Consider the following 141,968-nt stretch of genomic DNA (forward strand, 5'->3'; position numbering starts at 1 on the left):
TGTAGGAGCTCCAAAGTGCAATCAGTGTCTTTGCTGTAAATCAGAAACACTCCTGGTCCTCGTCTGATTGGATCCCAATCATCTTGAAGCACAAACGAAAGAGAATAAACACATTTTATGAATAAAAATGTTCAGAGCCACGATATGTGGAAGAGAACAGGATGGCTTTTATGTGGATGTTTTCTGATCTTACTGACTAATGCACATGTTTCACCAGCACTGCAACATGTGGAGGTAACGCTGGGGATATTTTGGTAAAACCACCCAAAATCGTACCCCTAATGACATCATGATTTCTCTAAATTGCTGCAAGACGTTTTCCTGACTTTCTTTGGAGAAGTATTTTATGTTGGAGCAGCTCTGAGAACTGAGTGCATAAAATATAAGATTTCTTTATGCCTCGGGATAATTTGAGCACTTGTTATCGGCTGCTGTAGTTCGCTGAGGTGAAGCTAATCGATACAGCCGGAGTTCACAACTACAGGCATCTCATTGTGGTTTCTAAGGAAAGGTAAAGGTAAAAAAAACTCAAGAAGAATGGAGAGAAAACCCTGATTAACAGACAGTCTGTGGAAACTGGGAACTATGAGGATGTGGACACATTTCAACAGAAGCAAAACAGTAAAAAAAAATCTGGACATATGTGAAATGTTAGTTTGTGCTATCGAGTAGAAAAAATGCAAAAAGGAAAATTTTCTGTTAAAAAAAACCTCTGTGATAAATTACTGACAGACAGTCTGATTACAGCTAACACAACATAGAGTACAAAATCAGTTTCTTAGCAGCAGGTTAGAGCTGAGCATAAAAAAACATGTTAATTTCACTGAATTTAGCTTTATGGCTGCTGCCATGTTATCAGTGTTGTTTTTGGTCAATAATAATTATCTGTTTATTAATTATCTGTATTTAGCAATCAATAGCAACAAAATGCTACCATTGAGGCTTCTGAATGTGGAGTCCAGAAACCCGTGCATGACATCACAGCTGCTGTGGCTGCTGACGTTTTGGGTGATTGAGGATTCGAGCTGCTGGGCCCACTGAGTCATTTTATGAAGCTTCAAAATGTTTTCAGACTCTTATTGTGAAGCCATGCTGCTGGAATAGATGCAGTATGTGGTTTAGCACTGTCTTGCTGAAATATGCCATACCTTCCCTGAAAATATGTCTTCTCAATGGGACGTGTCTTTCAGCACTGATGGTCTTTTTCCAGATGTGCAACCTACCAACTCCACAGGCACTGATGCAACCCATTACTATCAGAGAGGCAGGGTCCAGAGGACGTGTTGTCCACGTTCAGAGCATTTCAGACTTTGTAGACACAGTTTTCTTTTTGTAGCTTGATGAACCTCTTCCCATTTAAGCCCACACCGAGTAGCAGACCTTCAGACTGGTCTCCTCAGCACCGTGACAGATAAAAACTATCAAAGACTCTTCTCTCTGATTTAAACTCATCATCAGTGTCCTGGTCGCTGTGCAAAGCTTCTTCTACTGTGTTTCCTGCTGCTAAATCTGTTCAGGGTGATGTTCGTCCTGAGTTTGTCCAACACCTCCATCCCTCAGTGTCTGTCACAGAGGATCCCTGTTGGGTCGTTTAGCCCTCTTGTATCTTTGGCGTTCCCGGCTCCGTTTGTGGACCGACGGGAACAGCTGCTGCTGGCTCTGATCAAAGCAGACTGGGGCCTGAGCACCGTCAGTCCCTGTGTTCAGCAGGGCCATTCTGTTTGGGATTATCACACCTGTGGTTCAGGGATTAATCCCAGCAGAGACATGGGAACCAGGAACAAGAGGCTCCCGAGAATGGCTGCACTACCTGAGTGCATGCTGGGAGTTTGGCCCCATAAATTGACTTTTTCATTTAATGATCAGTTGATTGTTCTAAATTAGTTTGGATCTAACTGATAAAGAACATTTTCAGGGAAACTGCAGAAACATGCAAGTCTGAAACTGAATAAAGTGTTTGTCATAGCCTGTATTTAAAAGATGTAACCTGTGTGACATCACCGAATGGTTTGTGAGGTTGTGCGTTTGAAGGCTGAGCGTTTTGGCTCTCAGCTTTTTGAAACCAGAGGTCTGCAGCGTCTTTGGGTCTGAAAAGTGAAACCAATGCTTTAGACTTGCAGTGTTTCCAATGACCAGCAGGGGGCGTTTCTGTCTGATTCTATGGGAGTCTGAAAAAAATGTACCTCCTTCTCACCCAGCTTATAACCTCAGTTATTTCCTGCTCAGTCATTAATTTTAAGTCTTAATGAATGCCATACAATTTTTATTTTATAAATTCTGATCATATTAGAGGGGAAAGGAGGAGAAACCAGAGCAAACTAGTGCATGCTAGTTGGCTAACAGCAACTGAAGTTTCAAAATAAATGCCAGGGGATTGTTTGCTACTGAAGTATTCATGTTGTTGTTCCAGACAGATGAAAAAAACTAAATAAAACTGAAAGAATGCCAAAGAAACTCTACATATATGTAACAAATGTCCATAAAAAGTAAACACAAGCCAGCTTGAATTAATTCAGTGATGCACGGATGCGTTTCAATTTTAAAGAATGACACAGAAAACACTCAGACCTACTTTGAAACAATCATTCGTGTCTAAAAGGAACTGCATTGAACATATTTCAGGTCTTTCGGTGTCGTGATTCTTCAGCATGTCGCCCTCCACTCACTGTGGAGACGAAATAATGATCTAAATGAATGGAAATGTCATTGACTGAACACATGAGGTCTTTACTAGTTTGGTATTTGCTAAAGTCTGACCTCCGACCTTTGAGCGTGATTCCAGCGGCGTCATGTGTCCACACACGATCAGGCCGAGCGGAAAATCCTCTCCTTGTTTGCTTAGCTTGTTCGACTGTTTCCCGCTCTGTTCCCTGTGAGCCCGTCTGTCCAACAGCTTTAAGTCCTGGTTGGCTTCACCCTCCACCCCCCACCCAGAAGGTCAGGCGTCTGAACCCATCACACACACACACACGTATGTAAAAACACACCAAATACCACTAATGCCACTTGTGCAGCAGCACCTTTTCTCTCACATTGTTTGACAAACATGGGCTTAACCCTGTAGGACCCTTAGAGACACACACTTCATTAAAGCAGCCACAAAGGCGGCATCTTAAAAACACTCTTCATTTTTCCCAATTTACCTCGCAGCTGCAGACGAGGGACAAATTAAAGGAAAAACTTGAACTTTTAACCCTACAGTGAGGAGATTCGGTGTCTCTTGCAGGGTTTGGGTCCCACATTTGTGTCCTAAGTGGTGTCATCTTCAGTAGATCAACCAAAATGAGCTGAAAATATAATTGATTAATTTGATTTTCCTGTCGTGTCATGACTAAATCAGTACGCCCAGCTCAAACAGGCTCATAAATACCAATAAAAAAAAAGTTGATCCGAGGAGAACTATAACCTACAATTACTGAAGAAATAATCCAATAAACCAGTTTTTTTAACTCACAAGTGACCGAGCTACTTTATTTTAATGGCTGTTTGGGTTTCTCACACCTGTACCTTGTCCTTTATTTGTGATGGTTACTCTAAAATATTCTAATGCAAAATTAATCACAGTTTTCAATCATGTAAAATAAGCTAAGACCCCCACAAATTGTGCTTTCTGTAATCCAGTACGCTTGTATTATTTTAACATCAAAACACTGATGAACCAGTAACTCCATAATACTTTGATCAACAACAAATTACTTCCATGCTTCAGTTTCAAGCTAAATGTGAACAAACATCTGGTTTACAGATGTGGAAGTCTTCAAGATTTTTGTGCAAAAAGATGAAAAAAATATTTAGATTCATGAAATATCTGAAAATTGTGCTAAAAGAGACGTTTATTTATGTAATAATAACTACAGAGAAATTACAATAAGATCAGAAGACTGCAATATTAAAGAGAGAGAGACGCATATTTCACACAGCTCTGCATTATCCGCACCATTAGCCTCAATCAGTTTAATCAGGTCCTGTAAAATCTATGAAAAGATGCAGAAGGTTGGTTGATAAATTCATGGTGGGTTATTAATCATGTTCATGAATAATAACATCCACAAACAGCAAAAAACATGGACATATCTTCAAGATCAGTAAACTGAAGCCAGTGTGGACGTGACTTAAATCTGCTTTCTCTCCACCAGATGGCGATAAGCTTTGGTCATCTTGACCTCTGTAATCTCTTTCCTTCTGATTTCATGGACTCAGTCGCTTATTTTGGTTCACACTGAAAAAAAAAATAGAGTGTTTTGTATTTTGGTCACACAACTGATGACTGAGGGCTGCTTTCTGTACAGCCTGCAGGGTGGAGTCAAAAGGGGGGGGGGGGGGGGGGTCCTTCACCATATTTCTCTTGAAGTCTGAATAAAACATTTTTCAGCTTATAATATAAAACATAAATATACTAAAAAACATGTATTATTGTAAATGAAGCCACCCAGCAGCATAAAAAGTAAGGTTGTAAAGGTGCTTTGTTGTTTGCAGTCCAGCGCGCTCCTCTGCCATTATTATGGGTTGCAGGGGGAGACCATTATGTTTACATCTTGCCACAAAGTTATGAGCCAATCACAATAAGGCTGGTGAGTGTAGTTCACTATGCCATCAGCATAATCTGAATGGATTTCCAAAACTTTACAGGAACCACCAGGAAATATCAGGAAGAACTAAAAAACCTTTAAACTTTAATGGCAAAACTGTAAAATAAGAAACAGAAGCATAAGTAAAATAACATTTTATTCATATAGATAAATATAACAAAGTGCTTCACAATCATAGTGCTAAAAAAACCAAACAAGTTTAAAAGGAGATTTCTGCTGCTTTTCAAAACAGATCACTCCCAGCACCCTCCCCAATCACCAGTCCTTCACTACATCCATGAATCTCCGAGGTCTTCCTCTGTTTCTTTTCTTCACGTCTCGTCTGCTCTGTCTATTTGGAAGGTCGAGCCCAAACATTTAAACTCATCCACCTTCACAATCTCTACTCCTTTCATCTTCTGCCCGCACTCCCTTCACTGAACACAAAACTAGCAGGACTATTATTATCCACCTCGAGGTTTTTGACCCACATGTGTGCGCAATTGTTCCTTTTATGAAATCCTGAAGTAACTACTGACACGAAATGGATGAAACCACACAGGGAACCTGATCCTAGGTGTGATCTTTTGGTTTCATTTTTCTGATTCATGAAACTCAGTCTGTGTTTTCCCATCCAGGCCAGACTGAAACTGGATAAGCAGCATTTTCAAAAGTCTCTGATTTGGGCTTGCAATAAGACTGGAGTAGTGTGGCATAAATACACTTATAAATACATCAAAAGTCACACAAACTTTGGTGTACTTTGAATATCCTAGACCAGCTGAAGTCGTCCACCACCAAAACCAGGCCCTGAGAAAGGAACAGAAAATAAATTAACAGATTTTTCTATCTTCAGGTGGACAAAATACACAGATTAATCTATTTCTAATACCTGTATTCAAAATGTAAAGGCACTAAGATGTTGCTGTGTCACATACACAAGAGACAGAAACACATACACGTCCTTTAAACATATATAAACCTGAAAAAAGCTTCTTCTGTCGATCAACTCACATCATGTGTGAACTACAGCTGCTGCAGAGCTGTTAGAAGAACTGCAGCAGCCACTATGAGACCTGCAGTCCGGCCAGGTAAACTCCACACTGCTGCACCTGGAGAAGCAGAAAGACACAGTCTGTATCCACAAATCTCTTCCTGTTTCCTGTTTTCTGACTCAACATGTTGAAAACAGGGCATTATGAACTTTTAACCTACCTTTGCTTAAAGTATAAGTGGCGTTCAGAGTCGTATTTGAAGTGGGGTTGTGGCACAGACAGGTAATGGCTCGGTAATGATCTGCAGGGATGTGGAGAGTGCTGCTAGAGGTGTACAAATAGTTTTCAGGATCCTGCTCTGTCTTAGTGTGGACATGCTTCGACTCAACCAAGGATTCAGAGTGGTTGTAGTGGATGGTCCAGCGTATCTCAGGAGCTGGAAATACACCATGCAGCGTGCACACTGAAGTCATTGTTTTAGTGTTTACAGCCAGCTTGAGGTGCTTGTAAGGCACTGAGGAGAGAGGGGAAGAATGTTAAAGTCAATTTTAAAAAAAGTCCCTTTCATCTTTAAGAATGCTTGTTCGGTTTCGAGTGAGAGTTAGATTAATCAAACTGATACCATCATTCTACCTACTGAGGTTTTGCAGACACGTGATGACATTAACTTGTCTGACATCGAGACTGGTCATGAGGGGAAATGAATAATTCCTGACTGGTTGGTGGTAGTTGCTGGGAAAATGACTGCTAAAGTCACACAGGCCTACCGACCAATCAGTGACCTGAATCTTTCCCTAGCAACCGATCTGTTGCTAGAGAAAAGCGTTTATTCCCCAACCGGCTCCCAAAACCCTCTGTGATCAACTATAGTTTGCATGGTCATGGCTAATAATATCCATCCACTAATACCTTTAAATCAGTAGAAGTAATTTCTTCTGATCGTTAAAGCTAACCATAAACCCAGTTTTATCCAAAGCTAACAGCTAGCCTGTTGTATTCCACAGCTAATAACATATTTCAAAATCAGCTAAATCTCTCATTTTTTTCTCTCTTACTCTTACATGTAGTGAGTTAAAAATAAATTACATGGGAAGTTGCGTCTTTAGTTATGCAATCCATTATGATTTAAAATCATGTGCTCTAACTAAAGTGAAATTCACAAAAAGAAAAGAGTTCACATATCTTCTCTTTAATCCCAAACAACTTATGCATATTTAGTGTGAACTTTGAGTGTTAACTCAAAAAAGCCTTTTTCAGAAATTTCGCTGGTATACTCACTTCTTCATAAAACATAAACATCAGCAAAGCCAACTTCCTCTCTTACCTGTTACATACAAATTTGCATGGCAAACTTTTGAGGTCTGCATCACTGTCTCCGAACCATTAAAAACTGCAGCGTAAGCTTCAAATATCCTCCCATTATCTCCAAGAGTCAAATTCTTGACTAGGACTGAAATATTTCCTTTCGTCATTTCCTGGGTGAAGGCCGCGGTCCTGTTCAGATAAGGGTCTTTTACATGCGTGAACATTGTCTTTCCTTTATTGAAAGAGTACAAAACAGCCTTCCTTTCATCCTGCCAGTAAAAGCGAAGATTTTTCAAGTCTGTTTTAACTGGCACGCTACATCCCAGGAGTGCTGAGTCCATGATGGTTGAGTTGACATTGTACACAAATATGGCTTCAGACACTAAAATGTAAAAAAAAAAAAAAGGAAAGCAGTTAATGAGTCTCAAACACCGGTATTGGACTTTTCGATGATGCAACAAACAGCCATGTTTAATATGAGTTTCAAACCCAATCCCACAGAAACCAGCTGACTTTGTTTCTTTAATGTAAACACACAGGCTTTGAATAAAAATATATAAAGCTTACCAAACAGGAGAGCAGAAAAAAGTCCAAGCAGAATAGCCATTTTTGTGAGGATGTTTCCTATAAATCGAGATGACAAAACTGATTTTAGACGCATGGTGCCCAGGCATGGTGCATCTTCCGCTTCCTCTTATGAGATGCGGTAGACGTCATCGGGACTTCCCCTAAATTCGCTTTGATGACCATTTTAAAGTAATGACGCATGTCTCTAACAGTTCTTTGCTATTTCTGATTCACAAGAATATGGCTGACTTGTTAATAGTTATGCAGGTTTTGCAATGCGTATTATGTGTAATGGAGTATGTGACATTTGTAGGGTCAAAGGTCAAATGGTCACAAAGACAATTAAACGGAGGTGTGAGGTTAGACAAAAACGTTTGGCACGTCTTCATAAACTGCACAACTTTGCACGGTTTCCCGTCATTTTTTTCATCCTTTGCACATTTTCGAATTATCGAATTTCCCAGAGGAACCCACCCGAGGGATTAATAAAGTTCTATCTTATCTTATTTTGGTGTTATCACGAGGTGCTTCATCGCGTCTTCCACCCACCCTGTGATCACTGATCTTCGTTCTGTATAGTTTTTGTTGGGATAGATGACTGACAAGCAGTTTCGTGGCCAGACGAAGCCTATTACCTTATTACCTCAGCCCAGGCATAACAGCATCATTTCATAAATATTTCCAATACAAACAAAGGCAGTAGAATTGTAAAAGACATAATTTTAAAGATAATAGACATTTTATGAAAGTTTGACCCTGGTTGACCTCCAGAGGAAGATACTTAGAATCCCCGTATGTCATCCCCTACGTGCCTATATGTTGTTAATACAGACAAAGTGTCAATGGAAAATTGTATTTAGTAGTCAGTATAATCTTTTAGTGATATAAGTTTGCATATGGTAGAATACTGCATGTAGTTATTTGTATTAGGAAATATTCAACCATGTATACTTAGAGGCATATAATTAATTGTGTGTGATCTCTAGCAGGCTGCAGGCTTGGCGTGCACCCCAGGAATGCACCCCCACGTCCTGGGAGAACGAGAGAGCTTGTACCTGGTTTTATTGTTTTATGGCAGGATTAACGTAGTTACGTTTGTTTTAGTCTAAGTGCTTTAACTGCTGGACTTCCTCACCCTTCTCCTGACCAAGGATGTACCTTTTATGACCCTTTGATCAGCAGGACACACACACACACACACACACACACGTACACACGTTCAATGGAGTATAAAATAAAGACCAGGGGCAGTGCTCAGCGCGAGTCTCAGTCTGGAGGCTGCCCTTGCTAGCAAGAAGTTCTGTGTGTTTCTCTGAGTCTTTACTGAAGAAGTGTTTTAGAATATTTTCCCTAACACAAAGGCAGGAAGAATCATAGGTTTAAGTCTACAGAGCACTTTGACATTAAGATCAATCTGCTGACCTTCAAGACCTCAGTAGATGTAGGCCAAATTTTATTAGACTGTTAACATCACTGCACTCTACCCCAGCGGTCCCCAACCCCCGGGTCACGAACTGGTACCGGGCCACGAGAGTTGAGGCTCAGGTGTGAAATTCATGGTTTTCAGGGTTTTTATCGTTAACTCAGTTTCCCTGGATCTTTTCCCATGTTGTAGTTGTGCGTCTTATTTTGAAAGAAATATTTACGCATTACCATAGTGACCAGAGGGCATTAAGGGGCAGAGCGGAGGATGTTGCTCTTAATGTTGTTGCAGCATTTTCGGAGGACTCTGCTAATAAAGTTACACAATTACACAGTGAATTCACGTTTATTATTGTATTTACAAAACACCACAGTTTTTGTCTTGATCGTATCATTTTATTTTGTTGTTTATCCGTGACAGCTTAAAGGCCGGTCTGTGAAAATATTGTCTGACATTAAACCGATCTGGTTGGGGACCGCTGGTCTACACCCCTGCAAAGTTTTGTTGGAATTGATTCAAAACTTTTTGAGCTATTGTGTTTACAGGCAGGATAACCTCTATACAAGACCTTCTTCTAAACTCTTCGGAAAGAGGAATGTTTTAATAGTCTACATTCCCCGTCTGAAAGGTCAAAAACACCCGGTAAATACAGGGGAGGTATTGCTGATATCAATACCGATACTGATACTTTTAACCTATAAAGGCAGCTTATGTAAGGGAGAGCAGTGTTTCATAGCTTAAGAGATCAATCTCAGTTCACCAAATTCTGAACACATTTCAATTACCACCAAATCACTTTCATTTTCCACAATAATAAGTTAACACACCTTTCGGTTTTGTTTTGAGAAGAGGAAGGTATACGTGCCTGTCTTTGGGTCAACTTCTGTTGTTTAAATGTGTTGTAGGCTATTATTAAAAGATGTGACTTTCAACGCAAAAAGATTCAGAGATTTTTTTATTGTGCATGTTTGAAGTACAGTTTTTAATTTGTAAAAAAAACAAACAATTCAGTGGGCTACATGCTGAACTTGGAGGATAGAGCCAGATTATCGATCTGATACCAATCCCAGCATTGGTATGGATCGTCTCTACGGGTGAGCATCAGTATCAAGTAGCGTCGTTTAGTTTTACCCAACAGGACTTAACGATTGCTGCAATTTTTTTCAGGAACCAAATCATACTTACAACTGTGTAACAGCTGTTACTCATAGAAAGTTTAGAGAAATGTTTTACAGAAAAAACAAAGACTGAGTCAGTTGCATTTCTCAGATTTCCTGTAAATTAATAGTAAACAGAGGCCAGTTCAGGAGCGTCACATTACTTATGCTGAAGTACGGAATTTTTTTTTCAGCCCTTTTACTGGTAATAAAACGAATTGTGTGGAGTTTCTGATCTCTCCTGCAAGGATTTTCCCCGCTCGCCAGCTTTTTCTCGCTGTAAAAACTAACCACACACTCAAAACTTTCATATTGTTACGGAGAAGTGCTCCACACCGAAGGTCCAATCTGTCAAACAGGAAGTGGGAAGTTCTATTTATAATGCGGGGGTTTTGCAGGGTTTTATCGGGACACCCTTTTTTCAGTTTAAAAATAAAAAAAGAAAGCAAATTTTCGACTTAAAGTTTAAATTGAAAGACTAAACACATTTAACACCTTTAAAAAAACAAATCAGTTCAACAGCTTCATTTCAAAAAGAGACATATGCATTATTAAGTCACACTTTATTAAGCTGAATTAAATAAAGTTCAAAGATAAACACACGTATGCTTGTCATTAGTTGTTAGTCAACGAGGGAGCAGTCACATCGTCCCCTCGATTCAGAGAAAAACTTTCAGCTTTCAGTCTTCAAAACTTCACCAGCTCAGCACTCCTGTTTCCCCTGCTGAGGTTCTCTGCACTGCCTCCAGCTTTGGTTTCTCCCGGGAAACTACCGCAAAGTGTGCGAGCTTCAGATTTTACTCAACATAGAAATTAGTTTTTTGTGTGTTTTTCCAAAGCTCTTTTAAAAGTTCACTACAGTACAGCTTATTCTCTGCCCCCTCTGTTTATTCAGACGCTTACATCATTCATTTTTAAAAGCAGAAATCTGTCAATGCTGAAGCACTCTGCACACTAACAAGCATGCTCTTCCTCATTAGTCGACTTAGTTTTTAAATAATCTGATGATTCTGCTGCATCAGATGCTTGCTCAATTCCTAAAGAGCCAGACTATCAGTCAGAAGTTTGAATTTTAAACGGACTAAAATGAGATGAGGCTACACAGGAGGGACTGCAGATTCACCCCGATTCTCCATTTTTATGTTTCTACACTGGCCTGTACATGTTGTCACATCTTTTTGTCCATAAAACAGTCCACACACAAGTTGACCCCACGTGCGTTGACTTCAGGAAACACAGACGCACCTTTTTCCAACAACTTTCACTCAAAAAGTGTTCATCAGAGACCTGATTTAGACTTCTGCAATGAGTCTTTGCAGAGTCAATAATGTAGCCTATGTTAGCAGCGGCATTTATGGTGAGATTATGCCCCCGTTTTATTTGACAGCTGATACAATCAAAAAGCCAGGTATTTTTTTCCCTCTAGGTTCTCACTCTTAAATTTGTCCCTCTAGTTTTTTCACTTCTTTGCTCATTCTGAAGGACTCAGCCATCTCCCACCATGAATTTGCAGACATTTGGGTCCTTATATTGACCGTATGATTATTTTTCCTTATACTGACACAATAATTTTATTCTGACGGCTAAATTCAAGAACTGCCCCAAAAACATAACTGGAAACAGGAGAGGTGATGGTACTCAACAGGCCAATCACAAGAGGCGTGAGCTTTGTCGACATGCCATTTAGTCAGGGTCGGGTTTCAGAGGCGTTCGTGGTTATGATGTAGAATTCCACCGAGTCAAATCTCCAGTAAGGGTGAACGGGCGTTTAGACGACGTCTAAAAGTGCAACACTGGAAAATCTGAGGCTATAAAACAAATCGGAAATCTCTGGTTGGTTTTAATATAAACTTTTAATTTTATTTGGGAAAATATTTAATAAATTCACAGATGCGCTGCGATCAAAATTACCTCAGTTATCAGAGGTCTGATGAATACACGGCAGTTAAAGTGTATTCCACACACACACACACACACACACACACACACACACACACACACACACACACTTCAGAATTTGAAAAGTAAATGGTGGCAGGTATCCTCAACAAAGGTGACGCCCCTTTGGTTGCGACCATCTTTTAAATACAGTCTGTGGCTGAAATGTGAAGCGATCTACCTTCCCGCCTGCTTTCCTTCCATATTTACATTTATTGTTGAAGAATTATAGTTTACACATTTTTAGACGAAGCAAAAAAATCTAAACGCAGCCTCGTGTGTCGTACACGCGCGGCCGCAGCTCGCCTTCAGCGGTGTCCGTCACACAAACATGTCCCATCGATTTCTGAACACAGAACGATTCAGTTCAGGATCCTGACGTTCGTTTCTCTGCTCTCAGAGTCCACAACAAAACTCAGGACTTTCACTCTGCTTCCTCCTCAGAGTCCTCCTCGCTTCCCTCTTCCTCCTCATCGTCACTCCCTTCTTCCTCTTCCTCCTCAGAGTCTTCCTCCTCAGAGTCTTCCTCTTTGTCTACAGCTGGCATCTTGATGATGATCTCATCATCAGCATCATTTTCCGCCGCCGTGGACTTCCTTCTCTCGAGGAAAGAGGGTGTGCAGACAGGTGTGCTGTCCTAAAGAAGAGCAAAGATTACACTGACTCACTGCTCCACCTTGTGGTAAAAACCAGTACTGCATGGAAGTACAGCATGAAGCTCAGGCATCAAATTCAACACCTTTCTTCTGTCTCTCTGGATGATATCAATCCTTTCTTTGCAGATTTTGTTGTTAAATGCATCTATTTTAAGTAAGAGGCTTAAATGTTGGTACATGGGTTTTATCACGCTGGCACTATCAGACACGCGCGATAAGCTTAACGCACCGCAGTTCTTTAGGCGCAGTTATCTGACCCCAGACCACTGAGAGACCCGGGGCCATTTTCACTCTGCGCCCGACATAAAACCAAACATGACAACAAGACTTACGTCAGTGCACGAAGATACGTTCCCGGCATCGGAGGATGACTTCTTCTTAGGAACCTGAGCCGCCTGGAAGAGCACAGAGAGCAGTGAAGGTGAAGTTTATAAGACCTCGGAAAGAACAATCTCAAAAAAAAAAAAAAAAAAAAAATTTCACTTTTTTTTGACCAAGCCGAACTGACAGTGTAACAGTCCTGACTGCACACAGTAACTAATGCCTGACGTTAAAGACAATCTGCTTTGACTTTCTGGACTGTTGCTCAGACAGAATAAAGAGTATGAAGACACTGATTGTAGTTTTCACTGTTTACTGTGCAGGGAGTCTACTGCAAGTCCCAGCAGCCCGCAGGCTTAAATCGCAGCACATCACAGGATTTCATACTTTGAAAACCTTTTTATTAAGCTACAAACAGCCCTGAGTTTAGTTTGTGGAATTTGCATTTGAAGTGGGGAGATTCCTGCAGGGAATGACTGGAAAGAAAGCATGAGGGTAAAAGTGTGCATGGCTTCATTAAATAATCTAAAGTTTCTGTAAATAACCAGATGATTCTGAGGGGGACAGGTGGGAAAGTCTTTCCAGATTCAGTTGAATTTATATGGAATCAGCAGTATTCCAAATCGCTGTAATTCTCTGAAGATCCTTTTTCTTTTTTGTAAAAACTGAAGCTTCTGAACAGATCACAGCTGCACGCTGTTTGGAATTTAGTTGGAAGAAATCCATTACTTGAATCAGACGCCTTTAAATATGCCGCCATGTCACGGCACATTTCCAGTTTTTAAAACCTAAATCCGTTTAATGTTTCCGCTCCAGCGTGTAAACACTTACGAATCCGGGGAATTCGTACTCGATGCCGTATGCTGCAATCCTCTTTCGGAGCCTCGACTCTTTGCGCAGCAGCTTGCCGGTCATTTTTGCAATTTCCTCCTCTGTGTGCTTCTTGTTGTAACGCGTTACCGCGGGATACGTCGGCTTTTTGAACCCTCGCTCCGAGCCGACAAACAGCTTCTCGTGCACCTTCTCGGGAGGAAACACCTGACCTGGGAGGAAAAAAAAAGTATACATTTATATAAACATCAGGTAGGAAATAAGACCCTTAGAGGAAAACTTCCTGTGAATCAGGATCTAAAAGATGAGGTTTGACTCACATTTGATGAGTCTCTCTCCCATCAGGTAATTATTCATCGTCTCTGCAACGATCTTCGCCACTTCATCGCAGTCAAACTCGATGAAAGCGTAACCTTTGCTGTTACCAGTCTGCAAACAAACAGAGAGAGGAATAAAGTGACAGTCACAGACACTCAGATGTTTTCATTCCCTCCAGATGTTTGTTGGCACATGGGTTTTATCACTCTGATAACAGGCAGAGCAGGTGATAAGCTTAATGTACCAGAGTACTCTAGGCTCAGTTATCTGACCTCAGACCACTTTTACATCTGAGATCATTTTCAGTCTCAGCCAAAACTCCAGATTTTAAGAAGTGGAGCTTCAAACAGGCTCCTGCCTGGACTACTTAAACCAAAATAAAGAAATCGGAATGTTTGCAGAGCGTGCTGGATTCAAGAATAGCAATCAAGAAGTTCCTCGACTGCTCCTGCTAAACACGGAGGTGTTGGGAGTCAGTTTTATTACTTTGTTACTGGAGACAAATCCCTGCAACTTTTTACCAAGTTATAGTTCAAAGGTCATTTTTTGCTTAGATGCAACATGTGGGCTCCTTTTCTGGTGAGTTATACCTGAGATTTTTTATCTGGAAGTTTCTGTTCTGGCTATGAGGCCTCAAACCACACAATCTATAATCAGCCTCACAGTGACCATTTCCCTCTAAAGTTTTATCAAAAATAAAAATAAAAAGACTCCAAGTGAAGTTTTTAAGGAAGTGATACATCGCTGCAATAGCTGTGAAAGTTTTAGAGATGCAGTTGAAGATTCTGATCGCCCCTCACACATTCACACGTCTGTTTCCACATGTTCAGGGTTACCTTCTTACTGCGGGACAGCCGCAGCCGCAGGATCTTCCCAAACTGACCGAAGTAAGATTTGAGCTGAGGCTCCACCAGGTTTCGGGGCAGGTGGCTGACGTAAATCACTCCTGGGGTCAGACGGTTTGCCTGTGATGGGGGAAAGACAGATCACCACATTACACAGAGAGCTGGGCCTTCACCTGTGATTTATAATACAATATAATGCACAGACTAAATTATGAGAAAAAACAACTTTAAAGATTTATTTTTCCCAGGCCGGCTTTTAAAACGTCTACAAAATAAAAGTACAAAATAAATACACTTTATATATATTAAACATACAGATGTTCGCCTCATTTACAGATTTTCTTGTTTAAATCAGTTTACATTCAGTTTGGTTACGTTTCTTTGGGGCCAGTTCTCTTTATTTCTTTACTGTAATAACATTAATCTTCTTCTCAGTCCGTAAACTTAATAACTTGAGACAGGATGTCATTTCTTCTTCTTTTTTTTAAATGGGCCTGCCTTACATCTGTAAACCTGAGTAAATACGCTGCACGTGGGCCGACTGACAGAGTAAAGACCACGAGCCTATAAAGATGTCACGGCACCTGAACCAGAGTTAAACACAGACTACAGAGAGAGACATAGGCAGTCTTAGAGTAAACTAAGCGACAGTAAACAAAAGAAAAATAACTGCAGACTATCGGGTCTCCTTCAAGGCCACATGTCTCACCCACCTTGCCTGATTTCTTCTTCTTCACCTCCTGAACCTTCTTTCTGAAGTCGGACTCCTGTGCAGGATTCAGCGCCAGCAGCTCTTTGGCCGCAGCAGGAGCCGCTTCGGCGCCACTTTCACTCATTTTTCGCTGTTGGAAGCTACAAACGCCACATAAACTGAGACAAACACTCACTTAGCCGTCCATAAACCACGATGCTGCTGCTGATAATGACCCACATCCGGCTGCACATGCGCTGAACACCAACGAGTGCCGGAGAATCGCGTCACGTCTGCAGCTCCGCGCTCTGTGCAGCGACACCTACAGGTGCGGAGGTATGTTTGTTAGTACGCTCAAAAAAGAAAGAAAATAAAACCTCAGTAAAAAAAATTAAACAATGTTTTAATTAAAGGAAAGTGAAAGTAAAACAAAACAAAGGTACTTATTAAAATTATTCCTCTTTAAGAATGTTTTAGAAAATGTTCCTGGTACATTTAATTTGAACATATTCCTTTAAATTTAACATTTTATATCGTGTTTATTTAACAAAAAATGGAAAATTAAAAAAAAAAGTAATTGAATTGAAATTAAATTAAGTTAAAGTCAGAATCTTGGGCTAAATCTTGTTTTTAGTTAATTCTTCTTCTTCTTTTTTATTATTGTTGTTGTTGTTATTATTATTATTATTATTATTATTATTATTATCATTATTATTATTATTATCATTAGTAGTAGTAGTAGAAGCTATATTTAGGGGAAATCAACATCTCATTTTCTTATGTGATTATCACTTCTTATGTCTCACCTGGCTGTGCGCATCTTTACTTAAGTTTGAGAACCTCTACATTTCTATTCATAAGAAACATCTCATAACATTTTAATTATGATAAAAAATTCCTGCTCCAATCACCAATCCTAAGAATTGAAATATAAAAATGTGTAAAACTGAAAAAAGTCATTGTGCAGGCATCATATTTTATTTTATAAGATTTCATACATTTTGGTACAAAGTCTTAAAGTTTAAATTACAAAAAAGATAAATATTTCAAGGAAAGAAAAACACATTTGTGCAAAAACTGGAAAGAAAATTGAATAAATTTGAAAACAAATGCAATAAATAAATACATAAAAATGAAATATATCAAAATTAAAATGAAAGAAAACTTAAAACTGTGGAGAATAAAAGCAAAAATACAAAAATATGAACTAAAAATATATAAAAGTCAAATTTTAAACAACAAACAAAAAAAGCACATATAAAAGTTTTCACATTTAGAAAAAAAATGGCCATATTAGGATTAAAGTTGAAATTTCGACATTAAATTTAATTAGTATTTTGAGAATAAAAGTCTAAATGGGGAGATTGTGGTTGTTGTTTCAACCAAACAACTGCAATGGCTCCTGTACCTTCTATAAAATTCTTAACATGGTCCTAATACTCTTTCATAGCAATGTGCCTATGAACACAGCATCACAGCATAGGGGCACAACGTGCACTAAACAGCAGGTTCGCTACAGCACTTAAAAATCAGCCAAAAACACTCTGATTGGTTATCTCATTCTCAGTTTGACTCTATAAAGACCATTCTCTCTTTCTTGTAGAACTGTAATTATATTTGTATTAAAAATCAACACCATGTTCACCTCTGTGCCCTTAATTTGTCACCCGCAATTTGAGAACCACTACTGTAATCATTTTTTGAAAAAAAAAAAAAAAAACCTCATAACCTTTGTAATTGTCATAAAAATCTAAATTTCGGGTGAAGACAGTTGGCTATTGCTCTGAGAAATGTTGGAGTCCAAAGGCAGGGGAGGAGGAGGAGCTTAGGAGGAGGTGGAGAGGGGGTGGAGTGTTTATCATTAAGATAATAAGAGGAGATAGACATCAGAGCCAGATCAGCAGTGCGCACAGCAGCGTCAGTGGGTTTAGATTCATGACATGGAAACAAAAGTAATCTACTTCACGGTGAACGGGAGACCGGAGCAGGCGGAGTTCCCGGTTGATTGTCCGGCTCAGGACGTCAAAGGTAGGAGCCGAAGCTGAAGTTTATGTTTCATATGATCAAATGCATTCTAACGTGTTGTTTTGGACAAATGAATTAAAGTGGAATATTCTTATGCTTAGAGTTCAGGAAATACTCTTTTGTGACTAAAATCAATAAAGCAAATTTGATAAATGGATCAACATAAGACAAAGCAGTCTTTGCTGCAAATACAGCTGCCACTGACAGCTCCTCACCTCTCACAGCAGCTTCAGCCTTTGGCATCATGGTCTCCACGCACATTACATACTGCAGATTTTACTCATTAGAACAGGGCTGTAACTGCAAGCAGTGTTCTTACTTAATTTAGATGACTGCATTTAACTTCTACTGTACTAGTTTTTGAAGTTTACTTTCCTGTATTGAATTATCTGAACATTGTACCTGCATAGTTGTATACACTCGTTCCACTTAATTTGTGCTAGATTTTTCTAAACAGTTCTGCAGTGGGAAGCTCAGAATCGAGTCACTGTCAAAAATGTTTACCTTTACATCTTTTTTTGGTTAATATTTCAGTGCAGTCATTTATAGAAAACTTTACATGTGTGATGCGTGTTTTTCAGCGTTTGTGACTGATAATTATAATAGAGACTCCTGCAGTGCCTAATGCCTCCCAATCATGTTCGGGGCTGCTCGTGTTTCTGAGACACTACGGTGTATGGGGCACATTAAGGCAAAACCCCCCTCAGCCCTCTAAGTACTGTAATTCTCTGAGAACTGGGTATATTAAAACATTTATAAACTAATATTAGATGAAGTGCTATGAATATAAATAATAGAGCTCTTTTAGTTTAATATACATTGTATGATTATGGAAGTTCATATTGAATACCCAAGTATGAGTATAGCACAACCACACTAACCAAATTTGTGTAAATCACCCCTCTTAAGTAGATTTTACTTTTTTCTGATAAACTGTTTGTTGATGTTGGTTTTTGTTATAGTTGGTTGTTGTTGCTGATTGTTGTTATTGGTGGTTGTTGGTTGTGGTTGTTGCTGATTGTTGCTGATTGTTGCTGGTTGTGGATTGTTGTTGGTGACTGTTGGTGTTGCTGGTTGTTACAGTTGTTTGACGATAATGGGTTGTTTAGATACTGAGCACTTTACAAATATTATATAAGTGTTAGCACAAAAATTATACCAATAACCTAAAGAAAACAAAATGCAAGAAAACTTTCAAAATAGCTCAGAACAGACAAAAAATCTAAGTCTAAATGAAATGATTCATATCAAAGTTGGTTAGTAATTTGGACGTGGTTATATATATCTGTTCATTTGAATAACAGTTCCTGGATTTCCTCAAGTGATTCTATAAAATAAACCTCAAGCTGGTCTTTCTAGATCTGTTCCGCTCTGCCGCCGAGGCCGGACCCCATGACATCCTGAAACTGTACAACCCTAAAGGCAACATCATCAACATTTCTCCGAGCCTTGAACCCAACAGCCCCAACCTGTGCTACAAGCTGGAGGTGGTGGCTGCCGACTGTAACAGTGAGCTGTTAGGTATCTTTAATTAGGCATCGTGGGAATGGCAGTGATCTAGTTCACATGGAAACTGTTGACAGTCTCCATCTTTTTATGTCATTTCAGGTGCCGAGCTTGCTGGTGCACTAGGATTTGACCTGTCATCCATGGAAAAAAGGTAGGTGGGGCAGGCTGGGTATTAAAGGAGAGAACATGCGTAAAGATCTCTTAGGTATGCTACCATCAGTGTGCTTTTTAAAGTCTCATATCAGGCATTAAAGACCAGAATCTGAGCCATGACACGTACAGCTGAAAAGTTCATGAATGGTTGCTTCACTGATCCCAGACTGCAGGGCCTGGAGAAGAAAATCCTCATCGAGGCTGGCGAGACGCCTGCAGTTGTGTATGAGATGAAGAAGCAGGTGGATTCATTCAGAGAGAAACTGGAGGTATCCCAGCAAAGTTTCCCACATCCAGTGTTGTGTTGTTTAAGCTTGTTCCGCCTCAAATAACTGAACAAAAATACCAGAAGTTTTTTTAAATTCAAAACTTAGAGACAAACATGGGGATAAAGTGGGTTTGGCAGGTGGGGGAACCCTATGATTAGATGTCACAGTGCAGCAGGGCTGGGGAAATAATCACTTAGGAAGAAGTCAGTAATAATTTGTAGTGTGAGCTCCAGTAGGTTTGTGTTCAGTGCTCATTTGTCTTCAGAGTGTGGAGCATCTAAGCTGGCTGGGGCTGTTCAAAGATCTCTCGGAGGGAACCCACAAGCCCTCACCGTTCTACCACAAAAGGACGCTGCGTAAAACCAGGGAAGAGTGTGAACATGTGCGGGAAAAGTTCCTGCAAATGAGGTTTGTAAAAATTCACATTAAAATGTTTGGAATAATTTGCTATTCTTACTCCTCATGCCACAATCTTTGCAGCACTTTGGAGGTATCTGAGGAAGTGAGGCAGTACCTGAAGACGCCAACCTTTGATAACTGGTAAGTTTTGCTTTAAAATGCATGAATCCAATTGCTTTTAATGTCACCTGCTGAATCTGTGTTCATCACCCTGATGCGTCTTTGTGATCCTAAATAAACGAGCGCACCTGTTTCCTCCGTGGACAGTGAGGCAGGCGGTCAGCCAATGACAGTCGTGCCCAACAAACACATCTGATGTGTTTCTGAAGAGGATGGAAGCCCTCAGCCTTTTCTTCTGATCCGCACACTCATCTCAATATGAATAGGCCTGGATGAGGACTCGCTAATTAAAAGAAGGTCTTTATAAAAGCCTTAATATGCACACCGCGTTTGAAGTGAGCGCCATGCATTCACTAAGGTTCGGTTATCTTTTCATTTGTCCAAAAGCTTTTAAAGCAAACCTGCAGCAATAGAGGAGCATCGATGAGGTTAAGTTCAACCTACACACCTAAAGCTTGGAGCTAAATTACAGGATTCCTCTAAAGACCTGATAAAATGTGCTTTTTGCAAGTTGGCCAGTGCAGTATTATCAGGAATAATTCTGACGTGATCCTGCACTCTTGCTGCTGTAAACAAATTTACTGAAAAGACTAAAACCCTCAGTGTGTTCGTATGTTTCTCAACACAGGAGTGCAACCACTCCTCGTGAGCACAGTCCAACATGTGTTTGAAAAGAAAAAAACACATGAGTTTTAAGCAAAAATGCAAAAGTAGATGTTCAGTAGATAGATAAACAAATGTGGGAACAGGGTCCCAGCAAACAGAAAGGTGATAACGCTATACCTGCACTAAATTTTGGAGAAATATAGTGAAAACTGATGTTTTTATGAATATTTTAGTGCTGTCAGCATTAATCGCGGCAAATCTCTGTTAGCGAGTTATCGCAGATCACCCTGATGCGTGTGGCTGGACGGCGCTAACGCGTTAACGAGCATTAATGAGGTGTGCAGCCACAGGCACTGGGCGAACTCGCTAACAGAGATCTGACGCGTTAATGTGGTTATGGCGTTAATTTCGTTTTAGCGAGATTAACGCAGACAGCACTAGAATATTTTTTTGTTTGTGTCAGTCAAAATAACATTTTTTGTTCTTTCTGGATTTGCAAGACTTTCACCTTTTTTTTTTAAAAGAAAAGAATTTCATGACAGATGGTTATGGTCCTCACTATTCCAACTTTGGCATCAGAGGGTTGAATATGTCTAAATGGTTCAATAATTGTCCTCTTTCCTTCCTCAACACTTCAGCTGACTCCACAGCTTCTGCATTTCTGTGTTGAATAATTATCGTCTGCTTGTCTTTCCTCAAAATCTTGTCTTGAAAGATGTGCTGAAAGATCCATTCTTGGACTTTGTAGCAATGGGAAATTTATGTCTTTTACATTATCTGTGTGTCCATTAGAAAACATTTCACCATTCAAGGTTTTTTTGTTAAGCTGAAAATTGGCAGGTCACATTTAGCCTGGAAATCCGAGTGGAAGGACAAATGTTGACTGGTTGGCTATTGATTTTTTTTTCTGGTGATGTGCAGGCAGTGGGAGGATGCAGAGATTATGGTGCTCCTGCAAGTCATGTACACAGATTTAGACTTTATACCAACCTTCAACATCGAGCCCGAAGTCTTGCAGCAGTTTCTGTTCGAAATCTATCGCAGATACAACAACATCCCTTTCCACAACTTTAAACACTGCTTCTGTGTGACCCAGATGGTGAGTATGTTTAACGCCTGCAACTAAGGGCGTAATTCCCAATTACGCTGTGGTTAAATTTACCTACAAATACTTAAAGGCAGTTACACTAGAATAAGAGGGTAAAAAGTTAGTTAGGAAACAAAGAAAGTAATTTTAAGTACTGTGTAGTTTCATGGTAATAATGGTACACAGCACTTTTCAGGTTGTGAGGCATATTTTGGCTCCATCACTAAAAGCTCACACAGGTCTACAAATTATTAAATATAGCACAAACCCCGAAAAGTACAGCATATTTACGCATATGTAAGAAATATTGTGTTTTTCTGCAAAATCCATCCATCCATCCATCTTCTTCCACTTATCCACGGCGGCCAGGTTGCAGGGCAGCAGCCTAAGCAGAGAAGCCCAGACCTCCCTCTCCCCAGCCACCTCCTCCAGCTTATCTGGGAGAACACCAATGCGTTCATAGGCCAGCCGAGAGATATAATCTCTCCAGTGTGTCCCGGTGGGACATGCCTGGAACACCTCACCAAGGAGGCACCCAGGAGGCATCCTTATCAGATGCCCGAACCACCTCAACTGGCTCGTTTCAATGTGGAGGAGCAGCGGCTCTACTCTGAGCCCCTCCCGGATGGCTGAACTTCCCACCCTATCTCTAAGGGAGAGGCCAGCGAACCTTCGGAGGAAATCCATTTCCAACACTTGTATCTGCTATCTCAATCTGTCAGTCACTACGGACAGCTTGGGACCATAGATGAGGATAGGGACTTAGATTGACCGATAAATCAAGAGCTTCGCTTTTACACTCAGCTCTCTCTTTACCACAACGGACCGGTACAGCGTCCGCATCACTTCAGCTGTAGCACCAATCCGAAAGTCGATCTCCCGCTACCTTCTGCCATCACTCGTGAACAAGACCCTGAGATACTTAAACTCCTCCACTTGGGGAAGGAACTCGGAGTTGGCACTCCACTATTTTCCAGGTGAGATTTGGAGGTGCTGATTCTCATTCCCCCTGCTTCACACTCAGCTGTGAATTTTTCCAGTGCGAACCATCACCCGTTGAAGCCAACAGAACCACATCATCCGCGAAAAGCAGAGATGGGATTCTGAGACCACCCAAGTGAAAGACTTCCGCCACTTGGCTACACCTAGAAATTCTGTCCATAAAAATTATGAACAGAATCGGTGACAAAGGGCAGCTGTGCTGGAGTCCATCACCCACTGGGAATGAGTCCGACTTATTGCCAGCTATGTGGACCAAGCTCTTGCAATGGTTGTATAAGGATCGAATGGCCCGAAGCAATACGCCAGACACCCCATGCTCACAAAGCACCTCCTACAGGACACATGTAGACTGGTTGGGCAAACTCCCATGCACCCTCAAGTATCTTTGAGAGAATAAAGAGCTGGTCCAGTCTTCCACGACCAGGACGAAAATCACATTGTTCCTCCTTTCTCTGAAGTTGGACTAACGGATGAACTCTCCTATCTAGCACCCTGGCATTTCTGCAAAATTATCATGAAATTACACAGTTTTCAAATTTACTTACGGTATAATTGTTTGCTTGTTTCCTCTAAGAACGGGACTTGTTCCCCCTTATTCTAGTGTGCCCATCTTTAAGTATTTGTAGGTAAATATAATTAGATTTTAATTTGAAATAAAAATTGGACATTATAAAGTGATACCAATAAATGCAGGTAAATCCTTCTTCTTCATTCTCTCCATTTGTGTTGTTGCCTTTGTTTGTCTTCCCTCTGAGCAGATGTATGGTTTGATCTGGCTGACTGACCTGAGGAGTAAGATGGACAGCATTGACCTGCTGATTATGCTGACCTCTGCAGTCTGCCACGACCTCGACCACACGGGATACAACAATGCCTATCAGGTACACAAAGCACACTTTTTAGGCTTCCCTAGTACTGAAACTCAGACCTGCATTGTGGTTTGTTGTACCAGTTGGAGTTAGAGCACTCCCGGCCTACATATCAGAATATGAGAACAGAATTTTGATTCAACCTGAAAATTTGGCTCGGTGCGATTTTTGTACACATTTTCTCACTAGATGATGTAAAACTGTGATATGGCAACAATTTTCTGCATGTAATGGATGGCACTTACTGCTTTCATATAATAATGAAACTCCTTTAAGATTAGGGAAAAGTCTCTTTGAGACTCTTTGAGAACCAGTCCATGTAATTCTGTGTAGTTTCATCGCTTAAAATCTTTTATACCAGTTATTTCGAAACTACCACCTTTTGCACTGTAGAAGAACAGCCAACACAGGTTTTGCTGGGACTTCAGTGCAGATGATGTTACAACACTCTGTGATGTTTTATTCATCTGAATTTTCCAGTTTTCCAAAATAAGGTTGAGGCTTGAACTTTGGTAAGAATCTCATGTCTGACTGTCCTTCAGATAAACGCTCAGACTGAACTCGCTCTGCGCTACAATGACATCTCTCCTCTGGAGAACCACCACTGTGCTGTAGCTTTCGAGATACTGGAGAGGGTAAGAATGAAAACCCTCCATTAACCTGCGTACATGCATGGATGACTCCACAGTGACCCGAGAGTCTTTGTTTCATAGACAGAGAGCAACATCTTCAGGAATCTGTCCACGGATCAGTACAAACGGATACGAGAGGGGATCATCAAGTGAGATCATCTTCCAATAGTCATGTTTTTAATTTTTCTCCCCCCAAAAGGAGGGAATATGTCTGCCTGTCTGTCTGTTTGTTAGCAGTCTAGCATCCACAATTTTCAAGATATCATGTTCAAATTCTGTGTGCCGGTAAACCAAGCTAAAGGTGATTTAATTTTGTGTAAAAATGCTAGACCTTGAGGGACATGTGTACCTAGTTTGGCTAAGCATTTAACCTTAACCTTCATTGTTACGTCCAAGGTCAAAGTTGACCTTGAAAAAACTTTGTAGAAACCATATTGAGTAATATATCATAAGAAAGGGCACGCAGAGAGCAGTGCAAAACACTTTTTATTTTGTCAATACAACACCCTACAGTGTCACAATGATGTCATAAGATGACATCAGTATTTTATAATAAAAACACAAAAAAAAACCATCAATGTGTTAGTGTAGTCTTTGCCTTCTGTGGGGAAGTTGTGATCTCTGAGTGCTCTTGTTCATCATGATATCTTAGCACAGAATTTATAATGAGCACTGATTGTTTCAGATGCATTCTGGCCACCGACATGTCGAGGCACAATGAGGTTCTTAACAAGTTCAAGTCCATCCTTCCAGTGTTTGACTTCACCAACAAGGACCACAGAGACGTGGTAAGACTACAGAGCACCGTTAAAATTTGGAAGCATGTATACATCTATTTACTGTTGTTGTTTGTGCAGCTAATGACGATCCTGATCAAAGTGAGCGACATATCCAACGAGGCCCGGCCCATGGAGGTGGCTGAGCCCTGGCTGGATTGTCTTTTACAGGAATTCTTCAACCAGGTACCGACTCCTGCTGAACTTTGTCAAGACATTTCAAAGTGACAATATGATATGATGCTGTTTTTGATGAGATATCTGTAACTTAAAGAGGGATGTTTTGGAGCACAGTGACCTGAACTCTAAATGTTTTGGCTCTACCATGAGATTCAGGGACGGTCCAGCTGATTTTTGAAGGGCAGAGACAAACTGTGAGGTTCTTTATAGACACAGTCTGTTATCAAGTTGTGTGAGAATTTATTTTTCAGATGATCTGACCTTGTTGGTGCAGTTCATTATAACAAATGCAGAGTAACTTCACTTTTTAAAGCTACAGAAACTAAAATATATTACCTTTTAAATTCAAATGTTAAATCCACCGTGGCCTTACAGTAATGAGGGTGTGCCACACAGCTGAACACCCCTTATAAAGCAATAGAAGTAAACTAAGTTAAGTGGGTCAAATCTGTCTCCTGTCGTTCTGTCAGAGTGATGTGGAGAAGTTGGAGGGCCTTCCCGTTACCCCCTTTATGGACCGGGACAAAGTTACCAAACCTTCATCTCAAACAGGCTTCATCAGATTTGTTCTTCTGCCTCTCTTCATCGAGCTGGCCAACCTCTTCCCCTGCCTGGAGGTATTAAAATCAAAAGTATGGAGAAAATGTACTGTATGTACTTCTTTGAAAGCATCTTTGCAAAATTTAATGAAGACTTTCACAGGAAGGTGTCCAAAACATCTTAAATAAGTGGCTCAGATGAAAAGAAAAGACTAAAATAAACAAAAAAAAAACCCTAATTGGTGTGAAAGGCAGCACAGGTAAACAGTGAATGGTGAACAGTGTAAACAGGGTAAGATTTACAAAATAAAACAGGAAATCACTTTACAGAAACCCGTCCTCAGCAAGTGTTAAAGTACAGCCGGCCTTTTTCTACAGTAAGGAACTCATAAATGGTTAAATTCAACCCATGTTTTTTGGTAAATTGTAATCAGTTTAAACTTTTTTTGCAATAATTCTGCAGCAACACATTATTGATCCCGTCCGGAAAGCTCTCGACTACTACACAGAGATGGAGAAAGCTCTGGAGACGGAGCAGCAGAACCGGGCTCAGAGCGAGAACGCAGCCAAGAGCAAGGAGGCAGCGGGAGGCCGACAAGACAGCCAGACGGACGCCGGGCCAGACACCTCGGAACCAGAGTCACAGTTAACATGAATGATTTCATATCAGTTCACTGTCATATTGATTATTGGGTGGACTAAACGTCCTGTGATGTAGTTTCTCTGCATGCAGCGTTGATGTAACTAGAATAGAATAACATCACATTCAACAGAAGTCTATTTTAAAATAAATCTGTTTCTCACAGAATGTATTTTATGAAAGAAACATTATTTGTAAAGGATCATAACACTGCGTTGTTACTCTGGTGCTGAAGTACCCATGAAAACACTATGTTGTAATGACTGCCGCTGTTGTTTGTTTGTGTGTGTGTGTGTGTGTAGGTGTGTGTGCTCTGAGTTGTTCTTGGTCTAGTTTGCAGTTAATAAAACACACACAGGGAGTTTGCTGTACTGTGTATTGTTGTCATTGTTCTATCTGTAAAAAAAATGGGTTAAAAAGTGCTAAAGACTTGAAAACTGAAAGACGATAATTTAATGCCAAACCAACCAATCAAGCAAGTGACATGACCCTAACCACAAAACTGTGTTAGCCAATCAGAAATGTTAATATCCAGGTTAGCTAAACATTTGACCTTGACCATCATTGCTAGCGCTCAAGATCAAAGTTGACCTTGAAAAAAAAAAAGTCAACAAATGATCCAACCATACATTATCTTATCTGCTTATCCTTATCAGGAACACTGATGGGCTGGTAAAGAAACCATATCAAATAATATTTCGAGTCGTAGGTGGTTGCAATGTTACTATAACAGGCTGATGTCATCATGTTGGAATAAGAACACCATAAAACATCAAAGTTTTAGTTTGGTTCTCTTGTTTTGCTGTTGTTTAACAGAGACTTTGAATGAAACAAATGCCTGATTATCAGCAGGTGCAGGATGCATTACTGGACACTAGGTGGCACCATACTGCAGAGCTCAGAAAGATCAGCTGGGACCAGAAGTTCAGTCAGAGGGAATCACAGCTTTGTCTCCAACAGGAAGTTCAACTCTTAGCCACCGGTATCTTTGTTAGAGGCTTCCTTCTCATCTGCTTTTAATGTATATTCAGTTTGGTGCACTTTCAGAATGAATTACCCAGCAGTGTGATATATTTTTACCTTTACACAATAAACCTTCTCTAAAATGTTGATTGTTTACTTGTTTTAGAGGTATTGACATCACTTTAAGACTGTTCTTTCCCCCTCGGGAAGACAAAAGACGCCGTGGTGTGTGGGGCCTCTGGCTTCTCTCGCCTGAATGAACGCTGGTATGTGCTCTGTACTTGCAGGGGGTCACCATTCATTCTTCTAACGCCAGCAAGCAATGTGACCCGGAGCAAGTTTGGCAGCGGGGAAGAAGTCCCAGAATAGTGTTCCTCTTTATCGTTTTTTCAATGACAGAATCAGCTATTAAAGTTTGCTGGTAGCAATCCCATCACAGCTCAGAGCCAAATACAGATCTGTTCTTTTTATAGGCTTCTCATAATCAGAGGAAAACTCTGAGTGAAAGAAGAGAAGGGCAGGCAAACGTCGTCACCCAGAGCTGCTGCAACAGCTGCTGACAGCGAAGGACTCAGATTGAGAGATGATCCATTTACAAAACCCCCTTGAATAAGATTAAAACTCCTAAGAACCCTAAAAAATCAAATATTTAGTATTTAGAGGACTTGTATTTGTGCACACAAATAAAATCCGGAAAGATTAATGCTTTAAAAACTTGGAATCAGCTTTGAATCTTTGATCTGCATAAAGATTCAAAGCATGGCTGTGGAGCTACTTCAGACAGTTATCCAGTGACTTCTAAACGTCTGAGAATTAGCGCTTGTGTGTGCACTTCAGTCCACACTGTCTGGTTTAAAATCCACTGTGGGGTTGTACAGAGGTAGTGGGCCCCACAGTGGCAAATACACATGACCCTGACTGCATGATTGTAAAGTTCATGAAACCCAATCTCAGAATGAATGAGCAATAAATGCTAATCAGAAATATAAAGACAGTTATCCGTTGACTCTATGGACTTCCCCGTATAATCTCGGGTCATCCAGTTCCATGTTTTTGGTGTTTCAAACTGCAGCTGCTCGACTTCCAAGTGATCTGTCGGAAGGACAACAAGTGTTCCAGCCCAGCTGCATGAGCTGAGGTCATTTTTACACAGTCTTTGAAGGTCTCTGTGAATATGCTCCACAGCAGATTACACATCAAATCAAACCCCATCCTCTGCCTCCAGGTGATCCCCTAAAAACTAAAGGTGACCAGGCTCTGGAAAAGTGTGATGGCCCACATGAAGGTTCAAGGTTCAAGGTTCTTTACTTGTCACATGCATAGTTATACAAGTATAACACACAGTGAAATGTAGCCTGACACGCTCCTCGACATGTGCAAAAAAATTGGGGGGGGCGGGGGTGTAGAGGAAAAACATTATATATATATATATATATATATATATATATATATATATATATATATATATATATATATATATACACATATAGTATATACATTGGGTGAATGTGCAGTAGTAGCAGCAAGCAGGTGAATTCTGTACATTAATATGAATAGACATCTGACTATTTTACAGGATAGACAATATAAACATATTTAAAATTAAAGGAATTGAAATGTACATTGTGCCTTGGTTTAGAGTGTCTGGAAGAGTCCTGTCTCAGTCAGTTATAGATGATGTGAGAGGGCGGGTGTGAGTGTTTAGGGCACGGATGGCTTGGGGATAGAAGCTCCTCTTGAGTCTCTCTGTCCTTGCCCAGAAGATGCGGAACCTTCTACCAGATTGCAGAAGTTGGAACAGTTTGTTGCCAGGATGGGACGGGTCCTTCAGTATCTGCGCTGCTCTAGTCCGGCATCTCCTGGTGTAGGTGTCCTGAAGCGGGGGGAGAGCAATCCTGCAGCAGCGTTCTGCTGTACGGATCACTCTCTGGAGAGCTTTTTGGTCCTTCACACAGCTGTTCCCAAACCACGATGTCATGTTCTGTATGAGGATGCTCTCCACAGCGCCTATACAGACATGAAGGCCATGTCTGAGGGTTCAACTGTGAAGGTTATCTGCCCCAAATTTATTATTTTTTAAATATTTACTTTATTGTTTTTATTATTATTATTTGGAGATGTTTAAAGATGTTTCTGTTATGTAGAACTTTTTTTTAATGATATTTGATATTAATTTTTTGTTTTTTAATGTGGTTTTTTTTTTGCATTTTTGAATAAGATCCAGATGTTTTAAAATTCCGTTATCTATTATTTTTAGTTACTTTTTTTATGTGTCTTCGTTTTTTTTTTGTTTTTTGTTTTTGTTGTTGTTTGTTTTGGGTGAACTTGACCCTCACAGCTGATTGGTCGGAGTGTGACCAACGCCTTCTGAGCGAGCAGCCAATCGGAGACTGCGCTCGCTGCGGGCCGGTTCCGGTGATCGCGTAGGAGGAGGTCTGTGTCAGTGTGCACAGCTGTCCTTCTCCACCTCACCGAGGAGTCGTGTTAGATTAAAGCAGAGATTCACCGGCTGTGTTTAACACTCGTTTTAAAGAAGAAGAGAATAAAAATGGACCCGCTGGTTGCTGCTATTGATCAGGGCACGAGCTCCACGAGGTTTCTGGTGAGTTTTAGTGAAGTTTCGCTGTTTTCATGTTGTGTTCAGGGCCCGGGAGCAGCTGGGACAGCAGACTACGGAGACTCTGTCCTGTGCTCAGAGGCTTTGGCCAAACAGCTGTAATCGTGGATGAAGTGCAAATCACCACGTGACTTATGTTTGTGTTGTGCTCGGCTCAGAAACGAGCTTGAACATCACGATGATTCTATTTAAACAGAGATTTAAATAGAAAAAGCAACCAGTGGACTGGAGCAGCACACTGACCTGTAGCTTCCACCTGCTTTGGATGGGGTTCAGGTGCATCTACAAAGAGCTAAAATCAGTCCAGCTGAATGATCACTTTGAACAAATTTGGACTTCCTCAACCAGGTCAGCTGGAAAATCGAGCTTTGGCACAGAGCATGAGCAGTGAGGGGCTCAGAGGAGGTAAAAGTGCTGTTGGAGTGCACAGAGAGAAATTCAGATTTGTGGGTTTTTCTGACACGTAAGAGCTTCTACTCATAAATGAATCATAAATGAATTTCTTTTTGGTGCTTGAGATTTAAACGTCCACAGGTGCTGAACTCTCTGAAAATAAAGGCCTTTCCTGTGTCATCATCAGCTGACATAACGGTCGTTCTGAGCAGCAGTAAAACTTTAACCTAACGCCTGATTTTGACTCTTGATCATTTGGCTGCGGATCGACTGCAAAATTGTCACAGAGCCTTCGTTTGTGTATACATGTGTAATGATCTCATAAAAACAAACTTTACTGCGTCTTTACGGTGTTGCATTTGCTACTTTGTGGTCCTCCGTCATGGTGTTACTCCAGAACATAGATTCATAACATCCTAGAGGGTCTCAGTTGGATTCAGGTCTGGAGAATGTGAGACAAAGGCATCAGCGCCTCCATCATCCAGGAACTGCCTGCACACTCCGGGTACATGAAGCCAGGGATTGCCCTGCACAAACAGGAGGTCTGAGAACCTGGCATGTAACAGAAGTCAGGGTGCTGTTGGCTAGCACGTGGAGGCCTGCGTGACCCTCCAAGGATACGCCTCCCCAGACCATCACTGACTCACTGCCAGGCTGGTCATGCTGGATGATGTTACAGGCAGCATAACGCTCGCCACGGTGTCTCCAGACTCTGTGAACCTGCTCTCGTCTGTGAAGAGAAGAGAGCATCAGTGGTGGACCTGCCAGTTCTGGTGTTCTCTGGAAAATGCCAGCCAGGCTGTGAGCACAAGTCCCACTAAAATGCCCTCATGTGACCCTCACAGAGTATCTGATATCTCAATCAGAGACATGCCTCTGACTCTGGCAGTACTCCTCCTGATCCGCCTCGCATTAATAAGCAGATACCATCCCTGCTGCTGGGTCTACTCCACGCTCCTGACACTGTGCCTGGAGACACGGCAAACAATCGGCTTCCCAACTGGACGCGAGTTTAGAAATGAGTACATGAGATGGAGCGCTCAGGGTGAGCAGTTTGGAGGCAAAATTAGAGAGGGAAGGCTGAGATGTTTGGATGTGTGCGGAAGAGGGAAAGGAGGAAGAGGAGGTTCACAGATGCTGAGGGTTGGGTGAGGGATGGGGTGAGATGGAGGGAGGTTATCTGCTTTGGCGACCCCAGAGGAGCGCAGCCAAAAAGAGAAGAAGAAGACCTGGAGACTTTGATATCCCTGACGTTTACCTGACTTTTAGTTATGCTCTGATGATCCAGCGTTCCCTTCCTTTTTTTGAGGTGTCATTAACAGTCAGAAGGGCAGAATACATGTCTAAGCTGTGGGTGGATGATTGAGAATCAGCCCTAGAGTCAGCAGCTGACAGTGGAGTTGAAATCAAGATGAGGAACTCAGAAGAGAAGCAGCTTTATTGTTTTATTTGTGTATTTGTCACAGATTGGGTCTGTGGGTGCAGAGGATGTTGTTTTATATGCTTATTAGTTTTTGAATCAGTGAGCGTGGCCCCGTCCTCTGTGGGACCGCAGCACTGATTGAAATTTGCAACGATCAGTATTTGTGAGGTCACATTTTTTTTTGGGAGCAGGTAAAAAAAAACAAGTTCAGACTGAGTTCAGTTCTCATCAGTTTTCAGTAAGCGTGATGATTCAGACTTTTAACACTGATGGTGCAACTGAACTAAGATGACATCAGACATCCTCCTTGCATCAATGCTCTCTCTTTTTACAGGCTTAGTTTGTTCCTGTTAGATTTCCAGTGTAAAGTAAGTCAGGAAGTCTAAAGTTTAGACTTTAGGGTTGAAACTACTCTTGGATCACATGTCCTAAAAGCGTAACAAGGATTTCCTGTAGCTGAGTGAACGCATGGTGAGAGGAGGGTGGTGCTGCACGGAGCTTTATCCTATTACTTAATCAGAAGAAACGCTGACTTCTGTCTGACTGCAGGTGACAGGGAAAGTCCTGCCTCGTGTTAATTCCCTTCTTCTCTACAATACTCTGGCAGCACCCAGAGGCGATCGAGCCAGTGATCAATATCGTCTTTCCACTCCTCAGTGGGTGGAAGGAAAAACATAACTGGAAAAATTAAACTGTGGCAGCTTTAATTTGCTCCCTAATTAAATGAAGCTTTTAATATTTCTGTTCCTGCTTCTAATGAGCTGTGTTTCTCTGCAGGTGTTCAACGCAAAAACAGCTGAACTGATCAGTCACCACCAAGTAGAGATCAACCAGAGTTTCCCCAAAGAGGGGTGAGTGACTCGAACTTCAAATTATCACAATTAGACACTGTGTGTATCCACCATATTGTCCTGGTGCAACAGATTGCACACCTATGTGCAGTATTTATTATCTCTGCACACCCAGCCTGAGATCCGTGTTGCTTGAATAGTTGGTGGAATAACAGGATGCTTTGCACTTCAAGTCTTTGTGCACTCACAGGAGTCCAGTTTTCAGGTGACGGCTCAGTTGTCTACTGAGGCCGAAGCTGGTAAAACAAAAAAAACAATGCCATCAGGAAGCTGATGATAAAAACGCTGTCCTTTGATCAAATGTTACTCATTCAGCTGTGAAGCAGAGAGCAGAGGAGAGAAACTAATCACAGAGATTCATCACACTGGGCCTTCAATCAAATATGTGCACACGCTGAAGATAAAGAGCAGAAATACAGGAGTTTAGTTTTTATGTTTCATTTTTTTAAATGTTGGTTTCTTTGGGGATGTGCAGTTTGAATGTTCTTGAGAAAGCTGCAAGCCGTTGTTGAAAGGCACCGTGGCACAAAGTAAACACACTTCCATTCATTTTTGGCAACGCTGCGGTCAGGGGACTGCGAGGGCCACTGTAAAAGCTTCAGCTTGTCTTTCTCTGGGAGTAGTTCACAGATTATCCTTTGAGCTGTTGTCCATTTTATTTCACCTGCATGTCTGATAGCAGGGCATGTTTGTTAACAGCAGATATTTCCACCTGCATGCCTAACAGTTGAAAAATAAAAAAGTCTGTCCACATCACTTCCTGCCCACTTCTCTGAAACACCTCTGTCTCATCCACATACTGGTTTTCAGTAATGCACTGGCTGACTTTTTTGATGTGATAGCAGTTAAGTTTACCTGCTCATCCATATAGAGGCTAAAGCTTCTTCCTGCAGTCACATTGAGTTTCCTTTGTAGTCAGCAGACCGGCAGGTTTCTTATCCTTCAAAATCTCATTCGGACCGCCACCGTTTATCACTTTGATTCACATATTTTCACTTACCAATATAATATAACCCAATGAAAATAGCTCAAACCTGTTAATATTCTTTCTTCTGAATTTTAACTCTTGCTTTATATAGGAGTCTTTCGCAGTTGCACAGATATGTGTTGATAGAACTGTAAAGCTTGTAACAGCAGCACCTCCCCCCTCCTGTGGTGTCTTTTTAACAGGCTACTAAGTTACAGTTTAACCACCTTTTAATCACATAACTTTATTTGATATGTAACAAACTGAGTCTAAGGTCCAGGTTTTATTTCATTTTTGTTCCTAACAAGCTGGCATGTGTGACCCGGTACAAGAGACAGACTGACCGGCTGTACTGCAGATCCAGAACACCCAGACAGAAATTACAGCAGGCTGTAAACTTAAGGTGTTTTCTTCCTGAATGCAAATCTCACAAAGCTGCAGGTGATCATTCGGGCCGTGGAACCATGGAAACATCTACAAGCGAGACTTTTTCTCTGTTAATGAAGTCGGCTTTTTACAACCTTAAAATGTAGAAAAAATTAAGGATTTCTGTCAGAAGAAGTTCTAACATGCACGTCTACAGGTTAGACAGTTATAACAATGTCTTTACAGGTCTGAGTAAAAAATCAGAAAACTACAACTCATCCAGAGTGAAGTGGATAACTCCCTTTGTTAAACCACTGCATTGGCTTGGGTCTGGCTGGTGTGCCAGATCATAGTTTTTAAAATGCTTCTATTGGTCTATAAAAGCAGTAAGGCTTCCCAGATTTTAATTTGATCTTGATTATCATGTTTTTCATAAAAATTTGAAGCACTCTGGATTTTCACATCCTGAAAAGTCTCAAAACTTCATCTGTCGCAGATTTCAAACGGGTTTTAAACATGCACGCGTGTGTTTTCTGTGTGTTTGCGTGTTGGCCAGATGGGTGGAGGAGGACCCGCGGGAGATCATGCAGTCTGTTCACGAGTGCATTGAGAGGACCTGTGAGAAGCTCTGCAAGCTCAACATCGACGTCTCCAACATCAAAGGTAGGACGCTGACGGTGGAAGACGGGGTAGAAAATGAGGGCATCGGGGCAAATTCATTGAAATTTATCCTTTTTTTTGTTTTCAGCGGTGGGAGTGACCAATCAGAGAGAGACGACCCTGGTTTGGGACAAAGACACCGGCGAGCCGCTCTACAACGCCATCGGTGAGAGCGTCAGCATCAGTATTTTTGGATTTCTACATCGGTGTCAGACTCACCGAGCTGTAAAAAAGTGGATTGTGTAATGTGGGAAACGACTCGGGGCATGACTTGATTACATCAGGTTGAAGCATCCTGTGTCGTGTCTGTTCCTGCCCCGCCAAAAACCATCAGAGCTGTGATCCAGCAGCAGCCACTCCCACTCACACAGGCTTTCAGTTTAAAAAGCCAGTTTATCAGCGAGCTCTTCAGTCCCCTGATTCGACTGGGGGGTGTTGTGTCAGCTGTTCACTGATCAGAGCACTGCTTGAGCTATGAACAGCCAACAAAAGCTAGCAAAGTTTTTTTTTTTTTAACAAAATGTTAGTGCTTAACTTCTCACAGCAGGAGAAAAGGCACCGCAAAGCAATTTTCTTCAAAAGGTGTGTCACCTTCATATTATTTAATCAGGTTTTGGGCCAAAAAGTGAACGCAGATGTTTTTATGTGGCTTTTTTATGTCTAATATCCCCGTTCATGCTGGAAAATAACCTGCAGTTAACAGGATTTACAATGGAGTCATATATAAAATAAATTCAGTTCACTTTTCTTCATATAACACCAAATCACCACAGCAGTTGCCTCAATCTCTCTATATTGTGAGGTAAAGACCTCACAGAGAAACCCCCTACAATCATACCACCCGCTGTGAGCACGCACATGGTAACAGTGGGGAGGGAAAACTCCCTTTTAACAGGAACAAATCGCTTCAATCTAAATACCAGCAATCACTTTTTGCCATGACAACAATGACAATGTGTAGAATGGTAGTAAAAATAAGTCCAAATTCATTGTGTCAGTTTGTCGCTGTGACCAGAAGCTGACAGACAGATGTTGTTAAATCCAGTTTTCCTGGTTTTTGGTGTTATTAGTGGGTCTGATGATATAACCTGATTTCAAACTGTTTTTAGCAGCTATCTTATTGATATGCTCTGTTTGGGATAATTTACTATCTATTTGCAGTTTGCAATAATTTGAAGTTTAAGTCGGGCTCTCAGATTAATGTTAGCCATTTTCAAAAAATGCACCACAGCATCATCAGACAGAGGTGCAGAACTCCCATATCCAAGTTAGGTTGAAAATTAAACAGAAGTTAACGTGCTGGTTTGCTCATACAAAGTCCACACGGTCTCCTGTTTTGCCTCCTGCGGGATTCACTCTAGCAAAAGTTGTATTTTCAAAGCGGCATTTTACTTTCCTGCTGTGCTTTGTGTGATGAAGCTCAACTGGGGAAAATCCCGACCTGGTTCCACAGCGTGCTCCAGAGTTCATGTGTGAAAACGACCACACAGCTGCACCAGCAGCCTGGCTAGTAGAAGTATATATAATAAAATATCACACATTCAGACACATATCAGACAGGAAGGACTCAAGTTTAGCTGGTTAATAGTGACCAATCTTTCAAAATAAAAGCAAGGACATTGTTCACTAATACATTGTGGATGGCCTTGTTCTTCCAGAAAGATGAAAAATAAAGAAGGTAAAATTAGAGTTGGGATTATGCCCATGCCCATTCAAACAAACCCTGGGAACGCTGAGCTGTGAGTCTCATTTCTCATCCATCCTGAAAAAGACCTGGAGCTCTGTTGCCTTGGATCCTCTTTGAGGTTTAACCACAGAATTTAAATGAAGATCAGGTCAGAGGGCTGTAAGGAGCGTGATTAGTTAAACAAAGTTCTTGTGTTGTCTCAAACTTCAGCTGGTCCTCGTCATTCCTGCCATTTCTTTAGAAACTGAGGAAAATGTTTCCTGATTACTCAGTTTTTATTCATTACGCTGAGACCGCCTGGCCTCTGATTAAAGAGTTAGTCTTTATGAAGCTTAGATCTACAACTACATATTGAGGTTGCTGTTTTCTCACAAAACTAATGCCAATGTTTTGGGTTCCCATGTTTGAATCTTTCTCCTCTCCTGCTTTGTGTTTAGTTTGGCTGGACCTTCGTACTCAGTCGACGGTAGAGAGGCTCATTAACAAAGCTCCGGGAAGAAACAAGAACCACCTCAGGGTGAGAGATGATTGATAAGAAATTGGTAACAACTTAATCAGGGCAAGTTGTGTGGGTCAGAGGAACACTTGGGGGTGTAGTAGTGACTTTGTTATCTACTTTGAATCAGAAATCTGAAAGAAGGCAGGACTCTTGCTTTCTTTGTTGAAATATCTTTCTGATCTCTGTTTCTATTGTCTTAATCTCCACAGCATAAAACAGGCCTTCCCATCAGCACTTACTTCAGTGCAGTGAAGCTGCGATGGCTGCTGGACAACGTGGACGAGGTGCATGAGGCTTTCCTGAGCCAGCGTGCCATGTTTGGCACGGTGGACTCCTGGATCATCTGGGTAAGACCTGAACCTGTACCTCTACTTCTGTCATGAGTGTGTGATTTGTTCTTTTAACACCCCCACCCCTCCACCCCCCAGTGTCTAACAGGGGGAAAGAACGGCGGGGTCCACTGTACAGACGTTTCAAACGCCAGTCGCACCATGCTCTTCAACATTCACACCATGGACTGGGATCCTGAACTCTGCAGGTGATTCACACTATACCCTGTACACTATAGACTGTATATAAAGGATGGGTGCCACAGCCTATCCAAATGTTTTGGCCACTGCCATGTTGGATTGTGGAGCCAGAGTGACCATATTTGCACGAAGGGCCTGAAAAGCTGTGTTATTGGCTAATGCTAGCTAGCTAGGTTAGCAAACAAACTATATAAGAGCATCAGAGAGCCAACCAATTAGTGTTAATAACATTAAATAACAACTGAATTCATCTGAATTAAATATTAGGTAATAAAAGGCTCCAACAGCACAAACACAGAACAGAGGTCTAGTTCAGGCCGGGTGAAGCCTAGCAAAGAGCTAGCAGCTACAGCTACCTGTGTCGCCATAAATCTGTCAGTCAGAGACGCCACACCCCTAATAATGCAAACTTTATTGCAACTTAAACAGATGAGTGATGCATATGTTATGTCTTTATTTCTGCTGTAAAATTGGATGTTTTGGGGATGAACTACGTTTTTAATGCAGTCTCAAGTGGCGGCTAAAGGAACTGCAGTTTTTGGTTTCATGTTTTAGCCATGGAGGTTGCTGCTTAATTGTCACACACAGAATAAAGCATTTAAGGTTATCGTCTGCGTATCTGTTTGCACACTCCAGTAAAAGCTCATTCACTTCCCATTCAGGGAGTTAATGAGCCATCTTTTGTTTTATGCAGTTGGCTGAGCTTTGAAGCAGTGGAAAAAATGCTGCACCAATACATTTTATTTCTTTTGAGTCATAAAAGCACAGAAAGAATGGACTGGTCTTCACCTGATTATTCAGAGTCAGCTCCCCAGCTTTAGTGAGAGAGAAACAAACACTCTGTTTTAGCTCCGTTTTGTCGAACTCCTCCAGATTTAATTTCAGTCATGATTCTTCTTCTTCTTCATCTTGCTGCTCTGCTTAGAGGTTGCTAAAGTGGCTCACGTGCCTTCATGCAGACTTAACCATCCCAGTATCGAAATAATCGGAGTCATATATTCGATTGTAAAAGATTTTACACCGGACATCCTTCCTGTACTGGTGAGGAGCTCTCATGTAGTTTGCTTTTGATTGCTTGTGGTTTGCCCAGGCCAATCCTCGTTGCCCCCTACATTGAGGCTGCAGGTTGCCCTTGGAGACGGGCTGGACGGGCTTAACTTGGCATCCGATCAATGTCTGCCTTGTTTTTAATTGATTTGATTTATATTTAAAGTTTAAAGAAACCTCGTGTGAAAAGCTACATTTTTAAAGTCACATTGTTGCCACTTTCTCCTTTGTTGTCTGTTCTTCCTCATCTGCAGCAATCTGGGGATTAAAACACAGAACAACAGGACAGAAAATAGAACAAAGACCTCATCAAAAAAAAAGAAAAACTATAAGTGCCTTTGTGTTTGTTTTTATTATGAACCTACAACCTCATGACAGACTCCTGCTATGCTCCTTTCAGGTACTTTGACATCCCGATGGAAATCCTGCCCAGCGTCAGAAGCTCGTCTGAGATATACGGCTGGATGGTGAGCTCAGATACGCCTCACAGCACGCTGTGTGTTTGTTTCTGTGACACCATTTGTGTTTTGAGGTCACAAACCTGAAACAACCTTTTTTTTCCCTCTACAACTCAAAGAAGAGATATGTGAAATCTGTGCAACCTGATACCGACACGAACCATAAATATTTCTGGTGAATGGTCTCGTTAAATGTTGTTATTACTGTAATGGCTATAAAACTTGATAAGAAGCATCAGGAGAGGTGATAATGTACAGACAGTGTAGATAGTGAAGGTCTGCTGAAGATTTCCAGCTGAACGTTTATTATTCTGATGGATTTATGCTGCACAGTTTTTTCCATACATCCAGATGCATGCATGACTTCATCCAATCCTACATTTTTTAAATTAATTACATTTAAATTAATTCAGTAGATATTTTTCCTACATAAATCATATTAATTAGTGTTTTTAACCTCTTTCCATATAAAGGATAAATGTCACCATGCTGGACTTCTGAAGGTGCATTCCTACATTTCCAACTAAACCTATATGGCTTGGTTAGCAACCTACAGCCACAAACTGTGTGGGTACAGTGTATGCCTAGAATTTCACCAAAACTGGAGCTTAACCTCCTTGGACAGTCTGGAAGTACAAATCAATGCACTGCAGTCGTATTATTGTTGTTCAGATAATTGTATTTAAAATACTCCAAAAAAGAGGGAATTAATGAAGTATTTGTAAGTTTCTATTCCAATCTGTACACTTCAAGCTCTCCCCCTCTATCAGAAGAAACTCTCCAAAATATACATTTTCCAAGAATAGATAGTGATCTGACGAAGGGATTAGGGGGACCTATTACTGTAGTAGAGGTACAAGAAGCCATTAAATCCTTAAACACAGGTAAATCGCCGGGCCCTGACGGTTACTCTGCAGAATACTATAAAGCCAATTCTGATCTTATGGCACCGTTGTTGAAAGATATGTATAATGAAGCCTTTTCAAAATGTCAATTACCCAAGACTTTGTCCGAAGCTACTATTTGTTTAATCTTGAAAAAGGACAAGGATCCTCTGTTGTGCAGCAGTTACAGACCAATTTCTCTTTTAAATATTGATTTTAAAATACTATCTAAAATCCTCGCACTTAGGCTACAACGTGTTCTGCCACAAATTATCGCCTCTGACCAGACGGGATTTATGGCCGGCAGGCACTCATATGACAATTCAAGACGCCTCTTGAATATTATCCATACATCGTGCAACTCAATTCCAGAGGTTGTGGTATCTCTTGACGCGGAGAAAGCTTTCGACCGCGTTGAGTGGAGCTTCCTCTATGAGGTGATGGATAGGTTTGGCTTAGGGGCTGACTTTATTCTCTGGGTTAAGCTACTATATTCCTCGCCATCCACCTGTATTCGTACTAACAACAACTTGTCTTTGCCTTTTCCACTTGAGAGGGGCACTAGGCAAGGGTGCCCTCTCTCACCCCTCCTATTCGCCATTGCTATCGAGCCTCTTGCAATATGGCTGCGTTCAGAGGATAGATTTAAAGGCATTACAAGGTTCGGTGTTACCCACAATCTCTCCCTTTATGCAGATGATTTGCTCCTGTACATTTCTGACCCTCTAAACTCATTCCCGGTACTTTTTGACATACTGGACCAATATGGTACACTGTCAGGATATAAGCTCAATTATCAAAAAAGCGAGTTGCAACCCCTCAATTCCCTGGCCAGAGCTCTTCCCCACTCAATAGTGCCTTTTAAGTGGACAGAAACCGGATTTAGATATTTGGGGTTTTTTATTTCCTCTTCTATATGTAAAATGATGAGGGAGAATTTTCTATCCCTACTAGAAAATGTTGGGAAAGATTGTGACTGTTGGACTTCTCTACCATTGTCAGTGGCAGGGAGAGTTAACCTGATAAAGATGAGTGTCCTCCCAAAATTCTTGTATCTTTTTCAACATGTCCCGATTCTTCTTACCAAGGCATTTTTTGACAAGTTAGAAAAGATTCTGTCACATTTCATATGGGGAGGGAAACAAGCTAGAATTCGCAAGTCTATTCTTCAGTCCTCTAAAACTGACGGCGGTCTTGGTCTGCCCAATTTTAGACACTACTATTGGGCAGCTAACATACAAAAACTTTTACATTGGGTTCATAACGACCCCCCTGCACCAGCCTGGGTACAAATGGAAACTGCATCTAGCTGTTACTCATTATCATCAATACTCAGCTCACCACTCCCTTTTTCTCCAACCCTTGTTGGGGATAATCCAATAGCTAAGGAAACGGTAACTATTTGGCGACAGTTCAGAAAATACTTCGGGCTACTTGGACCGTCTTTGCTAACACCTTTATCAAAAAATTGTAATTTTGCACCTTCAAACACTGATGCGGCCTTTAGGAGTTGGAAAGATAACGGACTTAGGACTGTTAAGGACTTGTACAGTCAGGACACCTTTCTATCTTTTGCTGACCTATCGTCTAAATACAACCTGCCTAATTCCAACTTTTTTCGTTATCTTCAGGCTAGAAATTTTGTAAAAACGCAGTTCCCTCACTTTCCCAATCGGCCTCCAGAAACAAATCTGGATATCATCCTGCAGACGAACCCTCATCAAAACAGACTGATATCAGCCTTGTATAAAATACTAGATGCTTTGGTCCCCAAATCCATTTCTCATATTAAGCTGAGATAGGAGGAAAAGCTACAGACAACCCTGCCAGAACAGCAGTGGGATTCTGCTTTGAAATTGATTCACTCGTCCTCAATTTGTGCTTGTCATGCTTTGATTCAGTGCAAGGTGGTCTATAAAGTACACTATACAAACGCAGAATTATCTAAAATCTATCCAACCATTAGTGATGCCTGTAGCAGATGCGGACTATCGCCTGCCAACCATGTCCACATGTTTTGGTCTTGTTCGAAACTGAGTGCATTTTGGAGGAATATATTCGACACACACTTAGCCAAGCATATGGCCAGACTGTCCCTCCTAACCCACTCTCCGCAATTTTTGGCATTCCTCCCGACTTGAACTTATCTGGTCCCCTCAAACAGGCCCTAGCCTTTACCGCTTTACTGGCTCGGAGGCTTATTCTGTTGAAGTGGAAGCTTCCCCACCCCCCAACTCATGATCATTGGGTGAGAGATGTACTCTTTAACTTAAAGCTGGAAAAACTTAGATTCTCTCTAAAAGGTTCTATTAGGGAATTTAACAAAATCTGGAAATCATTTCTCTTGCTGGTGGACACCATTACTTTACTTCCTGAGTCTGAAGTGAACTGAGCGAAGCTACATTATAATGTGTTTTTTTTTTTATTTTTATCTTATTTATACCTTATCTATTTGTTTTTCCTTTTGTTTGGTCCTTTCTCTGCTTTTGTTTTCTCTGTTTTTGCTTTGTTTGTTTTTGTTTGTTTGTTTGGTTGCGGGGCGGGGGGGTTGTGGTTGTTGTTGTTTTTTGGGGGTTATGCGTGTTATGTGTATGGGTCCTGAGATGTTGTTGTTTTGGTTTTTTTGTTGTTTTTTTTGTGTGTGTGGGCAGAGACTGGTTCTCTGCGGTGTCTTGTCTAGTGTGGACCTGGTAGGGGGAGAATTCGGGTTGGGGGGTTGGAGGGTATAATGGACATACCACTGTTCTGAAATCAAGATTGACTTTGCTGTTGCTAACTTTGTATGTCATTGCTGAAATCAATAAAACAAAGTTGGAATAAAATACTCCAAAAAGCTCCCAGAGCACAAACTGTTTAGATAAGGTAACGCAGTATTTCTTCTATATATTTGGACCGCTTGTGTAATTACACACTTGCAGAGGTCCATTTTAAACCCTGTCCATGGCCCTTCAGGGGTGCAGGCACCTCGTCCATGGCCCATGGACTCCTCATCAGTAATAGTTTTTTTTTCTGTGCAAATGCACGTGTTACATGTGTGTTGTGAATCACAACACAGAAATATTTTCTGCATGTGTGTGTGTATATAGTATATTTGTGGAGTGTAGGTAGGAGTTCATTGAGTTGTTTAAAATCCCATTCTGTGGCCTCTCCCTGATAAACATCCTGATAAGAAGCCGTGCGGCTCTTATCTCATCTCCCGACAACATCATTGACTTTAATGTCGAAGCTTTTTTATGCAACGTGCTCTATGGACTGAGGTCCAGAGATCAGCTGAAGCAGCTGTTTGTTTCTCTCTCTCTGCCTCATTGATCGGATCATTTTTCTTTTTCTTTTTTTGCCTCTACATGTATCTTTCCATGCAGGACCGACCTCTTTAATGACTGGAATTAATGAATAAATAATCAGTTCTGATAAAACTAGAAAGGGTTCAGTTAGGTTAAAATAATAAAAGTATCCTATGCTCACTTTGACGCTTGTGGAGCTTTTATTAAACTGTAATTACCACTGATAACTCAGTGTGATGCATACTTGGCTACAGGGCCACGAGTCTGATTCCCTGCACAGCAAACGGCCTCCTGCTTCATCCTAAAGGTTTTCATATCATTCTTTGTGTCGCACTGAGCTCAGCGGTCATTTATCCAGAATCTAAACATGTCCACATTTCTGTCTCCTAACCAGAAATCCGGCTCACTTGCAGGAGTTCCAATTTCAGGGGTAAGAGCTTTTCCCTCTTATGCAACTTTGTTTAATGAGTCACATCTGTCTGTGTTCCGCTGCGAGGCTGTCGCTGTGCTGGAGCAACGCATGGCTCCCTCCCACTTTTTTTTTTTCTGAGTAGAGACCATTTCGCTCGACCAATGAAAAATCTGCCCTGTGACACCTCAGAATCAGCTGATTTGTTTTGTATGTAATGAAGCCAAGCAAAAGCGGTATCTTCACACTCTCTTTCACAGTTCAGGCCCGCCAAGTACACGTGGGCGGGTCTGAACTAGCTGCATAAGTACAGGAGACGTCAGCAAGACCAGTTCAGGGCTGCAAAACACATTTAAGCTGCAACCAAATCAATTTAAAAGGAAAATAACCGTCTCTGAGCATCAGCATCATCTGAGGTCTGTCGTAGTTTGAATGAGCTGCAGCAGTTTCATCTCTGTAGAGTAGAGGAACAGAAACAAGCATTGGTATCCTGGTTGTTTGATCTGTTTTCTCATAATTCCCTTGAAACTTAAAAAGTGCATCCTGGGTACATTTTAATGGTCATATCACTATGTAGTTTAGTGGGGTAGATCAGAAACACACTGTAGCATATGGAAGGTCCCCTTTTCAAAAGGTCATTTTCTGGCTGTGGGTTTAAAATTATGTTAACTGCTGGGTTGGAGCTTCCAGGGTGAAGCAGATATGTTTGCGGTTGTATCCACTCATCTATGACTGTTTACACGTCCTACTTGATCTGTCAGTGTCTCGGTGACCAGTCGGCTGCTCTGGTTGGTCAGATGTGCTTCAACGAAGGCCAGGCCAAAAACACGTAAGCACTCTGCTCCCTTCTTTATCACGGTGACGTCAATTCATTGTTTTTCTATGTTCAATACAGAGATTGTGTTTTTTCAACTTGACAAAATACATTACATGACATTTGAGGCTGTTAATAAATATCATCATAGGGATATGTGGACTGGGTTAAATTGCACTACACTGATACGATTGAGTTCTCTTCAAATGTGTCTCTACTGTGTTTCAGTAAATTGTAAAGTCGCTATTTTCACTCTAAAGAAAGGTAGTACTTAGTAAACTGTAGCAGTTAACATACAAATCTATCAGTTTATAACAAAACGCTAAGTCAGTGGATTTAATCATCGCTCAGTGCCTGCTCAATCAACTGAGTAATCTCCCCACCTCCTGATTCACCAACTCTGTGAGATAGAAGTCACAGTAACTAACCCAAGAAAGGTGCTTGATTGGAGTCAGAAAGAGTACTCATTTCTTTATTTTTGTCCCCCGATTTCTGTTCCTGTTGCTAAGGTGTGTTTTAACCCAAACCACCTGCTTTCTCTAAATCTAACCAGCGAGTGGAAGTGGACATGAAACGTAAAACAAATATACCCAGGTTGGCTGTAAACCTGCTAAAATGTGACACTACAGGCTCTCTGTCCTCCTCATGAGGACTATGCAAATCTGTTAAGTGTGGCGAATATCAAAAATCAAAACACCAGCGCACCCACACTGTAGATGAGTTAACGTCACCAATAAACCAATCGCGTGTCTAACGCTTCTGTTTTATTCTCATGTAAAGGTATGGGACTGGCTGCTTCCTGCTCAGAAACACAGGCACCAAGGTAAGATGTTGTTTTTAAAATATATACAGTGGGGCAAAAAAGTATTTAGTCAGCCACCGATTGTGCAAGTTCCCCCAATTAAAATGATGACAGAGGTCAGTAATTTGCACCAGAGGTACACTTCAACTGTGAGAGACAGAATGTGAAAAAAAAATCCATGAATTCACATGGTAGGATTTGTAAAGAATTTATTCGTAAATCAGGGTGGAAAATAAGTATTTGGTCACCTCAAACAAGGAAAACCTCTGGCTCTCACAGACCTGTAACATCTTCTGTAAGAAGCTTTTCTGTCCCCCACTCGTTACCTGTATGAATGGCACCTGTTTGAACTCATCATCTGTATAAAAGACACCTGTCCACAGCCGCAAACAGTCAGACTCCAAACTCCGCCATGGCCAAGACCAAAGAGCTTTCGAAGGACACCAGGAAAAGTATTGTAGACCTGCACCAGACTGGGAAGAGTGAATCTACAATAGGCAAGCAGCTTGGTGTGAAAAAACCAACTGTGGGAGCAATCATCAGAAAATGGAAGACATACAAGACCGCTGATAATCTCCCTCGATCTGGGGCTCCACGCAAGATCTCATCCCGTGGGGTCAAAATGATCATGAGAACGGTGAGCAAAGATCCCAGAACCACACGGGGGGACCTGGTGAATGACCTGCAGAGAGCTGGGACCAAAGTAACAAAGGTCACCATCAGTAACACACTACAACGGCAGGGAATCAAATCCCGCAGTGCCAGACGTGTTCCGCTGCTGAAGCCAGTGCATGTCCAGGCCCGTCTGAAGTTTGCCAGAGAGCACATGGATGATACAGCAGAGGATTGGGAGAATGTCATGTGGTCAGATGAAACCAAAGTAGAACTTTTTGGTATAAACTCAACTCGTCGTGTTTGGAGGAAGAAGAATACTGAGTTGCATCCCAAGAACACCATACCTACTGTGAAGCATGGGGGTGGAAACATCATGCTATGGGGCTGTTTTTCTGCCAAGGGGACAGGACGACTGATCCGTGTTAAGGACAGAATGAATGGGGCCATGTATCATGAGATTTTGAGCCAAAACCTCCTTCCATCAGTGAGAACTTTGAAGATGAAACGAGGCTGGGTCTTCCAACATGACAATGATCCAAAACACACCGCCCGGGCAACAAAGGAGTGGCTCCGTAAGAAGCATTTGAAAGTCCTGGAGTGGCCTAGCCAGTCTCCAGACCTCAACCCCATAGAAAATCTGTGGCGGGAGTTGAAAGTCCGTGTTGCTCGGCGACAGCCCCAAAACATCACTGCTCTCGAGAAGATCTGCATGGAGGAATGGGCCAAAATACCAGCTACTGTGTGTGCAAACCTGGTAAAGACCTATAGTAAACGTTTGACCTCTGTTATTGCCAACAAAGGTTATGTTACAAAGTATTGAGTTGTATTTATGTTATTGACCAAATACTTATTTTCCACCCTGATTTACGAATAAATTCTTTATAAATCCTACCATGTGGATTCATGGATTTTTTTTCACATTCTGTCTCTCACAGTTGAAGTGTACCTCTGGTGCAAATTACTGACCTCTGTCATCATTTTAGGTGGGGGAACTTGCACAATCGGTGGCTGATTAAATACTTTTTTGCCCCACTGTAGTTATTGCTATAACAATTTTAGTGAGAAATATTTCACCCTCTCAGTAATAATTTTCATGTGATCTGTCAGCCTGTGATCTCAGACCACGGCCTGCTCACCACAGTTGCCTACAAACTGGGAAAAGACGAGCCGGCCTGCTATGCCCTCGAGGTGTGTGGTGGCCTCTATTAAATAACTATGATCGGTGACGGCTGTCTGTGCTCTGGTCTGATTTTTGGGATCTGCTTATTTTTTTCTTGTTTCCTGCAGGGGTCGGTGGCCATAGCAGGAGCAGTGGTACGGTGGTTGAAGGACAACATGGGGATGGTGCAGTCGTCCTCAGAGATCGGTACGTGCACTTCACCATTGATTACATTCAGGACTCGGCGCTGGGGTTTGTGCTTGAATATCACGTCTGCTTCCGTCTCCTGTTGTCCTCTCTTTCAGAGAAACTGGCAGCGGCAGTAGGAACGTCGTACGGCTGTTACTTCGTGCCAGCTTTTTCGGGGCTCTACGCCCCCTACTGGGAGCCCAGCGCAAGAGGGTGAGCGAGTCGGCCCAGGCTCATTCTAAACTGAGGAAATCCTTTATGCTTGAACGCTTGTTGAAATGGCTATATTTCTATGTATAACAGTGCATGTGTTAAAAGATCAGCTATGAGCCTGGTGCTGAGCCCTGAGGAACCCCAAAGCTAATGTAGGAAAATCCAAACCCACATTTTGTGCACTCAGCATTAATAATAAACAGGATGGAAGCTGATTATAAACTCTGAGATGACACCCTCACTGGTAATCGAACAGGTGGGCTTTTTTGTCAGGATCTGTTAAGTGACTTATGGAGATGAGCTTCTACAAAACATCTCAGCTGCTCGATATTTAAAGACATTTAGTATATTCACATTCAATTTCAGTTCCTCAAAAGACACATTAACAGAGTTTGGAGGATGCACATTTGGACTCTTTTTAAAACCTTAAATGAAGCTTTTGCTCCTTCTGATGTAAATCCGGTGTTTAGCAATCAGATTAGCAGTCTGCTTCTTACTTTTTTAAAATCTGTGTCAAAGTATGAACATGTGGGGAGAGGTTGTTTTAAGATCATGTGATTCTATATCTATTCAATGACAAAAAAACACAAAACACAAGGCCACAAAAACATGACAGAGCTCTGCTGTGCTGCCCAATAACACAGTAGTAAATGTGGAACAGTTTAATGTTTGGTCTCTGTATTAAAGTATTAAAGTTTTGCTTTCTCTGTTTTGCAGCATCATCTGTGGGCTCACACAGTTCACCAACAGGAACCACTTGGCATTCGCTGCTCTGGAGGCCGTCTGCTTCCAGACCAGAGAGGTGAGCCTCCTCTTCTCATCTCTAGAACGAGAAGATACACAAGAGTGTAACCGGGCTATCACTAAGCATTGATCACATAGGTGTAACGTGAGTTTATGATACATACAGGTTTGCTTACTGAACACTATATCAGAGCATGGTAGTATTTCAGCTAGGCTGAATTTCAGATGCAACAAGAGTTAATAAAGAGGGGTTAGAGACGGGTTTCATCGTAGTTGAATTGAAGTGTGTGTGCGTGTGTGTGTGTGTTAGATTCTTGATGCAATGAATCAGGACAGCGGGGTCCCTCTGACGCAGCTTAAGGTGGACGGAGGGATGACGTCAAACAGATTACTGATGCAGCTGCAGGCCGACATCCTCTGCATCCCTGTAGGTACGACTACTAAACGCACACACACTCAGAGTAACTCTGTGTTTTAAAATCGAGGAACTGGTGACACGAGGCTGAACCTTAACCTTAAACTGTCCATTCTGATATTTGACCCATTTAAAACAAACACTTTGATATACAGGTCGAAGGTAAAGGCAGAAATGTACCTGTGCTAACCAGTTAAACATGAATTGACTTTACACGCACATATCTTCCTGTTCATTAGAATACTTTGCCAGCATTGTGTAAGTGGATGATTTTATCACCTGTAAGATGTTTCCCATCAAAGCTGAACAGCTGCTCCTTTTGATTGTTAGAGACTTTACTAGAGACTCTAATGACCGTTTGGTTCACTGTGACAAGTTTAGTCACATGTAGAAATGACAAAATGTCCTCACTGTCTGATGGTAAAGATTATTCTTTACTCACAGTCTGCACTTTTGAAAAAACAATCAGGCACTATCTGGATGATAGATCTGACTAGTAACACACAAAAAAACAAAAACACCAGCACTACTCCCCTGAGTAGTTTGGACATTTTACAAAACCACAACATGACCTCATGAACTGAAGATATATTAAAAACCAGTGTAGCACTAAAGGTTTTTTGGTTTTGTTTGAACATTTGCCTATGTTCTGCTTTAATTTCTGTAACTTAGGTGTCAAAGTACCTAGTTAATTTCCAATAGCTGACTAGAAGATTTTATTTTAAAGAAAATGACTCTTTAAAAAGTCTGGCTGAAGTCCTCAAACTACATGGAAGCTTTTATTTTGAAAATACAACATGGCTGATGTCAACCTGATGACTTCCTGCAACTAACTTTTAAAGAAATTTAAAAAACAAATCACTGACTTGAAGATTTCACCAAAAATATTATGAAAATGAAGAATTTTTGCATTTAAATAGCAACCAGAATACAGGAAGTGATGAGCCTGATCGCTCTCAGGGGGAACATGTCTCTCTGTCACTCTCTAACCGTCCGTCTTACGTTGCTCCAGTTCGACCCACCATGTCCGAGACCACAGCTCTGGGTGTAGCCATGGCGGCGGGGGCAGCAGAGGGCGTAGGCGTATGGAGCCTGAGTCCCGGTCAGCTCCCACATGTCACATCTGAGAGATACGAGCCTCAGATAAACCCTGAGGGTAAGACTGTGAGAGTGAAAAGCTTGCAATGGGATCATATGACATACATGACACAGGACATACAGCAGATAATAGAACACAGAGCAGGATGGCCTCGAGTTTTGGTTAATGTTATGCAGCACTATGTAATTTAGAATTTACAGTGTCAGCCGTTGTTTCTGTTTGTCCAGATGCTGTTAAACATTTACAGTGAAATAAAACACTGTGTAAAACATTAATTTCCCATTTAATAGATTAAAGTGAACTTAAAGTTGTTTTTTATCCTGTGACAGCAACATGCTGCAAGAGTCAACATAACTGATGGTTGATTGGCTGGCTCCTCCCCCCTTCAGGCGCATGATGGTGTTTTTCTTTGTGCAGAGAAAATGTTCCTTATTTTACCATCAGCTTTAAAATTAGCAGATATATTCAGATGTGTTTATTTTTCAAGTAATGTAAATGTTCTTTTGTTATTTGCTGGGCAGTAAAATTCAAAACAGTGTCTCTGTGCTGTTTTGTGGTCTTTGCTTTGCAATGGCATCAAATGTGAATATCTTAGAAATATTTGTGTAGCTTATTATTTTTACACAGCTTCAGCTTTAAATCAGTTTTGACTGAATCTGTAATCTCAGTGTTTTCCACTCAGTGACTTTTAGGTGTAATTTGCTGCATTTGGTGGATGTTACTATGACGACATGACTTACACTTGTTTCCTCGTCACAAACAGAGAGCGAGTACCGCTTCGCTCGCTGGAAGAAGGCCGTCCAGAAAGCCATGAACTGGGAGACCACAGAGCCCTGCTACAACTGCAGCGGTAAGCCACTGCATGCAGGAAGTGACTTCAGCTGTTAACTGTTTCATTGTTGGAGAATTTCCCCCTCACTCACTCACAATCTCCTCACTTACTGACAACAGGTTTAGGAAAGAATATGAACGGCGCACCCTGGGGGGTCCATCCCAGCCCTCCCCCCAGCAGAGTGGACCACTAAGGTCCGACATTTGCCGCTGAATGCCGTGTGTGACACTTGAGTTTCGACTTGGGGCATGTTTACATATTAAAGGCTTTACTAACACGGTGTGTTCACGGCTTTAACCGACGCAGATGTCCTCACTCGTTAGAAACTAATTTAAGGCGGAACTGTTCTGTTCATATTTATTCTGCTAGAGCAGCTTTGCATGATTCTTGGTTCAAAGTAATCCTTCTCTAGCTCATGCTTGGACAACAAGCTGTTTTAGCCCCTCCCCCTTTAAGCCAACTGCCTTCCTACTGGCTGTCCTTATAAGCAGAATGGTTGAACAACAAGTGAGCAGAGCTTCTGATTTTCCATCTCTCTGACATCATAGAGATCAAAGAATAGAAAAAACTGTGTGACACTGACTGTTTAAAACAGCCTGCATAACATGAAATAAGTTGAAGCAAAATAGGTCAAATTAATGATACTTTTAATCCTTCCTAAAGTTGTAAACAGAATGTGAGGAAACAACGCTACAACTGAATTTCCATAAATCTTTTTCTGTCATGTTAACAGGAATTACGTGCTACACTGGCTCACTGCACCACCCTGTGGTTCTTAGTGGTATTACATGACAGTACATTTCAATTTCACCTGATATTCTTGCAATACAACACCACAGTCGTCTCGTACGTAATGTCTTAGCGGTTAATTCTTCACATTCTGTTGTTTTTTTTTTATTTGTGTTAGAAGGTTTTAGAGTCTTTGACAAAGTTGGGTTTTTTTTTTGCAAAACCTACATTTCAGATAAATTAAATCTGAGTCAGACCAGCCTGGTTGTGTGTGGGCATGCGACTGTAGTTATTCTTGTATGCCTCTACCAAGGAAGTCTTTTAGGATTCTTTTCTAAAACAAGATAGGTCAAAGTTAAAACGCTGGCTTCATTTGTTTACAGATAGATCTACATATACTTTCAGGTGGTATTCAGGAACTCACTTCCTGTCCCAGCTTTAGCCTTGATGGAGGTATACATTCTCACAATGCTCTGTTTTTCCTGCTGGTAAACCGCAATTGTTTCTATGACTTTTTAAAACGTGTGGAAATCAGGAGATTGCAGATCGCTAAGAGGTTTGTGCTTTAACTTCTAAATCTGCAGCTAAGATGCTAAGTGTCCCACAGAGCTCCTTTGAGTCCACGTTTAGTTTTAATCCTTTTCTTTAAACTAACTGCTTTGCTTCCAGAAAACAAAAGTCTGTCAGTGTTTGTTTGCTCTCTTAGACTCGTTTCTGTTCGCCTCACAGGTCACTCGCAGTAACTTTAAACTGTGTGGAGCCACATTTTGGGGGGAACATGATTGTGGAGTACGGTGAAGACGGGACTGGCGACTGCTCGATCCAGCCTGCGGTCATCTTCAGTGACGTGCAGCCTCTCAAATGCTCTGAACATCCAGCGAGCTTTTCACGAAGAACGACACCACATGCAGCCAGGAACAGTTTCTACACCGTCCAGTTAAAACAAACATGCCTTCAACACAGAGACTGCTGTAACTCCTCACTGCACCCAAAGGGAACACTGGACTTTATTTTGAATGTGTTCTGTACATGATGTTGATGTTTAACCCCCAAACACGGAACAGAAGTCACTCATGGAGGGGACGAGTACTTTTAAGTCAGAAAACCGTCCTTTTAAAAAAGAAAATTCATTGTAATTTACTGCACTTCATTAACTACAATCTGAAAGCCAGCCAATCCTTAACAGCACTTTATAATTTATCCTGTTTGTGGAAAACATTTTTTTTAATCATTTGATGTTTTGAAGAAACAGGACTTTGACTCCTTTATAATTAATTATAACACTTGATGACCTTTGAAGATCTGAGCTGTGGCACGAGCCATAAATACCTGGAGGATCATTTTCCATGAGACTTAAGCTTGTCTGTGAAAGGGGGAAAACGTGGCGACTGTTAAATCCTGCTGATTTATTACTGCTGTTTGAACCCTTCATATTACCAGGATGCCTCAAAAAGTTGTCCAAGTCAGAATAAACACAAAATGTACTTTTCATGTCTTTTCTGAACACACAGCAGGAAGAACTCTTAAAGACTAAACTCTTGTAGATCTTTAGGAACAGCAGGAGTGACAGGTTTTTATCCTGCAGAAATTTCAGTTCATCTGTCTTTCTGGGACGTTTGGGTTGATCAACCTGCAGCCGGGTGCTTTTTTGCACTAACAAAAAGAATGATATGAGCAAAACACACTAATCTGTTAGAGGTTTAATTTGCTGCAAATACAAGAAAGAAAGGACAATTGATAGCCGATACAGGGATTAAATGTGAACATTTACAAAAATATCTTTAAACAATGTTTCAGCATGAAAACTGATAAAAGACGTCTGAGGGAGAAGGGTTAGTCCGACTGCTCTGAAGCAGGAAGTTCATGGGATTAAAGTAGGAGGGGGAGGATCCAAGGCTCAGCGGGAGAACTGCCTTCGGTCGCTCTTTCCTTTGTTCACGTGTTTGAAAATTTTCGATTTCTGCACGTTTTTGGACTTCTGGTATCCAAAACCACCGCCGCCACCTCGCTTCTGCAGCTTGGCTCCTTTACTGCTGTGCACGTCTGAAGAGAAACATTTAATTAAGGAGAACATCTTTCTTTTTAAAAATGATCCTCTCTATTGGAGAGCTACAACCTTTTACATGAACGTGCAATTCTGTAACATTCAGATGTTTTCAAGCATAATGAATAAAAACAAGCAGCAAAGGATACTGAGATCAACATATGGAGGAACTTTGAATCCAAATGAGAGCGCCACCATGGGGAGGTTCAGGGTGTTGATGTTGTAGATCTGTTTGAGCGAGTGGGAATCATAAGCCCTCACGTAGGACTTGTAGGCCTCCTGGGCAGACTTGTGGAGGTAGTAGTTCTTTTCGATAAGTTTCTCCAGCTGAGGGAGGACAGAGTTCAAGTCACAAAACTGCCTTTGCTATCTGAGGCATTGCTGAGTGTAAACCGCACGTTAATTCTCACCTGAGACTGGATGTCGGAGATTTTACTCCAGGAAAATTCAAACTCACTCAGTGGGACCTAGATGAGATAAAGCAGATAATGCAGACTTTAAAGAAAACTAATCAACACAAAAAAGGGACAATCAGTGTCTATGAATATCTTTTCATTGGCATGTCCTATTTTTTCCATTAAAAACATTAAAACAGGAGGTCCCCAAATCAGAGCCCTGTGGGACACCACAGCACAGTGGGAGGACTTAGATACAAAACCTTCAACAGTGACTATAAAACTATATGTGATGTAAAATTTAAAGGCAAATCCTGCTTAAAAGTCTGTATGTGTTCGTACAACTGAAATGACCAGGCAGGTGGTCAGCTCACCTTGGCCTGTTTGAGGAACCGCAGGAAGCCGAGTTCTTCTGGCCGCAGGATGAGGAGGGCGTGGCCTCGACCATCGATGCCTCTGGCAGTCCGACCCACCCTGTGGATGTACTCCTGTGGGAGAAAAATCAACCTTAAGATTAGTCCTGTTCTGGGAATTTTTGATCAAACTCAATAATTTAACATGACAAACTAATGCTGCATATGCAATAAAAAAAACCCCAAAAACTTATTGACCTTGGGGTCATCTGGAGGGTCGTACTGCACGATCCAGTCCACCTCGGGGATGTCCAGCCCTCGAGCTGCCACGTCTGTGCACAGCAGGATGCCGGAGTCAGCGTTGCAGAACTGGAAGAAGGTGGTGGTACGTTTGGTCTGCTTTTGTTTGCCCTGCGAAATGATACAAAGCAAAGGAACGCTCAGAACAGCTGCAGCTGCAGGTCAACATCTGCTCACCGTCACCCTTCAAATATCAAAGGATAAAATAAAACAAAAGAAAAACCATTTGCTTCTAACATCAGCCAACTTATTTTTCACAGGTACAACCAAAGAACTTTAACTTTTAGAGGCTCAGTTTTTTTGACCACTTGTATATTTAGATAAGATTCATGTAAGCTGCGTCTGGAGAACTTACGTGGATGGCCATGACGGGCAGGTCGATGTAGTTGAGCAGTTCATAGTGGAATTTCACAGACATGCAGGAAGAGAAGAAGACCATCAGCTTCTTCTTGCGGTTCTTCTTCAGGAAGGTGAAAAGCAGCAGGAAGCGCTTCTCTGATGGACACACCACATAGCCCTGAAACAGGAGAGAGAGAGATCACTGCATCAGCAACGAGAAAGAAGACAGAGTTCTAGCCGTTTCTGTGATTTCAGACCATCTAGTAAAACTGATGTGATTTCATGAAATACTGAAAGGATTTCAGTAAAAAGGATGAAAGGGAAACTGGCTTCTTTGGATTTGGCCTGTATGCAACAGTTTATGACTGAGTACCTGCTCGAGGCCGTCAACTGTGGCCTTGTCTTTGTTGTCGTCCACCCCGACATACAAGGGCTCCTTTTTCAGGGAGATGCGAGCCAAGTCCTCCACCTTCCTTGTCTGAGTGGCTGAAAACAGCATCGTCTGCCTCCGCTCTGAGAAACATCAAAGAGAGAAAGTAAACAGAACAGGTGAGAGGGTTTAACAACACCTGGAGTTTTAAGGACTCTCTCAGGATATTTTACACTCAGGGTTAGGATTTGATCCAAGATCAGCTAATCCTGGTAACACTGGTCAGGTTTTTTCAGCTCTTCAAAGCCAATGACAGATGTTTGAGGGTTGTGACGATGTTCGGAATTTTTTTGCTGAATTAAAAATGAATTAAACTAAAAGCACGCGCTTAGGGCAGTGGAGAGCTCATTTACTGTTTCAGAGAAAGCCAAGGCACATCAAAGAAATGAGAATAAAACATTTACAATACAAGTCTTTATAAAACAGGAAGCTGCTTCATGTCACAGGTTAGTGGTCAGTTTTTTAAATACAAAAACAGGAAACCCCACATTTCTCTTTATTTACATGTGATTCACTTCCTCTTTTAGAGTCAGAGTAAAAAGAAGCAGCACCTCTCTCTCAAAACTACGATTGGTGTTACGCCAAAAGGTCACGATGACACATTATTGGCTCTACCTGAAACATTTTTTTTTAACTGGACTGATTCCACAGTGTTTGATGTCACTAAGGTCCATGATTTAAATACGTTTAGACTGAACAAAAATGCTCATGAGTTGGTTTTACTTTGCTGCTTTGGAAATCAAAATGCTTCTTCAAAGAACTAAAAGTTTTTTGTGCCAAATCATCAACTAAATCAATGTTCATAAATTTCTCACTATTGGGTTTATTGATACTTTCACTGATACATACTCGGCAGCAGTTTGATGATCTGCTTTAGCTCCTCCTCGAAGCCCACCTCCAGGATCCGGTCGGCCTCGTCGATAATCAGACACTGCAGGTTCTTGTACATGAAGCCGGACGTGTTCTGTAGATGTGGAACAAGCCACTCAGACGGTGTTCTTCTTAAAGTATTAAAAATGAGAATGAAGAACAGAGAACTTTGTTTCTGCTCACCTGCAGGTGGTCCAGCAGGCGTCCGGGTGTGGCTACCACGATGTTGACACCGTTGGCGAGCTTCTGGGCCTCAGCTGAGCGGTTGCTCCCTCCCATGATCAGACCGTAAGTGTGCACGTGGTGCGTCATCAGCTCCTTCAGCACGCCGTAGGTCTGCATGGCCAGCTCGCGTGTAGGAGACAGGATGATGACGCCGGTGCCTGAGATGAAAGAGAGCAGTTACAGAGTTAGCGAGTGAGAAAGAGGAGGATGAAGCTAAGCAGGAGACGAGGAGACTCAGACGGCAGCTCACCATTCCTGGGCATGAACTTGAGTTTGTAGATGAGCTCGATGCACGGAATGAGGAAGGCCAGAGTTTTACCGCTGCCTGTCTTTGCCGCAGCCAGGACATCCCTGCAGAGTGGAGCAAACGATTTCATGTTATTCCGCCGCCTCGGCTGAGCAGCTCAGAGTCTAAGTGGACAACCAACCCACCTTCCCTCCAGCAGAGGGCGGATGCTTTTGTGCTGGATCTCGGTCATGTGCTCGAAGCCCATGCCCTTCACTCCCTTCAGCGTGTTCTCGCTAACTATACTGGCGAGAGAGGCAAAGGATGTGTCCTCGAACGCCCCTGAAACAGACGGAGAATTGTGGATTTTTCATATTACATCATGGTTTGATTATGCACAGGTTTATAGTGCTTCTGCCATGAATGTATTTAGTACAATACTTGAATGTCATCATAAAAAGACATAAGATAAAAGCAGTTGTGAGGTTTTGCTGACTGACCAGACTAGAAACAGTCTCAAAGATCAACTTCTTCCAGTGATCCAGGAGCAATTTGGTGACATTCTGTGCAATTTCCAGCATTACGGTGCCCCATGTCACAAGGCAAAGTGACTCAGAGGTCATTAGATTAACATAGTCTGATCCAGAATCTACGCTCAGTCCTTAAAAAACAGATTGACATGCAGAACAAGGCAGGAGTGGATCTCCACCAGGAGCTGATCTGTTTATTTACAAATACACAATGTTTGCCGCCTAATGATTTAAATTGTTTCCCAACAAGTTAAAGCTGTTTTACCCTGTACGAATGAAAGACCTTGCAGATTTTTTTTTTTATTATCATTTAATAATTAATATCTCTATTATTATCCTTGGGCAAGATACTAACCCCATGTTTGCCTACTGGTGGTGGTCAGAGGGCCCGGTGGCGCCAGTGTCCGGCAGCCTCGCCTCTGTCAGTGCGCCCCAGGGCAGCTGTGGCTACAATGTAGCTTGCCATTGCCAGTGTGTGAATGGGTGAATGACTGAATGTAGTGTAAAGCGCTTTGGGGTCCTTAGGGACTGAGTAAAGCGCTATACAAATGCAGGCCATTTACTATTCACTTGAAACTGACCAAAGAAAAAATTATTTTCTCTTCTGTTTGTGTTCTTCTATAAATCTTGAAGCTTTTGACTGGTCAGAATTAAGATTTTAGTTTCTTATAAATACTGTTTATTTTATTTGAAAACACATTTACAGTACATTTATCATTTTCCAGTAGAAAATAAATAATATTCAAGTCAAGAGTAACCTCAACTTCACTTGGGAGCAAAAAGGAATCTTTAAGCTTGACAGTTGTTTTAGTGATTTGAATTATTATATTATTATATTATAATATTGTGATATAGTTATTGACTAAGATGTAAAAATTGTGATACAATTTTTCTTCCATATCAGCAAGCCCAAGCTGAACAGGTGTAAGGAAGTGTCCAGTGTGTATTATAAACAGAGCAGAGATACGGTTTGATTCAGCGTGTCCTTACAGTCGTTCCTGTCAGAGGCGTCACTAAAGACGCCGCCCACAAAGACCACCGTAAGAGTTTCTGTATGCCTCAGCTGACACCCGGCTCATGATGGAAGCAGCGACCGGGCAACACATGAAGGCAGCACGGCAGAGCCGGCCTCTCCTGTTAACCGCCTCATATGCAATTAACCTGATTCACTCAGTACCTGTGAGTCCACACGGCAGCTCAGGCTCATCTTCCTCCTCTTCTTGTGGTTTGTCAGCAGCTGCATCTCCATTGTCATCTGCTACTTCTTCCTCCTCCGTGTCCTCCTCCCCATTTTCTTCTTCTTTTGCAGTTTTGCTCTTTTTCACGGCTTCAATCAGAACACGGACATTAACCGAAGCACCAACAAAGTAAACTTGAGTGTGTTACCCGTATAAAGGGCTCTGTTTTTACCTGGAGGTTCAGCACCCTCAGCCAGCTGCTTCCTTTTCGCTTTCTTCTTCATCTGAGTTTCCTCTGTGCTGGTCCCTTCCACTGGTCCCTCTTCCTCCTCCTGATTCTTCTTCTTCTTCTGTTTCTTCTTTAGCTCTCTGGGTACCTCCTCCTGGAGGCCGTTTGAGCTCACCGTCAGACTCACTGGAAGTATGATCAAAGTTTGTTGCTAATAAACCCCAAAGGAAAACTCTGGAAGCCTGGTTAGCACTAAATTGTTTTGTATACTAATCTTTTGAGCTAGTATGCGGCGAAATGCGCATGCAGTTGTGTAGCAGAGAAAATATACCTGCATGCGCAGCTACAGTGAACCCAAACTCAGATTTAAACCTTAGAAGAGTAAAAAAAGTTAGAAACGGACCAGGGAAGAGCGCTACCTGTTAGCTTAGCCTGCGACATCAGCGTTTTCCTAGCCATCAAACACTCACCATCTTCTCCTTCTTCTCCATCTTCTCCTGTTACTTCGTCTTCCCGCTTCTTCTTCTGCAATTTGCGCTCTCTGTCCTTCTCGTTTCGCTTCTGGATCTTCTTTCGGAGAAGCTTCATCTGGAGGTCCGCCATGGTTACCGAGAACACGGCGCACACGTGTGTATGTGAATGACGCTCAGGACCCCTCAGTGGAACAGAGACAGATAGCGGCCCGCAGCGCCTGACTGAAAATCAAAAAGGACCCCGCGTGCTGTGAAAACAACCGAGATAATGCCTAAAAGAAAAGACACCTGAACACGGGAAAAATAATGAAATAAAGATAATCAACACTGAAGTGTGGAGTAATAATCATTAAATAATATGAAACATTTAAGGCACTACAGTTAGGGTACTAAAACACATTATCAGCAAGCTTTACTTATAAATCACCAAAAACTTTTTTCCCCGTTTTCTCATTTTTTTTTTTGTTTTTACAATTTTTAATTGATTTTATTATTTATTTTTAAATAAACAAATAAGATATATTCTTTTGTGGTAGGAAGTTTGCATACATTGATGGAAATGAATGTATGCACAAATGACTGAAGACGCTATTAAGAAAAAATAAATAAATACATTTTAAAAATTAAATTTCTTTAATGTTAATTTTGCAGGGTGGAAATGCTGGAATAATAAATTAGTCTTGAAATACTGTTTTAGGATTAAGGTAGAAATTTGCCTTTTTAAAAAGTATAAGCATAAATTTGGGGTTTAATTTGCAGTCCTGTTAGTTCAGGAGGAGCTGTGACTTACAGATCCTTTCCAAATAATTAGGATATCATGGAAGAGTTTGGTTATTTCCATAATTCTATTCAAAACAATAAACTTTCATAGATTATAGATTCAGGGCCCACAACTTAAACGATTTCAAGTGCTTATTTGTACATAATTTGGGCTTCCAGCTCATAAAACCCACAAAAACAGGATTTCAAAAAATTAGAATACTGTGAAGACATCAGCCCAAATTTTACAGGGCATGAATGTTTTAAACGGAGTTTCACACATAACTCATCTACTAACCTGAAAGCACCTGCACAGGTTTCCCCAGGTGTCATTAAATCGCTTCACTCAGTCACTTTTTTTTTTCCTGCAAAAAATGAGACGTTAATGGTGAGGTCTTCACAGCATTCAAATTTTTTGAAATCCTGTTTTCGTGGGTTTTATGAGCTGGAAGCCCAAATTATGTACAAATAAACACTACTTGAAGTACTTGAAATCATTTAAGTTGTGGGCTCTGAATCTATAATCTATGAAAGTTTAATGTTTTGAATAGAATTATGGAAATAAACTTTTCCATGATATTTGAATTTTTGGGAAAGGGTCTGTGGTGGGTTTCCATGCTTCCATCTGCAGGACAGGGGGGGAAACTGCAAATATTTCCTCATAAATCCATCACAGCTGTGTTTAGAGCTGGACAGGTTACTAATCCATAAAGAAAAGGGCCAACAAGGCTGAAAACAAGAGATTCTTTATTCACAACAGAAAATCCAAACAAGATTCAGACAAGTTTTTTTTTCTTCTTTTAGCTGGGTAACAAAGAGAGCTGCCTTGTGTTTAAAGCTAATTTCCTCATCTTATTCAGTTTTCTGAATGAAGACCATCCAAAAGTTCAACTACAGGCTTATAAACATTTACTTTGCAAAGGCAGAGATGTGTCTTTAGTTTAAATTCTAGCTATGGTGGCCCTGAGGTGAAAGATCCAAAAATAAAAGAAAAACTAGAAAAAAAATGACAGCCTTCTCTTCCATCCCTCCAAACCCTGCTCATCTTGCCCCGACAGACTCTCAAGTCAGTCCATGGCTAAAGGCTCATCTTCAATCTTTACTAAATCTGGCTCCCCATCTTTTTTAATCTCAAACACCTGAAGAATAACCTGAGGCCCGTTTGCGCTCAACCCCTCTGCTGACTGCCCTGGATCGACAGGTGGTGCTAACTGACTCCTGGACACCCTCCTATTCTCCTCCCGCCTCTGCGACCTGCTTCCAGTCCTATGCCCTTTGTTCCTCCTCTTCCTCAGAAGCCTCTGGCTCCAGGAGATGTTTGAATACAGCTGCAGAGGATTGCAGCAGCTTTGCGTGCCATTCCCAGTCACTGAGGATGGCGCTTGAACACACCGCCTCCGCATGTCCTCCTCCACCGCTTTGAACACCAGGTCAGTGATGTCTCTGCGGAGCCTCATAAGCAGCACAGGGTCTTCAACCTGCCGCATGTCAGCCAGCATGACCTCAGCAAACTGGTTGAGGACGTCGTGTTTGGGTGCCGTTTTAACAGGTTGATTGTCTTCATCGCGATGATGCGGACAACTCAGAGACACGACCTCTGTGACCCGAGGCTGTGGACACTGAAGTGGGGCGAAGCTCGGGGCAGAGTCCATAGACTGGGGCTCATCCAAGTCTTGGCCACCTCCATCTGCATCCAGCTGGCTGCTTACTGAGCTGCCCATCTCCTGATCAATGTTCCCCTCAGTCTTCAACTCCTCTTCATCCTTCTCATTATGATCCACAAAGTTGTCCGCCTGCAAACAAAACAAACAAACAAAAAAAAACATGCAGTTTAGAGGATTTATAGATATATAGATAAAGCTACCCTGTGATGATGACAGCGTCAGTCGCTATGGAGCAGGCTATCAGTCCGAGCTGTCCAGCTGTATCCTCCTTTTATGCTGTTCAATAGGCTACTGAAGTTTAAACTTTTTAAAATTATGCAAAATTGCAAAACTCTTAGCTATGTCTCTAATAAAACCTCTGTAACTTTGCTCTGTTTCACTTCAGCAGCATCAGGCAATGTTCATATGTTGATTAATGGTTTTCTTTCGTTTTTGATCTACTGCACACAGAATATTTTTATAAAATCCCAGGCCAGGAAAGTCGCCTTCACGTTTTTCTGTGTTTTATCCTCAGTTACTTTGACACAAAGGCATCTTCTATGATGCTTACACCTTTGATAAAGTCTCGCAAGTGTCATCTTTCTTTTTACAGAAATAAAAATATGGAAATGTACAGATGCATGATCTGAATTGTAATATTTCTGACTGGGGCAAATTTTCCCCCGATTCCTCGATTCGAGACCTTGTGAATCGGATTGATTCTAGAAATCAGTGACGATACCCAGCACCATTGATTACCTCTAACTGAGACTTGTGTGAAAACCTCTGCACAAAGTTTCATGATTCAAAGCCGTGTAGACTTGCTAGCATCTGCCTACTGGGAACGAACCCTCCTGGGTAGCGTTCTTCTGCCAGATTTGTTGAAAAGAATTTCCTCTTCCTACCTGCAAGCAGCCTTTCAGAAAATGAGTCGTTTGAGAGAAGAAGAACAAGCTGCAAAATTGTTTTTATATCTGACCCTGAAAAACTAGTTCAATTATTTAATTCTTACAGGCATTACTATTTTGACTCATTATTATCAGGATGTCCTCAAAACTCCTTGAATTTAAACATTAATTATTATTAATATCTGGCACTCTTTCACAGTGCGTCTTTTGTCCTGTCTCCTTCTCCTCAGCCAGCTCCCTCTCCCCTCCCTTAGCCTAGTTCTTCCAGTTAAAAAGGACAATTTCCTCCCCACTGTCACCAAGTGCTTGCTCATAGAGGGTAGTCTGAATCTTGTTGTTTCTTTCTAATATTAAAAGAAATAAAATGGCTTTGCAAACACATCAGACCCAGAACAACTTAAGTACTTATTTTGAATTGAATATTTGCGCTCCACCATCTGAGAAACTATCCGGTTTCGATGTTCATTTGCTGTTCAATGCAGCGGGAGGTCGTCTGCTGCATTTATCAGTTTTGCTGTTGACTATGTTTCAGTTAAAGTCCTTAAAACTATATTAAAACATTTAAAGGCAAAAATGTAAAATGCTAAAAAAATGCTTGATCATTCTCATGAAGTCTTCCAAAAATTTCACATTAGACACAGCCCTCTGAGTTATTCTAAATATAAAGGACTTGCTGCTGCAACTTTAACGTCTCCCCCCCCAATTTTCTCACCGATTGATGTTGTTATTTCTTTAAACTGTGATAAGGACCTTCTTTAATATTTAGGAAATGTATTTTTCTCTTTGCAGACTTACCAGAGATGAATATCCTTTCCTGCGAACTATGTAAGGCCTCAAGAAACAGAGTTTCTCCCTCAGCTTCTCCTGCTGTCCAGCGCACAGCTTCTCCTGCTCTCCAGCGCACAGCTTCTCCTGCTCTCCAGCGCACAGCTTCTCCTGCTCTCCAGCGCACAGCTTCTCCTGCTCTCCAGCGCTCAGCTTCTCCTGCTCTCCAGCGCTCAGCTTCTCCTGCTCTCCAGCGCTCAGCTTCTCCTGCTCTCCAGCGCTCAGCTTCTCCGGGTGATACAGCACCCTCCCGTACTGTGTCCGCAGAGACCTGGTCCTCCTCTCCACATCAGACACTGGAGAAAACACGAGACACATGCAGTCGTGAGAGTGCCTAACGGTGCATACTTGTTATGGTAAATAAGAATAACTTTATTTATCCCGAGGGAAATTCTTTTGTCATGTACATGCTCAAAGTAGCAGGAGAGCCAGAGGAACAGATAAATAAGATATACACAATAAGAATAGTAGTGCAAATGCGATAAATGCGATTCTTCTTACTGAATCGAGTTTGAATGAGTCACTCACCAAGATGAATCGGATTTTTTGAGTCAGTTGCCTAGAGAGTGCAAAAGTTTTTACATTTTCACTCAAACTTAATTTGTTTCTCTTTTCATATATATCCATAAGCAACTATTTTTATAAAGCATTAAAAAAAATTAAGATTTCTAAAGGGAACATGTATTTTTATATTATTAGTATTTTCCTCAGATGTGTCAAATATATATTTTCTCATCTAAATGTCCACAGAGCTGTGAGCCAGGGGGCGGTAATGCGCCTTAACATTGGTGGCCAACCAAGAAGAAGAAGCTGTGAGCCACAAGGGAGAGGGTGAGTGAATGGCTGTGTCCCAATTAAGGGACCGCACGCTTGAAGTACGCATTTTGAGTGCGATTATGTCACCGCCACGCGACGACGGCTGTCCCAATTTGAAGTGTACTTCAAATGCATACTCCAAATGCACCATCGATTTCCCCAAATATCAAGCGTGGTCCGGTGCACGCTTCGTGGTCCCATATATCCCACAATTCATAGCACGGCGGTGGGTGTGGATAATTTTGCCGCAAAATACGGCAGAAGGGAGCGGCCGAAGAGTGAACTGTCAAAAGTAAGTACAGAATATCATGTCACTTATATATGTGCAAATGTTTAATAATGAAGAACATTAAAACATTACTGTTGGCCACAGGTCGGCAAAGTTATGTGACATTAGTGATGTTTGTACTTTCAGCGTTTACTTGGTTTTAAAGCCTCTACACACACACACATACATACACACATACAGTTGACCTTAATCTTACAGAGAATGTGATGATTTTATGGATAATTAAAGTCAGTCATGTATCCACAAACACAACAAGCTGAAAGTCCGTGATGCTGCTCGGTTTGCAGTCCTGAATATCACAGCACAAGCAGGATTCACCGCACTGTTAATGTTAGCTATGTTATATTGCTGCCTCTGTTCGGTGGTGTCGAGCCAAACGGACTTTAACGTGTGTTTGAACGAGCTGACGGTTTACTCGTTAAGCACATCATCTGTGAGGCTTTGCACCCCTGATGATCCACCAGGATAAACTCAGCAGTGTGTGAGGAAGAGGAGGAGGAAGAGCCAGCAGCAGCTGACAGACGGAGAGAATAGACCGACTGAAACAAGTTTAATATTCAGAAACCTAAAGTATGTATCAGCAGCAGAATGGACCTAAAAATAAATGTTTGTTTCAGTTCTATGAAGCTTTGAGTATTTTGGATTAGTAGCACTGCTGTGTTTGTTGCATCATATTGTTGTAATTGTTTATATGCTTTATATATTCTGAGGTAAGTTGATCTATAGTGTTACATCATATTCTATATGGATGTTATGTGTTTGTATACTTTCTGCCCAGTTTGACCCATTTAGCAGAAGTCAGCCTGTTTAAGGCTCTGATATCTATTCTGTATGACTTAAGCAGTTATGACGAGGTGTGATTTTCTCACCCAATAAAGGAATATTTAATATATCAGTCTACTCTTCATTCTATCAGAAACAGTTTTCACAGCTTGTACATTTTCCTTTTTACACATATATGTGAGCATTGAGCCAAATGTAATAATGCCAACATATTAAATGAACAATATTTGTCTCTTATGTATAACACATCTATATATACACTGTCAAAGATACTTGTCTTTGAGTGAAGATTTAAGGTGATAGGAAATATAAATAACTGCAACTTGAATCTTTGACCCAGAGTTCAAGCTCACTGCTGTAATATATCCTGTATATTTTATTTTTACATTACCACAGTGAGATGACTTTAGTCTCATGACCAACATTAGCTAATTGTTATTTACTAACTAATCTTGAAATGACTGTTCAGTACAGAAATGAAACCCAACTATCATGTTTTACAGTCCTGTGGTCTTAGCCTCAGATATTCAACTAATCAAAGTGATGTCATGACAAAAATGAATGACCAACAAAACATTTTTTCTCCTTCATTTAGGACACACAATGCTGTATGTAACGTTTCTCGCAGTTAGTATCATGGTTGCTAGGCAACCTGAGCAGCGCAAAGAGGGCTAGACCGGCCCATTTCACAGGCCTCTCACTTCCGCACTTCTCCTACTTATAGTGTGCATGCTTCAAGCATGCAGACCCTGAATTGGGACACAGCCATCGATTTGTTCATGCTAAGATTCAGCACAGGAAAGGGGGGGGGGGGGGGGCCTGAGTGACTCAAATGTTCTGTTAGCATGTTAGCAGAGCGATGCTTCTACTCAGAGTTTGTTCTTACAATTCAGAGCAGAAATGTTTTTGTTAAGAAACTGGCAGTTGTTTCCCCCCCGCAATTTTTATTATAAGCTAGATATATTTGTACTAATGAAATTAGTTTGCTAACAGCAGCAGGGATGAGTCAGTGAATGAGTCAGTTGGGTTTGTGAATCATGATTCACGAGTCAGTAAAGTGCTTCTCGAGTATTGAACGATTCGTTCATGATTCGCACATCACTAGAGCACACACACCGAACGCGACAGAAGCATCAGAATCAGAATACTTTATTGATCCCTGGGGGAAATTATTTATATATACCTATATGAGAACATGCATAAATTAACTGCCTACATTAATTCATTGTAAACATACCTTCTGACTGGGACTTCGCTGCTGCCTCTTCGGGCTGTCTCTGGTCCTCGGGAAGGATGTTCTCCAGGGTCCGCACCATATTGCAGCTAGTCTCCCGCGGGGTGAGGAAGGGGTCCAGAAACCCCATGACCGTGTAGAACCTCCATTTCCTCCCCTTTACTGCTGCAGACCCACTACTCTTCTCCTTAACTACCCTCTTCTCCTTGGAGTATGTGTCCCTGAGGCTCTTCCACTTTCTCCTGCAGATGTCCTCTGAATAAACACATTCTCTTGTTAGCGGAAAGGTATTTGTACATCAGTGGGAAATAGTGGGACAGTAGGCGGGCTTGCTAGCTTTGACGCGGCTTCCCCGGGTCAGTGAAAAAATTTAAAAAGAGAAATTAATGAACTTACCAGGTTGCCCTATATCTTTACATATCTTTCTCCAAGCTAGGTCCTTTTTATTCCTGTCTCGGTAGAAAGCACAGTTGATGTCATACAGCTCTGGGTGGCTGGCTACTGCCTTGATGAGCCTTTCCCACATATTGAATGAAGAACAAATGACTTTGGCTGGACCTGCCCCTTTGAACTAGGCCAGAGCGTCGCGTCACCAGGTTCCTGATTGGTTGTCGTGGCGCGACTTGAAGCTGGGGTCCGGTTTTTTCCAACTTGAGCGGCAGATGCGATAAGCACGAATGCATAAAATGCAGCGTGTATTTTATTTTGCGTCAGTCGCGATACTTGGTCGCGCGAATCAGGCAGAAAGCGATTTCGCAATGCAAATCTACTTGTGAAGTTTAGCGGGACCCCCAGTCGCGCTCCTCGCGCTCCTCCAGTTACTTCTTCTTTTTCTGTATAGGGTTTATTGGCGGTTGGCAAACAGCAAAACGGTGCATTACCACCACCAACTGGTGTGGAGTGTCCTCAGTTGACTTTACATGTAAACCAGAAGCTCTTCTTCTTCTTCTTGACGGAGGCTCGCGAGATGGCGGACTGAGCAGTGGCATCTGTCTGAACCAGTGAGTGTTTTCTACAGTCAATGGTAGAAACCCAGGTACGGGCTGACATCTGACTAAAAAAGGAATACACAGTGGAACATTTCGGATGATGGGACTTTTACCTCAAGACTTTCCTACTCCACCTCCTAAACCTGTTCTTTAAAGCTGTTCATGTGTTCCGTGTTCCAATTGAAAACTAACATTTCTTTTTTTCCCTTTAACACAAGGGAACTTAAAGACTCAATTAAGCATAAAGCTGTTTTCTGTTCTGCAAGGGGCGACAGGCAAATTGTTTTTTTTTCCTCCAGGAAACTCATTCTGAGGAATCTGATGTGAAGTTTTGGTCACAACAGATAAAAAAATTTTTTAATCATGGTACAAACAGGTCTGCTGGGGTTGTTTCAACAGATGTCCTGGTAGGTTTTTGTGCAATATGGCAGACAAAGATGGACATTGGGTTGCCTGTGTGTTAAATACTGATAATACTCTGATTATTTTGATCAATGTTTATGGATTCAACAATGATCAAGAGAATAAGAACCTTTTGTATCAAATTTCTACAGTTATAAAGGAACTTAATACCAAATTCCCCACTGATTATATTGTAGTTGGAGGTGATTTCAATGTGACTCCCGAATGAATGGTTGGATAGATGGCCTTCAAAATTTTCAAGAGAACATAAAAACCCAATATTTGAAATTTTCGCTAATGATACTAAATTAATAGATGTATGGAGATACTTAAACAAAGATGTCAAACAATTCACCTGGCACAAACCTAATGGTCAAAGCAGGTCACGTATTGATTATTGGTTGGTATCCAACTCAATTTTACAATAGGTTAAGGAAACAGTTATCTCTAATGGCCCCATAAGTGACCATTGCACCATTATGCTAAGATTATAAAGCAAAGACCAAAACAACACATTTAAGGATTATTGGAAATTTAAGTCTCAGATGCTGAGAAATGAGGAGTATTGTAATTCTATTAAAAAATAATAATTTTAGATATCCAGAATGACGAAGCCATCAATACACCGATACTCAAATGGGAATATCTTAAATTTAGAATCAGAAAAACCTCAGTCACATTCGGTAAAAAGTTAAACAGACAAAGGAAAGAAGGGGAATCAAACGTAGTAAAAGAACTTATGAATCTTTATGGCAAATTGAACTGGACTGAGGAAAAAAAAGGAAAAATTAACAACTTACAATCTAAATTGGACAAAATATACCTTCATAGAGCCAACGGCACTTATTTGCGATCCAAAGCCAAGTGGATAGAAGAGGGTGAAAAGAACACTGCCTATTTTTGCAATCTAGAAAAACGTAAACAAGAATATAATTCAGTATGTAACCTAATAATCAACGGAGAGGAATGTACAGACCCTAAAAGCATTTCAAATGAAGTATTTACTTTTTACAGTAACCTTTATAAGTCTTCATACTCAGAACAAATTATCACCTCCTTCTTTGACAAAATCAGTATTTGGATTTCAGTAATTGATGATAATTTTAGAGAAATTTGTGATGAAGACCTAACTATAGAAGAATTTGATTTTGCTATCAAGAGCTTGGCATCTGATCGCTCACTGGGACCAGATGGAATAACAACTAATTTCTATAAGCACTTTTGGGAAGATTTAAAATTACTATTATTCAGTGTGTATTAATCAAAAGGAGCTTATGACAACAATGAAAGAAGGAGTTATAAAATTAATTCCAAAACCAGGAAAAGATAAGAAAAAACTAAGTAATCTAAGACCTATAACACTCTTAAATAGGGACTACAAAAGTTTTAGCAACCAGACTAAAAACGGGTATTTCTGAAATAATTAGCCCAACACAATCAGGATTTCTCAAAGGACAGTTGATCCAAAATAATATCCGCTTGGTTTCGGACCTTATCGATTACAATTACCTAATTGAGGATGATGATTTTATGTTGTTCTTGGACTTCCATAAAGCATTTGATTCTATCGAACACACTTTTATTATTAAGACATTTAACCATTTTGGGTTTGGAGATGCATTTCTGCATATGATCACTATGTTATACACTGATATTAATAGTTGTGTTTCTCTTCCAGAAGGCACATGTTCCAGGTTCAGGGTGGAGAGAAGTATCAGGCAGGGCTGCAGCATCTCACCTCTTTTATTCATTGTAGCCACTGAACTACTTGCTATTACTGTCATAAACTCAAACATCAAAGGATTAGACATAAATAACCACAAATTAATAATAAGTCAGCTTTCAGATGATACAACAATATTTCTAAAAAATAAAGAACAAATTCCATTGGCCTTAGCTACAATAAAGATCTTTTCTGATGCTTCTGGACTACGCCTGAACCTGGACAAATGTGAACTCATGAGTATCCACAATTGTTCTCACTCTTCTTTGTACGATATACCTGTCAAAAATGAAATCAAATATCTTGGAATTTGGTTAACTAAATGCATGGCTGATAGTGAAGAAAAGAATATTCAGAATACAATTGGCAAATGCAAAATAAACTCTAAACCATTGGCTACAGAGAGATTTAACGTTGTTCGGCAGGATAATGTTAACCAAGGTTGAATCTTTGTCCAGATTAATCTATCCAGCTTAATTCCCTAGCCATCCCACCAAGGATTATAAAAGACATCAATAAGGTGAATTTTAATTTCATATAGAAAAATAAACATCACTATATAAGTAACAGGGACTTGATAAAAGACTATGAAGAGGGGGGTTTAAGAGCAATAGATTTTGAAATAATGAATGGCATGTTAAAGATTTATTGGCTTGATCTTTCTTAAAAAATGATAATGAGATCTGGTTCTTGATACCATCTCTTATTTTCAACAGAGTTGGGGGGATCCAATTCCTATTAGTATGCGATTTTGAAATTTCTAAACTGCCCATAAAACTCTCCAAATTTCATCACAAAGTTTTGTTAAATTGGAAATTAATGTTTAAACATAACTTTAGTCTGTCTGTGAAGGTTCTCAGTCATCCAGGTCATCGTAGTCAAAGGAGCTTGCAAAGAAAAGCGTCTGGACTTCTTTAAGTTGCTTGAAGACGTTTCACCTCTCATCCGAGAAGCTTCTTCAGTTCTAAGGTCAAATGGTGGAGAGTCCCAGATATAAACCTAGTGGGAGTAACCCCCCACAGAGGGACAAAAGGACCCCCTGATGATCCTCTAATCGCCTGAGCCAAGGTGGGAAACTGGGCGTGGGTCCCAATCAGCCAGAGTTTCGGGTGTGTTCATTGTGAAACCTGGCCCCACCTTATCATGCGAATTCCTGAGGTCAGATGGCCCTGGATGTGAGTGGGCGTTAAGGCGTCTGGGAAGGGATCTCAATAACTTTAGTCCCCACAACGGTCCATTGTGGAATAATAGGGTGATATTGAATCGGGGGAAATCTACGTTTGTGGAAGAATGGATGACAAAACAAATTTGGTCTGTGACACATATAATGGATGAAAATGGAGATATACTTGAATTAAACAGGTTTAATGAGAAATGTGACAGGAGTTGCTCGTTCGAGCTCTATAAAAAGGTTTCACAGAATATCCCAACAGACCTTGTCAATACGATAAAGAACAATTTTTCAAATACACCGACTCCAAATTTACATACAATTAAACTAGATGGTCTTGACTTGGTTAATGAAAAATGCAATAATCACTTTTTGAGGAGGTATTTGGTTAACACTTTATATCAAAGTAGGTCAAAACACTCACTCATCTTTAAAGATTATAACAAATCTGAGATCTCGTTGATGATATTAATATTTGAAATTTCCAATCCCCCCCAAACTTAAAGAAGTCAATTTTAAAAATACAAAAAATATTTACCCCTCCAATGAATTTATGAGAGAAAGATTTAAATTTGTGTCAGACAACTGTTATATTTGTAAAACAACTTTGGAAACAACAGAGCACATGTTTTATGGGTGTGTGACAGTCCAGAATTTATGGAAATCCCTCCATGTCCTAATATTGTCCCAGTATGGAAATAATGATTTTTGGTCTTTTCAAATAGTGATGTGTCGGTTGCGAACGAAACGGCTCTTAGAGCCGACTCTTTGAAGTGAACGACACCCTCTCTCTCGCACTTTTCCGCTTCACTCTGCACGCGAGGGAAGGGGGGGAGGGGCGGTAGTTACACTCGCAGTAGCACAGGAACACAGCCGGAGGGAGAGACAGAGAAAGAGAGCCAGGGACAACAACGTCACATTAGAAAGGTATAGTAATCATCCACAACTATTTTCAGTTGCAGATGATAAAGGATTCAGAAAGTTTATTCATGCAGGTCCATATGACAGAGAATATGCATGTTCTTTTTGTTTTCATATTTTAATTTATATTTCATTGTGTTGTGGTTTGCAGTGTTTTGTGTTGTTTCCCTTTACATTTGTTTAAAAAAAAAAGTTGAAAATTTAATTAGTTAAAAGTTGAAATGTAAATAGTTGGTTTTTGTATTATATTATTTATTTATTACATTTTATGTGGAGTGAATAAATAAAAGTATATTTACGGTGACTCCTAGAGACAAAACACCTACAAACTCCAAAACACGTACAAAACACAACGGAAGTACTCCAGGATGCTAGGCGCAGTGTTGAGCTTTGTACATGATTTGTCTCTAGGGGCTAGGGCTGGGCTTTTCCTAATCAATGAATCTAGCGATTAACTCATTCACTGCCAGCCATTTTCAAATCAGGTAACTCCCCACTGCCAGGGTTTTTGAGCATTTTTACTCATTTTTGAAGAGCCACAGAAAACTGTGTGTTATGATCATATAAACGCTGAACCTACCAAAATGAAGAACAGACTCTCTTCTTTCATCCAAAAAAAAAAGCTTGTTTCTACCATTTTCCATTCGTTAGTAATCAGCTGTAGAAGAGAGGTGGGTTCCACCAAAAATGCCTGTTTTGACCAAAAAAAGGGAGAAAACGAGCTTTTTGTGAAAAATACATTTCAAGCAGAAAAGTGCCTTTGACACTAATATTTCTTGCTTTGTGACACCTCTAACATATAAAATAGTTTTTCACTTCTATAAAACAGAAATAACACTGAGAAAGGTTATGTTTTATCAAAACAATTTATTTACAAATATATGAAAAAATAAAATTCACTGACAAGCTGCCTGAGGTTGTATTCTAGCCCCTCCCATTGAAAAACGAAATTGACGTCTATAGACGTCAATGGCAGTCAATGTAAGTTTTTCAATTGACGTCTATAGACGTCAATGGCAGTGAATGAGTTAATTTTTCAATCTGATTCTATTTTGATTTGATTCGATTAATTCCCCATTATTTGACTTGTATAGCAATTTCACATTTACTAATTTATATATCTCAATGAAAAGCACAGATTTCTTCATTTGAACACCTTTTAATAAAAAAATTGCAAAATAAAGTTGTAGTAGTAGTACAATCTTATATTACAGATAGCATTTAACAAGAAATGAAATGTGCAAACATATATACAATTAAGGAAAAGTTAACAAAACATTTAAAAGATTTAATCCTTTGCAGAAGCTGCTCCTGGATGCCGTTGTTTGAGGTGCTGGTGCATAGCCGTCGTGCTTTTATGATAGGCCATTTCCACCTTACAAAGCCGGCAAACGACTGAATCACTTCCTTTTCTGTTAAAATATCCCCATAATGTAGAACTGTGTGTTCGGGTGGAGTGATTTAAGTCAACTGTGGCTGCCTCACTCATTTTGCCGCTACTCACTGCCGCCATGTCTGTTTTGAAAGTGATGACGCATCGACGCACATTTTTTTTTACGAGGGGCCACCGTATATATTTATATGTAAACATAGATAAATAAAACCACGATGTTTTTTACATTAGTAATTCCTTTTGTGCATAATTTCATATTTTTATTGATAATAAATTAATTAAAGCAACAAAACAACCTGAAGAGCCGGTTAGGAGCCGAAAGATCCGGCTCTTTTTAGTGAGCCGAGCCAAAAGAGCCGGTTCTCTAAAAAGAGCCGGAAGCCGGAAGAGCCGAGAGAAACAAGCCAATTTATGCCATTTTATTTGCTTTATTACATTTGAAATAGAAATTGAAAGAGTTCAGTAACAGAACGTGTGTAACAACCACGCTTTTTTCAAGTACGCTCACTGGTTTTACTTAAACAATAACATCTAAGTATTTGGTGGAATTTAAAGATAACAAAAAAAGAGTCAGGCTGGAGTAGATCTGCTGCACTATGTCAGACACAGGAAACCTTCAGCTGGACGACCTGAATGAGCTGCAGGTATCCAGGTTACCTGTCGTCACTTTGAGTTGCACCAAAGGAGCTGGAATGGACTCAAAGTGTTTCCTGCTGATTATGCAAACAGTCATGACTTTGATTATACCGACTGTGCCTGAATGTATAACTTTAAACAGCTTCTTGGGCATCTGTTCATTGGTTTCCTTCATTTTTCTTGTTTTTATAAGTGAAAAAGGAACAGAGAAGCCCACCTGACACCACGGCTCGCTGACGTAGTGTCCGTAAGCCTCCCGGCCATCCTTGTCCTCGGAGTGATGGAGGGAGCGGGTGGTTAGTGGATATCCTGGAGGAAGATTCTCGAGCAACACTTTAAACTTCTCGTCAGTCAGAGCCTGACTCGGTGTGAGAGAGAGGTTGGGAGGAACTTGTCACGGCCGAATCAGGAAAACGGATGCAAATGCAGACGGAGACACTTATGAATGTGATAACAACACTTTATTTATAAGCTGTGGAGCAACACTTAAAGGCAATCATGTACTGTGAACTGAGTCCCATAGACAACAATGATGCTAAGTTTAGCTAGTAAAACAGTTTGCTAGTGTAGCTGCTGACACTAGTCTCATTTCAGTTTGATGGTACAAACGTAACAGGAGTGACATTATTGATATTTTACTATATACACACTATTTTGGAAAAAAGAAAGCTCAGTGGTGGAATCAAATATGACATTTCAGTCCAAGGTATTTATTTCTATTTCATATCATTTATGACTCCTGTGTGAAAGCTTTAGTTATATTTAAGGACAATATCCCCAAAATAAAGTCAGAGATTTGATCCTTGTGTGTTTCAGATAAAATGAAGACAAACTGATGCAGTAAATATTCTTTTATTGATGAGAAATTTTTTTTTTTTGTTTTCTCTTTTAATTTTGAACTTTTTATAGCTTTTTTGCAACTTTAATTTCAGTTTTTTTTTCAAACCTGGCTATATATATTTATATGTATAAAACCTTAAAATAAGTTAACTTTACCTTTTTTAACTAAGTAAATTTTAGGTTCATAGAAATATTAGTTTTCATTTGTTACTCGCAATTTTATTTTTAAAATTCCCTTAAACATAATTCATTCATTTTATTTTATTTTATTTTTTGATTGATTGCTGATTGATTTTGGCACTTTTGGTCCGCCACACTGTGGCCCCGCCCTATCTCGGTGATTGACAGCTCCGCGTCCCTGCCTGCGTCGCTCTGCCCGGCCTCCGCCATCTTGCCTCTCCCTGCCTGCCAGAAGCCGAGTGCGGAAGTGGAAAACGGCAGTGTGCGGGGCTTAGGGTTCCGCCTGTGGACGGCCAGCCAGATCCTCCAGCCGACACAGCCAGCTTTCCATCATATCTTAACGGTTTCGTAGCGCGCCAGAGACCCGGGGGGCAGAGATGGCTGGACGGTTACCGGCGTGTGTTGTCGACTGCGGCACAGGGTAAGCTGTTTAGTTCGGACCGCCGTGCAGGCAGACGGGCAGCCCGGGGGCTGAGGGGGCTGTCAGTGTCAGCAGGGGCAGCAGCCATGGGTGTGTGTCTGTGTACACTCACAGCTGGGCAGCGAGCGAACATGCTAACAGCGACTTATTACTGCTTATTATCGGGAGCTTCAGGGTTAGTTTAAACGCCTTCCTGTTCTGGTTCTCCTTCCTGCCGCTCAGGTGGTGTTTTCTGGTGCAGACCTGAGGCAGGAAGGGTTCCCCTCATTCATCTGGAGCTGGAAAATCTGCACCTCCGCTCTCATGATAATATCTGATGCTAATAAGATAAAATTTTCTTTGCTTGTGTTTGCTCCCACTTTAAAAAAAAAAAAAGATTGTAAAAACGAGTGTAATTCATAAATCTCTTTGCTCACTAATTTGGGATTGAGCATGCGCGGTACTACTTCCTACACAGCCTACACTTCCTCATTCACGTTTTTTAGTCCATATATGGTCGTCTCTCGGCATCCGAGCGTGGTTTTTTTTTTTATTAACTTCTCTAATTTCGCCTCTTTTACCGGTCCGACGATTCTTCTCATAACGACTTGATCTCGCAGATAAAAACATCTAAAACTTTGGCATCGGATGTTGTGTTAGAGGACAGAGGGGAAAAAAACAGAGAAAGACAATCTGAGCTCCTCCTGCAGCTCCTTGCATTGATCAGAGTACTGCTGTGCAATGCTCTTGGAATTTTGGTATCAATCCCATAAAGTAAATACAGGGCTAGCTTTGCAAATATTAATGCCGATACTTTTAACTTATAAAGCCAGGTTATGTAGAGGAGAGCAGTCTGTCATCCATTATGAGATGAATCATTAATTTGCAAATTCTGAACGTATTTTAATCACCACCAAATCACTGTCATTTTTACTTTACACAATAACTAGCTACAACAGAACAAAACACACCTTTCTCCCCTATCCTGCAATCGCTCTCTGATTTATTTATTTATTTTTTAATTTGGTTGAAGCTAACAGATTTTTCTCACATGCTATCTAAGTATTACAGCCATGTCTATAAATATTTGGACAGCGACACAGTTTTTTTTGTGAATTTGTAGCTCAACGCTGCCATGATGGAAATGATTTTGTATGCGTGGTTTTAATGGAAATGCTGTGTTAGGTGTCAACAGCCTAATTTTGGGTGCAGACTTTCTGTTAGATGATGCATTAAACCATGCATGACATTTGAAAAATGCTGTTTCCTTTTCTATGAAGGAGGAAGGAAAGAGTTAGAGTCAGTATTGAAACATGGTCAAATTTATTTTAGTCTTGTGGGATATGAGAATGTTTTGTCATTTTCCAGGCTCATAGGTAATTGGAAATAAAATAAAATGTTAACAATTAGCTGAAGTTTTGGAAAGGGATGATTCTGAAAGATATTGTTCAGCTGTACTGTTCCCTTTTGGGGACTTTGGGGGGGAAATGAGGTCAGTCCATAAGTATTTGGACAGTAAAACAACTTCAGGGTTTTTTCCTGCTTTAAAAAATGTTGACATCCACCAAATAAATGCTGGCTCTTCACAGAAGGAAAATCACCAAGACTGTGAGAAAAGTGTAGCCTTTTTACTCAAGCTGAAGTCATACTCATGTGCATGGCCACCCTGAAAGAACACTTTGGAGAAAGTTTTTATTAAAAACGTTGTTACTGTTGCCACTCCAGTTCATGTGAAATGAAGCAGTCAGGATGTGCTGAAAGTTCTACAAATCTGAAGAAATTATTGCATTAACTCCCTTGGAACTGCTGCCCCTTTCACACGCTGCAAAAACTATAAATGAAAGGATTGTTTTTAATGATTGAACCACGCGATGAGTTGTAAAGATGAGCAGGACTGTTTTCTTTTTTATGAATGAGGAAGGAAGGCGTTAAAAAGTCTTTCTGTGAATTATATTTTTAAACCTTTGCTTTTTTTGTGCCCTAAAAACATGTTTACAACATTACAGCTGACATCATTTCCATAATGCTGCTTCATAAATGCTGCATGATGCATTTAAGGGCAGATGTTCTTTAATATTCCTGTTTAGGACATGCTGCAGGTTTACAGTTAAAGGTGATAGAAAAAATACACAAAAGTGTTTAGGGGGGAAAATAAAAAAAGAAATTAGGATGGTTTTCTGAGGTGAAGGTTTTGGTTGTTGGAAGCATCTTGTGTGTGTGATTATACACAGAAGAACAGTTGATCTAATGTTTCTGGTCATTTGATGAACAAAATGAATCTAAATGTGAAAAGAAAATGATTACAAACTGGTGAAAGGTTAAAAGATCTTTGGTGGGCACCACAGTGCATTCAAAATGCACCAACTGAGTCGTGATAGGAGTGCAGCTTTATGTAATGGCTTGTTTGAAATATTAAAATTGACTGTGCAGCCATTTTCAGAGGCTCAAACGCTGCAAGAACGTGAACAGTAACAAACAGAGGGAGGTGTTTTTTTTATCCTAACTACCTGCAGCCCTGGCTAAAAGGTGGTGCCGGTGTGATAGGTGTGCTTGCTCTGTTAATCTGGGCTAAACGTGCCATGCATTGCTTGCATGTGGAGGCTTGAACTCGTCACAGTGTATACAGCTCGTATCAGCAGCCTGCCTATCCCCTCAGGTTGTTAACCAATCTACTGCAGCGAAATCTGTGAGCTAATTTCTCCTCAGCGAGCAGACTGCTTCATAATAACCCTCACGTTCCACTTTTATACCCATGCAAACCTCTGACCAGAAGAAAGAAGAGTTTTCTATTTTTCCAAGTAGAAACTTTGCGGCGGAGGCACACAGTGCCAGCTGTGGGCAGATGTTTTACAGCTCTGATGGGGCTCAGCAGCTGCCTCTGACTAATACAGTGACCGCTTCACATCCTTTTACACATCATCAGGCCTCTGAGTGGCCAAGATGATATTATCAGATTAGACTGAAAGAAGCTCAGTCACAGTCATACTTGTTTTTTGGTTTTTTTGGACACCAAAGCTTCCTTAAAAAAAACAATCGCAGGTGTTGCAGCTGAAGTTTGGGTGGAGTCTTCTGTCTGAAGCAACCTGTGGGGGTCTCCTGACATGAGTTCAGCGGTGTCATAAATAAAGCTCATGCTGGACTTAAAAACTGTGTTTTCCAATAAAAATAAAGGATAATTTAGCTAAAGGCAGCATAAAACCTGCAGCTCGTGTTGTCCTGTGCAACGATGTGTCCGCTGTCGTGCTGGGTGACGTGCTTTTTTCTTTCTTTTTTTTTTTAAATTTAAAAGCGTGTCCGGGCAGGTCAAAGTAGGCAAGCTAGGACGGCTCTGTGGAATGAAGGTTTTCAGAGGACTGTTGTTGTTACACATGTGATACAGCTGTTTGTTTTTACGATTGCCAGCACAGGGTTTTTCATTTTTAGCTGTGTCCAAGGCAATAAAACCCTGAATCGTGGTCATTTTTGTGATGAAATTTTGAAAGTTTATTTTCTTTAAATAAATGGGAAGTTGAGGTTTAGGAGGTGGATCAGGTTAGTGGTTTTATTGGTTCTCATTTTTCTCAGAAGTTTAGTTTTCTAGTGTTTATTCACACACTTATAGTTTTAAACAGCTCTTTGTGTCGCAGAATAATGTTTGTGTGAGTGTTACTCGTATCATAAAGTGCTTTGAGTGCTTGAAAAACTAGAGAAATGCAGTATTAACAGAGTCTGTTTACCATTCAAAGTTTGAAGCCATCACTTGTAACATGTGTCAGATCATCATCATTAATAACTCTGTAGCTGTGACTTTAACAACATGAATGTGACTAATTACGCACTGATGAAGGAAATTAAGTTGCACAACATTTTTTATGGCAACTTTTGTCAGCTCACTCTTTTCCTTAATCAAGCAGCATAAATCTTTAAGGTTTCCTCAGAGACAAACAGCTCCAGTGCTTTCCAAATGGCGACCCTTGGGATTTTGTGTCAGTTAAATATTATCACTGTAAGCACACAAAAAGTAATGAATGATATTCAAATTTACTGCATTGCTGAAGACCGTTTGCCTTCTCCTCTCGCTGTCTGAAGCATACACTCTGGAAAAGATGAACCTAGCTTCCAGGTATCTTAAACGATCACTTTTTAATGGCCACTAGGGGGCGAGAAATGTGTTTGCAAAAGGACTTCCAGTCCTAGAAAAGTCTGAAGACCTCTGTAAACACTTGCCTGACTAGTGACTGTTGTGACGTCATGTCCAATGTTAAAACACCAAGATGGTGACGACGAAACTGCTTAGCTCAAGTTTTCGTAACGGGATGTCAGTGGGTGATGTCATAGCAGCTATGGGATACATTGCTGCCTGATTCACAGTCACTCATATGTCAGCAGTGCTTTCCATGAGCGTTTCTGCTGCTCCTTCTTGGCCTGACTGAGGTCCAGAGGGATGCTGCTCACTCACAACGACACGGTAAATCAAATCCTGCTTTATCATCCTTTGTGACCCTGATGATTCTAATTTACAACACAAACATCCTAATTATAGATTCAAATTCACTGAGGTCATAGCTCACATGAGGTGATTTCCCACAGACTCACGTCACTGTTTTTGACTTTGAGATAAACTTTCACAATGCAATAAAGGCAAAAAATATATTTTGAAATTTTCATTCATTGTTATGTTTTTGTTTTTTTTTTTTATTTGTTTTTTTTTTGTGAAAGGAGCCATTTAGGATGTAAAACAAACTGAAAGCACCACACTTACATTTCATCACGAAGAAAGAAACTGTGCGTTCACCGCACCTGTTCACACTTCTTCTCTGTTTGGGCTCCACCAGCCGAGAAACTCGTTGCTAGCTTTGTGTGCTGTTGGTGCAGGTGAAGCTGTCTGCAAAGCAGCCCTCAGTTTCAGGCTGTGGTTTTAATGCTGTGGCTGGTGGGTGCAGTTATCTGTTCTGTGTGGCTTAAAATAACTTTGACTAAACCAAAATTCATGCGATAAGCTGCATGGTCTCTTAATAACTCTGCCTCAGTTTGTCGCTGTGAGTGTCTAAAGTACAAAAATCTGAGCTCATGTTAAGTAAAAATATTGAGTCTGCTGAGTCTCACCTGACAATTCAGTAAAAAGAGACACAGCAGACATGGTGACATCATACAGTAGGTCTCCAGGCTCCAGGAGCACAGGTTTGGTGGGTTTCCCTCCGAGTTTCTGCTGTGCTGTTTTTTTCTGGCTGCACCTTAAAACAAATAAAAATCTGTGCTGGCCAGAGCTCTGTTAATATTTCAATGTGCTGTACAGATAAAGTGTGAAGATGCCAGATAAGATTTTACCGTATAACCAAAAGTTGTTGAGCTGAAGCGGAAAAGAGAGAACTGGGTGGTGTTTTCACTCTTGCCTGTCAGCTCGTACCTCTTGCTGTCAGAGGACTTTAACTTTATTTGACCCCAGAAACATAAATCAGATGGTGGAGCACATCTGCCTAGCTGTGAAGCAGAGTTTCCCTTTTTGTCTCCCAGCTACACAGACATGCGTAGATCTGCAGAACATGTGGGCTTTCTAACGGGGATTTTTATTTTTTACATTTTTCTTGCACATTTTTCACAAGTTATCAGGACGATTTAGTTATGTTTATGTAAAAGCTGATGTTTTCTCACAGGCTTTGGCAATGAGATCAGACAAAACAAGCGGTTAAAAGCGGGTTTTTTTATTTCTATGTTCACCATCCCAGCCGGTTTCTTCTTAATCGTACATCTCTGCTTCCTGTCTGTATTTACTCTACACAAACTGCAGCGTTTCCTGTGCATCAGAAGGTGCTGTGCAGGAAAAAGAAACCTGTGATTGGAAAGGAAACTCAAAAGCCATCATAACTGTCTTACAGGGTAAATATTCTAAATAGATGTTTGTTCCTGGATAAATCTCCTGAGGTTCATCGTCTCATTTTAAGGAGTTTCAGTGAAATATTACAGCAGCTTGAGGTCAAACAAATCTAATGAATTCATCTGTAGGTGAAAAAATTTAGAAAATATGGGAGAAGTGATGACATCATTGAACATATTTTGTTCACAGTTCAATTTTTATTTTTATAGCCATAGTTCAGAACAACAGTTGCTTAAAGGTGTTTTATATTGTAAGGTATAGACGGTACAATCAGATGATCGGCTGTGAGTAGCTTCTGGTGACTGTGGGGAGGATGAACTTCACGAAGAGCACAAAACCTCAGATAGAACCAGGCTCAGAGAGGGGCAGCCATAAGCTTCGGGCTGTTTTAGCAAGTTCCCATTTTACTTTTGGAAACTGTAGAAGTAAGACAGCAGTCTGAGAGAGAAATGCTCTGTTACGATAATAAGATACTGTGAGGTCTTTAAGAGTTTGAATGAATGAATTCCAGTCTAGAAGTAAAAAGTACATAAACTAATTTTTCAACATCACTCTGAGACGGGGATGTTTCTAATTTTTCTAACAATAATCATCAAATGAAAGAAAGCAGTCCTACATTTTTAATTAATCTACACATTGAAGAACATATACTAGTCCAAAATGACTAAAAGATTCCTCACAGTATTGCTGGATTCCAAGGTCATGCCATCCAGAGTCAGTATGATTAGCAATGGTGTTTAGAAGTAGAAAATTAGGCCATTATGTCTGTAAGAGGTGTCTGTAGTTAAACTAATTTATTAATGTAAACTGGTCTCGTAGGTAAATATAGGTGGGTATCATCTGATTAGCATTTAGTTAAATGTTTATTTACATTTAAATATTTTTTATATTTTAATAATATTTGTTCCTGATTTCTTATGAAGAAGATCAAAAGCGAGCAGCCTCATATGAATCTTATCTTTAAAGTTGGTATTTGAGTCGTATTTTTAGCACATTTGTTGTGCCATAACTTCAGCGTCTTTGAGATACTGCTGATGTCCTTCCGGCTCCTCGTTTTGCAAAGATGAATTCAAAGCAGCCACTGTTGTGACCAGGATGTGGTTTGTTTTGCCCGCGGTGCTCTGGCATTCGTCAGCAGGGTCCTCTATCGGTCCCTCGGGCCTTGTGTGCAGGAAGTACAGGAGCCCTGAGCCGGGATCACATCTGGTTCACATGTGCCTGCGAAACATTGTTCAAACAGAGGAGAGACAGTTGTAAACTCAGTTCTTTGATGTTAAATCTGAAGGTGTGCTCTCTCAGGATCAGCCATTCTTAAATCTTAAACATCTTAAGTCATTTATCATGCTTACAGATTCTCTCGTACTGCAGCAACGCTGCAAATGCAGCTGCCCGAGTTATATGAAAGACGCTTGATTTCCTTGACAAACATAGACGAACATAGTTGACCAATACAGCATGAATGGCTCTTTCAGGGGGCTCCCATTAGCAATCCCCAGAGTCGCTGCTGCTTTTGGCACCCACCCAGTGCGCCTGAGGGACAGTGACGCCATTGATCAAAACGATAGGGCCAGAAATAATCTTTACTGAAGGAAAAGGCCTCGCATACAAATGCAGTTCCAACAGACTCGATGTCCATGACGTGCAGCCTGTTTCCCTGTAGTGAAACTGATTGTTGTCTGTTGCAGTTACACCAAACTGGGGTATGCAGGGAACACAGAGCCACAGTTCATCATTCCATCATGTGAGTATTTTGCATCCTACGTATTTAAACCAATTCCGCCAACGGGCCTCTGCAAATGTTTGACATTATTCCACTTTTCTAATGTCTTTAGTCATAAAATGCACCAGATTTTATCAGTTTATTTTCTTTCTCTGTTTAATTCTCTCTTTTCTCGTCAGGTATCGCCATCAAAGAGTCGGCCAAGGTCGGGGACCAGGCCCAGCGTAGGATGATGAAGGGGGTGGATGATTTGGACTTCTACATCGGAGATGAAGCCATAGACAAACCCACGTATTCCACTAAGGTACGAGACCTTTAGAGGAATACAGAGAATCCCGGTCGATGTGAATTTCATCTAAACAAGGAGAGATTGGATATTTTATCAAGGCTCAAGCTGGGCTACTTGGTTTTGGGGTGCATCGTGTAGATGTTTCTCTGTACCCGAGACAGACTAACAGCTTGTGAAGAGGCAGACTCAGGCAGCACTCCCTTCTATTTTTAATTTGTGAGAACTGCAGGCTGAGCTGGACTCCCAGAGCTAAAAAGTGGGATAGATGAGACTGTAGGAGTATCTAAATTTAGTGGATGGTCTGTGACTTTGCTGAGGGTTCAGCTGTTGAGTGTTTGGAGGCTGAGGAAGGAGAGCTGCCATCTTTAGCTTCCCAGAATAGGTTTCTGTAAAGTCACTAATGTCACTCATTAAACTGAGCTTTGTTGCAACAGTGGCCCATCCGTCACGGCATTGTGGAGGACTGGGATCTAATGGAGCGCTTCATGGAGCAGATCATCTTTAAGTACCTGAGGGCCGAACCTGAGGACCACTACTTCCTGTTGGTAAGAGTCTTAAACACAGGGCCTCTCCAGTGATGTTAAACATTCAGTTTAACTGCAACAGTCACTTCTTAGAAAGATAAAGATAAATGAATTTAATGCTCTGCCATGAATATGTTTGAGTATTTGTAGATCTGTGTTAGTGTTTTTGATCTGCAGAGTTTTACTGTTAGGTCCAGACTTGAGTCTAACTGTACCACATCCTGTGTTTGCAGACGGAGCCTCCACTGAACACACCAGAAAACCGAGAGTACACTGCCGAGATCATGTTCGAGTCCTTCAACGTACCGGGGCTCTACATCGCTGTGCAGGTCAGGCTCCCTTACCCTAGAGCTCTAGTTTGTTTGTTTAACTGTGGAGGCATGTTTGTGTCTTTATTTTGCAGTGAAGACTAGAATTAATTCAACTGCACAGGGGGTAACTTTATATAGGAGTGTAAAGTTTGCAATAATAGGGTCCTGGAAACTTTATAGGGCAGGTGGCTCCAGCTGGTAGCTGTCAGCTAGTTGGCCTCTGTGTGCTGTTGGAACCATTTGGAACATTTTTAATGATGTTATTCATCAACAAAAAGGCCGCTGTGGGGTTAATTGTACTAACAGACCGTATAAAAAGTCTGTGCTTCAGATTACTGAGTGAAATTCTGGAGTTTTATTTGCACTAATTAGCAGGTATCTGTTCCTGTGTGACGCGCCCATACTGATACTGATATCTCAGTGTGAGATTCAGTTCAACATAAAGCAAAACTTGAGATTCTGAAATGGATTTTACTTAAAATATTTTTAATGTAGCGTTTGTTTTGTATGTTCTATTATAAAGACACAAACGAGCCTCCGTGTGTGAACAGAATATGAATGTATATGGAGGAATTTGAAAGGTTCAGTTATAGCATGTCTGTTTTGAATAACTTTTCATATCATGTGATCATGTGACCATGTTTAGTTCACAGCAGTGTGTCACGATCACTAGCACTGCTGAAGTGTGAACATACTGTGAAGTGTGTGACATTCCCGTGTGTATGTGTGCGCGACAGGCTGTGCTCGCTCTAGCTGCCTCCTGGACATCCAGACAGGTCGGGGAGAGGACGCTGACGGGTACCGTCATCGACAGCGGAGACGGCGTCACCCACGTCATCCCTGTGGTGAGTATACAGATCACGCCATTGAAGGACACTCATCCCTGAGCTGCACTTATTTTTGTTTTCTGTTCATTAGAAGAAAATAGAAAGTTTCAGAGGGGAAGAATCGACAAGGCAACCGAGAAATGTTTTGTGAAACATGAAATGAAAGTGATGGTTTGAAAGCTTAAAATTAAAACATTTCTGATTCATTTCTGATCTGTTTACCCACCTCAGTTCATTTGAAGTAAAGACAATCATTTAAAAAACATTTAAAAATCGAGCAGTGGAGGGTCTGGTGTTTCTTTTTTGCTCAGTGAAGGTAAAATGGGAACAGAGCAGAGTTCTAGTATAACTTCCAATGTGCACGAAGAACCAGCAACACTTTTGTTTATAGACCGAGTTTATATGATTGGTGTGTTTCGACATGTGGCTTTCATTACTGAAGTCGTGCCTGAAAGCGCTGCTCTTTTCTTATAAATGTACCTTTTATCATTTTTTTTGTTCTGTAATTTACTGTTTATGTGAAAATTAAACATATTTTTTTGCATTTCCTCGTAGCTTTTCCCTGTTTTCCCCTTTTCACCAGGCTCCTTAACTGTTTTTTTCCCCTTTCTGCCTTCAGTGTGCACTACTACCTTATTGCAGAACCTCTTTTATTGAAACGATCCATCTTGATGTGTATATGAGACGTGAAATGTCGAGTTTCTAATATAAATCAGAAAACAAAAGTCCAGAATTTAATCTGATATCTTAAAAAAGCAAACAGTTTCGGAAATGCGTTTTTAAACCTTTGGAGAAACTAACCACTCACATGCATCTACTTCCTGGTTCAATGACTAACCAAACCAAATGTTTTCTAGTGTGTGCTTTAGGAGTTAAATGGAGTTTAATGTCATGTGTACAGGAAGCAAGTACACTGTTTTTGTTCATTAAAAAATGCTCCTGTGCTAATTTTAATCAATTATTTCTACAGCGTTTTAATTGATTGCTGTTTTCATTATGGTCATTTGTAACTGTTAATAAAAACAGATGGCTTTCATTTACCTGTGATGCAGAGCAGCAGTGTATGTTTCTTTGAAGTCTTATAGACCGTGTGCAGTGTTTATATATTTTTCCATTTTGCTGAGTAACCGGATAGTGCCGATTTTAAAAAGTAGGGCAGAGTGTCTCGGAGGCTGGAAGAAATTACTCAGTTTGAGGAAATGTGCTTGCAGAATTCGTTCTGAGGCTGAATCAGCGAGTCTGCTGAGCACGCTCACGTCTCCGTGGGGCCTCGCAGATGTGATGGAAAAACACATCCAGCTTTAGCCGCTGGAATCTCTGTTTGGTTGCAGATTGTATGACATCCTCTGTCTTTCTTTCTCCACCTGTCTCTTTCTCTTAGGCTGAAGGTTATGTAATTGGCAGCTGTATAAAGCACATTCCCATCGCAGGGCGAGACATCACCTACTTCACCCAGCAGCTCCTGAGGGAGAGAGAGATCGGCATCCCGCCGGAGCAGTCGCTGGAGACGGCCAAGGCAGTGAAGGTACAGCTCCAGCTCCCACCGCCGCCTCTGCGGGGGAGGCTGTTATTATAGTTATTCAATGTGTCAGCAGTGGCATGCAACATGTTGGTCTCCTGTGGCTGTAGAGGCTGAAAGCATCCCCTTGCTCTCTCTTTGCTCTCACACACAACAACACGCTCAGTGTGGTGATAATGTTATTGAAGAATGTTCTACTGACAGTCATTAAAATATCATTGTCATACTGCTGAATAGCTACAACAAAGACAAACTGCAGCATTCAAATGCAATATTGTGTTTTAGTGTAAAAGGATCGGCAGTGTTATATCTGTATAGCCCGAATTTTCTGTTTCTGTGCACAACAGAAGCTGAACGCTGTTTAAAAAAAAAAAACAACAGTATGAGACTAATTTCACTCCTTAGATTAAAATGCTTCAGCTGAAAAAGAGCCGGGGCACTCGAGCTCCGTTTGCTGCAGTGACAGCACCGGACTCCGCTGAATTATTTTTTAAATCAGGGAACAAAGTGGGACTGCACTGCATTTATCTCACAGTGACAGCAGGTGGCGCCATCAGTCTGTCTCAGGCAGCAGGCGTCCTTCACACACAGTTTCCCTGAAACTCAGCCTGAGACGATTCCTTGTGGGACACAGACGGCACACTTCAATATTTTCTCTGTTTTTTGCAGCTAAATTTGTGTCTCAAGAATTCATTATTTTTTCCTCCAATTAATTTTCCAACTTTCCCGGTCACGGATTGATGTGACTTTTATGTTAATGCTCTTTCTTTTATTTTTCCTCCCTCTGTCAGTCACTATATTTTCTTGATTTGCCCCATTTCTCCATGTTTCCTCTATGTTTATTAAACAGCTTGTTATCCAGGACTTTGTTCTGGATGTCAGGGGCCATTCTTCATTACCCCGAAACAGAAAACAAGAAATGAAGTGAACTGAAATAATTAACATTAGCACTGTCTGTCGTGCATATTGCCTATCGTGTCTGGAAATGTTAATTCCGGTGCCTCCTGGTGTGCTGGCACAGTGTACCCCAGTCCCTGCAAATCAAAATAATGAGTATGGGGCGCTGTTAGTGCTGCACGATTCAAATGTGTCGGTGCCTAATGTTCCTATCACTCCGGCATTACAACCCATGATAATAGAAGCTGTGACACAAATAGAGCCGCGATGATTAAGTTGGCAGATTCTGCTTTCTGTGACCTGATATAACACAACTTTTTCCTGTTGCTCTGACCACCAGGAGCGGTTCAGCTACGTGTGCCCGGATCTAGTCAAAGAGTTCCAGAAGTACGACACGGACGGCTCCAAGTGGATCAAGCAGTACACCGGCATCAACGCAATTAGCAAGAAGGAGTTCACCATCGACGTGGGCTACGAGCGCTTCCTGGGACCCGAGATCTTCTTCCACCCAGAGGTCTGTCTGTGCCGTGCAAATCATGAAACGCAAATTTGACCTGCTGTTTGTCGCAATTGGGTGCTGAGACATGTGGGAAATTGTGGTGTCAATATAGGAGTTTATCAGGATTGTTTACACATGCACTTAAAGACAAAATGTTAAATTAAAGGGAATTTGTGAGTTTGTTTACTTTACTTTGCAAGTTAGTAAGCAGCTAGTTTGACACACAAAGCTGTGGGGAAACCAGTGTGTGTCCTGCTGTTATGCTGCTCTGCTGCAAACTTGCAGGACTGTAAAGAAACAAGTCTGAGGTGTTCTGCTGGATAAACTATTAAAGAGCCCAAAAATTAAACAAATGAACACACGCCCCCAGTCCCACGACATTATTTGGCATGCACAAAGCTCTGATATTTTGTTATGGCTGAATTAGGGTGGCTTGTGAATGTTTTCTGCTGCTCATAAATGCTGATTAGGCGGCTCTGCTGTTACCTCAGTGAACCACCCGTGGTAATTAACTGCACATCTTTGTTTTATACTTTGCTGTTTGAAGGCTACATTTAGTATCTACCTCCACGCTGCACCCGACGACATGTCAACCTTGTTTCTTCCTCCTAGTTTGCCAACCCGGACTTCACCCAGCCCATCTCCGAGGTGGTGGACGAGGTCATCCAGAACTGCCCCATCGATGTCAGGCGTCCTCTCTATAAGGTGAGCTGACACGCATGAAGACCAAACATCTCAAAGAGTGAAAAAATCTGCATTTTTGTAAGACTTATTCACATCATGCTGCTGTTGGGGGGAGAACTGAAGCACACGCTCCTGTTTGTGCGTTTGATGGATTGTTCAGGTAAAAAAAACAACAACAACAACAAAAAAAACAGGTCAAAATAAAAAGATTACAACAGGTGGACATGACACTGGCTGACAGAACAGATGGTGTTCACCATGCTGAGCTCGACTGTTTTCATGAGCCCATGGAATAAAACATGTTTGATATTATCCCAACCCCATAGTGGGAAAAAGACAGACTTAACACGACCATTTGACACCAAACCATCGAGGTAACAGGAGCACGGCACAGCTTTAGCAGACTCACAGCTGTCACATTACATTTTCACTCCATTTTATCATAGCCAAAAAATTATCCAATAAATAGTTTCTTGTATATTTATAGAAAATTGAGCAACAGTGTGATTAATGTTTATTTTTTTTATTAGTAAAAATCATCTTTGTTCAGCATGTGTGTGTTTTCTTTTTGGTAAATCGCTCTAAAATGACGTAAATTAAGGTGGAGAGTTTCCAAAAAGTTCAGTTACGCAACTGTTTATAGGATCATCGTCTTCATTAACACCATATCCATGTTTAATCTTTAAATATCAACATTGGCATGAGTACAGGTATATCTCTTAGAAAGCCAGTATTACTCAGTCTTTTTAAGGGTCTCATGGGAATGTTTGTTTAGTTTGAAAGAGACAGGAGTGAAAAAGTAAGAATCACAAGTCTTGAAATGTTTTTTTTCTTTTTTAAAGCTTTTATTAAAACAAAATCATGTGACGTGATCATTTGTTGGGTTTTAATGCATTTTGAGTTTAGTTTGTAAGAGTCATACAGGCCGCTGGTCGGCTGCAGGTCACTGGTGTTAAGCGTTTGTGTGATTTTTCGTAGCTCTGTAATAGCGGTGTCCTTTTTCTTCCACAGAACGTCGTCCTGTCGGGAGGCTCCACCATGTTCAGGGACTTTGGGCGCCGTCTGCAGAGAGACTTGAAGAGGACGGTCGATGCCCGCCTGAAGATGAGTGAGGAGCTGAGCGGAGGCAAGCTCAAGGTGAGCAGAAAAAATGAATTTACACCGGGCACGGATCGATAGTTCTCAATCAGCTGAATTACAAAACGGCACACAGGTTTATTGAAAGTAGATGAACTGATTTCAACAGCAAATTTCTCCCTATAAAAATCTAATGAGGCTTAAAAAGATTAGAAATATTTCAGGCTCAGGTATGCAGGGCACAGTTTTTTATAGCTCCATAGATGCTCAGGTCATAAAGGTGATTCGTTACGAGCGGACCTGCAGCTGTAAATCTACCTCAGACGGTAGAGGAGCAGCAAGCAGCGACTGCAGCTAATTTAAGGCGGACCAGAATGTTCTGAACCTCAGAATAAATCTCCTCGGTGTGCGTAAGTAGAGCAGGAGCAGGTTCAGGTTTAGCAGAAATGTCCAGAACCTTCTTGAAACACTTATTTAAATCACATGCAGATAAACTTTTAAGTTTTAAGTAATACCAACCTCCTAGCTGTTGATTCAGGTTTCTCTTACTGTACTAAAAAGCTTTCCAATAACTGTTGGAAATGGAGTTTTTCAGTCATGCCAGCTCACGTGACCACAGTCTACACTTAAGTGAATAAATGTGCTGATATCAGAGCGATCCGTCCCTAATTTTAACGTCTTTACACTGAAACCCTTCCAGGCCACACGGTTGCAAACTTGTTAAGTATAATTTTGCACCGTCCTGGACAGCTGGTGGGATCAGGCTTTGTGAGTCAGGATTAGAGAGATATCAGATCAGCAAACTCTTCCTTTTACTCATCTGTGACAAGGTACTCCTGACTCTCTTCTCCATCCACCCCGCCTCAGCTGGACTCTGTTCTTCTCCTCTCCTGTGAACCCTCACAGCTATTTGTCATTAAAAGGTGGAATTACAATTACATTCAAGGAAAACAGGATAGGATCTTCTTGGCCTTGATTTTGTGAAGTTGTTTCAGTTTGATGTCACTTGCTCGATGTCGTTATCCCACATTTATTTATATTAAGATATAGTTGACACACTAGGGGGCACCAGCAATCACAGGTTGTATGTAGATGTTGTCATCACCTGGTTTATTTGTTACATGGGTTGATTAGTGGTGGACGCACCGTAGAAACCACACCCGTATGTTATTGATGGATTCCTGTTCTGCTCAGAAAAGCCCAGTAAATGTGAAAATATTCACAAGTAAAGCATCAGTTACTTTTAAGTATAGTAACTTTTAAGTACTAGTAACTTTGGCTAATTCATAAAGGTCTGAATATAAGGCGGCACTTTCTTTGGTTTATTAAGCTCCAAAAACAAAGTCTTAAACACTGATTTAGATTTTGAAAACATTGAGAAACTGTCAGTCAGGGTTCGTGCACGGTTGCACGGTTTCAAATATAATCTGTGGTGATCAAAGTGACTAATTCTTGTAATGTCACTACTACAGAGTCCTCCCCTGGCTGCATTCACTCTGTAGCTCTCTCAACTTCTGAAATAATCTTTCCTCTGTGTTTCCTCCGCAGCCCAAACCGATCGATGTCCAGGTCATCACTCATCACATGCAGAGATACGCAGTGTGGTTTGGTGGATCAATGTTAGCATCAACTGTAAGTATTTCTCATGTTATCATCATCATCATCATCATGTGGTTAAACTTTATTGCAGGAGAAGGAAATCTGCTTTTAGATTCACCCGCATGTCGGCTTTGCTCCCGTGTGGCATTTAAGGCCACACGCACTTTAGTTAAGCCCTCATTTATTGTGTCGTTTCTTTTAGTCCCTCTGAGTGGAAGTGAGTGCTGTGGGTGGTTGTGACATTTCATTATTCTTTTTCCTCCCCTGTCTCTTGATGAGTTATTTGTGTGAGTGAGGTGGATAATTATATCAGCAGGAAACGTGAGTGGGAGCGGAGGTCTGACAGCTGATTCACCAAAGGCTAATTGATGTTAAAAATCGAATAATCCGATAAGAATAACAATCCTTTTCATGTCTCAGGATTCACAGTTAAAGTTTTGTCGGATAATCGCAAACATCTTGAGTTTGTACCTCGACCCCTGTTTACCCCCGCGGTTTGGTCTAAATTTAGAACCAATATATCGATCAGTCAATCAATCAAACATCACAAAGGAGTCGTGCTTTTAATAAATACACTCCAGTTCAAACCCACTCCAGCACACGTACAGTTCAAACCTCAAACAGTTAATTAAAGAAAAACTAAACTAAGATAAAGCCACAGACTGTATGTAAAAGATGGAAGTACTTTTCAGGTTTGTAAAGTGAAACCTGAGTTTTGAACTTTAAAATAATTTGCACTCTGATCTCTCCCTGAAAAGTTTGAATCTTTCTGCCAAACATAGTAAAGTCCTCCATCATCCTCTGTGTATTTATTACACGTCTGCTATATTGTTATTACAACAGCATTCTTTATAATGACCAGCAGGGGGCGACACTTCTGTTTGCATAAAGATTTCCAGTTGTGTAAGAGAATAAAAATACAGTTTTATTCATCCCAAATTTAGGAAATGTTTGCTCCAGCAGATGTAGTAGTAGTAGTAGTAGTAGTAGTATGGTCATTTATTACAGTCTGCGAAGATCATCCATAGAGTTGGCTAATGGTTTTTCAGTTAAAGGAGAATGGACGGTACCATAACTCGCCTGGTTGAGCAGGTCACCGTGTCATTTCCTGTCAACTCTCTGTACTTCCCTGTTATAGAAATAAGCCCCCAAAATCTCATACTTTTGTCACGATAAGCTACTTTTAGATCTTGGAAGCTTTGTGTTTTGTGCTACTGGATGTTTCACATGAGTTCAGCACCGTGTTTCATCCATGTTTTCAGCGATAACTGTTTAGTTTTCCACCACGCCTCCTGTTTCAGATCTTTGGCTGCTGATTGTTTGCAGTATTTTAAATGTTGACAAGCTCCTGTTTTGTGTTTCCTCAGCCGGAGTTCTACCAGGTGTGCCACACCAAAAAGGACTACGAAGAGATCGGGCCGAGCATCTGCCGCCACAACCCCGTGTTCGGAGTCATGTCCTAACTTTCTGGAGTTTTGCTGGCAGTAGGAGGGTGGGGTGGGGTGCGGGTGGGTCTGAGGCAGTGATGTTAGGCAGCGCTTGGTGGTATGTGGAGGTGTGTGCAAGAATCCAGGAAAAGGAGGAAAGAAAAAAAAAAAAAAAGAGCCCAGACCAAACAGACGGGCTGGAAAACGTGTTGTGAATGTTTTTCCGTTTTCTTGTTTTTCTTTTTGTTCTTTTCATAATGAGGGAAAACAGTCTGTAAGCCAAAATGATTTTAAGACAATTTCTGGATCTGTTGAGTGGCGATGATGATGACGGTGTTGGTGGATGTTGGTGGGATGGTATTTTCCTGACACCAGAACATTATTTATGCGAATAAAACGCGAGCCCAGGCGAGATCTGGTGACTCTCTGAGATCACGCTTAGAACATATTTTTGTCCTTTTTTCTTTCAGCTTCAGCATCTGCCTGTCTGTTTGCATCCTGGGAAGAGCTTGTTTATATTTCATACTAAAGTTTTTATATGTAAAACTTGGGGAAATCAGGGGTTGAAATAATGTTACGAATATCAGTGCCAGCGAGAGACTGTTTTAATCCTCAGTGCAGCTTTGATACGCAGTATTTACTGAATTCGAGTAGGCATTGTTCTTTTATTCCCCGCGTCCTCGCTGTCTGCCCTCTCATTCTTCACACACAGACCACGTCAGGTTTCCAGGAAAGAGAAGTGAAACTGAATAAGGATGACTGTCAGATCAGTATTGTTAGACTAGAAGTCTTTTTTTTTTTATTATTAAATACCAAATTATGAAAAGAATGGGATTTGTGTATTTAATGCAACATTCCAATAAAGGCTCAAATTTGTTTCTAAGCCCCGCTGTCGTCTTTGTGACTCCTTATTAGAGTAAAGCTCAAGTATCCATCTCAAGATTAAGAGGTGACTATGTTAAACTATTTTTAATCCCAGATCGGTCGAAATAGAGTGGTAATAGAAACAAACCCTCGACTGACCACAGTCTTCTCAGGTTTTGGAGTCTTTTAGTCACCCGCCTTCAATCACTGCTCAATCCAACTAGCAACAGTCCCCCAAGGCTTTCCATCTATGGGCCCAAACAGGCCCCTCCCCAGGCTCAGCTCCAGGATGGTCTAGGTGAGGTTCCTTAAATCCAGTAGTGGATCTATAAAATCTTACATGGGGGGGGCAAGGGAGGACTAGGGAGGGTGACATGTGAAAATCCCCTATATGTAAATGGAGTCCACATATATGCCCCATGTCCTAGCACCTCTAATGAAGGCGGCAATATGAGAATCAGTGATGGTGTCAGTCTTTGACCAAGTGTCAAGTCTTTTTCTAAGAAGAAAATAAAGCCTAAAAGTGACTGTTCAGCAGCATCCCATCAGGTAGGATGGAAAGAGATGGAAATGGAATTATTATAAGCCAAAAGATTAAGTAAAGACCTCACCTGATCATAAAATCCAGGATCTGATTTTCCATTTTGAGGCCTATAAGAAGTAATGACTCTCATGATAAGAACAAACCACCTCAGTCTGAGGGTTTTATTACCATCAAACATCAGGAAATAGAAAGTTCAGTAAATCACACCCCAGAAAATATCCTTAAAAAAATCGCTCTGAACTTCTGACCTTCAAAACTTCCTTTGGCAGAAAAAGTCAGGTTCACTCTGCAGTTGTTCCAAGCACGAATCCCACAGAGCGGCGCGTGATGAGGAAACTGCAGCAGTTTATAAAAGTTTATAAAACGTGGCACGTGGTTAATGTCTGTCAGTGGCAGTCTGCTGCCTCCAAGATTGACTACTGACACATCCTTCCTATCAGCCAATTTTAGGTGGAATAGACTCTGGCCTCAAGCAGACCTGCACAGCAAGAATTCCCAACAGGGCAACGAGCCCCCTGCCGGGGGTATGCAGAGGGATTACGGAGTCGCTGAAACGGCATCAAAAATTGATTGTGTGCAACATCCCTCATCAGTCCACAAGATGGACACCCAAGTAACTCTTTGCCTTTTTCTTTCATGATGATCATGATGATTATAAAAAAAAAAAAATCACACGCCTGCCTCAGCAGCCCACTGCACACATTTATCAATACCTGATGACGAGAAGATAACTTTCAGTAAATACATTTAAAAAGTAAAAAGCAAAAGATTTTATTTAAATTATTCATTTTAAAAGAACATCTTAAAGGTGTTTGTTGTATTTACCCTCTGCACAAACTAAGTAAAACTTAGTCACCACCAGGGGGCGACATTTACCAGAAATGTTTCGAAGGCCAGCACCTTCAAGCCTGAGGCTATTTATGGTTCTCTGCTGGAAAATGGTGTTCTGTCTCCTGTAGGTTGTGGGGGTGAGGCTACCCCGAGCAAAGGAGTTTAAATGTTGTGGATTGATGGTGAGTGATGCTGGATGACTGGCAGATTGGTGGAGCATCAGCAGGAATGTGGGCGTTGTACTGGAGGGTTGTGGTAAAAAAGGCAAAGCTTTTGTTTTACCAGTCCAGCTACATCCCAGTCCTCACTTATGGTCATAAGATTTGTGTTGTCTTGCAGTTTCCTGGTAGGCGGAGTTAGTTAGTGCAACTGGTCATTGTCTTTGGCTAGGCACTCCCAGCACCATGTTTTCATTTGGTTGGCTTTGGGCTGGTTATTTAGATTTTTACTTTCCACAACCCTGTACAGCTGACATTTAACCAACTGCTGCTGACGCACTGATAAAGTGCTAGCACACCTCATAAAGTTAATCACATTTGCTGCTTTTAAACTAGTCAAGTTTGTTTTGAGTTGCATCTCTCTTGTTATTTATCATGCCTCTTCAATTTTAGTTTGTGTTCTTTTTAGTCAGCAACAGTTTGCGCTTTTTGTTTTGTTGAGGTATTTTCCAAAGAGAAAAGTTTCATCTCACATTTGCTTGATGGAATGTGAGATGAGACTTTTGGGGAAATATTCTCCGGACTGATGGAACAAAAGCTGAAACTTTTGGAAGGTTTGAATCTCATTATATGTGGCGTAAAAGTAACTCAGCAATTCATAAAAAGAAGATTATAGCAACAGTCAAACATGGTGGTGGTAGTGTGATGGTCTGAAGGTGCTTTGCTGCTTCAGGATATAGATGAATTGTTGTAAATGGTGGAATCGTTAATTCTGCTCTCTACCAGAAAATCCTGAAGGAGATTGTTTTGCTTCAGGACATAAACTGGTGGCTGGACAATCATCAGAAACACACCAGCAGGTCCACCTCTGAATGACTCAATAAATAAATAAATAAATGAAGGTTTTGGAGCGGCCTAGTCATTGCCTAAACTTAAATCCAGTTGAATTCTTTAGTGTGACCTCAAACAGGAGATTACTCTCTCGCAACCATTGCAAATGTCTGATTGCAGTTCTTGCTGCCAAGAATGGCACAACCAGGTGTTGGGTTTAGAGGGTGTTTAATTTTTCACACACTTCTTAAAAAATGAAATCATCATTTAAAGACTACATAAGACAAAGATAACCACAGTAAATATGTCAGTGTTGAAACTTGTTTGATATTCTGAAACATGAAAGTGTGACATAAGCAAAAAGCTAGGAAAGCAGGGAAGGGGCACATACTTTTCACAGCACTTTATCGCTTCCATTTTGCTGTGAAAAATGATGTCTGGATGCCTGTTTAGCTTGCTGCAACTTGACACATAAGTAGAAGAGGATGGATGGATGGATTTTCAAATGTACCATCTTCTTTTAGCAAACCTTCAAAAGGTTACGGGCGTATTTTGGGTTCATGGTTTTCAGCTTTTTTAAAATCTGACCTTTGTTAAAATCCCCAGTATCTTTGCACAAGGCCATTCTCCCTGCAGCCAGCACACTGACTTTAAAAACTGACTGCTCACTTGCCAAAATAACCAACAATACTGGTTTCATTTCTGAGTGTTTTTAATGTTTTGGTACATCAGTGTCAGTGTGTTGTGCTCAGGTGTCTGGGCACTTTTAACTGTGTACCGGAGCTGTAAATCTGTCCTCTTCAAATTCCAAAAAAATGTGTGAAATCTACGCATAACGCAACAGCCTCTATTATTTCTCCAGACGGCTCAGCGGTTTTTCTCAGCTGTCACTTTGGTCCTTGGGAACCACTTATTAAAGTCTTGTCTTCAGCATTTGGATCTCTTCTGTGCGAATGACAAATAAACTTGGAGGCAAAAGCTTCATCTAAATGGAGGGGGGGTGTCGCACCCCGCCCATGCACTTAATCGTTTCTCACTGAGAGTCAGACAATACGGCACAACACCAGGTAGAAATCTGCATTTAAATGGACTAATCCCCCTGACAGGAAGTCAATTTGTAAAAAAAAAAGAGCTTTGCAATGGTTTTTGTGTGGCATTGTTGTTAGCAGGCAAGGACGCATCAAGCTTCTGACATCTGCATTAACCGGACAGGGTTTTTGTTTACAGTGCACATCACCTAAGGCAAAGTTTAAATGAATTCTTGTGTGATAAAATATGCAGTGTTTTACTGTGTTTGGAGTTGGGAAAAAATGTCTTTGGAGAAGTTGAGCTTTTTGAGTGGTGTCAGTCTTTCTTTCAGGAACATTAAATAACATACAGAGACGTAGTTCCCCATGTGCCCAACAGATGTCACTCTCCCTGCATCCCGGGGGTTGCTCTTTTCCTTCCTAACTGTTCTTGTATGCCTTTGCATGAACATGCAATCCATTTGGGTCTAAATGCTCCACGTACGCTGCAAAATGAAGACCCTGCTCAGTAAAGACATCCTTTGAGCAACTTTTTTTCCTTTGCAGCAGGTGAAAGGTCTGAGGAGTGGGAGGAACAATTCTCCACAGCAGCCCGGTGTGCAAAATCATGTGCCGACACCATTCAGATAGAGACTGCAGGAAGGTTAAATACTGATATGTCACAGCAGGCAGATCGATTTGACAGGGCATTTCCTCTTTGCAGCCTAAATTGCCGCCGCTCTCACTTGGCACGGCCATTGTCCTGATTCATTTGAGGGCTAATGACACACGCACTGCAGTGATTGCCGGTCTCTTTGCTTCATAAAAGAAAGTAATATCCGTTTATCTTCAATAACTGGCCAGAAATCAGATGTTGGCTCTCTTGAGTGAGTGCCAATCACAGGATGAAGGCTGACAGACCTCACACCGTAATATGAAATCAGACATCATGTAGGTGACAGCTGGTTGGTCACTGTAGCCTGCATCAGCAAGAAGGTGCAGGAGAGCTGTGCAGCTCTGCAGCGGATGTTTTATAGTTATTACTGTCATCATGACAGGAATGATAGCGTCCTTCAGAGTAATATCAGAGCAGAGTTTCATTACAATACCTACTGGCTAAACGGCAACAAAGAAGTGGGGTGATACTGCACAGCTTTCCTGTCTAATTTGGCAAATCAGGAGAGTCAGTGACTGTCAGTGGAAAGGTCAGATTAATCCTCAGAGTGTTGTTTGAACACATCCTTAGAAATTAACGTACTCAATCCAGAGTCAGGGGTGATTTTGGCCCTGATGGTTACTGTCTTGTTGAAAAAACATTATAAATGCAGGAGGACCGACATCACAAGTTTCAACTATGAAGCAGAATTTAAGGTAACTTTAGGTTTCTTACCAGGATTCATTGCCGTGGTAACTTAATGCTGCACACTTAGTCTGCTCTGGATGAGGGTATGTTTGAGGTAGATAAACACATACAAATCACTGCGATAGAGCGTTCTCCTTCAAAGTAAAGGTTGTGCCTTTTGAAATTTCTTGGGGGGAGCAATAATGAACAGCTTTTACTTTGAAGGACAATATTACATGTTTCTGTTGCGTCCCACTTTTTCAAGTTTCACTTCAACTCAGAGCAAATGGTGAATATTTGTGGATGTTATTAATCTATGTCTCTCTTCCACGGCATGTCTTTATCCTGTTTTCCTTCTCCCACCCCAACCGGTCGCAGCAGATGGCCCCGCCCCTCCCTGAGCCTGGTTCTGCCGGAGGTTTCTTCCTCTTAAAAGGGAGTTTTTCCTTCCCACTGTCGCCAAAGTGCTTGCTCATAGGGGGTCATATGATTGTTGGGCTTTTCTCTGTATCTACTGTACAATATAAAGCGCCTTGAGGCGACGTTTGTTGTGATTTGGCGCTATATAAATAAAATTGAATTGAATTGAATTGAATTGAATTGAATTGGACAAGTCAATATCTTCACTGCAAACTATGGGTGACCAAGCTAATGTCCGAGCGACCAGTGGAACAGTGCAGCAGCTCCAGCAACCACTCGCCTGCCGGTCATGTTCTTACTAGTGAGCATTGGATTTTCTGATAGTCGCTGACTGGTCCCTAGGTCTGTGTAACTGAGACCTAAGCCTGCTTAAATTAGACTGTTTCACACTGCAAAGAGGTTAAAGGCCTTTACACACCGATGGTGTTGGAAAAAAGTGAAAGGAAATTCAGAACTTTTCAGATGCAAATGTTAAACTAGTTGTGCTACATATACAGACACTGAAATCGTTGCTTTGTTACAGAAAATTAATCCTCGAAAAAAGATGAAATTTAAATCAAGCCACGAAGAGCTGGTCCAGATGTTTCCAGACCAGCAAAAGGAAGAAAAGGAGTTTCTGAGTTCATCTGTCAGAAGAAGGCAGCAGCAGGGAGAACTTCATGGTTTGATCTGGGACTTAAAGATGTATCACGGATGCTTTCGTACATATTTCAAGATGTCAGTGGGGCAGTTTGAGAAGAGTTGCGATCACATCTGCGGAGGCAGAGAAATAATTTCAGGGAATTTCAGAGAAACGTTTGACTGAGAGCAGCTGTGCTTCTGCGCTAAAATGCGCTAAAATGTTATCATTTTACTGTTTCCATATCATTGTACATTCACTACCAGTGCACTTGTTGCCAAAAATGCACTGACCTGATTGGTCATATCTGTTTTTTCAGATCCAAAAAATTGAGTTTGGTTAAAAAAGAAATCGCAAATTCATCCTGCGAAATTACGCAACTTGACATATAAGTAGACTGTGAGGCAGTGTGAAGGTTGTATTTAGAATAATGAGTCACAAAAATATTTTTAACATAAGAAATATTTGTATGAATTTTATGTGTCCAGTGTGTAAAAACCTTAAGACCAAAAATAAATATCAAAAGTTAAAAGTGCGTATCTGAAAACATCTCAACAGACCCACTGGTAAAACACTGCCCTCTGGTGGTGAGAAGTTTAGTTGAATTCTGCAGAATTCGTGTCAGTACTAAAAGTACCTTTAAACTGACTTTGGTGTTTCTCCAAATGCTTAAAGTGCACACACACATTTATACAGTGTTTTTCAATATTAGCACTTATTTCTTTCCTCTCTCTCTCTCTCACACACACACATACTTGCCTTTTATATCCTTGTGAGGACATCTAATTGTCATAATGCTTTCCCTTAGCTGCTTACCCTAAACCTAGCCATCAAAAATTAATGCCTAAACCTAAACCATAACTTTACTGTAACGCTGACACTAAAACCAAATTTTGAGCCTCAAAAATGCCTTCAAACTTATGGGCCCTGATCCCAACAAGTATAGTAACACAGTAAATTTTTGGTCTCACACACACACACACACACACACACACACACACACACACACACACACGCGCGCCTGGTTAACCTCGTTTTTCTAACATCATAATTTCTATTCCTTTGTAAAATATGCAGCTCTGCCTCTTTGATGTGAAAGTGCCAGACTGGGAAACCCCCGACTGATTTAGCGAGTCCCATCAACGTGTGACTGATTAGCTGGATTGCTGATGTTAGGGGCAGCATCAGACTCTGAAGAGTCTTGAGGCCTTCAGAGTTTTTCAGTTCACAGTTACTGAAGCCACCGTGTTCCTGTGAACACTTAATGCTTTAGGAATGCATCCTGATCTTTGCCCTGTCACATTTTTAGTGTGACAGACTTCAGAGAGGTCTTTGGATTTGATGTTTCAGTGCGTGTTTTTCTAACGCGATTCCAAATATTTCAGTTTGTGTGGTCAGATCTCAAGATTAATTCAAGGATCTCATTTGAGAAGTACAGCTGACACTTGGTTATTGACCGATAGGGGAAAAAAATAACATTTTTATTGCTTTAAAATGTCTCCACATTTCTTTTTCAAATCATACTGAGTGTTGGAAAAAGAAGATTAAGTTGAAGAATACTATCACACAGCACTGAATCAGGCAAAAACACTTAACTCTGGTTCTTATTTTGCACCATTGTGTGTAATTTAATTCCATTACAGCCCAGTTTGAAAGTCCCAGTCTCTCGCCACGTGCCAGACGGCCTCAGCTCTCTTTCAGTACAGATTCAAGCTTCGTGTACTGTGATGGATTTTCCTACATTTAAAAGTTTTCTGCTAGATCTCCCTTTAAAGCTTTTTTCCCCCAAACTACCTCTGCTGAAATCCAGAGAGTCTCTAGGAAAATTGGAGTCATTCTGTCCAGGAGAGTGAACAGATCTAATATTTCAGGAGTAGCTGCTCTCTCTGTATACAGCCCTCAAGATGAATAAATATTGCATTTTTAAAAATCTCAGCCCTGAGCAGACAGAACGCGGCGATGTTTCGGTGTTCATCACAACCGCACTTTGAATATTTCATGCTTATGTCACGGCCAAAAGGCATTTGAACGGATGCTGAAGTGTTCATTTATCTTTTGGAGCACAAGTGCATCTGAGAAAAAGCTGATTTTAAAATTCCAACGCATCAGCATCACTAGTGAACAGGTTATATCGACTTTATTTTAATGGCTTTTCAGAGGCGTTATGTCTCAGGCTAAAGACCTCCTTACCTTCCCCACACATATATCACATTCAACATAACAAACAGTTTTTGAATAAAATTTGTGTTCTGTAGTTTATATTTATTTTTTCCATAGGAGATTTCGATGATTTTCAAATCACTGCATTCTGCACATTTAATGATGAAAAAGGGAAGTTGTTACGACCTGGCTCTGCTAGGCGACAGTGGACGTAACAGAAGTATAACATCTTAAATTCTGCAATGCATAAAATATATTGTACTTATTTATGTAATACATCGTATATATTTGAATAGTCTGGTGGTTTACTGCCTGTTGGGCTGTACTGGTGAGAATGCAAATGCTGGACATTTGAGGCAGAATAATTTAAAAGAAAAGCGAGTTTTAATGCTGAAACAAGTCTAGAAATCCAAAATCACAAAATGCGAGGAGAGAACAGGAAACTGGGACTGAACATGAGCAAACAAAAATACAGAGTTCTGTTCCAGACAAACAAGAATGTAGTACTACACTCACTGGCCACTACATTAGGTACAATGGATCAGAAAATCACACGGCTCTTAATGTCTGACTTTAGGCATGTAGATATCATTACAATATCATTATAATGAAGGTTTGCAGAAGGACATCTCTGAATGAACAACATGTTGAACCTTGAAGGTTCTGTCAGCTGAGAACAGGAAACTGAGGCTACAGTCTACACAGGCTCACCAAAACTACACAGTCGTTGCCAATTTCTGCAGCGACATGAAGACTGAAGGATCAGAATTTAGCATATAAACAACATGAAAGCATGGATTGATACTACCTTGCATCAACAGTTCAGACAGCTGGTGGTGTAATGGTGTGGAGGAGATTTTGTGGCACAGTTTGGGCCCCTTAATACCAACAGAGCTTTGTTTAAACACCACAGCCTACCTGAGTGTTGTGGAGTTTGCTGAACTTGCTGAATCTGTGTCATAAAGAATAAAGTTGATTTTGAAGGTAAAAAGGAATCCAACGCAGTACAAGCAAGGTGTAACTAATAAAGTGGCCGGTGACTACCTATACCTATCTATACGTACACATATGTATGTATATATATACACACACAACACTATAGGTCCTACCCAGTCCTTTTTTAACAAACTGCTACGAGACTGGGCTGATTAATGTCCAGGTTAATATCTGTGTCATTGCCAGTTAAATATGTTTTCAAGTCTCCCATTCTGATTTTAACATTTTTTTATTTTATTTTAAGGGCAGCACTGTTGCCTCACGGCAAGAAGGTCCTGGGTTTGAATCTACTATCTGTTTGCGTGGGTTCTCTCCGGGTACTTTGGCTTCCTCCTGCAGTCCAAAGACAGGAAGTTTGTGGGTTTAAGTGAACTGGTGAATATAAATTGCCCATGGGTGTGAATGAAAATGGTTCCAGGGTGTACCCCATCTCTCCCCCTGTGGTAGTTGGGATAGTCTCAACCCCTCCTGAGATCCTTGATCAGCATAAGTGGAACAGAATGGATGGATATAATAATGCAATATAATATTTGGCTTATAAACAATGCTTTTCTAAATCAGACAACAGAAGAGCACACATACTACACCTTCAGCTGACATTGTTATACAAAATTATTTAATTACAGTTCTTGCTGGTCGTGAAAATAACCGATCTGACATGAAATGCATTGCTTCCTTTATCAGTACATCAGTTTTAAGCCATGTCAGTGTGATAAATCAGCCTTTTAGCGTGATAAACTTTCATGAGATAACGTAATGTGGTGCTGGAACACGGGAGTGAAAATGGGACTTTATATGCCATGAATGACTTACGATGAATGACTCCGATTCATCCTTAAAGCTTTCCTGTTCAATTAAAATATTACATCAGATAAAAAAAAGAAGCTTTCTCAGAAACAAGGACATTTTCTAAGTGACCCCCAAAATCAGAGAGGTACTGTGAGTTATTATTAATGGAGGCCAAATACAAATGAAGTTAAGCTTGAAATAAACCTCGTCATACACAGTAGTGTTTTTACCATCTGGGGCACAAGTGCACACTCTTTTGTATCCTTTTAAAGCGTCCTGATAAAAGGTTCAATCACCTCTAGTACTCTGACTCAAAATAGTCAGGGTGCTCCTGCTTTTATTTCAGAAAACGATTTAAAAATGAAAAATTCCAGTTTGGACTCACAGGAGACATGAAAGCAGAAAATATGCCGTTAACATGTGAGTTTGAACATCGGTATTAACATGAACTCGCAGCAGTTTTAAAGAGGTTTACACAGAAAGCATCCATTAAAATTAAAGTTGTCACAGCCCAAAGCCCTCGCTTCTGTCTGATCTTCCTTTTTGTTGCTTTTCCTTCAGTAAACTACAAAGAGCATGGTCAAGCTGAAGAGCAGAAGGAGGACATCAAGGTTGTTGAAGGGCTTCTTTTTTAATCATTTGGGGCCTGAACTTGGAGGAGTCTGGGGAGAAGAGTGGAGATAAAAGCGGCTGAAGTCTGAGGGCTGTATAGAAGTGGATAAGATGGAGTCCAGGAGGACATATCAAGGAGGCAGCCAGAGATGTGGAGGGTGATAGGACTTTGGAGGAGGGATGGATCCACTCCCCTCGCGGCTAAGAGCAATCAGAGATGGTAGGAAAAGAGACAAGCCACAGCCTATCTGTCATATTCTCTTCATCAGTGCCTCTTTCATCTTTGTCAAGATTATCTCTCTTTAAAAAGACACAGATAATGCCAATGTGGGCCGCTATAGAAACAAGATAAGCGGAGATTTACCATCGCTCTGAATCTTAATGTGACCCCTAATGTGACGTGCTTGCTGCCCTGAAAAGAAAGTAATACTATGAATTTAAACCCGATGATAAATCAAATCTAATGATACCGTAGCTGTTCATGTTTTGACTTATTATTTCTAACATGTTTAATTAACCTCCACAGCCTGTGCAGAATAGCCAAGGTAATATCCTTGGCAGAGGGAAGGCATTTGCATGAGGATGTTAATGTGTCTGGCTGGCGATCATAGATGGGGCGGGGGCGGTTTTTGAGTCTCTCCAAGTGGTAGAGTGTGAGCCCCGCTCGGCTGGCAAATGTACACATTATGACATAGAGCAGCAGATGGTCAAGCTGACCTTAGTGAGCGCTTCCAAAAACTAAAGCTGTGTTTCCCAAACAAAGGGCGTTATGGGATGCCACATTTTGACAGTACCCAAGCCAGACAGGATTATTTGCCACAGAAATAATCATCCAGCACCACCGTGATGCAGTGAAAAGACTAAAGGATGGTTGTAACAACATAATAACATAAATATTAGCAGGTAAAATAAATATAAAATTGAAGGAGGAGCTGGGCACACAATAACTGAACAGCATAAACCTTCCTTTACATCATTTTTATGTAATTTGTACAGGAAAGAACCTCAGACATTGACAACACTGTAGTTCTGCAAACAAGCATCCTAGTGCACTTCAGACCCAGTAAGACCCTCAGAGACTAACAAGAGCTGGTTCATCATCAGGACAAAACACCTGCATGCAAACTGATGAATGCTGTGTACGATGTGCAGTGCGCTGAGGAGTGCTCAGACTTCACGTAGGAGAGAAGAAACAACCAATCCACAGGTGCATGAGACCGGTGTTGGGTAAGTTACTTTAAAAAAGTAATTAATTACTAATTACTAAGTCAATATTGTATTTAAAATACTTATCTAATTACTATGTCAGAAAAGTAACCTAATTACTAAATAAGTAATTTAACTAAATACTTCTTAAAATCCCCATAAACCTTGAGTGGACAAACAATAGAAATTAAACTCTTTAAATAATAAATACATTTTTTTAAAAGACGTAGACTCTACAGTACGCAGCGGTAGCATCTCTTCCACAATGTAGCCTGCATTCCTTTTTTTAAGCTCACCTTCAGACGCTTTCTGTGCTGCTGAAGTAAAATCAAGTTTTGCTGCTTAGCAGGAGTTGCCGCGGTGTTATCCATGGATGATGAACAAGGATCACTCAGAAGTGTTCGTCTATGCTCTCGTGTCAGGCGCTTCAGTAGATTACTCGTGCTATTAACAGCGGCCAATAGTTTTTTCTCCCCAGGAGCTTACATATTACTGTAATATTCTTGTCTGCTTGTTTCTGAAAAGTGAAGAGTATGTCCATTTCATTTCCACTCGCTTCAGCCGAGTCCGACATCTTCCGCTTTAGAATACGACTATGCAGAAAACTGGCGCGAAATGACGTGCAGCTGCACTACAGCGATGTTAAAGCGGCAGAGTTTACTTCTACGTTTAGAAGATAAATTATTGAAATTAAATAATGATATTCAGCGAGTTTAATTATTTTACAACGTAACGCAAGTACATTGTAAGTAACTGTAATTAAAATACCTAAAAATGAACAGTAATTAGTTACTCTACTTTTTCAGTGGAAAAGTAATTTAATTACAGTAAAGCGTTACTTAGTAACGCATTACACCCAACACTGCATGAGACAGGAGGAGAGTCACATCTTTAGGGCAGGACTCAACTGTGCATCGGCGCCTAATGGAAAAGGGACACTCCATTAAGACTGAAGACAGATAGTTTGAGAGAGAAGGTCAGCTATGCCCACCATCACTGAACAGAAGTCCTGAGACCGTTCACCTTCAAAGTAAAAGCTGTATTGTACTGACTGAAAAAAGAAGACAAGTGGACCTCTTTAGGAATGTGAAGACTTTTCACCTCTCATCCAAGAGGCTTCTTCAGTCCTAAAGAAAAAAGTCCCAAGCAATCACCATGAAGTCTTCTGTGCAGCACCATGCAACCTCTAGTGAATGCCAGTAACAAGATGCATGCAACCATGGGGGAAACTACCTGCTCACCTGGTAGTTGCCAGTTGCCAGAGGGTTTTTAACTGGTCTCTAGATCTGTATTAATGAGGCCCCACACAGTCAGCATTTTTGCCAGCATTCCCTCCTGACTTCATATAAACCAGAGTTTATTGAAATAGTAGGCCTTTCTCAGTCTTAATGGCTTAAGTGTTAAAAAAAACAAAACACTTTTTTTTTCTTCAACACCATGTGTGTGTGTGTGTGTGTGTGTGTGTGTGTGTCTGTGTGTTAAAATGCACACACATTCACTTTGAAATGATGGCTTCCCCTCTCTGAGTCTGGTTATGATTCTGCTATTGGCTTCTTCCTGCTGAGACAGGAGTTATTCCTTCCCCTTGCTTTGTTGCTTTCATTCTGTCTTATGAGCTTAATCTCTTCATATTTTTCTTATATTATAGTTTTGTTTACCTTTGTATAATTAGCTCAGGTTAGGCTGTGAGGACCACCCCTTTCATGTAAATTGTCATGGCGGGGAACGCTGGTGTGTTTATGAAACAGACCCAAAAGCAGACATGGAAGAAATGAACTGGTATTTAAACAAAAGGTGAGCCTTCATTGACACAAAAAACAGAAAAACAAGGCGAGGCAAAACGAGGACGAAACTAAACTGAAACCTTAAAAGAACATGAAACTGAACAGGAACATGCAACAACGTAACTATGAAACAGTCCAAACATGAACAGTAGGAAACGAAAACTCTGTGACTTGACATGACCTCACATGAAAACAAGCAGACGATCTGAAAAAGAAAAGAAGGAGACAGAGGACTTAAATACACAGAACGGTAAAGAGGGAAGTGGAAACACCTGGAGACACAGCTGACACAAATGATCGTGACGCCACAGGAGGAAGTAAAACAAAACACACTGAACATGGAAACACTAGACTCTTCAAAATAAAACAGGAAACATGGAGAGACGTAGGCATGACTCACCAGCTTCACAAGATGGACACGACACACAAACACATGACAGACAGGACAGGAAACATGACACATAACTAAGGAGACATAAATGCAACAAAAACCAGAATAAAACTCAACTAAATCGTAACTAATAATAACACAAGAACTAATTATCACAAACTTAACATAAGAAGCTCAAAAATACAAAATAAACTCAAAACGCTCGGTCCCAGCCCCTGACGTGAATGCTCTTGTATCTCGATTGATAAACCCTGATGTTATCAAGTTCATAACTTCTCTTTGTTTGAATGGATTGTTGACGTTACGGTAAGGGAAGTGAGATAAGATAAGATGGGAAAACGTCCTGAGGATGTTTGCTCCTCCAATTTCTCTTTTTTTTTACTTACACATCTAAAGTGTCCCATAACATTAAGTCACCTTTGAAACCTTGAAGAATTTATTAAACTCTCAGTGACCTAAAAAGTAGCTGTATTAGCGGGGGAACCCAGTAAAGAGGCAACCACTCTTACTGATGGGCGTCTTTTGTGGTACATCAGGATGACTTCTTCAAACCCTAAAATCAGACTGAAGGTGGGGAGGCTTTTATCTCTATGGTGTTATCACTGCTCTGGACAGGAAGGGCATGATGAGTATGGCGTTAATAACACCTCTGGAAAGTTTTCTTTCCATCAAAAGGGAAACTTACCAGACTCGATTTCACAATCCTTCTAACAGAAGTTTACATAAAATATTTAATTCACTTTAACACAACCTTGAATACAGTCAGGAAGACACAGACACACCTGAAGGAGAAAATAGCTTCTCTTTCACTCTATTAGAAGCACAATTATTGGAGGTGTTATGATTGAATCAAATGTTGTGGGTAGTGATCACATGCTTTCTGTTTTGATGTGTGGTTCCTCCCATATTGGTGTGTGGGTATGTGTGTTTTTTGAATCTCCCCCTGGCTTGGCATGTGGGTGTGTTTGGGTAATGGCTGGTGAAACAAGCTGAACTGCTGATTGGCTGATTCAAACAAGCTCCTGAAGTCCAGATTGGATGATTGACAGACAGCAGCCTTTTAAGCTCCAGCTGAAAGTCATCTACTGCTTCCTTTATCTCTTCTACACCCAACAAAGAGCCAGCCGGTTGTTTGTAGTTCTGTGAATTTGTGTGAGGAATCCTCAGTGATGGTTTCTTTTGTAAAATGTGAAAGTTTTGTAATGTAGTTATCTGATGTTTAAGAGCATTGCTTTATTTTGCAAATAGTTGCTGTAGAATCATTGTAAATTCTCATTCACTGTAAATGTTCAGCACTGCAGTAATTTAGTAGAGTGAGAAGCCTCTTTGTTGAAAGCTTTTCCTGTGTTTGGATGGGAGCTTAGGTTAGAGAATTGTCTTTTGTTTGCTTTTATTTTCTGATAGGGAACATTTTTTTTCCTTTTGTTTTGACACCTCTTTCACACCCGTCCGAAGAAAATAAACTGCTGTTTATCACCTTAGTTACCGTGTTGCTGGCCTTTCTTGGGAGCCATTGGAGTCACCTAGATGTTTAGGCCCGGTTATACGTAGGCCGGGTCGTAACAGAGGATAGAACGCCATGTTTTTTTTTCACATTACAGGTCAGTGTCTTTGAGGTCAACAAACAAACATACTTCTGAAAAGTAATCATAGAACTGAAAGAAGTTTTTGATCTCCAGCATTTTCAAGACATCACCCAAACATTTCAGATTGTATTAAAGAAGCATATAGAGAATAAAACAGGACCAAGAATAGACCCTGGGGAACACCGTATGAGAGTGAGGCCTAAAGTAAGGACAGTTCTCAGTCTACAATGGAAAAGGATAGGGACTGGAGGACATCCATTGGCTGCAGGTCTTAGACCTCAGCCAGTGAGATGAAAGGCCAAGTAGAAAGAGGAGGAACCCCAAACCGGCAAGGTTACCTATTAAATTGCCTCTTGTTTTTAGGTGTTAAGCATAAGGTAGGTCAGAACATAACCTGGCCCTGACCAATTCTGTTAGAAAATAGGTGTGGCGGAGGCGTGGCCCCGGGCGCAGCTGCAGGGGAGGAGTGCAGCAGAAGGCTCAACAGGGCGGCGCTGCGAGGCCGGTAAGAACAGCTGATGGTGTTTATGTACTGATGATGGTCTCCCTCCGCTGTGTTTATAGTGAGACGGGGAGGGGCGGCCAGGGGAGATCAGCTGGGCTCGTGAGCTGTCAGACTGTACGACTGAGTCAGCTGTCAAAACTCAACACTCAAAGCTTCAATAAATGTGGAAGTTGGCAGTACATACCTGTGTGTGCGTGTGTTTGTGCCTGGTGTATTCCACAATAGGTAAATGTTGTTGCACTTGAGTCTAATCTGCTGAAAAGTCTGTTTTGCACTGGTGGAACTGCAGCTACTAGAACATAGACACCCAGAATAACTGTTCAATCAAAATGAATTCAATGAATTCGCTCTGTGCGCCAAATCATTAGATTAATGATTTTCTGCAGCATTAATCTCAGTCTTATTTGCATAAGGTTTTATTGTTTTATTTTCTCATCATGGTTACGCGATAACGTCTCTGATCGAAGTAGGCGGTACTCACAGGGATCATTTTGTGTGCAAGAGTAGTCACATGAGTTGTGAAACGCACATTTTTATGTGAGCGTGCACAGACGCTTAGAAACAGAAAGCACGGCTTAGAAACAGAGATTTTTCCTCTTTCCAGTAGTGGGAGATGACATATTTTAAGCATCTTCTCTGGTTGTAATAGTGGCTGAAGGGAGACAAAAACTACAACAGCAAACAGGAAGCTCTTCTCAGCCAGGCCAAGGAAGATGGCCCCGCCCGAGACTTTTGGACCAAGACAGTGCTTTTAGGCTGGCTAGTGTAGCTGAAGGCTGAATGACCATACAGACCTAATAGGATGAAGTCCATTGGTTTTCCCTTCTATTTACAGATTGTTTGGCCCATTTCAGCCATACGTTTGTGAGTGGGCCCTAAACAGTGCACTAGAAGTTAGTATTGTGTGTATTTTTTCTGTAATAAGTAATAAGTCCAGTTAATTGTGCAATCTGATTTAAACAGGAAGGCAATCCAATGTTGATGAACTCAATTATAGAAATGTTTAAATCCTAAGGTCTTAATTGTTCTCTAGAATTCAGTTTTCTTCAGATAAACAGCCTTTAAATGTATTTTATGCTTTGGCCAGACATCACATTTATTTTTCCTACAAATGTGTATTTAAGTTTCTGTGGGCCTTTTATAGTGTTACTCTGTCTCCTCATTATGTGTTTTTATGTATCTGAATTAAAACTTTTGCTCAGTCTTTCCTTTGTTTTATTGTGTTTGAGGCAAAGAAGTCTTGTGACGAAGCAAAAGGAGATGTTATTGTTTGAAAAATATCAAACCCTGCGTTTTCCCATTTCTTAGTGATAAGTAATCGAAAATATCAAATGACATTACAAATTATAAAATACAGTTACCAAAGAAAAAGTGTAAAAAAAGCAGTTTTCAGCAGGTCTTTTTTTTTTTTTTAACTTATTAATAATAAAAACTGTGACCCCTGTAAAGACTTAATCTGAGGTGTTTTCACCCTCACCACGATGTCTTTGCTTCTTTTGCATGCAGACATAGAGGTCTGTACTGCACTAATATATAATCTACTTCATTGATCTTACATTATGGTGTTAAGTGCCTCCTTTGAAATACGGCACATCATGGAAAAGCACTTACGAACAAGGTCATAACAGGTTGAATGTTAATTAGCAACATTTTTCAGCAGTAAAGAGTTCTGACAATCAACGTGTTCATACTGCTAACAAAGCTCCAATTACGCCGAATTATCTGTCCAAACTGCGTCATTATCTTCAGATTTTATGAGTCTCTATTCATGGCCACTCATGGCAATCTATTCAGAATCACAGCATCAACAGTATACGTGCTGATGAGCTGAAATTACTGACCAGCACTTGGATCTTCTGAGGTTTGGGTGTTTGATGTGTCCTCTGGTTTCTGGCACCCAGACATTTGCAGCAAGTCCTTCAAATCCTGCTCAAAAGTGAAAATGCACAGTTTGAACTTCATAACTGGGTCTCACAAACCAGACAAACCAAACCAGTGGGCAAAGACAGGAAGACTGTTGGCAAGCAAAAGAAGCAAGATTGACATTTTATAATTTCATAACCTAAAAAAGAGGGTAATCAATAATAATCACAGCCACAGCCATCTATATAGCCTGAAAATACATTTAGAAACTAATAATTTGCAACAGTAAATGCATTTTGTCTTGTTTCTAATGAACACAATGGATATACTGTACATCTGTTTCCTTAGTGATCACTCACAACACATTTTCATCTCAATGTTACAACTAATACGAACAAGGTTATCGTGAGACACAGTTAAAAAACAACAACGAGGCCTTCTCCTTCTGTAACCTCTGGCACACAAGGCTGTTTTAAAAAATTTGCTATCTGGGAGAGAAAAAAAACTCACATTCAGTCAATAACAGCTTCTCAAATGTAAGGCCAACTAAGAAATTTCCTTGTTCCCATATATCTTGGCCACAATAACATGTGCAGCAAAAAAGAAGAACCAGTTTTACTTCGACTTTGCAAAAATGTAGAGAGTAAATACCACAATAAATGAAAAAAAAAAAAGGTTGCAAAAAGACTTCTGGTGATGTAGAAGTCTATGAGAAAATGAAACATGAAAATGCTGGAGATTTCATAACTGGACCACCAGAAGCCACTGGGTGAAGACATCCTAACTAACTACACCTTTCTACTGTCTACAGTAGAAACATATCTGCTTATGAATATGCAGAGTCTGTATGAAGCTTAGCTTTCTGGTGTTCATCTGTAGTCAAATAGAACTACACTCTGAAAATAACATAATCTACTGTAATTTTAAACAGGTGCATCAGCTTTGGGTTGCGCTCTCTATCAGGGCTTTTCACATTTTTCTGCACATCACAGAACGAGCTGAAATATCACACCTGCCTTCATATCTCAGCAAAACCCCTACGTCATCTAACCTGTGCAATGATGAGCTCTTCTTCTGCGTGCGGGGTCAGAGGAAGGAACATCAGACAGCCCATACAAGAGTGTCAATCCATTCTGTGGGAAATACGTTTTTTAGGTGCACGCATTGTACCCATTATAGTCTCGATTAAACCTTAACTGTAACTCGTTTATTTCTTCTCTAAATACAATTTTATCCTTGTAATCCTTTGCCAGCATTTCTGCTTCAGAAAAAATAAAATGCCTGAAGAAAAATTGTCTAAAGCAGATGTAGAAATTGTTCTGTGGATGAGATCTGGCTGCTCAATTTTCACTTTTCCCGCAGTGACTCCCAGGTGGTTTTATTGAATTTTGTGAGCGTGGATTGGAAACGGTGCTCCAGGTTGCTGCACTTGAAACTGAAGGTGGTTTGGTTGCATATTAAACTCAATTGGCTCCTCGGAGGATAAATTAAAATTTACTGTCCTCTTTTTTTCTTCTTTGTGCTGAAATTTTCTGTTTATCTTGTTTTGTAGTTGGATTTTTCCACCGTTTGAACTTTCTGTGCTCTTTCTGATGTATTATTTCTTGCTGCATGCAACAGACGGTGTGTTTGTATAGTGCTGGATGCCAGATTGCAGGTGCAGTTTCCACTGTATGCCTTTATTTCTAGGTTTATTTTTAGATGCAAGCCTACAGTGCAGTTTATCCTACATATATTGTACTTTTTTAATCAGCTCAAAGCCTCATGCACCAACTCACGTGCCCTGATTAGATGCTAAAACTGTAAGCGTTTAATGAAAGTCTGCATTGTCATGATTATTAGCTGCCAGTTAAAGTTTGATGATGAGTTAAAGTTCACACAATAAGTAGTTTTAAAAGAAAATCTCATTGGCATGCCCTATCTTCATAACAGCACACAAATTTTTCCCCGATTCAGAAGATCAGAAGATTTTTGTCTCTAAAAGGTTACTATGCGGACAAATGAAACGCGGCCGTGCCGGGCAAAAGCATGTTGTTGCTCCTGTGTTGCATCCAGCAGATCAAAGGCAACAAAAGCCTTTGAGCCAGGTGACAAGTGTGGTAAATAACCCTGTCTGTGACCCAGAGGAATCCTTTGAGGGTGCTGTGTACAGTTAATAAGGTGTGAGGCGAGCTGCAGTGGTGCTGTCAGGGCAGCAGGAAGGGCGCTGTCAGAACTGGTATTTGGGGATGGCTTTTAAAGCCTGTGTGTCTCTCAGACTGTCTGGGGTGCTGATACAAGTACCACTGGTTCAAAGGCTTGTATTGTGACCAGAGATCTGCAGGTCTGATGAATAATCTTCTCCGAGGAGCCGTCTGGAGGGGCTGGGAGTGGCTGATATGTGCTTGTAAAAAATAACAGCGTGAGTATGTCGTGCAGCTCAACCCCTGTGTCGCTCAGAGAAACAGGAGTTTTGTTTCGTGCTAACAAATCGTTTGATTGATTCGGTAATCAAAAGAAAAATAATCCTGCTGGTCGATTAAGCTTTTATTTCAAGTGCCAATTACACTCATTTATAAGGACTCTTTACTGTTTTGTATTATTGTGACATTAATTACTTTAGTGTTGAGACATTCATTAAAAATAAAAAGCAAGACTGACATTTTATAGTTTCATAGATTAAAACTGATCAGTTATTTTTAAAATAAGAGGGTAATCAGTAATAATCACATTCACAGCCATCTATATAGCCTGAAATTACATTTAGAAACTACTAATTTGCAACAGCAAATGCATTTTGTCTTGTTTCTAATCAACATAATGGATATAGTGTACATTTATTACATCAATCACAGCACATTTTCCTCTAAATGTCCGTTTATTACAACTAATACAAAGTTCTAAAAGGTTATAGCAAGTCACAAAGCACTGTAAAAGAATAAGACCAGGACCTTCTCCTTCTGTAACCTCTGGCACACAAGGCTGCTTTTAAAATTTATTATCTGGGGGAGAAAAAAAAAAAACTCACATTCAGTCAATAACAGCTTCACAAATGTAAGGCCAACTAATAAGTTTCCTTGTTGCCATATCTCCAGGCCACAGTAAGATTTACTGCTAAAAAGAAGAGCCAGTTTTACTTCAGCTTTTTCTAAAATGTAGAGAATAAATATCCTAACAATGACCAGCCACTAAAAAACAAGCATTAAAATAAAAATTAAAAAAGAACCAGTACAAGAACAGAAAATCGTATATAAAAAATAAATCAGTGAAACTGGAATCACTGAGATTTCAAAAAACACTGAGGAGCCTGACTGACATGTATTTATAGTCTAATAAACCACAGTGGAAACTAATCAGAAAAGCAGGTGACAAAAAATATTAGCAAAATAAAACAAAATTGAGACACAGGAAGGACACACTGACAAAAAAGTTTTTCTTGAACTCGACAGAAAATGTCATGATGACAAGAAAAGAAAAGAATGCACATAAATTAGACTCCTTCACACTGGCGGGAGATGCCACGTTAAAACGACACTGTCCTGAGGATGGACTACAAAATATGCAGCTTACGTTGTTTTATTGAGTTCAAATAAACGAGACCCACTGGTGAAAACTGTCAATGTAAAAATTGGAGGGTTTTTTTTTCACTTAGTGTAAATGTAACGATAATCCTACAGGCTGACAATGCAGAAATGGACAAAACTAACACAAACTGATCTGGAGTGAATCTTAGCCACACTTTGACATCTTTTGAAAAATCTCACCCTGGAAGGTGTGAAAAAGCTATTTCTTACCAAACCCCACATGTAACTGTGGGCAAAGCTTAATATATCATCATTATATATATTGGATATTATATTATTATTATGGGAGAAATGTTTCATCTCTCATCCAAGTGACTTCTTCAGTCTCAGCTGACTGCAGGTTTCCCCAACCTTATAAACAGTACCTTTGTACAATGACTGAAACTAACACAGTTGAAGAGAATCAACTTTTTGGGATTTACTTACCTGGATGATTGAGCATGCATTAAGATATATTATTATTATACAATTATTGTTTAAGGTAATTGTAAGTACTTTGTCTCTTTGTACTCACTTTCTGTGCTGTCTATATTGCAGAACATGATAGTGTTTGCAGGGTAATAGCATTGGAAGAAAAACTTAAAAAACAGGCCAGTAGCACTAAAACTTAAAAAACGTACGTTAAAATGTTCTTTCTGTGGAGTGGCTTGTGATTCACTTTTATAGATTTTTTAAACAGAGAAGCCTTTGACAATACACACTTAGACGTTGGTGGTCAATATGAACGTCAAACAAATTTCTGTGAAAACCATTGTGGACTGTTTAAGTTGTTATTAATTATTAATTATTATTTTTATTAATTTTGTCAGTTTTGGTTCTATGAGAAAAAAATACTAACCACAATCTTTTTGTTAACCCTGTTCCAAAAACTCAGAACAATACCAAGTCTGAGAAAACTCAATTGAAGCACAAAAAATGCCACCTCAATTTTTTTCATAGTAACTCAGTGTCCTCTTTATTTAATGCACCTCACTCGCCTGCCAGTTAAAAACTGTATTAAAGCAGTTTTTGATTTTCAGTGTCAAAGTCCTGTGTCCTAGAAGATGCTGTGAACAGATATTCCCCCGTAACTGAATTTGGCAAACCCATTTGAAAATGGAAATCTACTTTGTAGGAGACAGACCTGCACAGGTTATTTATGCAGTTCCTCATTCAGAACGTTTCTATCCCAATAATTTTACCTTCTCTGAAAAAAACCTCCTAAATTCATGGATTGCTGCGGCGCAGTCAAGCCTTTTGCTTATCTGTACAAAAAGTCATTCAAGTTTCAGCTGAGCGTGATTGAGAAATAGCATTAGCTCCGAGCCTTTGTCACAATCAGATAACTTTTAACATTGAGAGCTGAATGCATTTTATCTGATTGCTGATGCAATTTGTGGAGGCTCATAGAAACTTTGTTGGACACGATGCATTAGCTGGACCATTGTGTGCAAAGGAGAGCAGACGGGGTAACTTCTGAGCGAGCTGATTTCATGTTAGATAAGCAGTGATGTGGATGGAGGCAATGTCTAAAGAAATGTGGCTGTAAGAGAGGTGGGCTGTCAAACAGAGAGAGGCTGTTATTGGCTACCTAAATGTTTTTGGACTACACTTCATAGAAACTCAAGAATGTAACTATTGCTAACTTAAGAGGGGCGAGCTATACTAACTCGTTTGGGGAGGATGAACTGAATTTCGCATTCTAAAGTAAATGAGGACTATTTAATTTTAATGCTCCATAATACAGTTTAGCTAATGTTATAATAAATAGACTCAAAGTTAATGGCCCAGAAATGTAAAAATACCTCCACACAAAATTGTAATTTTCTGGGATGCGACAGATATTTGATCATATTACTGTGACCCATAGAACACACAGTTACAGGAATATTAGCTTTTTTGACAAACATGAACATGAGCACTGAAGAGTGTGCTCACACTAGGTGTAAAGCATACCCAGGGTGTCTTTCTTTTATCTGAATTCACTTACCTTAACACTGGCACTCAGGATAAGCGTCCGCTTGAATCTGGTTATAAAGTCACTTAAGTTGATCCAGGATTTTTCCTGCATGATCAACATGGCGTTGGAAGGATCTGACAAGTCACAACTATGGATGAGGCCACTGGTAACAGATTTTACAACAGAAGATAAAACTATGTTATGGGAAAAATATGGGAGGTTGAACACACAATACAGGGTAAAAGTGACACAACTGTGTCAGACAAAGCAGCACTATGAGTATGTGTGAGAGGAAAAGCTCTGCACAATAGTTTAGTATCCAAGGCTGGACAAGATTTACTATATTGATAGTTTATTTAGTGTATTAAAAGTTTAGCTTATCTGAAGCCAGGAGAGAAAGCTGGCAAAAAGGCAAAATGTGTGAGATAAAAGAAGAATCAATATCACAGCTCCATGACTGAAACACCAGAGAATCTGATGGGTTATAATTGAGTATTTTATTAAATGAATGTTTAGATGCAGCCCCAGTGGTGTTTAGTGGTCTGAGAGAAAGTAAGAATCAAAAACAGAATTTAAATGTAGGCTCAGACTACAGATGAATTTGATATCAGGTCAGCAGCTGCTCTGTTTTAGGTCATAACAGGTCTAGAATAATAAAATTGTCTAATGATTTAAGTTGTGTCTAAGAATTTTCATTTATCCCTGATTCTCCTCAGGGAAAGAGAAAGATTTTAGATGCTCTTAAAAAAACAAAAAACCTAGATCCTCCTGATATCAATGCAGAAAAGTCTGAAGGACGTCTATTTCCAGACGCTGTTGGTCAGTAGGTGGTGATTTCCTACCTGTAAGCTGGAACATGGCAAAACATCCCAGTTAGAAATGATCCACCATCATAGTACAGAAAACCCAATGTTAATCCTCAAGTTACCTGGATAGTCTCAAATCCTGCTTCACAGTACAAGGCCCAGGTGTCAGAAGAACTGAACCTTGCCAGGGACCACTCTCTTCAAGGATGAAGAGGAAAAACAGGGTTTTTAGCCTCATGACTACACAGTAGCCATTAAACTGGGGCTGTCACACTGCTAAATTAACCTTTTGATAGGAAATGAGTACAGTCCCCGGAGTCTTTGTGCTCACCATTGCAGGAATATTCTTGAAAAATCAAGTGCAAATGAAAGATGTATACACAACTATATTAGGTTTTATATTGAAACAAAGTACCAAAAACTTAATTTTAGTATGTTAAGTTCAAGGAGAGAATAGGAAACAAAAAGTGGGATAGTCCAAAAGGTGAATAAAATAAACAGGAAGCACCGAGAGGCAAAGTGTACAGCAAAGAGACAAGTGGTAAAGGAAAAGGCACTGAAGAAGGAGAAAAGGACTTGTATTGATTGAAAAATTGCTGGAAAGGATGTGCAGCAATTTAGGGTGATTAAGGAGAGAGATAGATCAACGACTGAAAAGTGTGTTGAGAAAATAGAAGGAGTACTTTAAGGAGCTGAGAATTTAAGAAATTGATAGAGAGGGAATGATAGTTGGAGGATTAATAAGGAGGAAGAAAGCAGCTATGATGAAGCTGAAAGGTGGAAAGGCATTTGGTCCAGATGACATATCTGTGGAGGTATGGAGATGTCTGGGACATAGGGCAGTGTACTTTTTAACAGATTGTTTAAGGTTTAGGGTGTCAAAACAGGCCATTTGGTACTGTATGAGGAAGTTAAGTCTGTATGTGGAAGTATGGACTTGTATGAGAGTAGGGAACAGGTGGAAAACAACCTGGAGAGGTGGAGGCATGCTCTGGAGAGAAAAAGAATGAAAGTCAGTGGAAGTTAGAATATGTGTGAATGATAAGAGACAGGTGGAAAAATCAAGATGCAACGAGTAGAGTAGCGTAGTTTGAATACCTGGTGTCAAAGAGCAAAAGCCACGGACAGTGCAGAAGAGAGGTGAAGAGGAGGTTGAAGGCAGGGTGGAGTGGGTGGAGACGCCTTTTATGGGAGATCTGTGACAGAAGGATAGCATCGAGAGTAAAAGACAAAGAGCTGCTGTGATCTATGGTTTGGAAAGCTTAGCCTGGATGAGACCTGGTTAAGTGGTTTGGATACAAAGTTAGAGAGGGAAGGCTTGGACACGTGCAGAGAAGAATGTTGAATATGGAGGCAGGAGGAAAAGAGGAAGAGCACAGAGAAGATTCATGGATGTAGTGAAGGAGGACACGCAGAGGGTTGTTGCGACAGGAGGAGGATGTGAAGGATCGAAAGATGATTTGCTGTGATGATGCCTAAATGGGACCGGTGGAAAAACGAAGAAGTACTCCAAGTTCAAAAACATGTATAAATAAAATTAAATGCACAAATTTAAATGCAATAAACCCTTGATTTGCTTTTACAGTGCATCATTACCCAACAATGATTCTTGGCCTTTGAGAGCGAGCGCCATGTGAGCTTACTGATAGAAAGAGGAAATGTGCACACAGCTGGGCGTCTCCAGTGTAAGAGTTAAGTGTTACCTGCTATGACTCATGTCTTGAAAGCCATGGGAAATTGAACACAGTTCACCCACCTTGTTCCATCCAAACAGGTCAGGCTAGACTGCCCTTTCCCCCTTCAGGTTTAATCTCAACTTTCTTCCATGTGTATCACCTCGTGCGGTAGATGAGAACACACAGCACCACAAGATCTGAACAAAAATGAGTAGTGCTCAGATAAGGAGATTGCTCGTGTTTTGAAGGATTACTTTTTGCTGGAGCTGATGTAATTTCAATGCCAGGACTTCAGGGTAATCTTAGAAAGGTGCTCAAGTACATTTGAAGGACTTTTGTAACTTTTCCCATTATATGTGCACTTTGAATCATAATAAATAATATAATACGTGTAGAGACAATTTTGCATACATACGTAACATATTCAACACTATTTTTCAATGGAAGTAATCCACCGAATGTTGCTGGTTTTTCATTTTTTTATCATATTATTATTAAGTTATCATACTGGAGGTTTTATAATTCCTCATTTCATTTTTTTAAATTTAGCTTTCAATCTTGTATTAGTCCAGTCTAGTTTCAAGTTATTTCCAGACAGTTTGATTTATTTGGTTTGGGTTTTAATGTTAAAAAAAGTTCAGGTTCATTAAATTGCTTTAGTTTAGTGTTACTTTTAGTTTTTCTGTATTACCTTAATCTATATGTATTTGTCAGAGGAAAGACTTAAGAAGTTCAGAACAGTACGACAAAAGAAACATTTGATTCAAAGATATGTAAATATTATGCATCCAATAAAAATTTGTTGGGAACCTCAATCCCTAAATATAAATTTGAGGGATTTTTTTTGTTGACTGAACTTAAATGACAAAAAAGGAACATGGCATATCATGTAGTGCATGAGTGCAAGCATTTATAAACCTGTCAACTGTAAATCATTGGTATCTTTCACTCTCATTGGTAGTCACTTCAATCCAAAACGCTGAAAAAAGTTGAACTTCACACCGCCATCTGTCTGCTGATATTTTGCCCATCATCGCTTGACGTTTCTGAATGTCTCTGACTCACTGTGGGTCTCCGGTTGCCTCATCGCTGCTGGTCAGCTAGTTGTTTGGTTCCTGTGTGGACGCCCCTTTACTGGAATATAATCACTGGAGATTTTTTGGACCAGTTCATAAGTAACATTTATAAAATCTACCAGTCCTACGATTTTTCTCCAAGTTTCCTTTTTGTTCTCTCTTTAAAAGAAAGCTGAATTGTGCATCTGCAGTTACTCACATAAAGCAACAAGAAGGTCACCTGCCATTTATATAATTGTTATAATTGTTGGTGGCATCATGAGAATCTCAGCTGTGAAATATTTGTAATTTACTGTGCAGCGTAAAAACCTCACCTTTCAGTTTGTACCAGGTGCGATAGATGTATGCTTCCATGAACAGATATCCAAATGTGATTATTTATCTTTCAGCACAAAAACTGTGAAGCCAAAACTTGGCGTAGCGGTTATGGACATGAAACTTTGGATGTGGATTTAATCACTTCCTTCAGCACCGATCTTGGCAGAGGATTCCCGCTCCAAGTGCTGATTTGTGTTTTGATCCAACTTCATAAATCTTAATTTGAACAAAGACTTGGGACGGGTTTTCTATGAGTGAAGAAGAACAGTAGTTTTGTCCAATTTCACAGTTTTAGTGGTTGTGAGCAGAGCGGCTCACAGTTAGCAATCGTGTTATTGCTGTCAAGAGACAGCAGAGAACAAATATGTTTTAATAGATACCTCGACTCAAAGGATGAAGAAGCGGACTCCTTCTGTTCAGAGTGAAACAAAAAATATTTAATAAATGCATGGAAAGGGCAAATCTGATTCTTTCTTCTAATAACAATGAGTGAAGAATTGATTTCCCTGCAGATGCAGTTTCATAGTCACTGATCCTCAGTGACCTCAGTAATCTTGTTAAAGCTGCATGTAATTTTTTTCCAAAACTTTAACACACACACACACGCGCACACACACACGCACAGAGACAAAGAGTCTTCCTCTCTCTTCCAATTTTCTCCTGGTCAGATGATCTGTCAGCTAAATGTGAATGAACTGCTTTGGGCTGAGGGGGTGGATTGAATCCCGTCACAAGGGACAGTGCAGCAGGTTTGAGAAGAAGAGGCAATCAATTGTGGCATCTTGCCAGAGATATGGGCTGTTTATTCAGACTGAGGGGAAATAAGATGGGTCTCGAGATAAGCTAGAGGAGACATAAAAAAGCTCAGAGGTAATCAGATTTTCCCCAAATTTCCATACATGGGATCTTTTCTTAAAGGGAAAAACGCTTTAATTTGTAACTAGACAGCACAAGTCTAACCTGGAAATGTATAATACTACTATACATTAAAAATCATCCTATACGTTATAACAAATGGAGGAACACACTTAGGAACATGGGTATTAATGAGTTTCAGCTGCTTTGGTGTTAATGAATTTAACAACAGGTGCACTAAAGGGGCAACAATGAGACAACCTCGCCAAGGAGTTGCTGTACAGGTGGAGGCCACTGAAATTGTTCTCACTAGTTTTGCAATTCAGTGTCACTGATGCTAACATGAGGCGACACCTGGACCATACATAGTCTGTACAGGTCATACTCTTCCAGGATAGCACAGTCAGAAGGTTTGCTGTGTCTCTCAGCACAGTCTCAAGAGCACCGAGGAGGTTCCAGGATACAGTCAGTTATTCAAGGAGAGCTGGACGGGGCCGTAGATCCTTAAACCATCAGCAGGACCAGTATCATCTCTTTTGTGCAAACAGAAACAGAGCGATCACTGCCAGAGGTAGAAAATGACCTCCAGCAGGCCACTGGTGTGAATGTGTCTGACCAAAGAATCAGAAACAGACTTTAGGTGGGTGGCCTGAAGGCACGGCGTCCTCTGGTGGGCCCTGTGCTCACTGCCCACTGCCCCTACGCTGGTGCAGTCTGTCCTGGGTTCCTCCTGCTGCGCAACAATGCCCAGTCTATATACAATATGTCTATATCCTCTTTAACAGGTGAGAAAATTTTAGTGAAACTTTGAAGAAACATCATCAAAAATACAGTAATTATTACCATCTATATGTTTAAAAAAAGATTTATTATAAATCAAAATTCTTTGGATTTTCTCATTTATCATCCTTCTTTTGAAGCAATTTATGTTCTCTATCTTTTCTTCATGTGTAGCATAACTTAAAAGTCTCCAAAATTTAATTTAAGTCCTCATCAAATAAGGAACGAAGAATTAGAAAAGGCGCCACGGGCAGTATATAATAAAGGAATTTGATTATCCAGGTAAGTTTCATTGAGATTAAATCACTTTTTATCTAAATGGTTTCAACGTAACATGATCACTTTTTAAAAAGTGACTTTTCCAAGTCAGCATGTAATGGCCGAGCTTACCTCATTTAGAAAATCCGTCTGTCCGTTTGTCCATCTAGGTTTCCAGAGAACCTATCTGAGGACAGCTGCCCACTAACCGACCTACGAGCATGTCTTCGTCCTGTGGGTGGAAACCCAAAAACCATTACAAATTATTGAAACTCTCTTCTTCTGGATCTGTAGGAGGGCCAGTCCAAGATAAATAAAGATTATGTCAAAGGATAGAAAGGTGGTAGAATCCAGAAATAAAAATATGCAGCATATTTGAACCTGACTGAGCAAATTCCTGTATTAGAAATTCCTACACAAAGATCTAATGAACTTTAAACAAAACAGTCACATTACACCGAAATTCCTCAGCACCAGTGCACATGGACATTTTTAATAAAAAAAACATAATTACATTTATAGGAATATGTTTCTGCACCCACAAGTGATTTCTGCTTTCATACCATGTTGGCTTGCCAATGTTCCCTCACAAATGGCAGCAGGAGTCTGGCAGTGATTTCTCAGAGACAAGCACAAACAAAAATGTCCAGCAGGGTTTTGGTTCGTGTTCAGTGAGGCCAGCTCCTGATCAACCTCAGGGTTCCCTCCAGCCCGCACAGAGCGTTCTCACTCCCGAGGCGTAACATGTCGACGTTTTGTCACGTCCCGCGGCGTTCCTGAGGAACACGAAAGGAGACCTTCGGCGTTCTTATGGTACGCGGCGGGTTATGGCTGGAATCCAGTGAATGACACTCCCGCGGTAATAGACGTTCCAGCCCTGTATTCCAGCCCTAAACCTAACCTTATCCCTAGCCCTAACCATAACCTTATTCCTGACCTTAACCAGGTCTTTAATGATGTTAAATAGCGTGTTTCTAAGCGATTTGAAGAAAAAGAGCGAACATGTGTAGATTCAGTCCAGACGGTTCTCATATGTCCTCTTTTTTCCGAGGTCGTCATTTAGGAACGTGGTGGGTAGCCGAAAACGTAATATGGTGACGATTTGTCACCTAGCGTAAAATGTTACGCTTTGGGAGTGAGAACGGGTTGGCCCGCAGCAGGTCATGGCATTCTGTAATGTTTACTTGGAATCGGAGCATCTTGTTTGCTTTACTGTTAATTTGGAGTCACAGATATTTATGCTCTTGCCTGCCTTTATGAAAACACAGCTCCTGTTAAGGCAGACCTGGGGGGGGGGGTATGAAAAGGGGGGGGGGGGGGGACAAAACAATGCTTGGACACTGCTAGCACAGGGCACCCACACAAACGCAAAGCAGGAGATGAAGCATCACTGAATATGTTTCCAAACCAACTTCATTCTAAGCCAAAGACTAGAAAATATGGTGAAGCATATCTACCCTTTGGCTTCACCTGCACAAGTGCCACGGTAGGTCTCCCCTGCAGAATTGGTTTTCCCTGCATCGGGAGCAGCGCTGGGCTTTTCAATTCATGGACAAACAGTATCCCACATTCTTGATTTTTAGTTCACAAACACTTCTCATAATGACTAACTACTCCTGACATTTTAGAGATTTTAGCTCTTTATACAGTTACAGTGGGATACAAATAATATCAGGCTGATCCTGCCACGTTTTGTTCCCCCTGTCCACATCACGGACAAACAGTATCCCACAGCTGTTTATGTTTTTAAACCCATTTTGCACAGAGAGGCATTTTTTGAAAAATGTATTTATAGCAATGTTGAATATTATTACACAGGAAAAAAACAACTACATGTAAAATAATTACACCGTGACACCTCTGCCTTTCTAAATGTCTGACAGATGCCAAGTGGTCAGACTGGGCAGCATCACCTCATCCCCCATCACACTGAACACTGGTGCTCCACAGGGGTGTGTACTGAGCCCTCTCCTGTACTCACTCTACACCTACGACTGCACAGCCACTAACAACTCCAACATCATTGTGAAGTTTGCGGACGACACTACAGTGGTGGGTCTTATCACCAATGGTGATGAGACGGCTTACAGGGAGGAGGTCAGCGCCCTGACCCACTGGTGTCAAGACAACCATCTCACCTTCAACGTCGCAAAGACAAAGGAGTTGATAGTGGACTTCCGGAGGTGCAGAGAAGTACACACCCCCATCACCATCAACGGCGCTGCTGTGGAGAGAGTGAGCAGCTTCCGGTTCCTTGGAGTACATCTGGCTGAGGATCTTACGTGGTCAGTACACACAAACAAAACAGTGAAGAAGGCGCAGCAGCGCCTCTTCTTTCTCAGGAGACTGAAAAGATTCGGCATGAGCCCCCGCATCCTCAGGACCTTCTATCACTGTGCCATTGAGAGCATCCTCACTGGATGCATCACCACCTGGTATGGCAACAGCACTGCTTACAACCGCAAAGCTCTCCAGCGAGTAGTGCGGTGCTCTGAACGGATAATTGGAGGTGAGCTTCCCTCTCTCCAAGACATCTACAGGAAGCGGTGCCTGAGGAAAGCGGGGAGGATCATCAAGGACTCCAGTCACCCCAGCCATAAACTGTTCAGACTGCTTCCATCAGGAAGGAGTTTCTGCAGCATCCGGTCCCGTACCAGCAGACTGAGAGACAGCTTTTTCCATCAGGCCATCAGACTGCTGAACACGTCATAGACACCTCAGCTTCACTACTGGAACTTTAACATTATGCACTCCATACTGTACAGTAATGCCACTGTTTTGCACATACAGAGTCTCAACTCTGTATATTTTATTTTATTTGTTTTATATATTCTATTCATTGTTTACTCTATTTAATTTGTAAAATATGTGTACACACACACACACACACACACACACACACACGTAGAAAAATATTTAGTATACACATCCAGAAATGCATATACTATTATATATTGTACATATATTTATTAGTTTCAGATGTAGCCATTCTTGTATTTTGCTTGTTTACATTATTGTATTTTGCACAACTCGCTTGTGAAGCTCGCACACAAGAATTTCACTCACATGTGCTGTACCAATGTACCTGCACATGTGATGTGACAATAAAAGTGATTTGATTTGATTTGATTTGATTAAATGGAGGGACAGTAACTGCGTGTAAAACCTGAAGATAGAGACAAAATACTTTTAATCTGACTTTCTGCCATTCTGCAATTCATCTCATGTAAACAATAACGTGGCGCACAGCGTGACCTGAAAAAAGGCACATACCTTTGACGTTGTGTGACGAACTCTGTAGTCCTCGTCCACACATAAAAAGGAGTTTTAAAAATCTCGTTTTCGGTGATTCGAAACGCCGTTTACGTGTGAACGAAACAGCTGCGTTTTCAAAAATACCGGTGTAGGTGTGGACGAAGCGTAAAAGAGTTTATAGTTTATTTCCTTACTACCTGTAATTTATCGCCGATTACTTGTATTTGCTTAATTGTTTACTAAATGTTTGAGGTGTGAGTGTGTGTGTGTGTGTGTGTGTGGGGGGGGGGGGAACATTTTTCTTGTAAGACAAAGGGGGACCCAGCAAGAAAAAGTTCGGGAACCACTGTGTTAAGGTAAGACCTCATATATGATTCTGTAAGACTGCATTTAGATATTCTTTTAATAATACAGTATACTAATACAAATTTTATGAATCTCCTTGACGGTTCACTAAATGTAACAAAAAGTCATCATGGGTAAAATTACTGGGATTTATGATGAAATTGTTGCACTACCCTTCAATTACACACAGCCTAAGAGATTCAAGTTAAAATCTTCACTTTTTATATTTCAGACACACATTAGGTATATACAAAAATCACTGGGGGGCAACCAAATGGGTTAATATTCATAGTGGTGCTGCAGAGTTGGAGAATGATGCAACTAAAGACAGCAGGAGTCAATAAAAGTACATATGCAAATATGCCAAGCTTGCAGTTAGTCTGTTATTGCTTGTGTGAAACGGTTATTGCTGTGAAAATGACGCTTTTGCTCATTTCTCTGTATTATCTTGGCATTTTGTAACTTGCTTGGAAAATCAAATGGGAGCAACAGAAACATCACAGCAGCAATAAAACCATAATTTATTACAGGAGGGCCAATAGGGGAGAAAGTGATGACACAGTGTGTTTAAAGCTATGATCACATATTGTGGGGATTATGGAAAAATAAGTTTAGAGCTTTATTTTCTACTCCTCTCTTCAGTAGCTAATTGAAATATACTGCTCGGGCTTCTTTTAACCTAAAGTGTTAATACTGAACTGTTCTTCCTTTCATCCTTTTCTGTTTATGTTTCTGAAACATTAGACACCGCTGTCCAACTCTTCAAAGATGTAGCCTAATGCAAACTGCCTCAAAACGAAGCGAGAACTAGTACCAGACAATAATAATTGTTTGGCCCAAATGTGCCCATATGTGCACTATTTGGCCCTGACTGACAGTGTCAGCATAGGGTAAAAGTGGCTGGCTCATTTTAGCAACAGGCCAACCTTATATGAGCTGTATGTCTGGTGTGTTAAGGCCACATCTGGCCCATGTGAGCCAAACGTCCTAAAATACGTCCGGAATAGGACATATTGTGTCTGCAAGCTAAGGTGTCATAGTTTTCAAAGGAAAGTAGCTAATGTCTACTTGAAGTGTCTCTGTAATGCCTTATATTCCAGATATAATCCAAAACTATAAGCCGAATTAAACCTGAACACTTTGAATGACAACTTAGATTCAGTTCATAATCTATTTTTGCACAGTGCCCCCTGTGGCCACATGTGGTAATTATGTGCTTGCTTCAAAGTTACAATAAGCTGAATTAGATGTCAGAAAGCACCACAGCCAAGCACCTAATAATAAACACTGTAAACCTAAATTAAAAAAGTTATAAAAACAATCAAACAACCAATAAAATGACTTCAGGTGCAGTTTTCGTAAACTGAAAAATCAGCTGTAGAAACCATTTTTGTTTCAGGTTCTTTTAAAAAATCGCTGTCTCAGACCCAGAAACACATTCAGACAAAAGCTGCTCATCCCAAGGACAAAACACCTAAACACAAGAGGAACAACAAAGCTTTGTGCTGCACAAAGCAGAAAGGAGTCCTCAGACCTTCACAACCAGTGACAGATGATTAGAGAGAGGCGTAAAGGAGGTCATTTATGCCCACCTGTTAGAACCATCATTGAACAGAGGTGGCAGCCTATGGCGCCAACTATCAGCCACCTGTAATGGGGCAGTTATGCTCGCAGTTCTTTCCTTGGTGAACAGCGCCAGATAAAATTGAAGTCACATCCGCTGGTCCAAGCAGTTGCTTTCTTTCAGCCAGATGTGCCAGTTAAAGAAACGTGTGTATGATCATGTTGGTTTTTACCGCTTTTATATATGTTATCAATCAGTACAGAACCTCAGATTCACAGATGTAATGCAACCGTTTGAAAAATGAAACTTTCTGAGAAATAAAAAACACTCGGGGGTTTCTTTACTTCTGGTTTTGACTTCTTCTTCTTCACCACCAGCACTGAAGTGGAGTTTTTGTCTGAGTCATTTAGGAAATCACTGTAATGGGTACCAATGCCCTAATTAACAGTACGGGTAATATGAAGCTGCGGTGATATCAACGCCGACATGTGAAGCAACTATTGTGGCGGGTAAAATGGGGTCTTCCCAGGTGATTCAACTCCCACTCACACATTGGTTGAAATGATGCCAGTGACCCATGGTGTCATGCGTACCATCCCTCATGTGACCATAATCAGTCAGGAGCACCTCACTAAACCTCTAGTCCTCCTCCAAGGTGATACACTCCCACTAGAGTTTAAACACTGGGACTTCCCTTTAGGCTCTGAACACCTGAAGACCACTTTATGCATTTGTTAAGCCCCAAAGGTTTCCCCTCCTCCCCCCTGCACGTGACACGCCTGTGCATCCTCGACTTTAACTCCTCGAACAGCCTGCTGTAACTCCTCTGTGCTCCAGAAACATTTAAGAAATTGAGTCATCCTTCATCATAGAGTACTGAGATTGATTTCCAGGTCACAGGCAGGAAGATGAGGATGCCCAAAATAGAGAAATAACAAAAACAAGCATTTAGGACGTGGGTAATACAGAAGTGCCATTCTAACTGTGCAAGTCAGTGCAGCTTAAAAATGACTTTGATCTGTGATCACAAATTAAAATAGTTGCATTATATTGGTTTGAAAGTTACGTGTGCTTTAATCTCACTACTTCTTTTAGACATTATAGAGAACAGACACTTGGTAACACGTAAACCCTGCAGAATGTGTTGAAATTTTAAAGTAAAATTAATAAATTAATGCCCTAATTTAGTGCTCGACAGTGAGGAGAAGGCTTTGAAATAGGATTAAGATCCTCTTAATGAGAAAGAAAAACTGCACACATTATTACTGAACTTTAAGTGCATAAATTAAACATGAACAGTGTCTCATGACCTCGGTATCTTTAATCCTGTGGATGGAGCAACTGGTGGGAAATCTGAGCTGGTTTTATAGTGTTTGGGATTTATTAGTTTCATAAACAAAACCAGCCGGGCGCTACTGTATAACCCAGTTTTCACTCTTTTTAAGTTTATGCAGAAACTGTTTTTGCAGCCTTCTTGCAGCAATTAGACACAGAGTAAATATCTTGTTTGCATTCACCGGCTTGGATTTAATGCTCGAGGATCATCATCATCATCAGTGGAGAAACCACATCGAGGCTGGAAAATAATAACACCGACCACCAAGAACAACCACAGCAGAAAAGAATAACTGTGCTCCCTTAACCCAGAGCACTGCTTCTCTTATGTGTGCCTCTGGATGCCTTATCAGTGCGAGAGCTCAGCAGTGTCTGCACACTGCTCTACATCACAGCTCGTCATCTGCCGCATTCTTTTTCTCATGCAGCAATGAAAAAGTACCACGGTTAAAGTACCCCGAACAAAGGCAAGTGAACACAGTGGAGGTCTGTTCTTTAAGAATGAGCTACAAAGCTGCAGCCTCTTCCATTTGATGTGATTATGTGTGTCCACGTCTCATTACAAGGATGCTGCTTATTTTTAGGAACACACCAGAGCACAGTGATGCTGCCTCTAATCACAACAGCTGAACCTCCACGAAGATGATATATTTGAATATTTCCATTAAGCTTAAGAAAGAACTGTATGAATGTAAAAAGCTGTGCTGCTTCATTACTGTATATCGTAAATTTAAAGTAAGTAGCTGATCCAATCGTCTGCTTAGATTGGGTTCATTTTGAGTTTCCCAGTTCTGATTGTTTTATTGTGAATTTAAATAAAATATAAGAAATGCCGTTGGCCTTGAGTTAGAATTCTTCCTCACTGCTTTTCCTCCACATGCTGCTTCCCCCGTCTTCTCTGCTACTCCTACAGTTCTTCCTATTTCTGTAGGTTTCATAAATTTCTACTGTCTGTCCTAAGCATCATTTTATTAAATTTGCATTCCTTTTATTGATATTTATTATTTATAACAGTCTGTTGGTTTTAGTAACACTATTAATAGATATCTGTTTCATTTATGTCTTCTCTTTCTCTCCTTTTTCAGTCACTACCATCGCTAAGCTAACCGTTGCATTACTTTCACGTTACTCTGTTTTTTCTGTTTTCTTTTTTAAAACTCCTGGATCACCTGTTGAGAGAAAAAGAAGAAAAAACAAGCAAAAAAAGAGAGCAACATAATAAACACAACACCATCGCATTAATCTAGCTAAGTGTAAACAGCAGTAATTACTAAATATTGAATGTTGTGGTGCAGCACGCAGGACTGACAGCGCACAATGTGCTTTGAATTAGCAGCCAAGAAAGGTGTAGTTTATGTCTATGGACAGTGAACACCCGTGTGCACACCTGTGTGGATCAGCGCGCTTGTATTCAAAAGGTTTCCCCACGTAGCGGTCTGCTAGAGGGTGTTGGGAGCCATGCCCTGGGGCATGAATCAAATCAAATCAAATCAAATCAAATCAAATCACTTTTATTGTCACATCACATGTGCAGGTACATTGGTACAGCACATGTGAGTGAAATTCTTGTGTGCGAGCTTCACAAGCAACAGAGTTGTGCAAAATACAATAATGTAAACAAGCAAAATACAAGAATGGCTACATCTGAAACTAATAAATATATATACAATATATAATAGTATATGCATTTCTGGATGTGTATACTAAATATTTTTCTACGTGTGTGTGTGTGTGTACACATATTTTACAAATTAAATAGAGTAAACAATAAATAAAATATATAAAAATATACAGAGTTGAGACTCTGTATGTGCAAAACAGTGGCATTACTGTACAGTGTGTAGTGCATAATGTTAAAGTTCCAGTAGTGAAGCTGAGGTGTCTATGACGTGTTCAGCAGTCTGATGGCCTGATGGAAAAAGCTGTCTCTCAGTCTGCTGGTACGGGACCGGATGCTGCAGAACCTCCTTCCTGATGGAAGCAGTCTGAACAGTTTATGGCTGGGGTGACTGGAGTCCTTGATGATCCTCCCCGCTTTCCTCAGGCACCGCTTCCTGTAGATGTCTTGGAGGGAGGGAAGCTCACCTCCAATTATCCGTTCAGAGCACCGCACTACTCGCTGGAGAGCATTGCAGTTGTAGGCGGTGCTGTTGCCATACCAGGTGGTGATGCATCCAGTGAGGATGCTCTCAATGGCACAGTGATAGAAGGTCCTGAGGATGCGGGGGCTCATGCCGAATCTTTTCAGTCTCCTGAGAAAGAAGAGGCGCTGCTGCGCCTTCTTCACTGTTTTGTTTGTGTGTACTGACCACGTAAGATCCTCAGCCAGATGTACACCAAGGAACCGGAAGCTGCTCACTCTCTCCACAGCAGCGCCGTTGATGGTGATGGGGGTGTGTACTTCTCTGCACCTCCGGAAGTCCACTATCAACTCCTTTGTCTTTGCGACGTTGAGGGTGAGATGGTTGTCTTGACACCAGTGGGTCAGGGCGCTGACCTCCTCCCTGTAAGCCGTCTCATCACCATTGGTGATAAGACCCACCACTGTAGTGTCGTCCGCAAACTTCACAATGATGTTGGAGTTGTTAGTGGCTGTGCAGTCGTAGGTGTAGAGTGAGTACAGGAGAGGGCTCAGTACACACCCCTGTGGAGCACCAGTGTTCAGTGTAATGGGGGATGAGGTGATGCTGCCCAGTCTGACCACTTGGCGTCTGTCAGACAGGAAGCTAAGGATCCAGCTGCAGAAGGAGCTGCTCAGTCCTAGATCCTGCAGTTTCCTGTCCAGCTTCGAGGGAACAATGGTATTGAATGCTGAGCTGTAGTCTACAAACAGCATCCTCACATACGTGTCTCTCTTCTCCAGGTGTGACAGGGCAGTATGTAGTGTCAGGGCTATGGCATCATCAGTGGACCTGTTGTGGCGGTATGCGAACTGTAGAGGGTCCAGTGAGTCGGGTAGTGCAGAGCAGATGAAGTCCCTGACCAGCTTCTCGAAGCATTTGCTTACGATGGGGGTCAGGGCTACAGGTCGCCAGTCGTTCAGTGAGGAGATGGTGGAGGATTTGGGTACAGGGACGACGGTGGCCATTTTGATGATCACACTGATGTCATCCGCGGTGCGCACACTGTCCGGTCTCATGGTGTTCGCTGTGTCGAATCTAGCGTAGAATACGTTTAGATCCTCACACAGAGAGGCCGTGGTCTGCGGTGTGCTTTCCCTCTAAAGTCTGCGATCGTGTTTAGTCCCTGCCACATACTCCGAGGGTTGTCAAACTGTTGCTCCACCCTGTCCCTGTACTCACGTTTGGCTGCTTTGATTGTCTTCCGGAGTTGGTAATGTGCGTGTTTGTAGTCCGATGTGTTCGCGGAGGTGCTTGAAGCAGGCACGGAGGAGATCCAGACCCCAGACATCCAGAGGTCCCAGAGTGCGAGAGCCCAAGGAGGATCACCGGAGGGGCATCTGTGCCACCCTCCCGGAAAGACCTGAGGAGAGCCCCAGACGAGGGGTCATCCAGCAGCCACGGAGCAGAAGCCGGGGACTGCACTGGCGTGCCAGAGTGCCAGAGTGCCAAGCTGTGCCAGAGTAAGCCGCAGTTACTTTGTAAAATTACCAGAAATAAACGGTCTCATAATTACCATTTAACACTATAAATCTATAGGTCAATGTCATACACACAACACAAATTCTTATCTTAATGAAAACACTCATGAGCTTTCGCTTAGTATTTAGGTTCAAACACAAAGCAACAGTACAAAGCAAAAATGAAAACCAGTACAAAGAGACTTTAAAGGAATCTCCACAGTGATAATAATTGTTAGTAATTATTTGCTAATTACTGATTACTTCTCCACAAAAGTAATCCAGTTATTTTACTGATTACTTATTTTTACTTAGTTACTTTGAAAAACATGATACACAACTTGATATGTAATAAAGAAACAGACCTTTCAGACCATTTCTATTTTTTCTGCATAATCCATCATATAAAATTGAATGAAATGAAAAAGTCTCTTTTTAAAAATATTTTTAATTAGTTTTAACTTTAACTTTATGCAAATTGTATGAAGCAAAAATTTGCTTATATGTAACAGTGTTTGACTTGAAGAAATGTGTTTGACATTTAAACCCATTTTCTGCATATTCCAGCATATAAAATAAAATATTCTTTGTGTTTACAGTAAGTAAAATCAAAGATTCAGCTGCATTAACTGTCGCTCTCAAGTCTATTTTCACCTGTTTAGCAGAAGTGGGGCCGTCAGAGGTTTGCCCGGTGCTGCAGCAGTCCTGTCAGTGGGGATCTGGGGGTTTCTCTGTGAATTTCACATTCCTGTGGCAGCGTGCTAGGTCCTTGCTCAGATTTGAAGTTTAATTTTTCGCTATAGAAAGAAGTTTTCTTCCCACGGAGCGTGTACAGCGGACACTGAGTTTGATTCTGTAAAGAGTAACAAAAACATTAAAGTAATGTCAGTACCTTCAAGCGTTAAACGCTGCATTATTGTACTCTCTCCCGCACTCCATATGATCCATTGTTTATCTACACATGCCTGTTGCTGACACGGACGTCGCACACTCGTAGGTCATTGTCACACAGTAATGCAACATGCTTACAGGAAAGTAACAGTAATCTAGTTACTTTTCTTTGCAATAGTAATCCCTTACTTTACTTGTTACTTGAAAAAACTAATCGGATTACAGTTCTGGTCATCATCCTGGTTCGTTGACTTTGTCTTTTAGATTTTGTGGACTTTCTAGTTCTGTTTATTTTAATATTATCTGTAGGATTTTTTCCTCTTGGTGTATTTATTCCCGAGTCCTTAGTTCCGGGTTACAGTTTTGTTTATACTTCCTTCATGTATTTTCTTTAGTGAATTTAGTCTCTGGTTCTTAGTTTTTCTCTCAGTGTTTGTTGTTCCATCTTCTTGTGTTAATTCCCCTATATTAACTCTATTTATGTCTGCCTTTACCCATTTAGTCATCATGTTGCACTTCTGGCTTTTTGTCCTTCCTCTGATTTAGCTGCTTCTTGTTGTCTCCACTTCCCCTGATTGCCTTTGTGTGTGCGTTTTTACAGTGCTGTCTTTCACTTAGTCATTGTCAGAGTGTCTGACTTTCCTCCTAGTTTGGTCCCTGCTGCATTTTTTTTTATTTTACTTTTTTCATGGACGTAAAAGATAATACAGGTGTGCTTTTTGTTTACTCCATCTGCCTCCACATGTGTGCATTTGGGTTGTCAACATTAACACTCCACACAACAACAGTGGCTAATTATACACCACAAAGTCACACACTGATTATAGAAGACTACTGTGATGCTTCTGTTTGGGTTTAAAAAAGAAGTCATGGAGGCAAGATTGTAAAGGTAGTTTTTTAAATTAATATTTAAGCAGTTAAGGTCTGGGTCATCTGGGTCTCTCATTCTTTTCTTTTTTAGCCATCCAGGTGTAAACATGCTGCTGTGGTTGCGATCAATGTCCTGTAGCTGTTAGGTAGATGGCCTCACATTTGACTCTAGAATACTTTAGTAAACAGAAGAGTTCATTGTCGACTCAATGACTTCAAGGACACACTCAGGTCCAGTGGCTTCAAAACAAGCCCAAATCATCAGCTCTCCACTGACAGCTGATTTGAGCTGTTTATGCTGTGTTTGGTTACAAAGTGTATACGATAAAGGTCTAATCATCTCTTAGTTTACTCAGATTGCACAGAGTGTATATTTGTTAATAATTTGAATCATTTTGGATAAGGATAAGTGTAAGATAATGGGGAATTTCAGTTTTTACTTTATAATTTGTTTAGCGTAAGATTTACAGTTAAATTGTATTTTTTCTTGCCTTATTTAATTTTTACGTACTGTTCCTTTAACATACGGTAACTGTGCACGGGGGGAGCGTTCGCGACGGGCAGTGTGGAGCTACGGGGGCTTTAACTAGCTGTGGAGAAAAACCGTTTCTTAGCGTGTTTGCAGTGTACTGGAACATTCAAATGGATCACTGTATTTCAAAACTGTGGAAATAAATGTTTGCCTGTGTGTTTTTCGACTACAAGCGGACTTTATGGATTATGTTCAACTGCACTAAGACACGCGTACGGCCCGACTACCAGCTAGTGCTTCCGCGGTGATACAAAGGATTCAAGCTGAATGTCAACACCTTCCTGAGGCATAGAAATTTGAAAAATAACTTAAAATAATGTCCAGAAAAGACTGCTTCAAAATGTTTATAGTTTAGATTAATATAAATATTCAAGCTAAGAAAAAACATGCTAAAAATAACTGATATGCATGCAGTGATTAAAATGTGATTAAACATGTTATAAAAAAAAATCCTAGAAGTTTTGGAATAATGATGGTCATTGTAAACAAAATGACATAACACTAACAGTTATCATCGGGGTAATTTGCTGCTAACCATATGGAGTTATGTGAGAAGGACAATACAAGCAGCGGTTTCGATTCTTTTTTACACAACACCATCAGAGAGCTGTATCATCGAGTCCTCCAACCTGAACAACCTTACTGGTCACTTATCTGTATATTTAAGAATTTAAAGCAGCATGAGCTGCTTCTGTGGTTTTGGAATTACATCACTCCATTTCTAAAGAGTGCTGCCTCAGTGAAGAAATGTATAGAAATAGAAGGAGAACTAGAAGAGCTCTTGGAGAGCTCACGGTCCTCCAAGGCCAAATGCCCATGGATCTGCAAAAAAATTTAATAGATTCTTCCTTTCACCATGCTGCCCTTCTCTACTGTGTTACATGAATTTTGTTGGTAGTTCTTGTGTACCCTTCCTGACGGACATCATCACAGAGTCAGCCTGAAACTCAATAAATCTACAGAAGAACTCTGGCAGGTTCTCCAAGAAGGTTGAGTCATCCTGCAGAGTGCCCTGAAAACCCATCTGTAAGCATACCAGAGAGAAGCAGTGAATTTTGAAAGCCAGGGGGTGTTCACTCAAAGTTTTCATCTGTCCAGCACTCTACGTGAAGTTGAATGATAAATAAAAGGTGTTCACATCGTTGCTGCAAACATTCACCTCACTTTGGGGGGACATCAGATTATTACATGCAATAAGTAGACGACCCCAACCTCCAAACCCGTACTTTTTCCTGTCATAGCCTAAAGGACACACACTACTGCATCGGTCTTTATACTGGAACGCTATGAGGGACAGAATCATCCGATATAGACAGATGCTTGTAACAATATTAAAAGTAATAAAAATGTGATGTTTACAGACTCACCTTGATTGGGCTCCAATCAATATGCCATCAAAGGAGCTGCAGTCATTCTGCAGCAAAAATCTTTCTGAGAAAGCTTCTGAATGAATCAAAATAACATACGCTGAGCAGTAATGGGTCACAGTAATCTCGAATCACACAAAAGGGGGCTGTCTGAGGAGCTGTAGGAGCAGCAGGAGAGTGGAGAGTGGGCAGCATCATATAAAGGAAACGCAGTGGGGAGGAGTTCTACCTTAAGGCCAGCAGTGTGTTTTATTCCCCTTTTTCTTTTTTCTTGTTTATGAATTCACAAAGAAAACCTAACCAAAAAGAAACATGCTGAGCAGTGCAGCAGATTCATCTTCTGCAACTCAACAACTGTACTGTATGACAACAGAGGGGGGCACACCTTACTAAATGAGGGTTACCGGCTAATGGAAAAATAATGTATTAGCCGGTACCTGTTTCATAGTTTATAGTGTTGCATTTTCCTTACAGTGATAAAAACATGCGCGCACGTGAGTGTGTGTGTGGGCGTGTGTTTGTCATTTTTACTGTCTTGACTTTTTTTTCATTTGTCATTAAAGCTTTATCTTTTGTTTATTTGGCCTTCCTCCACATCTTCACCTGTCTCTCATAACCTATTTTACTTGTTTCACTAAAGCTGAATTTTAAAAAAAAAAAAGCTCCAGCAAGAAAAGATCATGGTTTGGAATAAAACCGGGGACTTGTTGACCCAACAGTCCCCTCCGGCAGCCTCTTTGTGCAGATTATGGAGACTGTATAGCTCTAGATTTATCACTCAACTATGATTACCTCCAATCAGGTCCCTTAAATGGTGCCACCTCATGAAGTCATCTATGGTGTCTAGGTGTGTCCTGCCATCTCTCCTGCCTTGGGTGCCATCTTGATTATACAGCTGACTCCACTCAGCAATTAACCCAGAGACTAAGGCCAGAGAGAGCTGTAGTGCCAGTGAAAGTTTGTGATGCAGATCGTGATCTGTGTGTGTTGCTGTTTACGCTCTGCTCTGTGGAGAGGAGGGTGTTTGTGGTGATTTAACCTTTTAACTTACTTTTCTGTTTAATGACCAACTTTTGGGTTTTGTTACATTTTCTTTCTTTTCAAGGTGATGGCGTTTGTCCCTTAACCTGACTGAAATGCTGTGGTTGGACTTAAGGAGAGCTGTGCATAAACAAATGCCAACAAAAGTCAATAAGCTAACTTGACACTGTAAATAAGATTGGCCAAAATTGCTCCACAATAATGTGAGCGACTGAGAAAGTCTTGCTGATGATCAGCACAGCTGTTTTTATTTCATACTGAAAATTACACAGAAATCTGTGATCTATGATGCTGAGGAACCCGAGCACACGGCATCATATGCAAATCAAAAGTTGCTCATCACTTGGACAGCACGCACGGTGCATGCATACGTCACATTCATGAAAAAATATGCAAATGCATAAAACATGAATAACCTGAGAAGTGCTTATTACAGTATGACAAGAGCAAATGCTTCATGAAGAAATTCACAGCCCGATGGAAGACACAGACATGAAATATGAAATTTGTGGGTGGAGGTGGACACAAAAAAATGAACCGGATCAGTAGAGTGGGAAGCACAAAAATAAAGCTTCTTCTAAAAACCGGAACAGAAAACCAGATTTGGACAATCAAATAAATTCTTTATTCATGTTCAAGCAATGCATTACGCTGATATCAAGCCGAATTTTTATGAAGCCTTCAGAGTGGCTGTGGCAGTCTTTTTGAAGTTGAACTGTGAAAACTTAAATATAGCTCTTGTGTGCACACACACACACACTGGAAGAAGTAGTGATTCTCAAAATGATCTCTGAGCTGCTATAGACAAAGCCCTGATTTTAAAGGCTATTTTTAAGATTTAGAAGCTGGTGGAAAAGAGCTAATGTGTAATATCGAGGCCCTTTGAAGAGTATCTGCAATCCACTGTCACCCGGCAAAGAGAGCAGTTAATTCTGTATCACAGAGGTTCCAATAATATGCAGTATTTTAGCACTCAAAGAGTCGGGAAGTCTAGAGTACGTACTGTACGGCGTTTTATCTTTTCGTACTGCCACATTTACATAAAAATGAAACCACAGTTTTGTTTTATTAGACACTTTGCGTGGACAGGAAAGATAAGCAGAGACTTTGAACTGTACGCAGTAAAGATCAGGAGTTAAATTAGAACATTTCTCCTGCACAGACCCTGCAGCTGAGGCAGCCCGATACTATTCAGAAAATTTAAAGTTTGAACTGGAAATTCAGAACAAATATAAAAGTGATTTGTTTCCTCTGATAAGTAAGGTTTTGTGCCAACAACCTCTAATGAGGGCCAAATGTGCATTATGTACATCATCTCCTCCAATTAGCTACAAAATGGCAAATAGATGAGAAATCAACTTTGTGGCTTGAATGCCAAAAAGTATGAAGAGTAAAAGAGAAGTGAATATATTGGAAATTCATAGATTCATTATGAACCTAAAGCCCAATGAACCACCTTCATTTATTGCACATTTGTGACTCCACCTGAGCATGAAAAGTACCTGTACAAACTACATTCAGCTCAGTAAGAATGGTAATTATGTTGAATATGAATCTGTAAGACTGAAGTAGTTTTACTTTGCAAGCTATTTGTGAAGAACTTTTAATTATGCCTGGATTCTCGCCTGAATGGTTGCTTTTACTGCAAATGAAGGAAAGTGAACACTTCTAGTACACATGTGAATGAGTGTATGATGTGACAGAGCCACAGCACCACTGCTGTCACTTGTTTTAAATGTTATCATCCCTTTAAATGGCTATTGTTGGTATTATAGATATTACTACGTTGCCAGACATCCTACTACACCTACTAGTATGACAAAGGCTGTTGTCATATGCCAAAAGTAGGTGTCATGACATTTCACTTCTAGGCTTCAGGGTTGCTTTGGGATAAAATCTGACACTACTGTTTTTGGGTTTATTTTACATTTTGGTTGAATGATACCTGCAGGTTTCCATGCACTTCTTTTTTTCCCCACGATCACAATACATGGAAGTAAGATTTGGCTCTTAATAATAAACCATGAGTAAAAATATACGGGAGGCAATGGCTTACCTGTCCTGTTGCCAAAGAGCATATAAACTACTCACATGGGAAACTGATGAACCACTTTCAAGAGTATTGAAGAAGGATTTATTTACTTGTTATAGTACAAAAAAAAAAATCTATCTATCTATCTATCACCAATGTGAGGGAGTATTGCCTTAATTTCATTACCTAATTTCATGAGCAAATTAATGTCTTGCACTTGAAAATAATTCTAATAAGTTTCTTACACTCAGTTCGTCCACTGTCTGGCAGAATCTGTTTAGCTCGGCTCTCTTTAACTTCCTTCTGGTTGGCTGTCCCTCGTAAACAGAAGGTTTAATCAGCTGGTGGGTTGGACTTCTGTGCTCACAGCCAGAGCTGCATGCCTGAGGATAACTATATAAAGATAGCCCAGACTATACAAAGCCACACAAAGCCAAGAATAGGGAGCATATGGAGCAATCTGAAGCCTGAGCTTCACATACATTAAAATACCCTCATTGTCTGAAACTAAACAGCTGTCTCAGAACGATGGCCAAGCAACAAAATAACAACAGCAAGGCAAGGGTGGTAAGAAAAAAACAACAACCCCAAACTCCTTCACGCAGTGACATAAACAGTGACAAATACACAGCTCAACACAACGACCAGCTCCTCTCCCTCCGCTTCTGCACTCCTGGCGGTGATTGCTGAGTGGAGTCAGCTGTGCACAAATCACCAGCTCTACAGGAGAAAGGATGCTACCTGAGACTAGTGAGAAGGAGAAAGAAACACTATACACAAACACACACACACACTACAACCCACAGTAGGCCTACCAGAGCAGTAACACACTGGCTCACATTTTAAACGCACAAGTGGGACACAAAGCATCTTTTCAAACTTTATTTAGTTGCGACATACTGCAGTAGCAGATTAAAGTATCCTCTGTGATCAGGGCAATATGCTAATACTTGCTCTGTGCTTATACAGTCTCAATCGACCCCTTGTCCTCTCTTACAATCATTCTCAGAGACCTACACAAAGCTCATCTTCAAGTGAGCATACAATGCTACAGAGCCCTTGAAAGTTCACTGCAATAATTATTTTAAGTATTTGTGTTCAGTATTGTCTGGTGTACAGTATCATGAATACGGCTCCCTCAGCTGTTGCTGCACAGGTCTGAACCACTGTTCCTGAGATGAAGACTGGCTTTGATTAGAACTGCAGCCTTGGAATTTCACGGATGTCACTGAGGCTTTAGCTTTGCTTGTTACGACTCTTGGCTGTGACGGATTTGTTTTCAATGCGAGTGAGACTGAATATAAGCAGTGAGGGCTGAGCAGTGTGTTAAAGCCGCTGTATCCCTGAACTCCTGTCGTGTGGAGGTAACATTGGTCATAGAAGCACTGCTGGTTCAAACATGACTACAGCTTATGAGCAGCAGCTGAACCAAGAATGAAACACATATTGGGTCCATATGGCAACCTCCAGGCCAGAGAAATGAGGCAGTGACACAAACTGCAGTTCTTCTAATGGCCACTTTTATGTCTGTATCTCTGTATTGCTTTTTAGTTGTTAGACTGACAAGCCAATCCAAATCACTCCTTCTGTTAGGGGTAAAGGTTTGTGTTGAACCTGTGGGAGCGTACACAGAAGCTATCGTCTGAAAAATATGCCATAAGGCATCGTGTTGCATATTGCATCAAAGTTTTATCATTGAGGTTGACTACTCATGGTCCTGACATTAATTTTGTTGTGATCGGCCAAAGGTAAATGAGAGTGTGTTCCTTGACTTTGCACTGTAAATAATTGTTACAGTGGTGAAAGTTATCTGATGTTATCTAGTAGCCTGCTAAATAGCGGAGCTTGCTGCGTTATTGGAGGTAATACCATGCTGCTTGTTTTAGCATTGGGATCCACATTTAAAGCATTCTAACGCTAAATCGTCATGATATAGTGTCTGGTATTGTAGTTCAACTGTTTTAATGTGTTTAGAAGTGAATATACTCTGTGAAATGAAAGAGGTTGCTGGCATGGATGGAGCCTGCTGTTTCTCACCTCTGATTGCCTTCACTTCTGAGTCAGCTCTGTATATGTTGTACATGAGATGAAAAAATCTGTCTGTGTGATTAAAAAAAATGCTACAAAACTAGCAACCTTTATAGCACTGGTGCTATAAGCTAACAAAGCTAACATTAGCTTATAGCTAATTGCTTAGCTGTGGCTGCCATTACCTGATTTTCTGACTACCCCTACTAACAAACTCATTGGACTTGTGAATACTAACTGAACTAAAGTGCACATGCTTTTTGTTTATTGCTCAGTTTGAGTGAAGCGGCCATAGGTTTCATGCTCAAAGCACCTGAACTTCAAAACAGGCCTGTAACAGATAAATATTGTTCAGGTTAACAAGGACAAGTAAATGTGTGTGTGTGTGTGTGTGTGTTTGCCCACTGGTACTACTGGTTTACGTTCACGAGAACTGTTTTTAGCTGTACCCTGCAACAAAGAAAATATGTTACAACAACTAAATTGGACTATTCAGTTTGGTGGTCACTCTATATGCTTGTTAGAAATATTGAAAATAATTTACTTTTGAGGTTGATAAAGATAAAAATGAATTGTGGAAAAGCTGAAGGCTCCTTCTGGTCCCTCTCTGTCATTTGGACAGTTCGCCTTGCTACAAAGCCTCTGGAGGGGTGACACTGATTGAGGACAGGAGCTGCTGCTTGTTGAGCCGCTGACATGCTGCTTCAGCTGTTGTAGACAAGCTGTTAGTTCAGCACCAGGCTGTCAGAACTAACTAAGAAAAAGCAAAGCATTGCTTGAAAATGGTGTGCTGTTTCACGGACCAGTGAGACCATAAAATAAGATCCAGGAAAGTGTAACAGAGCCATGATTTGGAGGCTTTTCCAGCACAATGAAACACTGAGACAAAACTGCTGCTGTGAATAATCACATTACTCTGCTCAATAATGTAACAGAGTGTCTGGACACTTTGACCTGTGTGTTAATGCATTACAGGATATTTTGGCAAAAGCTGAGCCAGATTTAACTTTTTTGCTGGAGTAGTGAATTTAGGCACTAAAGCAAGAGACTGAAAATGTAGTTAAACCATGAGAAGGTAGGATGCAGAAAACTCCACTAAAAGCAGGAACAGAGGGTCAGTCATGACATTTAAACAAATTCAAGAGGACATGACCGATAACAAAAACTGTGTATCAGAAATGAAGGTTGCCACTAAGTCTGAAAAGTCAATCCAATGGACTCTTTTTCAGCAGACATTTTAAACTTTTTACAGTAGGCGTATTAACAACGTCTCACTGCACTTAGAGGAGGTGCAGGCTGGTTCACTGTCACCAGTGTTGGGGAGTAACGGAATACATGTAACGCCGTTACGTATTTAAAATACAAAATATGAGTAACTGTATTCTGTTACAGTTACCATTTAAAAAGGTTGTATTCAGAATGCAGTTACTTTGCTGAAATAAAGGGATTACATGGCAGTATTTGACTTTTCATATGTTCGGCTATGTCCTCTCTATTTTTGGTTTCCACGCCCCAAACAAAACACGCATTAAGAGGCTCTAAAGGCTG

General features: G+C 40.7%; 7 protein-coding genes and 2 non-coding genes across 13 annotated transcripts; 3 read left to right on the forward strand and 6 right to left on the reverse strand.

The window, feature by feature from the left end:
- Positions 1 to 4,756: 4,756 nt before the first annotated feature.
- On the reverse strand, positions 4,757 to 7,556 carry LOC146557088 (CD276 antigen homolog). Of its 2 annotated transcripts, none has more exons than XM_085249558.1 (5): positions 7,436 to 7,556; positions 6,888 to 7,250; positions 5,784 to 5,999; positions 5,583 to 5,680; positions 4,757 to 5,378 (listed from the first exon to the last, which is right to left on the reverse strand). In XM_085249558.1, the coding sequence occupies exons 1-4, from the start codon at positions 7,527 to 7,529 to the stop codon at positions 5,595 to 5,597; spliced, it is 759 nt and encodes a 252-aa protein (XP_085105684.1). In that variant the 5' UTR covers positions 7,530 to 7,556; the 3' UTR covers positions 4,757 to 5,378; positions 5,583 to 5,594. The 2 variants fall into 2 exon arrangements, with proteins under 2 accessions (XP_085105684.1, XP_085105683.1); XM_085249557.1 differs by having other exon boundaries at positions 5,784 to 6,077.
- Positions 7,557 to 11,849: 4,293 nt separating this feature from the next.
- nifk (nucleolar protein interacting with the FHA domain of MKI67) lies at positions 11,850 to 15,869 on the reverse strand. The gene is made up of 6 exons (XM_085249515.1): positions 15,638 to 15,869; positions 14,916 to 15,044; positions 14,082 to 14,190; positions 13,762 to 13,973; positions 12,942 to 13,004; positions 11,850 to 12,590 (listed from the first exon to the last, which is right to left on the reverse strand). Exons 1-6 carry the CDS (start codon positions 15,758 to 15,760, stop codon positions 12,378 to 12,380), a joined length of 849 nt encoding a protein of 282 aa, XP_085105641.1. The 5' UTR covers positions 15,761 to 15,869; the 3' UTR covers positions 11,850 to 12,377.
- On the reverse strand, positions 12,775 to 12,905 carry LOC146557090 (small nucleolar RNA ACA64). The gene has a single exon (XR_014889090.1). It is a non-coding gene; the product is annotated as a small nucleolar RNA ACA64 (small nucleolar RNA).
- On the reverse strand, positions 14,260 to 14,390 carry LOC146557091 (small nucleolar RNA ACA64). Its single transcript, XR_014889087.1, has one exon. It is a non-coding gene; the product is annotated as a small nucleolar RNA ACA64 (small nucleolar RNA).
- Positions 15,870 to 17,523: 1,654 nt separating the features above from the next.
- LOC146557092 (high affinity cGMP-specific 3',5'-cyclic phosphodiesterase 9A) lies at positions 17,524 to 27,083 on the forward strand. Of its 3 annotated transcripts, none has more exons than XM_085249512.1 (14): positions 17,524 to 17,643; positions 19,000 to 19,161; positions 19,249 to 19,300; positions 19,469 to 19,571; positions 19,837 to 19,979; positions 20,052 to 20,111; positions 21,618 to 21,795; positions 23,544 to 23,666; positions 24,197 to 24,289; positions 24,368 to 24,435; positions 24,972 to 25,074; positions 25,144 to 25,248; positions 25,713 to 25,859; positions 26,245 to 27,083. In XM_085249512.1, the coding sequence occupies exons 1-14, from the start codon at positions 17,556 to 17,558 to the stop codon at positions 26,434 to 26,436; spliced, it is 1,617 nt and encodes a 538-aa protein (XP_085105638.1). In that variant the 5' UTR covers positions 17,524 to 17,555; the 3' UTR covers positions 26,437 to 27,083. The 3 variants fall into 3 exon arrangements, with proteins under 3 accessions (XP_085105638.1, XP_085105639.1, XP_085105640.1); XM_085249513.1 differs by having other exon boundaries at positions 24,972 to 25,071; XM_085249514.1 differs by having other exon boundaries at positions 19,000 to 19,149.
- Positions 27,084 to 29,818: 2,735 nt separating this feature from the next.
- Positions 29,819 to 51,962, forward strand: LOC146557093 (glycerol kinase-like). 2 transcript variants are annotated; one of them, XM_085248963.1, is made up of 20 exons: positions 29,819 to 29,986; positions 32,595 to 32,668; positions 34,558 to 34,664; positions 34,750 to 34,827; positions 36,786 to 36,865; positions 37,057 to 37,194; positions 37,276 to 37,385; positions 38,825 to 38,891; positions 43,445 to 43,480; positions 44,221 to 44,288; positions 45,054 to 45,096; positions 46,798 to 46,878; positions 46,978 to 47,056; positions 47,155 to 47,251; positions 47,969 to 48,053; positions 48,306 to 48,426; positions 49,423 to 49,566; positions 50,273 to 50,359; positions 50,461 to 50,535; positions 51,800 to 51,939. In XM_085248963.1, exons 1-19 carry the CDS (start codon positions 29,933 to 29,935, stop codon positions 50,532 to 50,534), a joined length of 1,623 nt encoding a protein of 540 aa, XP_085105089.1. In that variant the 5' UTR covers positions 29,819 to 29,932; the 3' UTR covers position 50,535; positions 51,800 to 51,939. The 2 variants fall into 2 exon arrangements, with proteins under 2 accessions (XP_085105089.1, XP_085105090.1); XM_085248964.1 differs by lacking the exon at positions 50,461 to 50,535 and having other exon boundaries at positions 51,800 to 51,962.
- Positions 51,963 to 52,757: 795 nt separating this feature from the next.
- ddx18 (DEAD (Asp-Glu-Ala-Asp) box polypeptide 18) lies at positions 52,758 to 58,839 on the reverse strand. Its single transcript, XM_085248962.1, has 14 exons — positions 58,660 to 58,839; positions 58,193 to 58,375; positions 57,960 to 58,109; positions 56,459 to 56,594; positions 56,277 to 56,377; positions 55,985 to 56,184; positions 55,781 to 55,895; positions 54,875 to 55,014; positions 54,518 to 54,679; positions 54,121 to 54,273; positions 53,884 to 53,997; positions 53,525 to 53,581; positions 53,264 to 53,441; positions 52,758 to 53,113 (listed from the first exon to the last, which is right to left on the reverse strand). The coding sequence occupies exons 1-14, from the start codon at positions 58,790 to 58,792 to the stop codon at positions 52,968 to 52,970; spliced, it is 1,968 nt and encodes a 655-aa protein (XP_085105088.1). The 5' UTR covers positions 58,793 to 58,839; the 3' UTR covers positions 52,758 to 52,967.
- A 1,323-nt stretch (positions 58,840 to 60,162) lies between these two features.
- LOC146557095 (uncharacterized) lies at positions 60,163 to 66,873 on the reverse strand. The gene is made up of 4 exons (XM_085249026.1): positions 66,316 to 66,873; positions 65,923 to 66,174; positions 62,768 to 63,093; positions 60,163 to 61,214 (listed from the first exon to the last, which is right to left on the reverse strand). The coding sequence occupies exons 1-4, from the start codon at positions 66,443 to 66,445 to the stop codon at positions 60,489 to 60,491; spliced, it is 1,434 nt and encodes a 477-aa protein (XP_085105152.1). The 5' UTR covers positions 66,446 to 66,873; the 3' UTR covers positions 60,163 to 60,488.
- Positions 66,874 to 74,374: 7,501 nt separating this feature from the next.
- LOC146557096 (actin-related protein 3-like) lies at positions 74,375 to 92,684 on the forward strand. The gene is made up of 12 exons (XM_085249027.1): positions 74,375 to 74,595; positions 82,114 to 82,169; positions 82,328 to 82,452; positions 82,872 to 82,982; positions 83,195 to 83,290; positions 84,010 to 84,117; positions 85,481 to 85,624; positions 86,856 to 87,029; positions 87,627 to 87,719; positions 88,710 to 88,835; positions 90,324 to 90,407; positions 91,742 to 92,684. Exons 1-12 carry the CDS (start codon positions 74,552 to 74,554, stop codon positions 91,835 to 91,837), a joined length of 1,257 nt encoding a protein of 418 aa, XP_085105153.1. The 5' UTR covers positions 74,375 to 74,551; the 3' UTR covers positions 91,838 to 92,684.
- The last annotated feature ends 49,284 nt before the right edge of the window (positions 92,685 to 141,968 follow it).

The sequence above is a fragment of the Mchenga conophoros genome, linkage group LG16 (genome assembly GCF_057382185.1).
Source record: "Mchenga conophoros isolate Kocher_MC1m ecotype Shallow Benthic linkage group LG16, M_conophoros_male_GT1.1, whole genome shotgun sequence".
Lineage (NCBI taxonomy): Eukaryota > Metazoa > Chordata > Actinopteri > Cichliformes > Cichlidae > Mchenga > Mchenga conophoros.

Excerpts from the sequence above, each read along its gene's own strand:
- LOC146557088 (XM_085249557.1), bottom strand. The coding sequence starts at position 7,529 with ATGCGTCTAAAATCAGTTTTGTCATCTCGATTTATAGGAAACATCCTC. Across the intron at positions 7,251-7,435 it reads TTTTTCTGCTCTCCTGTTTG|TGTCTGAAGCCATATTTGTG; the intron begins GTAAGCTTTATA and ends TTTACATTTTAG. Across the intron at positions 6,078-6,887 it reads TGCAAATTTGTATGTAACAG|TGCCTTACAAGCACCTCAAG; the intron begins GTAAGAGAGGAA and ends CTCTCTCCTCAG.
- nifk (XM_085249515.1), bottom strand. The coding sequence starts at position 15,760 with ATGAGTGAAAGTGGCGCCGAAGCGGCTCCTGCTGCGGCCAAAGAGCTG. Across the intron at positions 15,045-15,637 it reads AGAAGAAGAAATCAGGCAAG|GCAAACCGTCTGACCCCAGG; the intron begins GTGGGTGAGACA and ends CCCCCATCACAG. Across the intron at positions 12,591-12,941 it reads ACGTATCTTCGTGCACTGAC|GACAGCACACCTGTCTGCAC; the intron begins GTAAGTCTTGTT and ends GCTCTTCTTTAG.
- LOC146557092 (XM_085249512.1), top strand. The coding sequence starts at position 17,556 with ATGGAAACAAAAGTAATCTACTTCACGGTGAACGGGAGACCGGAGCAG. Across the intron at positions 24,290-24,367 it reads CTTTCGAGATACTGGAGAGG|ACAGAGAGCAACATCTTCAG; the intron begins GTAAGAATGAAA and ends TTTGTTTCATAG. Across the intron at positions 24,436-24,971 it reads ATACGAGAGGGGATCATCAA|ATGCATTCTGGCCACCGACA; the intron begins GTGAGATCATCT and ends TGATTGTTTCAG.
- LOC146557093 (XM_085248963.1), top strand. The coding sequence starts at position 29,933 with ATGGACCCGCTGGTTGCTGCTATTGATCAGGGCACGAGCTCCACGAGG. Across the intron at positions 48,054-48,305 it reads TCTGCTTCCAGACCAGAGAG|ATTCTTGATGCAATGAATCA; the intron begins GTGAGCCTCCTC and ends TGTGTGTGTTAG. Across the intron at positions 49,567-50,272 it reads GCCTCAGATAAACCCTGAGG|AGAGCGAGTACCGCTTCGCT; the intron begins GTAAGACTGTGA and ends CGTCACAAACAG.
- ddx18 (XM_085248962.1), bottom strand. The coding sequence starts at position 58,792 with ATGGCGGACCTCCAGATGAAGCTTCTCCGAAAGAAGATCCAGAAGCGA. Across the intron at positions 56,595-57,959 it reads GCTGCCGTGTGGACTCACAG|GGGCGTTCGAGGACACATCC; the intron begins GTACTGAGTGAA and ends CGTCTGTTTCAG. Across the intron at positions 56,378-56,458 it reads CGCCCTCTGCTGGAGGGAAG|GGATGTCCTGGCTGCGGCAA; the intron begins GTGGGTTGGTTG and ends TCCACTCTGCAG.
- LOC146557095 (XM_085249026.1), bottom strand. The coding sequence starts at position 66,445 with ATGTGGGAAAGGCTCATCAAGGCAGTAGCCAGCCACCCAGAGCTGTAT. Across the intron at positions 63,094-65,922 it reads AGCGAAGTCCCAGTCAGAAG|TGTCTGATGTGGAGAGGAGG; the intron begins GTATGTTTACAA and ends TGTTTTCTCCAG. Across the intron at positions 61,215-62,767 it reads GGAAAGGATATTCATCTCTG|GCGGACAACTTTGTGGATCA; the intron begins GTAAGTCTGCAA and ends TTTTGTTTGCAG.
- LOC146557096 (XM_085249027.1), top strand. The coding sequence starts at position 74,552 with ATGGCTGGACGGTTACCGGCGTGTGTTGTCGACTGCGGCACAGG. Across the intron at positions 82,453-82,871 it reads AACCCACGTATTCCACTAAG|TGGCCCATCCGTCACGGCAT; the intron begins GTACGAGACCTT and ends TTGTTGCAACAG. Across the intron at positions 84,118-85,480 it reads TCACCCACGTCATCCCTGTG|GCTGAAGGTTATGTAATTGG; the intron begins GTGAGTATACAG and ends TCTTTCTCTTAG.